Here is a 140,379-nt window from a genome sequence, read left to right as displayed (position 1 = left end):
GCTTTTAATTGGCGGATAGTGACTGATTATTCTTCCGCAAGATGTATTTGTTTTGAGATTTGAGAGGTCTTTGTAGAATGTTCATGCACGTACAGTCGACGCTCTCTAATTCGACGCTTCTACTTTTCGATACCGATTACTCCATTATTCGATGTATTGAAAGTCACTGTCAACAAGAAACTCTCATAAACGGTGCTCTACTAATCGATACGCCGAATCCAATTTTCCTTGGAAATCGAATTAGATAGCGTCGACTGTACCTATAAACTTCTACAAAGATAAGTAGAGTCCAGTTGGAAAGAAGAAATAGAATGAGTAATTTCAAAGCAGACGCCGATAAAGATTTCTGAAGGAAGTATGTTATTTCCAATTGGCTTGAAATAGAGAGACTTTATTCGAAGCATTCCCAATCGACCATTCAAAAGTAGATTTGAATTCTCAATTTGAATTTCCCTCAAACCGCCAAAAAAGTTTTCAATAGGCTCGCTAAAGAAATAATAATTCAAAAGCAACAAATAGTATAGGAATAGTTGAGTTGACCGTTTTATCAAATATTATGGTATTAGAATGTTTAAGAAAAGCTTAGCGTTTAACCACAGATTTATGAAATAAAATTTGTATAATGACTTCAAAAACAAAACTTTGCGGCTTCTTGTAAAAGAATATGCCCCCACTTCACTTACAACATTCGTTTCGACCGTTTAACATTATATACAGACTAGAAGAATACTACCCAGCGGGCCAAGCCGGCAGGAAATTCCAATGTTCAAAAATGTTAGAATGTACATACTTATGTTACTGGCTTTTAATACCATTTAACCCATTTGTACCAGATGGATAGTGGTTTGGAAGCACAAATCTACTATCGAATAATAGGGAAAAACATTCCAGCTAAGACACTCGGGACGTAAAATTCACGAGGAAAAATTACATATACAATCATGGTCGTAATATTTGAGAAAAAAGGGAAATCCACCCTCTAAAGTAGGTTTGAAGGAGTTTTAACTCTGAGTTTTAGGACCTTAGGATCTCAGGATCTAAAAGTTCAAAAATAGTCCAATAAGGCTCAGAATATAGCCTGGAAGTCTGCCAGCCCCTCCCAAATTGAAAAATTCGATTAAGTTAAAGAGATTAAGAGAAACTTTAAATCTTGAAAAGCGTTAAAATAACCGGAATTCTCATTCTATTTCGACCATGATTGTAGTTAACATCTGAGCTTCAACAATAATATCAGGGAATTGGAAGAGTTAAAATACTGCTTTCGTATGCGATACGAGAGTGACAGAAGTCAAGATTAAGGAGTGTTTGTCGAAACTTTAAAACGCAGATTATCGACATCTTCAGACATCATTGATCGATTAAGTTTGGGAAAAACACTTTTTCAAATCCTCTAAATCTTGTTTCTCAAATTTATATTTCATAATTAAGCTGACATAATAATCTCGTTAGAGGGAGAAGAAAAAAATAGCATTAAGACAAAGTTTGGCGTTGAGAAAGAAAAAAAATTGTAGTGGATAGAAAATAACTTCATTTGTTGGTTCACATAATGAGATTGTAATTATGAGTTGAAAATAATTAACATTCTACACCACTGAAATATTGGCCTTTCTCCAATAAAGGAGATACAGAAACCGGTAAATAGAAAAACAGCAAGAAAAAAATTTGATACATCCCAGTAGGATTTTTTCAGCCAGTGGGGGCAAAAATAACATGCTGAAACTCGATGGGGATTGAATCCAATATTTTTATGGCTGGGGATTTAAATTCTTTTATTTCAAGTCAGAAAATTCAGTGGGGACGCGGGAGAAATGGCATAACATTTTGCAGTGAGGATTGGTTCATATTTGATTATTTTCAGTGGGGACAGAAATTTTCCACTGGGGAAGAGTTTTTTGCCAATTTTCCGATGGGAAGGGGTCCCAGTGGATCTGTGAGAAGGTGGTGTGTTGATTCACAAACCCTAGTGAACAATATAAAAAATACAGGAAATTTGACGTCATCTTAATACGGAACAATTGGCTAAAGCTAAAAACATGAAAAGTAGAAGCCACCTACTGGTTATCAGATAAAGAAAGTACAATAGTGCTAAAAACATACCACAAACATGTCCTTTAGGAAAGGGAACCCCACAGAAGTCAATAGTGAAAGCATTTAAGTGGTATATTTCCTTCCACACATCTCTATTATGGCATTAAATTAAGAATGCTTCAAATTAATATATGCTCCTTTAGCCAGAGTATAACCAAAGATATAACCAAAGCTAGTATAGCCAAAGGTTCCTTCCTTCCTTATTCCTGATTTACTCTTAGTTTGGTGTTTATTTCGTCAGTGGAATTTTCCACAATTTAATCAATACTTTATTATCAAAGACCTCTCTAAACAAATCTCTCTTTTTTAATATTTATGTCATACTCTAATCCTTGGATTTTCAAATTACAACATATTACCACTGTGTCATAGACCCTGTGGGACCCCGCTAGAAATGCTATCTTGGGAAGAAAGTCCAGTGGGGATGGTTTTAAAGTATAACTTCTTTCCATAGAATTTCACATGGGGATGAAAGCAAAGTCAATTTTCCAGTGGGGCTGAAATTGTAGGGTATTATTCCCACCAGTGATGAAATTTTAGCTGAATTCTTTATAGTGGCCATCCCAATTTGGATTTCGACAGAAATTTTCAAAGTAAAAGGTTCAAACGGAAATGTGATACAGGGGTGTCAAGTATGACGTGCCGTATGTTGCAAAAATCATTTTTCCGTTTGCTGGTAAAAACATGGATTTTATTACAAAAAAACACTTTTTAGCATTGTAAGAGTTCATTTTTTAGCATTCAAAAAGTTGACATTTTAGCATTGTAAAAGTGAACTTTTTAGCATTGTAAAAAGTTCATTTTTTAGTATTCAAAAAGTTCAATTTTTAGCATTCAAAAAGTTCACTTTTTAGCATTCAAAAAGTTCACTTTTTAGCATTCAAAAAGTTCACTTTTTAGCATTCAAAAAGTTCACTTTTTAGCATTCAAAAAGTTCACTTTTTAGCATTGTAAAAGTTCATTTTTTAGCATTCATAAATGTCACTTTTTAGTATTCAAAAATGTCACTTTTTAGCATTGAAAAATCTCGCTTTTTAGCATTGAAAAATCTCGCTTTTTAGCATTGAAAAATTTCGCTTTTTAGCATTGAAAAATCTCGCTTTTTAGCATTCAAAAAGTCACTTTTTAGCATTGAAAATTTTCACTTTTTAGCAATCTAAAAATGTCACTTTTAGCTGCATCTCTAGTCTCTAATTCGAATTATCCTCTATATCTATATCGATCACTCCCTCTTTATCTGGCACCCACATGGTGAAATTTTCATCCGACACGCTAAAGCTCTGTAGGTCGGGAAAATTTTCAACATCTGGAAGGTTTACATTACGGAATTTTGCGAGACCGCGTCAAGAATTTTGCAGCGGGAGGTCTGGTAACCCAGCCCTCGTTTTCGGGGATTGGCGGGTCCAACCGAAATATTTCTAGGTTTACGGGCAAGGACTGTTGAACCCGACTGAGGATGCGGCACATCAAAGGCCGACTATCATTCCTCTCCGATGGGAAATTGGCCCGCTCCCTTTAGAGCTTTAGCGTGGGCGGCCGCCAATCCGCCATCGGAATATCAGATAATAGTTTCACAAGTGAACAAGGAATTTTATTTTGACGTCAAAAATAGAGAAGTACAAGTTTTTCGGTTGAGAATGTGAGATACTGTTAAACATGTTTTTTTGAAACTACAAGTGAATGGAAAATGAATAAAAGTGAGCCATACCATCAAATCAAAAAGCTAAAAAAAGTTTAGTCTTTTTTTAACGGTTTTCTCACATGTAGCCTCTTAACATCTGCAATGCATCGAGATTCATTTTTCCACGACGTCACGTAAATCTTCTCTTTAAATCAATCAATTGCATTGTCCAAGATTAGATAAAGGAATTCATTCCATTCCTCTTTTACTTCTGGGGTCTAGGTTTGCTAACAAAAGGCATGTGAAGCCAAAAATTGGCTTTGAACATCGCCTCCTTCCAGATCGGTATATTGTCAGTAAAAATCGCCGTTAAGGTGTTTCTACCCACTTCTGCTAGAGTACAAAATTTGGTCTTTTTGGCCCAGAATTTTGATTCTTCCTGGACTTATTTAAATATATAGGCTTACAGTACCTCTCTGTCATTGTAGATTCTTTCTGGGCATCCCTGGGGACTCTATAAACGCACTCTTATGCTCTGATCGCAAGAATAGTATTTTCTTTTTTGACGTCAGAAAAGAAAGGGTTTGATTGTTCGTTTATGAAAACTGTACTTTTTCTCCAAACTGTCATATTTTAACATATATCTGAACCTCAAATCTCACATGCAGGCTCCAAATCTACTAGGGTATGAGTGTTGAAAATTTCATGGCGATAAGGTAGACAGAAAAAAAGTTACGTCAAAAATTCTAGGGGGGCGGTTTTTTTTAATCACCCTGTAGCTAATGATAGATCTGTGACGACAGCCTGGGACCACAAGTATTTAGAAAATTATTCTATATTTGGCTACAAAAGCATTCAAAAATTGTTTTCATAAGCCAAAAGAACGTTCGCTATCTTCTTCGAATATTTTTCAACCGACCAAAACCGAAGCTGACGTCAGCGTGAGTTTCATCCAGGGAAGTGCCACCAAATCCCAGGTCCCCTACTTATTGGCATATTATTTCTTTAAAATGTCACTTTTTAGTTTTTGAAAATTTTGACAATATGTCGTAAATACTTACCATTCCCGATATATCGCGAAAATACCAAATGGTATAGTTACCAAAAGGAATTTTGGCCTTCGACTCCAATGGTAAGTATACTTATACCAATTAAAACTCGTTTGTATAACTATAAAATACTGCGTGGTTATTCATAATTTAACTTAGAAAAATAATGACCTATTTTTAATTTACGGGCCCTGAGATATGACCAAAATCTTTATCGCCTAAATTTTGCGTGGATTATTTCTAAGAAGCCGTGGTAGCTAAAGGGTTAAAATGAATGCAATACATGCGATGCCTTCTTTTGACGTCAATGCCATGACTTCTTTCAATCTAATTCAAACAAAGATTTGAGCTGCCGACTTTCCGTCGATCCTCTCTCACATCGAACAGAGGATAAAAAGTAGCCTGTATCAGACGTACATGGCCTTTTCTCTACACCGTTCCGACGGTAACTTTTTACCTTTCGTCCCACCTAAAATCGCGTGGGAAGATTGACGTCACTTTTCTTTTTGAAGTCCTTGTGGTACTGTTTCAGTCACTAACCTGTATTTAAAACCCTGGACTGAGTTATACTCGCCGTCTTTGACCAGGGTTTTTAGAAAATGGATGTGGGTACGTCGAATACATTTTCTGTAATAACCCAGTTAGTTAGCTAATTATATCTGTTTTGTACATGGCCCTAACAAACCACCGTACAAATTTAGTGAAATACACACAAAAACTATCTTGCTATAGAAATTTTTCTGTTATACATAGCTCTCTATCACTGACTCTTTTGTAAAAGAGTTGTGTTTTCAACGACGCGAATTAAAATATCAACTTTGACTTGGTCTAGGATCTTAGACCGTCGCTATGGTTACTTTTCTTTGCGTTGAATTCGAGCTACAATGCTGGACAAAAGGTTGTAGACAAATGAAATTTCAGTGGAAAATGATGAGAAATAGAGCAAAATGACTCTTCAATGTGTCTGAAAGGGATGGAAGTTAAAAAAAACACTTTGAAGTCGTTGATTGCTTTTGAATTGCTTTTGAGGGAACCACAAGCAAAAAATCAGAGTTTTGATACTGGTGTAAGCCAGTTATAAACCAAGCCCTTGTGGTTTGCCCTTGTGGTTAGACTGCAGTAGGTGACTTTGATAGACAGCTTTGGATGGGTTTGGAAAGCACCCAGAACCTCTTGGGAACTTGTTTTTGATCGATATTGAAGTATTTTGCAAATATTGCAGAAGTCTACAAACCTTTCGTCCAGCATTGTAAATAGAATCGCTACTTGTCGTCACAGGTCAATGTATGATTAACAAATAACAAATTTATAAAAAAGATAGGATTCAGCAAACGGCTTTTCATCTCTAGGTTTCCGGGCTAATTTTTGGCCTGATTTGATGAAAAAAGACTTTCCCAGGTATTTTTGCACATTTTCCCAATTTCCCAATAAGGTCTCAAAAGTTTAACTAAAGAATTAAAAGCAAAATTAGCGATCGAACGTGAATTAAGGGTCGACTGGGGGAACTGGGGACTATGAATAAGTTGATGTGTTGATGTTTGGATAGGTTAATGGTTTCATTATCATGGGTCCATACTATGATTGCCATGAATGTATATTTTTCCAATGTTGAAAAGTACATTTTCTTCAATGTTAAAAAGTACATTTTCTTCAATGCTAAAAAGTAACATTTTCGTAATGCTAAACAAGACGACTTGAAGTCGAAAATTTCTCCTAAAGTTTAAATTACATGGGAAAAACAAGAAGTAGAGATGGAAGCTAATCTGAAATCTACTTTACGTCGAGCCTTGATGAAAGAATTTCATAAGAAGAACGAGGCTCAAAATCGCTAAAAAAATTAACTAATTTAAGAACAATGGTTGTTTAATTTTTAAGAGCTAATAACCGAAGGGTATATCACCGTCTAACAAGAGCTATTAATTTGATTCTTATAAAGTTTATGCTTATTAGAAAAAATAAACATGCACATATTGTGCCCCATCCCTTGCCTTGTTCACTTTGTAAAAACTAATTCCCAAAGAGTATATCACCATCTATCAAGAGTTATTAATTTAATTCTTATAAAGTATATGCCTTTAAGAAAAATAAATATGCTCCCATTGTGCACCATCCTTTGTTTACTCTGTAAGAACTAATAACTGATATGTATATCACCGTCTATCAGGAGTTATTGATTTGATTCTTATAATATAAATGCTTGTAAGAAAAATAAATATGCTCCCATTGTGCACCATCCTTTGTTTACTTTGTAAGAACTAATAACTGATATGTATATCACCGTCTATCAGGAGTTATTGATTTGATTCTTATAATATAAATGCTTGTAAGAAAAATAAATATGCTCATATTGCGCGCCATCTCTGGTTTACTTTGTAAGAACTAATAACTGACATGTATATCACCGTCTATTAAGAGTTTTTGATTTGATTCTTATAAAGTATATGCTTATAAGTAAAATAAATATGCTCATATTGCGCGCCATTCCTTGTTTACTTTGAAAGAACTAATCACCGAAAGTCATATCGCCGTCTAACAAGAGTTATTGATTCGATTCTTATAAAGTATATGCTTATAAGAAAATAAAGAAAAAATCCAAATTGTGAAGCTGAAGACACAAATATATATGACGTAATCCAAAGAAAACCCGCCAAAATCGTCCGTGGTTATACGAGCGTGTAAAGTGCGAATTAAGTTTAGTGAGTTCGCCCACCGTATCGGGTACATTTTCCCGATTCCGCCATACCATGCCTATCGTATTACTTTCGCTATGCGAAATTAAAAATGACATTTTCGTAAAGTGACTTATTTTGAATGCTAAAAAGCGAGATTTTTTAATGCTAAAAAGCGAGGTTTTTCAATGCTAAAAAGTGAACTTTCTACAATGCTAAAAAGTGAACTTTTTGAATGCTAAAAAATGAACTTTTTGAGTACTAAAAAATGAACATCTTACAATACTAAAAAGGTCACTTTTTGAATACTAAAAAATTAACTTTTTACAATGCTAAAAAGTTCACTTTTACAATGCTAAAAAGTGAACTTTTTGAATGCTATAAAGTGAACTTTTTGAATGCTAAAAAGCGAGATTTTTCAATGCTAAAAAGCGAGGTTTTTCAATGCTAAAAAGCGAGATTTTTCAATGCTAAAAAGTGACTTTTTGAATGCTATAAAGTGAACTTTTTGAATGCTAAAAAGCGAGATTTTTCAATGCTAAAAAGCGAGGTTTTTCAATGCTAAAAAGCGAGATTTTTCAATGCTAAAAAAGTGAGTTTTGAAGGTTTTTCAATGCTAAAAAGCGAGATGTTTCAATGCTTAAAAAGTGACATGAATAACTAAAAAGTGACATTTATGACTGCTTAAATGAACTTTAATGCTAAAAAGTGAACTTTTTGAATGCTAAAAAGTGAACTTTTTGAATGCTAAAAAGTGAACTTTTTGAATGCTAAAAAGTGAACTTTTTGAATGCTAAAAATTGAACTTTTTGAATACTAAAAAATGAACTTTTTACAATGCTAAAAAGTTCACTTTTACAATGCTAAAATGTCAACTTTTTGAATGCTAAAAAATGAACTCTTACAATGCTAAAAAGTGTTTTTTTGTAATAAAATCAATGTTTTTACCAGCAAACGGAAAAATGATTTTTGCAACATACGGCACGTCATAGTCAAGCACTACCATGAGTATCCCTGAGTCTCTGACTTTGTAGGTATGGTAGCAGTAAATGACAAATGACCGAAAATTTCAAACATAATAATATTGTCAACACCAACCAACATTTGGAGACAGCACCAGAGGTCATTAGCTGCCTTAAAATTATCAATAACAATATAAGGAATAATATATTTTTGTAGAAGACACCCATAGTAACTAATTCTGGCTTTACCACCGCATATAAAAAGACCATGAATATATGTTGTAACATATCCAATTGCATCAAATTAGAATATAGTGTCCAGAGAGTTGATTGCATAAGAGGAGATTTAAAAAAAATTCCAACCGAAATTTAATAACAAGTTTTGGGCACTTATAGCTCATTAGAATCAATCTATCATCGATCGAAATTAATTGTCAGCGTCTACAACAAAATAATAGTCTATCGTTGACTTTTCTTTGTTGCACAATTCGTGTATATTAGGTTTTGGATTGTTTAAGGATTATCAGATAACTGCTTCAAACTGTAGATGATCAATTGAATGTTGTGTCAATGGAGCAAAAACACCTCTTGTTATGTTGACCAAAACAGCAAACTTCTCACACAAGAAAATGCAGTCAAGCGTCTGTGTACATCATAGGTCAAAACAGTTACTGTATATTTTTGATTGCTCAAAGTTCAAAAAAATTTCATTTCTTTTTATCGAAAAAACGAAATTCCCTAGAGGTCATAAAAACTATACAAAAGGGAAATACAAAAGAACATTAAAACATTAAGTCAATTTTCCAGTCGATTAACTTCACAATTAATTTGCCATAACAGCACAATTAAGTCCGTAACATCTAGACTAGGCTCCTGGGGGATACTGAGCTTACAGAATGACGAGGAATGCCGCCCGGCTTTCGACTCTCGGACCCATAGCCTAACCCTTAGGGACTAATTTGACCCAATCCCCCCTCGGGCTAGGCTCATTCCTATTCATAATATTTTTGGTGGTTCAGAGCTATACCACCTGTTTAGAAAACATTTTTGTAATTTTAAAAGGCTTATTTCAGTATTTAATTTGAATATTCAATAAATTACGGTTCAAACGATATATTAGACATAGTGAATAAATTTGAAAATGTGTTTATGACTTTATGACTAATTAGTGTCAGAGATGTCATCATGCTCAAGGTGTAAAAATTGGGATGACACTTAGCAATTCTTAATGTGTTCTTGAGGCCCTTAATTGGGCTTAAATGGGATTTACAACCTGCATTTCTTATCCAGATTGTAATTAATTTATTGATAGGTTTTGGACAAGACCTTACAATTTGTATTTCTGAGAAATATTGTTTTCTGTTCACTAACGTAAAAAACTGCACGATGCAATCATTCACAAGTCATGATATTCATAACGTAATGCTTTATACGGGCAGCACGGTGTATAGTCCGGGTGCTCACCACTAGTTTTATTGTTTAGATTCAATTTAGTGGAAAACATCCAGTCTTTTTGGGTGCTTCTGTATAAAACATTATGATATGAATATCACGAATGGCTTAATTCCTAGGATACACAGAGTTTTTTGTTTGACACCGGCGTCTTCAAATTTGGTGAAACATTTCTTTTTCGTAAGAAGCCAAGATAAGGATGGAATTTAAAGATATCAGTTAGAATCATGCTGTTTTACATTAATTGATCAAGGAAATTTTCAAAAATAACGATAAGATTCTCTCGCCTAGTATACAGGCTAAGCTAGCAATGAATTTTAGCTGTGTTATTTAATAAGCTTTTTCCTAACAAATCAAGATAAAACATTTTTTTCGGATAAAAAAAATCTAGGTTAATATATCGTATCAAAGAAATACACAGTCGTGAAAATCATTTTAAAAAGAAGAAAAAAGTATTAAAATTCGAATACACCTTTTCGACCGTAGCCACCAATTGCCGCGCGGGCATCCCCCCTAAACTCGATCCAATCCTTTTTTGACATTTTTTTGACATTTCTTTCTATTGTCTATAGGTGTGAAAAAAGACTGGGACGGTTTTAGGGTTGTAAAGTGGACAAAAAAATGCTCGCGTGGCAATTGGCGGCTATGGTCGAAAAGGTGTATTCTGTAGACGCATCGGTAATTATAATATCTTCAATGCTGGGGGAGGTTATATACAGTAAAGACACCTCCAAATGAGCACTGTTGGAACTTGTACATTTCCGTTCTTAATGAATTGAAATAGACCTTTTCATAAATTACGTCACGAACAACACTTGCCTGGTATTCGAACAATTGTCATGGTGGTTTGTCCCTTGAGACATTGAATAATTTTTTATGGGTCCTATGAATTAACGTAACGTCCCGTGGTAAGCAACCTACAGCCGCCCTTATAGGGTGCGTTTTTCAGGTTTCCAAAAGCGCACTCTAAGGGTGTAAAAATGTGTTTTTTGTTTGCTTTAAAATGATCAAAGTTTTCAAGAAAGTGCATTGTATAATAGAGGTTAATTTTTTGCCCAAATTTGTCTGAAGTTTATCTGCACTGTAAGAGTCCGATTTTGAAGGCCTTATAGTTAACCCCGTGCATGTTCATTACAAAATGATCATTCATCCTAGTTGCTGTTATATGTTTGATACATCAAAACCAATTAAAGTTGCCTTTACTGTTGCCATTAGATTCGTGGAAGTTTCCTTGGAAAAGCCGTAACTATTTTTTCGGTCTGTTTGTACGAAAAAAAGGTTTATGGAGTGAGGGAAAAAACAATCGAATACATTTGTCAAAAAGTTTAGTGTTCTTGTGTTCCAGAAACTCGTTTAAGAAATATGAACGAAATTTGAGAAATTGATTTTCTTGTTTTATCTTTCACACCTTCTTCTCGTAGACTCGGTAGGATTTTTTCAGCCAGTGGGGGTAAAATTAGCGAGCACCTCACTAAAAACCTGGATTTTTCATCTCGTTTCTTTATGAAAATTCCCCTTTGACGATTTTCGAAAAATAGAAGCCTTTCAAGTGTTTTGACGCAATTCGATTATTTTGCTACTGTAGGAGCTTCGAAAATTAAAATTGACGTCAAAAAATCGAATGTTTAGAGCCCGAAAACCCGGGCTCAAAACATTCGAAAAAGTCGCAAAGTGGAATAGACGTTAATTTTTTTTATTTTTTTTTTTAGATGTTAATTGCGTAAAAAAACGCGCGTGACGTCTAGTATAGGCTAGGGTAAAATTAACGGACTGAACAAACTCGATGGAGATTGATATTCCCATATTTTTTATGGTCGGGGGTTTGAATTATTTTGTTTTGAAGTCAAAAAATTCGGTGAGGATTGGTGTATTTGATTCAGTGGGACAAAAATTATTATTTTCCAACAGGGACTTTGGTCAATTTTTTCAGTGGGAAGGGCTCACAGTTGGTCTGTGAGAAGGGGGGTTTTCTTTCAACTTAATTTTCAATTTTTACTTCAGTTTTCTTAATTTGAATATAATATTCCGTAATCAAATATTCTTTCACCGAGGACAGGCTTTGACATACAGATAGATTGCGCCAGTTCATGCTTGATAATAGTATTTTCATATTTTTTAATCAAAGGAAATATTAAATTAAGAATTGACGAATGAAGAATTTAGAAAAATTAACTTCAGGTAGAATATTAGACACAAACACCATTTCCAGAATTCTATATGGTTAAATAAAGCCTCTATCTATATATTAATAGTATAACGCGTATGTCATTTTGTTTTCTGTCTGTGTGTCACTTTCGATTTCGCAAGCAATGTTTTGTTCTTTTAAAAGATGACTTTTGCTTCTTGCTCCACAAATGTGTTAAATCAGATTCGCGCCGTTTTATAAAGACTTTGTTTTGATTGATAGATTAGACTTTTTCTTTTTTTTATTTCTTTTCTTTTGTTTTATATTTTCGAATGTAATTAACGACCTATTTGATTTGAGACATTCGAATTCTTTTCAAAAAAAAGAAAATCTTTTAAACAGAATCTGTTAAAGAAAGAACAAATATAAAATAAAACATAAGATCACAAGACAAGTTTGTTTAGAACAACAGCACATTAAAAATACTTCAAAAGGGTGGTAAAAACTAAGTTCTTTCTTCGTAAAAAGGGACCTTTAAACATCTATGTCGATAATTATTTTGCTGTAAATCTAAGTCATTGTTGAATTTGAAAAGTTATCGAAGTTATGACGAGTTATTTTATAAAGCACCATAAAATTGCTGCCTTCGGGGGGGGGACTATGGTTGCGAGCTGACTTTCGGCCCTGCCCCTTGGAGCCTTAGCAGAATAAGAGGGAAGAAAACAAGGATATTGTGTGAATTTTAATTCACTTTTTGGGACTAATTTCACCAAATTTCTATCTTTCTGGGGGCAAAAAGTTAAAATTTTCCTATTTTTCCAGTTCTTAGTGGGACTGAAGTTTGATTTTCCGATTTTTCAAACTGCCATGTTTCAAAAAAGGCACCTTTAAGGCCGGCATATACCAATACCCTTCCTTCTCTTGCCTAAGCACCCCCCGGGCTGCCTTTTTTCGACGAATCGTGTGTCATGTCTATTATTTCACTCCGCTTATCTTGACATCAAAGTTTTCCTAAACATCAAGAAATACGGCAAATATAACGCGAGCGAAGCGAGAAAAAAAATCTAATTGCAGAGCCGTCTCGGACGTCGCTGGTCGCCGGTATGGTGTAATTTGGGAATGGCGCCCTTTCTGCTTTCTGATCATTTTTGCCACAAAAATATTTTTCAAAATATGGTTAAATAAAAGATACGTCACCCGGGAGGGATAGAGTCAAACTTTGAAGAGAATTCTTCCCTTTAATTTTGATTTCATCGTGTTTAAGGGGTGTTTAAGCCACCTTCCCAACATCCAAAGGACTTTAAATGCGTTCAGCAAACAGCTAAACTGGCGTGCGACGCCGGGTACCGGCTAGTATTTTTTTATTTTGATACTTTCATGCAAATATTTGTGGTATTAGAGAAAGAATTTCTAGAAAAAAATAAACATTTGATTTTGTACCTGCTTTCTTATAGGTAAAATATCACAAGAAACAACGAAAAATCTTTAAAATGACTACCTCCAGTTGCAGTAACTTAACTGGTACGTTTTGCTCTTCAGAATGTCAAAACATTGTATTAATGTATTGGAACACAAGGATCGCATTGGTGATTGTCTTTATCGGCATCGGAGTGTGTGCCGCCATCTTAAATCCTTTGGTTGCCTGGGCGATCACTAAAACAAAGCAGACAAGTAATCAATCAATAAAATTGATCATGTATTTATCGGTGATTGATTCTACGATTGCGATAACCTTAACTTCAAGTATTGTTATTCCATTGTTGAAAGTTGAATCAATATCGTGTAATGTGTACAAAGCGTTATACTTCATACGTCATATCAGCTTTTATAGCTCTTGTTACATAGTGTGTTTGATTGGTATCGATAGATATTGCCGAGTTCAATTCAAAGAGGATTATGATCGAAGATTTGATAAAAAGCGATTCAGAGCTGCCATATTTGTTTACTTTTGTCTTGTGCTATGGCAATCGATTTTAGCCTGTGCTTTGAACTTTGGGTCAAAACACGGCGCAGCCTCCTCGTATCTCATACCAATGAACGTTTCTGTGGTCGGAATAGTAATCATTGGCCATATTATAACTCTACGAAGATTGAACACTTATCGAATCAACTTAGAACAAATATCGAGCTCCATAAAATTTGTATGTAAAATCTCTAGCGTCTACTTCATATTGTTCTTAACCAGTTATGGATTTTTAGCTATATATCAGATCATCTCAAGGCGCGTTTTGTATAAACATTTAGGTCCTCATACATTTGGTCTTCTACCTATTTGGTATCATACGATAGTCGTTATGTTGAGTATCATCAATGCCGGCTACTTCCTGAAGATCAACCGCCCTTCTCAACGTCATTTGAGAGAAACAGCAAGGAAATTACAGCAGCATTTGGTAACTTCCAGTTCTAATCGTGTTGCTGATGTTGGAAGACCAGCCAGATCTCCAACAGCTATTCGAATCAATGTTGAGCCGTGTTAATAGACCCCTAGACGATGCTGTTGTCCGTATAATATATTATTATGATATAACATAGTTTGTATATTATAAAACGTAATATGTTGCGCGGCGGATAGAGTCAGCTACCCCGAAAAAAATCCCGTTCTCACTTTTGTTCTTCTTAGATGAAACTCGTGTTAGACTATAGCATAGTCTAATAGACCCCTAATAGCGAGGTTAAGTACGGGTTTATTTTGACCGTAAAGTGCGATACCTTTGCTTTGGTAAGTACATAACTTGCCAAAGCAAATCATGCAAGTGAAATCTTATGTACAGGCCTACGATATCGCATTGAACGGTCTAAATAAACACTTGCTTAACCTCGCTAATGTTGAAATGGACTTTTGTCAATTCAGTTAAAAGAGAACAAATATGACTAACAAGAGTATGTTGTGTTTTCAAATACCTTTGCTGCTCCGGGAAAATGTCAACTACAATTGGAGATCTCTGCCTGATTGAACTACCGGTGGAATCCAATTTTATAATTAATCTGATGAAAATATTACCTTCAACTTTGAAAGTATATAATATAATAAGAACCCCCCCTCGGGAAAAACTATTTTAACGTTTACTTCTGCTTTAAAAATCCATTGTGTACGAGCTGTTAGAGAAGGTATGGACGATCTGGTTATGGGTAATCACAAAAAAGTTAAGTATCATTGCATTCATTCATAAATAGTTGCAAATACAGGAAATCCGTGTACCGGATGGTAATTAGTGGCAACGCCCTGTCAAAATATAAATTGATTACATATTCCGTTCGAAAAAAAGTAATTTGGAAGAAAATATTTCGTTTTGAGGTTCCCCACAGGGCTTTATAAATAGTGGCCAAAAAAAATACTTCTGCTGTCAGATGAAATGAAGAATAACCCACAAATAATTTTTACTCTATGTAACTTCTCACAGACCTGGTAAAGTTTTACAGCCAGTGTAGTCTGAAAAACGATGGAGTGTGATATTCCTATGTTTTTATCGCTGGAAATGAATTCCTTTGATTTCAATACGCATAACGGTGACTGGATGTTTCCCCGACGGACGTTTCCCTGACCGAACATTTCCCCGACGGACTTTTCCCCGAACTGACGTTTCCCCGTGTGCATAGTACTACTTCGTCACATATCCTTACTTCGTCTCCTATTGTTATATTCTTTTCTACGTCATAATTCATACTTAAAAATTAAAAAGCTAAATATACATGGTTTCTACTAGATTATTGTTAATCATATTCCTATGAACATCGGACCAGACCAGACAGGAGAGAACCTTGACTTTAGATTGAAGACTGCTGTTTCATTGAATATAGCACGAAGAAGAGACAGTTATATACCATGGATATGTTTTTCAGTTTTTCAACCCAGTCGGTCACGTAGTCAGTCCCAGTCCCTAGTGTAGCGTTATAGCATAGCTACTTCTTTGACCTTCTTTTAAAACACTATAGCTAGGCCTTTTAAAAAAAAGATGATATGGGTTGCTGGGCTCTTTAAATTATAATATAATATAAATCAGTCAGGCAAATCCTTGCATTTGCACGGGGTCTGCTACGTTGCATTTGCAACGGGTCGAAATCGAAAGTAGCGCGAAAACCCGGTGCAAAAACACTGGGTTTTTGGAACTCTGTGCATTTGCACGGGTTGGAAAATTAGAAAATTTAAGATTTTGCAATGGTTTTACAATCAGTTAACACCATTGTTTTGTTTAGAATCGATATCAAGAAGAAGATGAATCAAATTCAATAAGATATACCAGGTAATCCTTCTTTATTGTCTTTGTATTTTGATTTGGAAAACAAGAATCGTTCCTTCTTATGCTGGCGTGAGGCTGTAGCGAAGGAGTTTATCCGCGCGGCCATACTTTCGATTTTCGAATGCGGAACATACGAAACTTAGAATACGGGCATTGTGAGATAGACGATGCTATCGTCCGTTTAAAGGTCAGTAAACGCGGGAAAAAGTTCAAGCGTCAGGGCGGTGTACGGGAAAAAAGTGGCGGTAGAGTTTTGGAACACTGTAAAAATCTCCGCCAATGCTTACTCCACCCGAATTTATCACGCCTCTCCTAAATTATTCCCTTTTCTAGTTTTCTTGTATAGACGATAGGATCGTCTAATTGTGAGACAACAGTGTTTCAGAATCCCGATCTCCCCACTCCATACTTATTTTTAGTTCTCCAGTGGTCAAGATAGGATGAATTACAACAATTCTTCTCTCGCCGTTTCTTCTTTTTCTTTTTTATTTCATTTTTCATTTTTTTATGGGGACATAATTGCGATCATATCCCAAGTGAGACGTGTATTTTCCACATTTTCCAACGTTGTAATATCATAATGATACACATTCATTGGCGAGGGCGAGAATATGATGGAAACCCTCTGAAGAATACCCTCGTGTCAGAGATCCGGTGGAGCCCCCCGCCCCATGTGCATAGCACTACTTCGTCAAATATCCTTACTTCGTCTCCTATTGTTATTTTCTTTTCTACGTCATAATTTATGCTTAAAAATTAAACAGCTAAGTATACATGGTTTCTACTAGATTATTGTAACCCCCCCCCAATGTAGTGCTGCTCCTCAAGTGATAATCGCTCACTGTCTATATCGAGTTGGGTTGATGTATTCAACGATTGCCTCGTGAACAAGCATTGTCATGGATGTTGTTAAAGATTGAAATTGGGTTCCATTGGTCGACAATAGTAAATATTCGCACTGTGGATTCAGACGTGGCCGAATGTGCTCTAAATATAGGTCGATCAATGCCATGACATCATCATCAATGATTAAGGTGTCAAAAATGTACTTTGCAGCAGTTTTGAACTCAGTTTAGTCAATAAAACCATCGTTAGTACGAGCCTTGTTTATCATGACGACGGTAAGAAATTGAAAAGTCATTGATCTTGAGCACTTAACTCCCAAAAAAAGTTAAGTGTTGTGATGAAGCGAATTGAAAAAACTAAATCACCTTTTGCTAACATCCTTGAACCCTCATCTAAGGTGCACTTGTATCACTTGTTTGAATGATCGGATATGGTAAGGGATCACTTCCTCCATTTCTTCGATGGATGCCCAGCTGTCTCTGGCTATAAGTGTTTCCAAATCAAGATTTCTGTTGCATTCAAAGTTCTTTTTCTTGCTTAAATTTTCCTTCGCTCGGCGTAGGTAAACTTCTACGACGGTAAAACAACGTAAAGTGCTATCCGGGACGCCATGAGATTTTTGAAAATCCACAAAATCATTTATTGCCTTCAAGTAATTCAATGAACCAGATGAGCTTAATTTCCATTCTTCTTCTAAAAGTTTTAAAAAAGAAATAAATATAGAAGTGGAACTCAAGCAGCAATCGACAAATTCCTCAGTTAGATCGTTATCACTTTTACTATTCCCAAGGGCGTGCATAAAGAATTTCATAGCTCTCTTGGCGATATGCCGGGCATCCTTTCGGTTTTTCCCTCCTCCGCAAGAAGTACATAACCATAGCACAAAGCGAAGTCCCTTTTCTAACGAAAATGCAGGATTTCCAGCTGTTACTGCTTTCTTTTTCGGAATAGCTCTCTGCATGACTTCACGTTTTACTACAGGTTGGTGATCAAAGTAGTAGTACCACGGATGTTTGTTCGATACATGTTTTCTCAAACCACGGCTACTTTTGAAGTCGGCGTGCAAACAAAGTTTTATAGGGCAGGTAAACAAACCTTCGTTATTTGGACGAATGATCAATGGTCTTTTCCTGTGTGCTGCGCCTTCTAGAGACTTCCAATTTACACAAAGTCTTCTGGAGCTGTCCATGTCACAGCTCCAAATCTGGAGTGAGTGTTTGATCAGATTTGACCTTTTTATTCACGATTTCAGACATCATTTTACCAGGGGGTTGTTTAGAGACCATAATATAAATTAAACCATTCATGGTTTGTAATCTTTACCTCCTTTCAAAATCAAACCAGTAGAAATACAACTCAAATCATGAAAGCTTTGTAGAAATTCAGTTTGTATCCTTGAGGCTTTTAAATGTTCTATTTCTGTCGTCCTAAGTGATGTATTTTAATACCTCTTGTTGAATCTGAGCAATTTATTAGTTCTTGTGTCTATGGCAACCAGATGAAATGCTAACATTACTTAAGAACACGTCTTACGATGTATATTTCAAACTAGAAAATACAAAAAAGCACAGCCTAAACTTCAGAACTAATCATTTGGAGAGAGATTTTCCTTAAAATATGATGCTCAAATTGGTTTTGTTTCGGACTTGTGCCCCTCACAAACTTTCAGTTTTACTTCCTCGAAGATCAGAATAGATATTTCTGAGTATATCCATGCTTTAAACTTATAAGCTATATACCGTTGAAAAGATAAGCTAAAGACTCTAGGCCGCTAGAGACCCAGCTGGCACACAACGTTGTTTCAACGTTTATTTAACGTTCACAACATCCATATAACGTCAGATGAACGTTGAAACACGTTGTGTGCCAGCTGGGGAGTTACCAAGCTGTTTTTTGCTGCTTTTTTTCACTTCAACAAACGGACGGGTACCATTTGAACTTTCAATGCGAGTATTATTTGGAAACGATAACGAATAAAAGACCTTTTCATAAATCACGTCACGAACAATACTTGCCTCGTTTTGAAATTATTGTCATGGTGATTAACTCCCAGCGGTTTTATTAAAACTTTTACTATTAAAACTATTCTATTCATAAAAAAAATCATTTCATGTCTCAGGGGACATAATCACCATGGTAATTGTTTGGACACGAGGCAAGTTATGTTAGTGGAAAAACATTCAATGAATTAAAAAAACGAAGTTAAAATTTTATTAGATTGTTCATTTCGACATTTTAGTTTGAATTTCTAATACTTTATGATCACAAGATTTCATAGGCACATATTCTTACGTCGGTCTTTTTGTATCTTCCAAGGTTTTGATCACCCAGTTTATCATATTTGTGAGTCAAAAGACTTTGCTAGTTTTCCAGGTTCCTTCGCTCTAATTCATCATTCTCTTTTGATATCCAGATCTCTCAAGTATGATCTCGGGTGGAAAAGATAATGATGGGTACCACGCCCCTTCGCCGCCATTACCATTTCGTCAAAGAGTTTCTTGTCACAATGCCCTTCAACCAAAACTGCACAGCATACAACAAGCCGGAATCTGTTCCGAAGATTTTTGGGAAATGTTTCCGGTTTTCCAAGCCAAAGCTCGATATCTGCTTGTGGATTCCTTAGCTTTGCTTTGGCCATCATTTCAACGGAAGCATCAACACCAAGATTTCTTGAATCCTCCAACCTTGAAAATTGAATCTCCTACAAGCCCATTCCACAGCCCATTCAGAACTTCAACCTCTTGTCGCTTGATCTGGGATAAGCTCAACGCGATCTCGTTAATTCTCATGATCATGATAACCAATTGTTAAGTACATCTCTTCGTAACTTTCAGCCTCCGCATTGTAATGTTCCACAATATCCTTGGCATAAGGTTCAACCTTCCCTGACCATTGAGACGTACGTTCTACAGCTGCTTTAACTATCTCGTTCACTTTGGTAACGTCGATGATTTCAACTGTTTGCGCCATCTTTCCTCTGCTCTTTATTGTTATAATCTAGAACGAAAAAAGGTTTTTTAAGTTGATGTCAGTTCCGCAAGTTGCATAGTTCTGCAGTGCTGCAATATTCCGTAAATTTGCGTTTTTTCGCAACGCTTAAACCGGGATGCGCTACACTATTCTACGCAATTTGCCAAACTGATGTTCGGTGACATGGCATGGTGATTGGATATTCTGTGGATAAATGAAAGCTCGAAAAAAAAATTAGTAAGTTTTCCACGAGATGATTCTTTGTCTTTATAGAATACAAAGGATGGAATCAATAAGTAGAATTTTTGAAAACAGGCCACATCAGTTTCTCAAGATATCTAACTTTAATTTTAAAGCTTTCGTATCGTCCGTTTGTTCCAAACTGTACTGCTACTTTTTTCAGTAAACCGCCATGATGGCTATAAAATCTGCGCATATATAATTTCCCCGCGTTTACTCTCTTGTTTACTTATCTCTCTAACGAACGATAGCATCGTTTAAAATGGAAGGGCAAATTTATCCTTGAGAAATTAAAGCTTTCTTGTTTGAATAGATTCCTTGGGTACCGCGGCTGATTTAGACAAGTGTGTTTGTGTTTAGACGATGTTATCGTCCGTTACAGTGATAATAAAGGCGGGAAAAATGGCGGTATGGCGTTATGGCAGTATACGGAAAAAAAAACGGCGGGAGAGTTTTTCTGTAAACATCTCCGCCACTGCTTACTCCACCCGAATTTATCACGCCTCCTTAACTATTCCCTTTTTTAGTGATCTTGTGTAGACGATAGGATCGTCTAGTTTGTGTTCTGCTTTAAACGTCTGGCCGCGTGTCTTAAACGTCCGGCCGCACATCTCGAAAGATCAAAAACGTGTGGCTGCATATCTTGAATAATCTTAAATGTGCGTCCACGTGTTTTAAACGTGTGGCCGTGCATCTTGAAAAATCTTAAATGCACGGCTACACGTTTCAAACACGCTGCGNGAAAGCGAAAGTGTTTTGCTCGCTGCTTTATCTACCATTTTGGAAAAAGAATAAATGGAATAAATAGAGATTTGTGAGCAGCTCCAATTGCGCTGTGTAATATCCCGCCATAGGTAAATATAGCCCCATTCATTTTTTACCTATTTTATGCTATACCGCCCGCACGATCGTATTTAATCGTAATATGACGTAATATTTAATGACATTAAAATGCCGAAAATGCAACTTTGTACCGTTAATTTTCTGGATAGAGGTGAATCGACTATATTGGGTCCTAAAAAAGTACCATCTCCTCCATTTTCGCCCATTCTAAACGTTTCTGTTCATCTTTCTACTGCTGGCAGTATCGTCTAAACTAAACTAGGTTTCGAGATTGTAAGAAAAATTCATCATATTATGAATTCATCATCATGTTACAAAAAAATCCATGCGGGTGGAATTCTTGCTCTATCTCTAACTCTAAGATCAAAACAGGTACAGAGAATATAGCGAGAATATAGTGTTTTTAGGGTTCACAGCGATCTGCTATCGGATTCAAAATAATTTTTGTAGAAAAATTCATCAATCAACAAAAACTTTTTGTTATATCCTTATTGTATTTATGATCTGGTCCTACATTTTAGGTCTGTGGCACCACTACAGTCGGAATTATGTGAATTCCGATTTGCGGGGTCTACTAAGAGGGGATTTCTAGTGATTTTGAGGGATCTGAGAAAATGAAAGTGCTCTGTTTCAAGAAACCTTATTATAGTTTTCGGAAATTTTAGGGTTTAGTCTATTTCGCATTAAAACTCGAGTTCAAAAAACGAGTCAAAGTTCCCCCGATTTTTCATACTTCCAGCACCAGATCACCGTGGTTCATCGATGCGCGAGGTTTGAACAAACTTGGCCCCAGTCCCTTAGTTCACTTTTTTATCTTATGAAGGTGCTTACGAAAGGTTTTTAAACAATTGTATCACGTCCACCAGTAAAATCAAGAAAATGAAAGTCTAGCGGGTGGCTCTAGGTACGAGACTGGGGTTTGAAGCAAAACAAAATGCCAAATGAGTGCAGATTTATTTGATATATCTTTTTGCTAATCATCAACTCATGCAATGACATAAACCATATGAAAACCATTCTCAATCATCTCAAATGGAGATGTGATAGGAGTCCGACCAACCTGACCCACTAGCTGCTGAGCCTTTGCCCGATGAAAACTGAGTGTCATCAATTTCAATAATCTCTGCTTCTTGTTCTTGAGAACCACTTTCTTCCGAATGATCCTTCTCCAAATGTAATTCCGATTTCTTTCTCGCTAAAACCGTTCCATGTCGGTTTACATCTGATGAGGGGAGCTGATTTTGAACATATTTATACGAAGAGATCTGTATTATATTGTCTCGTTGTAAGTCTAAAGATATTTCACGCCACTTGCGCTAACCCGAGGTCGTTTCTCTCCGTCACTTGCTCTACCCGAGGTCGTTTTTGCCGTCACTTGCGCTACCGAGGTCATTTCACACCGCCACTTGCGCTACCCGAGGTCGTTTTGCCGCCACTTGCGCTACCCGAGGTCGTTTTGCCGTCGTCGGAATCTTCAGTCTTCAGTTGTCCATCATCATTGCTTGAGAATGGTTTTCGCTGATCAGAAGAAGTTACAGTTGTTGGTAGACAGTGGTAACAATCTTTGAAACAAGAAAGAAATGCGGTTAGATTACAAAAACACTCATTCACCATAATAATTTTTATCTAATTACGGATACTCTTAGGTGCCTAATAATCGAGGGGGGGGGGGTTTGAATAATGTGGGGGGGGGGTTGGAAAAAAAATTTCAAATTGAATAAACGGGGGGGCCTAATTACCGGGGGGTTGGAAAATGGATTTTTAAAAACCCTAAAAAGGGTCAAAATAGACTAAATTTAGGCTTTTAGAGTAAAACAAGGAACTTTCCTTTTGGTAGCTGGGAATTTTTTCAAAAATTTATAAACGGGGGGTCCTAATAAGGTCCGGGGGGTCGGAAAAAAATCGAAAAGTTTACAAGTGCGGGGGGGGGGCGTTTATTTAGCACCTAAGAGTAAGCTTTTAAACACATCAATGTGGTTGCTCGAAATTACTAGCCTTAGGGATCATCGTGATTATAACAGGCGGTCAGAAGAAACACGAAGATCCTTTTAGTATCATACCGTACTTACCATTGAGTTTGGATGGGAAATAAGTGGCTTCATTTCCCATCCAGAAGTCTATAGTAGTATCAAGCCCTATAGCCCTTCGGGCTTGGACTTCAATGCTATTTACGCATAACAATCTAAAATTTTACTAAACAATTAAATAAAAACTTTTCCGCGAAAAAAAATTAAATCTCCGAATTCGAGAGACGAACCGAGCTGACTTGCTTTGATTATCTCTTTTTTCAAAGCGAGGGTACCGGCAGCACTATCCGCATTTTTGTTATTTTGGCCCGTTTGATTGTTGAGACAGTTGAGGGAACTTTTTGACTTTCAGTGTAATTTAAAAAGTGAAAAGTCACAGTGAAGCATAAAAATAATAAAAGAAAACAGCAAAACGAAGGAAGAACGAGTGGAGGCCCCACTCCCCGACTTGAGTGATAAATTGAGAGGGCCAATTCTCGGGTTGATTAATAGTAAAACCAACCATGGTTGCCTCGCCTTTAGAACGACGGATTCTATCTAGCAATTTCATCGTTTTTAGCTGGCATATTTCAAATCTAGCGGTATGTTTTACTTTCAATACGACGTTAGTGTGAAAAAACACACGGATCACGTATTTTAGATGGGAAATAATTGACTTCTTTTCCCATTCAAGAGTTCCATCTCTAGCCTAACCTCAAAATATCATGTAATTTTACTATTTCGTTTTCATTATAGTTGGAAAACATGGTGAAAAAGCGAAGTCGGCGCTCCTTGAAGAGGGATTGTAAAGCCATGATGTGCATCAAGAGTATTGTCTGTTTTCCTGAACACACTGTCAAACACTCAATTCAAAAAGCCTCCTCCAAGAAGGCCTGTCGAAAATTGAAAGCAAGCGCGCTCAACCAGATAAGAGATGCATTTTTAAACGGAGAAGCGATCGGCCATCCAGCGTTTTGGTTGCATTACCTGAAGCTCGCACTACGCATGATCCATTTCCTGAAAACGTGGAGGAGAGGTTGATAGAACAACCAACAGACAGTATGGATGCCATCACTCACATCTTGAGCGTGGCCGCACGTTACGGTAGTAAAGTACAAATGTCGAGTAAAGGTACGGATAACGTATTGGAATTACACTTGAATCAGCCGTCGGCTTCCCGGGAGGAGACTGGCTGAGAGAAACATTGTTGGCATCAGTGCGTCTCGCACAAACAAAATAACGGAAGTAACATGACGGAAACAAGTTGAATGTTTTAAGTTTCGAAGTATGGTATAAGTTAGTGTAATTTTCTAGTAGGAGCAACATCATTTGCCTCTCAAGGCATCTTTTATCATTTTCTCAGTTGGTCGACCGAAATTGGGCCAAACTTGGTAAGCAATTTTCGAAGCCCCCTATTAAAATCTTTGTAAAAATGACGCGATCGGAGCGAGCACGCGCACAAATTTTTTCTTTTGTGCTGAATAAAACTGCTCATTTTAAGGCGCAAAAAAGCAAAAGGGTCGCCGAAATTATTAAACAGAGGCCTTTTTGCACCCATTCTCTATTGGCACCCCCTCCCAAAATTAATCGGCCTCTTGCGGTGGAGGCACGCTACTGGGTAAGTGGTTGCAACAAATCGATAATACGAGGGTTTAAACAGAACTATGTATTCATTCTGAACAGTAAATCTTCAGGGTATGATAATTAAATGATTGTATTACTGTGTACATTGGGATGTTCCATTAAAAACCATACAGGGGGGTGGACGAACCTTTTCAAAAATTATTGAAAATGTGTGGATACCCCCTGGAAAATGGCAAAATTTGCAAAAACACCCTTGGAAAAATTCTCTTACACCTTAAAGTGAGGGTGGAGGAGGTAAAATCAGTCTTTTACCCCTGGAAATTTTTACCCCTTTGGAAAAATGAAAAAACACCCCCTCTCGGATTACCCTCTGGAAATGTTCGTCCACCCCCCCTGTATGGATATAAAATTGAATGACCCATTTGAACATATCAGAGATGAAATGAACCCGTTGACTCGGCTTTTTCATCTTCATTCAACAGATGAAAAGATGCCTAAATATTTATAGATCTGAAAAAATTTGAATTTTTATTCTGTAAATATATTTATTTCAAATATCAATATTTTATTATTCTAAAGATAAATGGTCCACGGATCCATGATAAGAATAATTTTCGTGTAGCTTTGGTATTATGGTGAGGGTTTTTTTTCAAAAGGTCAAATTTGATAGTCAAGTTTTCGTCGTTTATATTTTTGCAATGTGTATTTCTCTGTTAATACAAGAATCATACGGGACTGGCTTCTCAAAAGTAGAAAGGAATTTTGGAAATATTTTACAAGCTTGTTTTGTATTCTTCTTCAAATTTCATTAAGTTTGTTTCTATTGGGTTTGAAAATAAGGAAGGCGTCGTGAAAGAAAAAAATCACTGTATCCCTAATGAGTGACTGCGAAGAATTCTCTCCCGTCTCTCAAAAGAAAGAGTTTTTTCTTCTTTGTTCATTTTGGGGACTTGGTGTTTTTCCCTCCTCCTTTCAAAACAAAACTCTAGGCCCTACTTATAAAATGATAATTTTCAATGTAAAAAAAATGTAGAAAATGGCCTTCTAAATTACTTTATTATGCTCGGGCTGTAAAGATTTTGGAAAAGAAGTTGACCGTGTAATTTTCCATGGATGGGGGAGTGACGAATTTTGATCACATTTTCATTTCATGGAAAATTACTTTGGGTGAAAGTTTTTTTCCCTTGATTTTGTTGTTTGATTACACTTACATGGCATCACATTTTCAAAAACTGCAACACGAAATTACGTAATTGCAAACCACAGACTTTGAACAATCAGAATATCGCATTAATAGTCGCATTTTGAGAGATTTTATGATTTTGGTTTCAAGAGATGAATGTAGAAGTCAATGTCTACCTTCAAGCTGAATAATCAGTGATATTTGTAACCTGGTGCTATTGTGAAGTTTTCCCTATCCTTTTTTTATTGGCCAATCTCACGGTCGAAATGTATCATGGGTAATCAGGACTTTGCTTCAATAACGGTTACCGAAGCGGTGATTACCCATGATTCCTTTCGACCTTGAGATGGCCTTCAACTGAGAGCTAAAACCACTTTGGTATGAAAGCTTTGTAGAAATTCAGTTTGTCTCCTCGAGGCTTTTAAATGTTCTATTTCTGTCGTCCTAAGTGATATAATTTAATACCGTTTGTTAAATCTGACTCTTAAGAGCAATTTATTAGTTCTTGTGTCTATGGCAACCAGATGAAATGCTAATATTACTTAAGAACACGTCTTACGATAATAAAACTGCAGTTGTATATTTAAAACTGGAAAATGCAAAATAGCACAGCCTAAACTTCAGAACTAATCATTTGGAGAGAGATTTTCCTTAAAATATGATGCTCAAATCGGTTTTGTTTGGGACTTGTGCCCCTCACAAAATTTCAGTTTTACTTCCTCGAAGATCAGAATAGATATTTATGCTTTAAATGTTACAAGTTTTATACCGTTGAAAAGATAAGCTAAAGACTCTAGGCCGCTAGAGAGTTACCAAACTGTTTTTTGCTGCTTATTTTTTCACTTCAACAAACGGACGGGTACCATTTGAACTTAAAATGCGAAAATTATTTGGAAAAGATAACGAATAAAAGACCTTTTCATAAATCACGTCACGAACAACACTTACCTCGTTTTGAAATTATTGCCATGGTGATTAACTCCCGGCGGTTTTATTAAAACTTTTACTATTAAAACTATTCTATTCATAAAAAAATCATTTCATGTCTCAAGGGACATATCACCATGGTAATTGTTTGGACACGAGGCAAGTTATGTTAGTGGAAAAACATTCAATGAATTAAAAAAACGAAAAAGTTAAAATTTTATTAGATTGTTCATTTCGATATTTTGGTTTGAATTTCTAATGTTTTATGATCACAAGATTTCATAGGCACAAATTCTTACTTCGGTCTTTTTGAATCTTCCAAGGTTTTGATCACCCAGTTTATCATATTTGTGAGTCAAAAGACTTTTGGCTAGTTTCCAGGTTCCATTCGCTTCTAATTCATCCATTCTCTTTTGATATCCATAATCTCTCAAGTAATGATCTCGGGTGGAAAAGATAATGATGGTACCACGCCCCTTCGCCGCCATTATCATTTCGTCAAAGAGTTTCTTGTCACAATGCCCTTCAACCAAAACTCCACAACATACAACAAGCTGGAATCTGTTCCGAAGATATTTGGGAAATGTTTCCGGTTTTCCAAGCCAAAGCTCGATAGTCTGCTTGTAGGATTCCTTAGCTTTTGCTTTGGCCATCATTTCAACGGAAGCATCAACACCAAAGATGTTCTTGAATCCTCCAACCTTGAAAAGTTGATCTCCTCCAAGCCCAGTTCCACAGCCCATGTCCAGAACTTCAATCACCTCTCTTGTCGCTTGATCCGGGATAAGCTCACACGCGATCTCATTAACTCTCTCATGATCATGATAACCCATTGTTAAGTACATCTCTTCGTAACTTTCAGCCTCCGCATTGTAATGTTCCACAATATCCTTGGCATAAGGTTGAACCATCCCTGACCATTGAGTCGTACGTTCTACAGCTGCTTTAATTGTCTCGTTCACTTTGGTAACATCGATGATTTCAACTGTTTGCGCCATCTTTCCTCTGCTCTTTATTGTTATAATCTAGAACGAAAAAAGGTTTTTTAAGTTGATGTCAGTTCCGCAAGTTGCATAGTTCTGCAGCGCTGCAATATTCCGTAAAGTTGCGTTTTTTTCGCAACGCTTCAACCGGGATGCGACACATGATGGTTTGATATTCTGTGGATAAATGAAAGCTCAAAAAAAATTAGTAAAATTTCCACGAGATGATACATATCTTATTTTCATAACCTTTTCTTTGTCTTTATATAGAATACAAAGGATGAAATCAATAAGTAGTGCCACGTATAGACTTATGATTATGTTTAGTTTCGAGAATTTTGGGCCACGTCAGTTTCTTAAGATATCTAACTTCAATTTTAAAGCTTTGGTATATTGTCCGTTTGTTCCAAACGAAACTAACTTTTACTTAATAATAATGATTTTATGACAAAATGGTTAGATAAAATTTATTCAATACGTTGTCTTTTATTTTTTGGTATTAATCCATTTTCTAATACGTCCGAAACTCTCTCTCCATTTTTACATTCAAACCAATGAACTTGCGGTTGCCTTATAAACATTCTGTTATAACCACTTTCAACGGTCATTCGAGCATTGTCTGTAGTTAACGAATTTATTGGGTCACACATAATAAGTTTTCTTTTAGACGGTCCTCCATGTAAGTCTTTGTTAACAGCAGTATAAGCTCTGTTATCCATTTTATCTCTTTCAGTAGCATTAAGAGAAGGCTCAATTTCATAAATTCCAATTTCGTATTCAAATTTAACTTCAAATCTGACAAACATGTTACGTAACGTAGTACCATTATATTTTGGTTGAAACTTAAAATAGATTGGACGCATAGCTTTTTCTGACGAGAACGGTTGTTCTTTATACCACCATCTTTTTGTTGATCCAGGACCAGGCCATTGTTTTGGATCAGCCCAATCTTCTTTAGCATATAGTCCAGCGTGTTCTACATACGGACTCCAATCTTGTTTTGATAATAATCGATAAGGTGTTTGAGTTGTATAAGCAGATACATTACTTGGTATATATTGATGTAACTCATTTTCTTTATTTCGTTGACCTGTAACGGGTTTAAAACCAGGCCACCATTCGTCTGCCTCTGTTATAGTACCCGAAGCAAACCATGTGTTATCACCGGCGACAATTTCATCATTTGTTTCCGGGTCAAAGTTTTCTTCCCAACCTCCAATTTCAGAATTAGGATGAACTAAAACACCGGCCGAATAATCAAGAGGATTAATAACATAAGCTTTTCCGTGCATACGTTGCCATTTGTCTATTTCGGGATGGGTGACTTGATATTTATTGGCAGTATTAACAGTTTTATTTGGCTTTTTAAGGTCATATTTGATAAGTTGTTTGACAGGGGACCATAATTCATTCATTGACCGTAATAGTCTGCTATCGTTTGTCCATTGGGTAGCCCAACACGGTTTTTCAGGTTTATTAAACATTTCTTTCCAATCAGCAGAGGTAAACTTCCAAGACAAATCATCATAAACGAGGTCCGGTCCAACATTTTTAGCATAGCGGCCATTAACAAATAATTCTTTTGCTTTTTCAATTTTGGGAAATACGTCTTTAGTATATACATTTCGTTCTGTATTAGACCGAGCCAGTTTACAAAGTTCTACTTCATTTTTATCATCGTCGTTTGAACATACATTTAAACTATATGTCGGTTTTAAGCCCGGGGGGGGGTACTTAGGCAAAATGGGTGCCGGGTATGTGCGAGCCATAAGGGTACCTTTTCTCATTCCTCAAAAGTCTCTCAAAGGGGTACAAAGTCAAAAGTTAGTCTCTGAAAGGGTCCTAAAATCACAAAAATCAAAAATTTCTCTCTCAAAGGGTCACGATTTCCAAGAATTTTGACCAAAATTTGGTGAAAATCAAAGCAAAATTTGGAAAAAATGGACCAAAATTTAGGAAAAAGTCTCTCAAAGGGTCCCAAAATCACCAAAATTTTGTCTCTCAAAGGGTCGATTTTCGATTTTCGGCTCGGACATACCCGTCACCTCGCAAACCTAGTACCCCCCCCCCCGGGTGTTAAGTAATTTCTGTGATCCACAGGATCCCATACAAAGAATGTTTCATTTCCAACTTCTCTGCCTACGTCTACTTCTGCCCCTGTTTCAATTTGAGAAACTTGGATATCATCAATAACAACACTAGCTCGTATTGGATACCATGCTTTTCCTTTTTTTGTTTCATCTTTGATTACACTTTCGCCAATTGGTAATTTCATATCTTGCCAGTGTATACCAAATATGTTTTCGCCATCTTTATTGTCGGCAATTTTATGTTGTGCTAATATAGTTTGTTTAAATAGAATTTTACGAAATCCTGATTCAGGTTCTGGTGAATTGATTTGGTCAGGGACCGCGATATCTTCCTGTTCAGTGATCATCTTCTTCTAAATGAGCTTCGTCCATAGCACGTCTTAACTCTGCTTTAACATCGTTCGCAAATGGGACTAACTGTGTATCAATCATAGTTTTTATATCTTGTATTTTTTGATATAATGGAATAATTGCACCATTGTAAAAGTTTTCAATTGTTTCTTTCTCAATAACATAATGTCTCACAGGATCAGGCATTGTTGAACCGCTTGAGTCTGTTTCACCGTACGAACTGTTACTCGTATCGGGTTCTTCGTTTATGTTTTCTCCACTCGTCTGCGTCGAATTCGCTGGGGAAGAATTCTCCGGGGGCTCCTCGTTTTCGGGTTGTTGTTGCAACGGTTGATCCCTTGGTGGCATGAGTAACCCGGTATGAGTCGTCCAAGTTCCCCGTTTTGCCTTTTTGTAATATTTTTTGTCCGCTGGATGGTAAAAGTGCATCCCCCGCGTCCGTCGCGATCTGGTTGCCATATTCTTTAACTAACGTCTTGGACTTGTAACCAACAGTTGTGATATGAGTTTTTAAATGTTTTCGAGAACCATTACCGGTTTAGGTTTAAATAAGTTATTTACTAACTCTGAGTGAACCGGTGGTTTCTTTCCCAATTGTTGATAAGGAATTTCATTTGTTGTATGACTAAAGTCTTTTATATTTTCCCTCATAAAATTACTTTTTTTTAACAATGGTTCATTATCTGCTGCTGTATTTTTATATATTTCCTTTAATTCTATTCTTTGTTGCTTTGTCATGTTTTTTTTTAAATTATATCTCTTTTTTGCTTTACGAAAGTCTAATGTTCCTTTAATGGTTGCTCGAATATTCCCTGCAGTTTTGAGTGACGTAGCCGCTGTTTTTACTGGTGCTTTTACTAATGATTTCGTTTTTCCCCCAGATATTACTGACCAAAATGCAGAGTCAGCATAATCTAATTTGTTGGCGGTGTCCGGGTCTCCGTTTGGGTTGATCAAGTGCTTTGGTATAAACATAAAACGATTGTTGTCCACGCCTTGTAATCCTTGACCAAATAAGGGTTTTCCAAATTTATCTACAGTACCGAGTTGTTTTCCGTTACGGTCCTTTCTGTCCGGTCCAAATACATCTTCTGCTTTATTGTCCATCTTTTGATTGACGATATTTCTAAATTGCTTGTTCTTCTTGTAAATTGTGTTTAATTTTTTAAATGAACCACCATACATTTTGGCTGAAGCGCCAAGTACGCTTGATGTTGACAGTAGGTTACCCATTTTGTAAATGATGAATATTATAAAAATTGGGATATATATGGGAGCTAAGTAGGTGACGTAAGTACCTAAGATGACGATATTACTGACCCCAGCCCGTACCCGACTCGTTACCGGAACCCGTACGGTATTACAATAATTCTATGAGATCTCATAGTATAATTGTAATACCGTACGGGTTCCGGTAACCTTTTCATAAATCACGTCACGAACAACACTTATCTCGTTTTGAAATTATTGCCATGGTGATTAACTCCCAGTGGTTTTATTAAAACTTTTACTATTAAAACTATTCTATTCATAAAAAAAATCATTTTATGTTTCAAGGCACATAATCACCATGGTAATTGTTTGGACATGAGGCAAGTTATGTTAGTGGAAAAACATTCAATGAATTAAAAAAACGAAAAAGTTAAAATTTTATTAGATTGTTCATTTCGATATTTTGGTTTGAATTTCTAATGCTTTATGATCACAAGATTTCATAGGCACAAATTCTTACTTCGGTCTTTTTGAATCTTCCAAGGTTTTTATCACCCAGTTTATCATATTTGTGAGTCAAAAGACTTTTGGCTAGTTTCCAGGTTCCATTCGCTTCTAACTCATCCATTCTCTTTTGATATAATCTCTCAAGTAATGATCTCGGGTGGAAAAGATAATGATGGAACCACGCCCCTTCGCCGCCATTATCATTTCGTCAAAGAGTTTCTTGTCACAATGCCCTTCAACCAAAACTCCACAACATACAACAAGCTGGAATCTGTTCCGAAGATATTTGGGAAATGTTTCCAGTTTTCCAAGCTAAAGCTCGAAAGTCTGCTTGTAGGATTCCTTAGCTTTTGCTTTGGCCATCATTTCAACGGAAGCATCAACACCAAAGATGTTCTTGAATCCTCCAACCTTCAAAAGTTGATCTTCTCCAAGCCAAGTTCCACAGCCCATGTCCAGAACTTCAATCACCTCTTTTGTCGCTAGATCCGGGATAAGCTCACACGCGATCTCGTTAACTTTCTAATGATCATGATAACCTATTGTTAAGTACATCTCTTCGTAACTTTCAGCCTCCGCATTGTAATGTTCCACAATATCCTTGGCATAAGGTTGAACCTTCCCTGACCATTGAGTCGTACGTTCTACAGCTGCTTTAACTGTCTCGTTCACTTTGGTAACATCGATGATTTCAACTGTTTGCGCCATCTTTCCTCTGCTCTTTATTGTTATAATCTAGAACGAAAAAAGGTTTTTTAAGTTGATGTCAGTTCCGCAAGTTGCATAGTTCTGCAGCGCTGCAATATTCCGTAAAGTTGCGTTTTTTTCGCAACGCTTCAACCGGGATGCGACACGCATGATGGTTTGATATTCTGTGGATAAATGAAAGATCAAAATTAGTAAGTTTTCCACGAGATGATACATATCTTATTTTCATAACCTTTCACCTTTTCTTTGTCTTTATATAGAATACAAAGGATGAAATCAATAAGTAGTGCCACGTATAGATTTATGATTATGTTTAGTTTAGAGAATTTTGGGCCACGTCAGTTTCTCAAGATATCTAACTTCAATTTTAAAGCTTTGGTATATCGTCCGTTTGTTCCAAACTATACTACTACTTTTTTTTGTAGAAAGATTTATCAATCAACAAAAACTTTTTGTTTTATCCTTATTAATTTCGCCTAGCGAAAGTATTACGATCAGCTTCTGTGGTGGCTCGTGGTTTGGTGGATTGTTTTTGAGAAAACGAAAGTACTTGATACGGTGGACGAACTCACTAAAATTGATTTACAAATTACACGCTCGTATAACCATGGACGATTTTCGTAGGTTTTCTTTGGATTACGTCATATATCTTTGTGTCTTTAGCTTCCCAGTTTTTGTTTTTTCTTTATTTTCTTATAAGCATATACTTTATAAGAATCAAATCAATAGCTCTCGATAGACGGTAGTATACCTTTCGGTAATTAGTTCTTACAAAGTAAACAAAGGATGGTGCACAATATGAGCATATTTATTTTTCTTACAAGCATTTACTTTATAAGAATCAAATCAAAAGCTCTTGATAGACGGTGACATACCTTTCCGTAATTAATTCTTACGAAGTAAACAAGGTACGGCGCTCAATATGAGCATATTCATTTTTCTTATAAGCATTTACTTTATAAGAATATCATCAAATCAATAACTCTCGATAGACGGTGGTATACCTTTCGGTAATTAGTTCTTACAAAGTAAACAAAGGACGGTGCACAATATGAGCATATTTATTTTTCTTACAAGCATTTACTTTATAAGAATCAAATCAATAGCTCTTGATAGACGGTGACATACCTTTCGGTAATTAGTTCTTACAAAGTAAACAAGGGACGGCGCTCAATATGAGCATATTCATTTTTCTTATAAGCATTTACTTTATAAGAATATCATCAAATCAATAACTCCCGATAGACGGTGGTATACCTTTCGGTAATTAGTTCTTACAAAGTAAACAAAGGACGGTGCACAATAAGAGCATATTTATTTTTCTTACAAGCATTTACTTTATAAGAATCAAATCAATAGCTCTTGATAGATGGTGACATACCTTTCGGTAATTAGTTCTTACAAAGTAAACAAGGGACGGCGCTCAATATGAGCATATTCATTTTTCTTATAAGCATTTACTTTATAAGAATATCATCAAATCAATAACTCTCGATAGACGGTGGTATACCTTTCGGTAATTAGTTGTTACAAAGTAAACAAGGGATGACGCATAATATGAACACATTTATTTTTCTTATAAGCATTTACTTTATAAGAATCAAATCAATAGCTCTCGATAGACTTTAGTATACCTTTCGGTAATTAGTTCTTACAAAGTAAACAAAGGACGGTGCACAATATGAGCATATTTATTTTTCTTACAAGCATTTACTTTATAAGAATCAAATCAATAGCTCTTGATAGACGGTGACATACCTTTCGGTAATTAATTCTTACGAAGTAAACAAGGGACGGCGCTCAATATGAGCATATTCATTTTTCTTATAAGCATTTACTTTATAAGAATATCATCAAATCAATAACTCTCGATAGACGGTGGTATACCTTTCGGTAATTAGTTTTTACAAAGTAAACAAAGGACGGTGCACATTATGAGCATATTTATTTTTCTTATAAGCATATACTTTATAAGAATCAAATCAAAAACTCTCGATAGACGGTGATATACCTTTCGGTAATTAGTTCTTACAAAATATACAAAGGACGGTGCATAATATGAGCATATTTATTTTTCTTATAAGCATTTACTTTATAAGAATCAAATCAATAACTCTTGATAGATGGTAATATACCTTTCGGTAATTAGTTCTTACAAAGTAAACAAGGGACGGCGCTCAATATGAGCATATTCATTTTTCTTATAAGCATCTACTTTATAAGAATCAAATCAATAACTCTCGATAGACGGTGATATACCTTTCGGTAATTAGTTGTTACAAAGTAAACAAGGGATGACGCATAATATGAACACATTTATTTTTCTTATAAGCATATACTTTATAAGAATCAAATCAATAACTTTTGAAAGAGGGTGATATACCTTTCGGTAATAAGTTCTTACAAAGTAAACAAAGAACGTTACACATTATGTGCATATTTATTTTTCTTATAAGCATATACTTTATAAGAATCAAATCAAAAACTCTCGATAGACGGTGATATACCTTTCGGTAATTAGTTTTTACAAAGTAAACAAAGGATGATGCATATTATGAGCATATTTATTTTTCTTATAAGCATATACTTTATAAGAATCAAATGAATAACTTTTGAAAGAGGGTGATATACCTTTCGGTAATAAGTTCTTACAAAGTAAACAAAGGACGGTGCACATTATGAGCATATTTATTTTTCTTATAAGCATATACTTTATAAGAATCAAATCAAAAACTCTCGATAGACGGTAATATACCTTTCGGTAATTAGTTCTTACAAAGTAAACAAGGGACGGAGCACAATATGAGCATATTCATTTTTCTTATAAGCGTTTACTTTATAAGAATCAAATCATAGACGGTGATATACCTTTCGATAATTAATTCTTACAAAGTAAACAAGGGCTGGCGTGCAATATGAGTATATTTACTTTTTACAAGCATATACTTTATAAGAGTTCTTAAAAATTAAACAACAATTGTTCTTAAATTGGTCCTATTTTTAGTGATTTTAAGTCCCGTTGTTTTTGTGAAATTGTTTCATCAAGGCTCGATGTAAAGTAGATCTCAAGTTCTTATTTTTCCCATGCAGTTCAAATTCTAGGCGAAATTTTCGACTTTAAGTCGTCTTGTTGTATTTATGATCTGGTCCTACAGTCAAAATTATAGGTCCGTAGCACCACTACAGTCGGAATTATGTGAATTCCGATTTGCGGGATCTAAGAGTAAGAGGGGATTTCTAGGGATTTTGAGGGATCTGAGACAATGAAAGTGCTCTGTTTCAAGAAACCTTATTATAGTTTTCGGAAATTTTCGACTTTAGTCTAAAAATTCGTATTAAAACTCGAGTTATGAAAAAAAACGAGTCAAAGTTTCCCCGATTTTTCATACTTCCAGCACCAGATCACCGTGGTTCATCGATGCGGGGTTTGAACAAACTTGAATCCAGTCCCTTATTTCACTTTTTTGTGATTAGGAAGGCGCTCACAAATTGTATCACGTCCACCAGTAAAATCAAGAAAATGAAAGTCTAGCGGATGGCTCTAGGTACGAGACTGGGGTTTGAAGCAGAACAAAATGCCAAATGAGTGCGGATTTATTTGATATATCTTTTTGCTAATCAACTCATGCAATGACATAAACCACTATGAGATCCATCCTCAATCATCTTAAATGGAGATGTGATAGGAGTCCGACCAACCTGACCCACTAGCTGCTGAGCCTTTGCCCGATGAAAACTGAGTGTCATCAATTTCAATAATCTCTGCTTCTTGTTCTTGAGAACCACTTTCTTCCCAATGATCCTTCTCCAAAAATAATTCCGATTTCTTTCTCGCTAAAACCGTTCCATGTCGGTTTACATCTGATGAGGGGAGCTGATTTTGAACATATTTATACGAAGAGATCTGTATTATATTGTCTCGTTGTAAGTCTAAAGATATTTCACCGCCACTTGCGCTACCCGAGGTCGTTTCTCCGTCACTTGCGCTACCCGAGGTCGTTTTGCCGTCACTTGCGCTACCCGAGGTCATTTCACCGCCACTTGCGCTACCCGAGGTCGTTTTGCCGCCACTTGCGCTACCCGAGGTCGTTTTGCCGTCGTCGGAATCTTCAGTCATCAGTTGTCCATCATCATTGCTTGAGAATGGTTTTCGCTGATCAGAAGAAGTTACAGTTGTTGGTAGACAGTGGTAACAATCTTTGAATGCTTTGAAACAAGAAAGAAATGCGGTTAGATTACAAAAACACTCATTCACCATAATAATTTTTATCTAATTACGGATACTCTTAGGTGCCTAATAATCGAGGGGGGGGGGGGTTTGAATAAATGGGGGGGGGGGGTTGGAAAAAAAAATTCAAATTGAATAAACGGGGGGGCCTAATTACCGGGGGGTTGGAAAATGGATTTTTAAAAACCCTAAAAAGGGTCAAAATAGACTAAATTTAGGCTTTTAGAGTAAAACAAGGAACTTTCCTTTTAGTAGCTGGGAATTTTTTCAAAAATTTATAAACGGGGGGTCGGAAAAAATTGAAAAATTTACAAGCGATGGGGGGCGTTTATTTGGCACCTAAGAGTAAGCTTTTAAACACATCAATGTGGTTGCTCGAAATTACTAGCCTTAGGGATCATCGTGATTATAACAGGCGGTCAGAAGAAAAACACGAAGATCCTTTTAGTATCATACCGTACTTACCATTGAGTTTGGATTGGAAATAAGCGGCTTCATTTCCCATCCAGGAGTCTATAGTAGTATCGAGTATAGCCCTTCAGGCTTGGACGTCAATGCTATTTACGCATAACAATCTAAAATTTTACTAAACAATTAAATGAAAACTTTTCCGCGAAAAAAAATTAAATCTCCGAATTCGAGAGACGAACCGAGCTGACTTGCTTTGATTATCTCTTTTTTCAAAGCGAGGGTACCGGCAGCACTATCCGCATTTTTGTTATTTTGGCCCGTTTGATTGTTGAGACAGTTGAGGGAACTTTTTGACTTTCAGTGTAATTTAAAAAGTGAAAAGTCACAGTGAAGCATAAAAATAATAAAAGAAAACAACAAAACGAAGAAGAACGAGTGGAGGCCCCACTCCCCGACTTGAGTGATAAATTGAGAGGGCCAATTCTCGGGTTGATTGATAGTAAAACCAACCATGGTTGCCTCGTCTTTAGAACGACGGATTCTATCTAGCAATTTTATCGTTTTTAGATGGCATATTTCATATCTAGCGGTATGTTTTACTTTCAATACGACGTTAGTGTGAAAAAAACACACGGATCACGCATTTTAGATGGGAAATAATTGACTTCATTTCCCATCCAAGAGTTCCATCTCTAGCCTAACCTCAAAATATCATGTACTTTTACTATTTCGTTTTCATTATAGTTGGAAAACATGGTGAAAAAGCGAAGTCGGCGCTCTTTGAAGAGGGATTGTAAAGCCATGATGTGCATCAAGAGTATTGTCTGTTTTCCTGAACACACTGTCAAACACTCAATTCAAAAAGCCTCCTCCAAGAAGGCCTGTCGAAAATTGAAAGCAAGCGCGCTCAACCAGATAAGAGATGCATTTTTAAACGGAGAAGCGATCAGCCATCCAGCGTTCTGGTTGCATGTGCCATTGCCTGAAGCTCACACTACGCATGATCTATTTCCTGAAAACGTGGAGGAGAGGTTGATAGAACAACCAACAGACAGTATGGATGCCATCACTCACATCTTGAGCGTGGCCGCACGTTACGGTAGTAAAGTACAAATGTCGAGTAAAGGTACGGATAACGTATTGGAATTACACTTGAATCAGCCGTCGGCTTCCGGGGAGGAGACTGGCTGAGAGAAACATTGTTGGCATCAGTGCGTCTCGCACAAACAAAATGACGGAAGTAACATGACGGAAACAAGTTGAATGTTTTAAGTTTCGAAGTATGGTATAAGTTAGTGTAATTTTCTAGTAGGAACAAGATCATTTCCCTCTCAAGGCATCTTTTATCATTTTCTCAGTTGGTCGACCGAAATCGGGCCAAACTTGGTAGGCAATTTTCGAAGCCCCCTATTAAAATCTTTGTAAAAATGACACGATCGGAGTGAGCACGCGCACAAAATTTTTTCTTTTGTGCTGAATAAAACTGCTCATTTTAAGGCGCAAAAAAGCAAAAGGGTCGCCGAAATTATTAAACAGAGGCCTTTTTGCACCCATTCTCTATTAGCACCCCTTCCCAAAATAAATCGGCCTCTTGCGGAGGAGGCACGCTACTGGGTAAGTGGTTGCAACAGATCGATAATACGATGGTGTAAACAGAATAGTGTGTATTCATTTTGAACAGTAAATCTTCAGGGTATGATAATTAAATGGTTGTATTACTGTGTACATTAGGCTGTTCCATTAAAAACCATACAGGGGGTGGATGAACCTTTTCAAGTCAAAAAAAAGTTATTGAAAATGTGTGGATACCCCCTGGAAAATGGCAAAATTTGCAAAAACACCCTTGGAAAAATTCTCTTACACCTTAAAGTGAGGGTGGAGGAGGTAAAATCAGTCTTTTACCCCTGGAAATTTTTACCCCTTTGGAAAAATGAAAAAACACCCCCTCTCGGATTACCCTCTGGAAATGTTCGTCCACCCCCTGTATGGATATCAAATGGAATGACCCATTTGTACATATCAGATGAAATGAACCCGTTGACTCGGCTTTTTCACCTTCATTCAACAGATGAAAAGATGCCTAAATATTTATAGATCTGAAAAAATTAGAATTTTTATTCTGTAAATATATTTATTTCAAATATCAATATTTTATTATTCTAAAGATAAATGGTCCACGGATCCATGATAAGAATAATTTTCTGTAGCTTTGGTATTTTGGTGAGGGTTTTTTTCAAAAGGTCAAATTTGATAGTCAAGTTTTCGTCGTTTATATTTTTGCAATGTGTATTTCTCTGTTAATACAAGAATCATACGGGACTGGCTTCTCAAAAGTAGAAAGGAATTTTGGAAATATTTTACAAGCTTGTTTTGTATTCTTCTTCAAATTTCATTAAGTTTGTTTCTATTGGGTTTGAAAATAAGGAAGGCGTCGTGAAAGAAAAAAATCACTGTGTCCCTAATGAGTGACTGCGAAGAAATCTCTCCGGTCTCTCAAAAGAAAGAATTTTTTCTTCTTTGTTCATTTTGAGGACTTGGTGTTTTTCCCTCCTCCTTTCAAAACAAAACTCTAGGCCCTACTTATAAAATGATAATTTTCAATAATGTGAAAATGTAGAAGATGGCCTTCTAATTACTTTATTATGCTCGGGCTGTAAAGATTTTGGAAAAGAAGTTGACCGTGTAATTTTCCATGGATGGGGAGTGACGAATTTTGATCACATTTTTATTTCATGGAAAAATACTCTGGGTGAAAGTCTTTTTCCCTTGATTTTTTTGTTTGATTACACTTACATGCCGCGCAAGGCATCACATTTTCAAAAACTGCAACACGAAATTACGTAATTGCAAACCACAGAGTTATTTGAACAATTCTCTTTTTTTTTTTATGATTTAACATATTATCAGAATATTGCTTATAAGTCGCATTAATAGTCGCATTTTGAGAGATTTTATGATTTTGGTTTCAAGAGATGAATGTAGAAGTCAATGTCTACCTTCAAGCTGAATAATCAGTGAAATTTGTAACCTGCTGATATTGTGAAGTTTTCCCTGTCCTTTTTTTATTGGCCAATCTCACGGTCGAAATGAATCATGGGTAATCAGGACTTTGCTTCAATAATGGTTAGCAAAGCGGTGATTACACATGATTCCTTTCGACCTTGAGATGGCCTTCAACTGAGAGTTAAAACCTCTTTGGTATGAAAGCTTTGTAGAAATTCAGTTTGTCTCCTTGAGGTTTTTAAATGTTCTATTTCTGTCGTCCTAAGTGATGTAATTTAATACCGTTTGTTAAATCTGACTCTTAAGAGCAAGTTCTTGTGTCTATGGCAACCAGATGAAATGCTAACATTACTTAAGAACACGTCTTTACGATAAAAAAACTGCAGTTGTATATTTCAAACTAGAAAATACAAAATAGCACAGCCTAAACTTCAGAACTAATCATTTGGAGAGAGATTTTCCTTAAAATATGATGCTCAAAATGGTTTTGTATTTGTTTGGGACTTGTGCCCCTCATGGAATTTCAGTTTTACTTCCTTCGAAGATCAGAATAGATATTCATGCTTTAAATCTTACAAGTTTTTTACCGTTGAAAAGATAAGCTAAAGACTCTAGGCCGCTAGAGACCCAGCTCGCACACAACGTTGTTTCAACGTTTATCTAACGTTCACAACATCCATATAACGTCAGATGAACGTTGAAACAACGTTGTGTGCCAGCTGGGGAGTTACCAAACTGTTTTTTGCTGCTTATTTTTTTCACTTCAACAAACGGACGGGTACCATTTGAACTTTCAATGTGAAAATTATTAGGAAAAGATAACGAATAAAAGACCTTTTCATAAATCACGTCACGAACAACACTTACCTCGTTTTGAAATTATTGTCATGGTGATTAACTCCCAGCAGTTTTATTAAAACTTTTACTATTAAAACTATTCTATTCATGAAAAAATCATTTCATGTGTTAAGGGACATAATCACCATGGTAATTGTTTGGACACGAGGCAAGTTATGTTAGTGGAAAAACATTCAATGAATTAAAAAAACGAAAAAGTTAAAATTTTATTAGATTGTTCATTTCGATATTTTGGTTTGAATTACTAATACTTTATGATCACAAGATTTCATAGGCACAAATTCTTACGTCGGTCTTTTTGTATCTTCCAAGGTTTTTATCACCCAGTTTATCATATTTGTGAGTCAAAAGACTTTTGGCTAGTTTCCAGGTTCCATTCGCTTCTAATTCATCCATTCTCTTTTGATATCCATAATCTCTCAAATAATGATCTCGGGTGGAAAAGATAATGATGGAACCACGCCCCTTCGCCGCCATTACCATTTCGTCAAAGAGTTTCTTGTCACAATGCCCTTCAACCAAAACTGCACAGGATACAACAAGCCGGAATCTGTTCCGAAGATTTTTGGGAAATGTTTCCGGTTTTCCAAGCCAAAGCTCGATAGTCTGCTTGTAGGATTCCTTAGCTTTTGCTTTGGCCATCATTTCAACGGAAGCATCAACACCAAAGATGTTCTTGAATCCTCCAACCTTGAAAAGTTGATCTCCTACAAGCCCAGTTCCACAGCCCATGTCCAGAACTTCAATCACCTCTCTTGTCGCTTGATCTGGGATAAGCTCACACGCGATCTCATTAACTTTCTCATGATCATGATAACCCATTGTTAAGTACATCTCTTCGTAACTTTCAGCCTCCTCATTGTAATGTTCTACAATATCCTTAGCATAAGGTTGAACCTTCCCTGACCATTGAGTCGTACGTTCTACAGCTGCTTTAACTGTCTCGTTCACTTTCGTAACATCGATGATTTCAACTGTTTGCGCCATCTTTCCTCTGCTCTTTATTGTTATAATCTAGAACAAAAAGGTTTTTTAAGTTGATGTCAGTTCCGCAAGTTGCATAGTTCTACAGCGCTGCAATATTCCGTAAAGTTGCGTTTTTTCGAAACGCTTCAACCGGGATGCGCTACACTATTCTACGCAATTTGCCGAACTGATGTTCGGTGACATGGCATTGATTGGATATTCTGTGGATAAATGAAAGCTCGAGAAAAAATTAGTAAGTTTTCCTTTTCTACGAGATGATACATATGTTATTTTCACAACCTTTCACCTTTTCTTTGTCTTTATAGAGAATACAAAGGATGAAATCAATAAGTAGTGCAACGTATATATTTTTGATTATGTTTAATTTGGAGAATTTTTGAAAACAGGCCACGTCAGTTTCTCAAGATATCTAACTTAAATTTTAATGCTTTGGTATCGTTCGTTTGTTCCAAACTATACAGCTACTTTTTTCCGTAAACCGCCATGATGGCTATAAAATCTGCGCATATATAATTTCCCCGCGTTTACTCTCGCGTTTACTTATCTCTCTAACGGACGATAGCATCTTTTAAAATGGAAGGGCAAATTTATCCTTGAGAAATTAAAGCTTTCTTGTTTGAATAGATTCCTTGGGAGCTTTCCCAATAATCTCCTTTTTGTCCATTCTAGTAAAAAAGATTTCCGTTCGTGCAAGTGTTAGTTACAATATCAAAAATTATTGGCTCCTTTTAAAGGGATAATCAGATGGTCTGAGATATTTTGCCTGCAGATAGCTTCTAGGATTTTAGGAAAAACCTCTAAATTTTTTGGTGTACTTATTTTCCTAACTCAAGTTATGCCAATTTGAAATCTCGAAAAATGGGACTTTTCAGGGACTTTTCACACTTTTTTCTATTGTTTTCAAGCAAAAGTTCAAAATTTCAAAGTGGTATAACTTTAGTTAGGAAAATAAGTACACCAAAAAATTTAGAAATTTTTCCTAAAATCCTAGAAGCTATCTATAGGCAAAATATCTCAAACCATCTGATTATCCCTTTAAATGGTCACAGTCTGCCTTTTTCATGTTGAGGTTTTAATCCAATGCGTAAAATTTAGCAAACCAGTTAAAAACATGCCTCATAAACCAAACATAAGTTTCAGTACAAGTAACCATATCTCTAGCTTAACCAAAGCAAAAATATTTATAAAAGTTTTGTCTTAGCGAATGATTTTCGCAATATTCTCCTGAAATAACACACACACTTCCCAAAGTAAACCGCAGTACCTATCAAATAACCCAGGAAAAAACAATAGATTGCTTAAACGTAAATCAATATGGGATGTAGAAATTGGTAAACAATGCGATCTCGCTTCGGAAATTGAAAGTGCTCATCTTATTACATATTATTTTCTCTTTTCTAATAGCTGTGAAAACGTTCTGTAAAATTTAGAAACTTTTTCAAATGAGTCAGCATTCCTTTCTAATTACATTTAATCTCATAACCGATCACCATTGCTTAGGCATATGATGATCTGAAAAGTTTATTCAGCGGAATTTTACAAAACCGCGTTCGGCGGGGTATGGGAAAAATTATGACACGTGACCAGATACCGGTATCCGATTGGCCCACAGTTTTCAAAATTTATTTATCATTTTATAGGAAACAGTTTTTTGTAAGAACTAAGTAGCAAAAACCTCTGTATCTTTTGAAAAATTAAATATTTTCCAAGATTTTTTTCAGATGATAACAGGCAATTGTACACATGGAACAATCTGAATCTTCACCTGTCAAAAATACTAACTTTTTTGTTTTGAGACCTTTTCAAGCCAAAAAATAATTTCCAGAACTTAGACTGTTAAGCTAAGGCTACACTGGTAGTTTTTTCAGACGGCTGCAATAGGCCATTTCACAGTCGAAATGGATCATGGGTAATCAGGACTGATTGCGCCTCCATTACGGCTTCCCGTTGGCTAGACGCAAAAATCTTCAATTTTATTCAAAACTTTGGACCAATAGTAAGTCGTTATTAGCGCGCAGTGGTCCTGATTACCCATTACGCTTTGCGACTGTGAAATGGCCTATGCAATTAGCGTTGCGTTGCAAGCATACGAGAAATTGCAAAATGTAGCACGTCAATTTTTTCTGCAATTGCTCTGCAACACAATAATAATATTGCAGAACAAATTGCAAGTGTCTGAAACAAAGTCAGTTAGAACTGATTTTGTTGCAGAAGAATCTGCAATTTTTTTGACTATGTATCTGACATTCCAATCCCCGGGAGGGGTACTTAGGCAAAAATGGGTGCTGGGTATGTGCGTGCCTTAAGGGTAGGGTTTTTCACCCTCCCAAAGTCTCTCTAAGGGTTACCAAAACAACAAAAGTCAAAGTCAGTCTCTCTAAGGGTCGGTTTTTTCACAAACTCGGGTCAAAGAAAAGTGAAAAGTCAAAAAAGTGAGAACATTTTTAAAAAAAGTGAGAAAATTTTTCAAAAATTAGAGAAATTTTTCGAAAATTGGAGAAATTCTTTTAAAAATCGAATTTCTTTGGCCCATTATAGAAATTTTTTGTGAAAAAGTCTCTCTAAGGGTTGGGTTTTTCTACACTTGAGTCTCTCTAAGGGTCACCTTTTCACCAAAATTCAGTCTCTCTAAGGGTAAGGGTCCAGAGGTCTGGCACGCACATACCCGACACCCATCAATCCTAGTACCCCCCCCCGGGTTCCAATCTTATTACGTCATTCGAACGTCGGACCTTCGAATATCGAATGTTTTTGATAAAATCGAATGTTTTGTAATTCGAATGTTTTGTAGTTCGAATGTGTTGTAATTCGAATGTTTTGTAATTCGAATGTTTTTTTGACGTTTTTCCTGATTATGTTTTATGCATTTTGTACCTGCCGTTTTTTTATATGGCTAGACAGCAACAAGTTTCATAGACAGGCAGCTGACGACATCTTAAATCTGGACGACTTTGGGTTGACGTCGAGTTGATTTTTCTTGTTCCCATATATCTACTGATCCTAAAAATTTTACTCGGCGTCCGAAAATTTATTTAACGGACATGTCCGTTAGTAATTTGTCAAATGATGACGTCACCACCAAAAGTGAAAATTTGATTTCAGCATATAATAATGATATCTATACCAATCGACGCATTTTTCGATTTAGATTCTAAATCACACCAGTCTCAATAGGTAAAAATTTAGATTTCAAAAGTTATGACTTAAATTTGACATGTGATTTTGGTCAATCATGACCCCTCTCACCCCCTAAAAATGTCAAATTTCAACGTCATCAAATCGAAAAATAATTTACACCATTCGAAAGCTCGTCAAAAACTATATAGAAGACAATTAAACGGGTATATTCGATTTCTCAGCCTAACTCGAGAAAATTGAGATCGTAATTCCTTATAAAATGAGGCATTTTTTCAAAAATGACGTCATAGAAGAGCTAGGGACCTCAATAACTTTTCATATTCAAATTTTTACTAATCAAGATTGATGTGATTTGAAATCTACATCAAAAAACGCTTCAAATGGTATGTAACACTTTGAAATTTGGCAACATAAATTTTTCACTTTTGCTTGTGACGTCATCAATTAATAAATTATTCTCGGACACGTCGGGTAAAGATTTTTAAACACGCCGAGTAAATTTTTCTGACTCTCCAAACTATAAAGATTTCTAAATAAGTACTCAATATTTGTCCCTCGAATTTTCACTGATTCACTTTTTTTGATGTCATCAGCTGCATTTATGCAAAGCGTTAAAACTAAAACCTGTCCTGACTTATTTTTTAACCAATTTCCTCAAATAAATCATATATACCAAACAAGATACTCAAAAAATGCTTTTAAAATACAGGGTGCACGATTAGATGTCAAAAGGTTTGCTATTAGATATAGGGGTCCTTTTATGTGGAACAATGTTCTTAGTAGTGATCTCAAAGAAACTTGTGGAGAAAAATCAAAACTATGTTTCCAAAAGGCTGTAAAGAAATATATTTTTAACACAGATGTTGAGAAATATTACTAAATGACAATTTATCACATAGGTGTAAATAAATTATATAATCCTTTTTTTCTTCTTTATTCTTTTATTTCTCTTTTTCTATTATATGAAACATGTAGCAGATGTAAATAAACACTTTCGCAATCAAGGGGATAGGTGAAAAGGTAGCAATGCCTTCTTCTATCTCCTGCGAATGTTTTTAGCGTAAACATTTTTTTATCTCACAAACAATAGCTATAAAACTTTTAACGTGTAATTTTATGATAGCTTAGTGATTAAACGCAAATAATTAAACGGAAAAAAAAAAAAAAAAAAAAGCTGCCTGTCTATCAGTGCATTGCAGCCGCGCCTGAAAAAACTATCGCAGTGTAGCCTTAGCTTTAGAGTAATTTCAAAATCGTACTTTTGATGTATGTTATTCTTTTTCGGTAGCCGGTAATTTTTTAGCTCCCCAACTCGAAACTAGCAACTCCCTAACTCGCGACTAGAATAGTTTCCAAACTCGATCAAAATAACTCCGGAAAAGTCTTTTTGATGATCAGCACTTTCACAATCGTGGCGCGGGCCCTGATTGATGATAAAATAAAACAATAGAGAGACCGTTAGATAAGAATGCTAACGTTAAGCGGAACTAAAATACTGAAAAACACGCGCAAAATTACGAAATGTTTGCACAACTTCCTTATGCGTGAAGCTATGAATGCCATCCTTCAGAAGCTTTAGGCTTCCTCCGGTGGCAATAAGGTCCGGGAGGGTTGGAAAATTTTTGAAAAATTTACAAGTGGGGGGAGGGGGTTTATTTGGAACCTTTTAAAAATCTTTGGTCATTGAATTTAAAATCTTTCTGTAATTCGAATTAAACCGTGGTCGATTTATGAAGATCGGATTATGGAGTATTGGTCGGCAAATTCATTCCCCGCGCGCTTTGCCTCATCTCTTTATTTTTCTCAAAACAAGAGGTGTGGTCACATTGACTTAAAATGTGTAGACTCAATTTATAATGTGAAACGTGTGACCATGGTATCATATTCTACGGCCGTAAAATCGAAACTTGTAAATCAGCTCAGATTCAAAATTTGGTTTTTGCTTTGAATGACATGGCTTTTTCTGATGTCAGGTATATACATATTGTTTATCTATAGCTTTTACTACGTAGACATTTTTCAGATCAGTTCATTGTTCCTTTACAGAATTATTTTTTACATTGTCTTATTTTTAGGTTAAAAAGTTAAAACAAATCTCAAAATAATGAATTATGAAGAAAAAGAAGTTCAAGTTTGATGTGAATTTGCGCATTGACGAGTTGAACAGTATCCCTTACGTTACAGGAGTGTTATTCTGTAAGGCAAGACTTCTCTCTGGTGGTGACTTTTCTTCACACACTCAAAGGTATTGCTATTGTTAAATGCCCCAAATGATCTTCCAACAGAAGGCGAGTTAGTTGCGCCATGCGAGTTACATCTCATCATGCACACACTACTCCACACCGCAGACGTGCAACGAACTGTGTTTCAGTGAATATTGATAAATATAAGAATATCTTACCTGCCTTAACTTCAGTAGACTTCATTGAAGATAGAAGAAGAAGAAAGATATGAGAAAGATGTGCTTAGTTTTTTCCAGACCACCGCGCTCGATAGGATTGATCATCGGAACGGCTCGATGACGGATCGATATGTGATCAATGGATTACTTAACGATCTGGATAGAAGTTACCCAATCTCACAGTATCGATTCTTTGTTGATCCATTATCGAGCTAGTATTTCAATCGAGTATATCGATTTGTCATCGGTCGTTAATCGATTTGTTATCGATAGGGTCGATAAGATCGATGATAGATCAATAAATAATCGATATCTAGTCATAAGCTTAAAAAAATCTTGAGTATCAATCCCCTATCGATCTCATCCGGATCGTTAAGTAATCCATCGATGACATATCGATCTATCATCATCAAGCCGTTCAGATGATCGATCCTATTGAGCGCAGGAGTCTGTTTTTTTTTATAAAAACTGGTCTGTTTCTATCATTGTTGAAAGTTTGAGAAAATTCTACTATACAGAATTTTTTACAGCCAAGTAAAGGCACAGTCTACCTGTGCTTTCTATTTTTGCTATATCTTTTAGGCAAAGAAACGGTAAAAGTAGCTCGACGGAAACATAATTTTTTTATGAGTGCTGTTATTTTTTTTGATTGCGCCTGCCAAATGTTCCTTTTACAAAACATCAGTTTGATACCTAGAGACAAGATAATTTATTTCATTTGCACTGGCTGATGGAAAGTAATGTATGTGGAGTAATTTGTTATTCAAAAGACCTCTATTGACCTAATCAACTGTTGCATAACTCTTCGGTGGATGCAAGTAAAACAAGCCGGAAAGTAGATATTACCTTTTATAAGTATAAGTTTTGTTAATATTGACACACTGACATTCTCCCAAATTAGCACGCAACAATGCTGTGAATCCTTCCTGTGCAACGTCCTATAAAGTATTAGTTCGAGTATTAGGGCTTTATTTCCATGCTTACAAAGCAAATGATTTATGGCCCTTGAGTAATTTAATATACGGAGCGGAACTGAGTCAATAGGTTGTCGCGTCTCCCAAACGATTATAGGAATAGAAGTTATAGAAATGTTAGATTGCTGATGGAAACTTGGCTATTTCATTTTTAAATCTGGCAGAACACAACCCACGGTATGACTCAAACACACCTAAAAATATATTTGGGGTGTCATGTTCAGGCAAAATAACAACATTAACAACAACATTAGGTACGATGTAATTTTTAAGTCTCTTTCCCACATGAAAGCTATTTAATTAGAAAAATGGGTATAGGTATATAATCAGAAATGTTCAGGCTAGACTAGCATTTTCACACGTAATCGATCTTCAAAAAATTCTCTTTGGGCCTTGCTTCTCCCCTAAAGTTTTTGCTTGTTACTTGTCCCGTGGACCCGCATTACGAAACTTCAAAATAATTGAGTGTTCAATTAAGCTTGATAACTAATAAGTTTGAGTGAGTAGTCCGGAGTAGTTTGTGTTGCTTAAATTTTAACAATATTTGGATGAGCCTAATGTCCAGGTACTGTCAAAATAGAAATGTTTCAAGTTCAATATCTCTGCCAATGAAATGTTTTCAGATAGGGAAACAGAGCATTTTCTTTATATCAAACTGAATTTATGGAACATTTTACTGATCAAATTACCCAAACTTTGGTTTGGTCAGTTAGACTAATCAGGTCTTGATTAGGGGAGAGAGAGAATAGGAGTAATGCTGCTTGTGTTTAAAATTAAAAACACATAATTCTTTTTATTAAAATCCAATCAATCTAATCCCTACCAAATACAATATTACATTTAAAAATCAGAAATTTGATTGTAAGAACAAATTGGTGCGGTGTAAGGTGGTGAAATAATGCTTAGTTTGTGGCAAAATTAGATCTATTTGGGAAATGTTTTTGAGGAATCCTTTTGTATAAAAAAAAGTTGAAATTGATTTGTATGTCATTTCAAAGACTACATTCAATCTGCTTCATTTTTTAAAATGTTTCTAATTTCCTCAACTTCCTTCTTATAAGAGATATTACAGTTTGTTGCCATAGCATAAATCCACGCCATTCTGTTAATCAGTGTTTTAATTAAAGGTATTTAAGGGGAAAAAATGATTGACATCATCAAAGTGATTTGTTGTTGTTTATGGTTTATGGTCTTATGATGTTATCAATTTGTTTTGTTGCTTGGCAAGATGTTTTACAAAGCTTTATTTTTTTGCACTTTTTATGATAGCATAGCTTAAAATATCTTTCTTCCCTGAATTCTATTACTATCAATTCATAAATACTTTTGAATGAAATCAAAAGAGAGAGCAATAAATATTTAAATTTTTCATCAAATAACCTATTCTAGTACTCAAAATACATAGCTGTTTTCCTTTTCATTAATTTCATCATCAAGATTTTCTTCTTTGAATCCATTCTGTTTGAGTAAATTCATGTTGTTTTTTAAATTTTAATTCATCTTTTTGATTGACAATTGAATTTAGTCAATTCCTAAGAATTTTATTGGCTTTTTACACCAATTTTAATATGTGTTTTTTGTAAGCACAAGAATAAATGATTTTTCTTGATTCTTTTTAGGGCTAATATTGTTTCGCATTCAGTGAGATGGGAGCATGAAATAAACTTTTCTTGTAAATTATCCTCAGCACCTGGTACTGGCATATTAGAGACGTGTCTTTGTCGCATTTCTGTTAGAAAGGTAACCTATTTTTTTCTAATGGGGTTGTTGGTAAATCAACCAGCACCAGCCAGCACAGCTAAATAAACGTCTCTGAATTCAAAAAAAAATCTTGATAGCACATACCTGCATTACCTACAATCAATATACTATAGATATCATTTTCTTTATGGTTAGGCCTAGTAAACATTTCCCCCTGGCTTTCCAGAACAGCTTCATTTATTCAATTAGAACCGTTTCCCTTGAGAAATCCATTTTAACCGTGTGCTGGCAAGCTTTCGAAATTTAAAAGAAACTCTATCATAACTTGGTTGACATCATCTTTCGGGTCTTCTAAGGGTGGAACCAGTTTTTGTTTTGGTTTTAGCTCTCTTCACATTTCTCAAAACATTCCAGAGACTGTTTATGTTTAGGTGGACATTTTAAAGGGTACATATTTTGCTCCTAAAAATCCTTGTTCAGAAAAATAAAATCTTCTCTATTTTTAGTGTTTGGTTGAAAATTTACATAAGAAATTCAAACAATTCTTTTCAGTTTGACCTAACACTCTATGATTTCTCTTTTTTACATCTAAGTACAAATCATTTCTCTACTTTCAAAAATTACATAACACGAAGCTGTGTGAAGTGAAGAGACAGACCTTTTTTATCGCATATAATTTACACGATAAAAAATTCTTGAGATTTCTCTTGTTTTTGTAAAAAAAAATCTTAATCTTTCACGTAAGTTTTGTACTCTGTCGTACATTAAAATATACTTTGAAGAATTTTCTCAGCTATTAGTAAACGAAGAAATATCTGTTTTAAATGTGATTTACTCTAACCCTCATCCTGGAAAGTTTCTTTTTTAGTCTTTTCCTCGTAAGAAAACTTTCTTGAAACCATTACTCATATCGAATGGTTCTCTTCTAAGTTTTAATCTTGACCATGCAAATTTTCTTTCATTTCTACAGGAAATAAAAGGTGGAAAATCGCACGAAAAGGTAGGATTTAAATTTATTTTACGGTCTCATATTGTATTTTGAAAATGGACCTAATCCATAGACCAGTTAAGGCGGTTTTACGTGTCAAGTTCGCAAGCTTGCTCATCATGTTTTTAATTTCAAATTCTCTATGAAAATTAACATTATATTAATCCATCAATTAATCAATTAACGGTAGACCAAGTTCCGTAACGGGATGAATCGCAAAGGAATACGCATGGTCGAATTTCCTAATCTCATTATCAGCGCATGTCGCAACTGTGTTCCATTTGATCAGAATGAAAATTATCCTCTTGATTCAAAGATTCTATTGATAGAATGATAAAACAAAAACTGTCTTTTTATTTCTTGCCGAAATGAGATTAACATAAAAACATAAAAGGCAACAAGTTACTTTTAGTTTTAAAAATAGAAACTGTTATTAAAATTTCGACAGGAATATAATATGAGATGAATTATTCACTTGTTGCCTTTTTATCGCCCATATAACTCTCATTAGTAAGACCTGACAGAGATAACCAGGTTTCAAATGGGCTTTCCTGATTCAAGCCATGAAAATTTAGTCGACTGCCAAAAGCCTAGGTGCAGTCTAAAACTTAACAGGTCACATCATCTCAGAGATTTAGACGTCCACCATACGTCAAAAATTCCACACATGATTTTTTTTGATGAGATTACAAATTGACAATCTAATGTTTTGTCTGAATTCAGATTTACAGTAATCCCTTTCTCTCGGCTTGTTGTTTCAACGGGAAATGAAAAGTTTTATCTTTAATCTACTACGTCAAATATATTGGCATTCGGGATTACTTGATAGCTTCTTCGATAGGCTAGCCTACTTAAATGGGGTAAACTTTCGCGGGGATTAAATTTAGCGGTTCAGTTCATCTGCTAAATCAATTTCACGGGGACATGCTTTGGGAGATTATTTCAATAATTGTGCCTTTTACAGCCAAATCATGCATTGTTGGCTGTTGAAAATACGCATCATTAGCGCCTCTTTGATGCCAGAATACATTTAAAAAGTAGTTATTTGGCATTTTTTGAGTTTTGTTCGAAAACATTTCGCGGAAGACTGATAGAAAATTGGTGGGCCCGCACCCGAAACTTTAAAAAGATATGACCTCGAATAAAAGTTAGCCCATTTTCTTTTCTTTTCATAGCTTGGATATGTTGATGTCAACCTGGCAGAGTATGCAGGATCGAAAGGTTTATCACGAAGATACATCTTGGAGGGGTACGAAGGGAAAACTTATCGCCAAGACAACTCTATACTCAAGGTATATTACCATGAAAATATTCTTTTATGCTGTGATTTATTCTTGAGGTAAATTTCAAGTTATTAACTAATAGCTGATCAATATGCGTTAATGACATTCATACTAATGACGTCATTTAAGTGACATCACATCTATTAGAACATTCCTGGAATTTTCGGATGTTTTTTTTTCAAGTTGGTTATTTATTTTCGACCTCGACCTACAGCAATAAAATAAACTGTTGAAAGGGAGATGTGAAAAAGAACAAACCACTTCAGCTTGTGGTTGATATTTTTCTTGTGTCATTCGATCAGTCTGTTCTGTTTGTAAGAAATGAAAGTCACGAGTCATGCGCATGTTTCTCTCTCCTCTATCCCTTTTGTTTTTCTAAGGAAGGGCTGCGTTGTCAAGGTAACTTACCTCAACAACATCATCCGTCCTTCTTTTACTGAATTTTTGTTGATCTTATAAACTGAACATCGCATATGTCTCTCTGTGGTTCGATTGCGTAATGATTGCGTAATCTGGCACAGCTGATAATTTGATGGAGTAATATCCGCAGATTTCTAAAGCCGAAAGGGCTAGATGTCGCGCTTTAAGACATCGCAGGCAAAAAATATGAAAATCGCAAGAAATATAGTTGCTATTGTTTTCGAAAAGCTGCGAAGCTTCTGATTGGTCAAGCGCTGAAATACTATTGTAATGTCACGTGACCTAGATAGGATTTCCTACCGAGATACTTTTCAGCCAAAGCACGACATCTAGCTCTTCGGGCTTTATAAATCTGTGGTAAAGCCACCTCGCATTGAGGTATTTTCAGGCAAAGGTTGGATAGCTTAGTAGCCGTCAGAATGTGCTTAAATTTCACGACTGTTTATTTCGCTTCTGAATTAGATAACGGCTGGTATGAAGCTTGTATCCGGTGATCCGCTGTTTAAAGCGTAAGTTTATTTCTTCTCGTCTCTTGGTTTTGTCGATAAGGAAAAAATAAAACAGCTAACTTTATTTTGATAAAGTTTTTTCTTCTTTGTGCATACAATTCATCGTAACTTCTTTTAAGTGAATACTTCCCAGTAATTTCATATTTTATACTGTTCTGACGTCTACTATAAAGATTAATTGTTCTTACAGGCAAGAATATCGTGAGCAGCACGCTTCTAGCACGCTCGAACCTGAAAGTGTAAGCGCGGGCGCTTATCCACAGCATAGATTGAGCGGACTAGAAATGACGGACCAAATGAAGCGCTCACAATCAGACGCGGTCGCACGGGAAGATGTTCACAGCCCAGTACTACAACATTACCGGACGGCCAGCAACGGGAGCAATGTTTTTGCAACACATTCAAGGAATTCCAGCATTGATAAAAGGTTTGTGAAAAGTTCAATTAGGCAGCTTTGGTAATATATTTGATATCTTAATAGTTTTGTCAAACAGGCCATATCAAGTTCCTTATTTGGGAATGATTATTTTCAATTTCTGTTATTATTAAGTTTCTCGTCATTAGGCTCGCTACATTTTATGTTCTTAGCGACGGAATCGAAACCTTTTTCAACTTTTTAGGAGTTCCATGCACCATTCACGTGAGCCGTCGGGCGTTTCCAATGGTGATAGCGCATGCGCTGACCTGGACATGTCACACCTTCAAAGTCCTATTCAAGCAAGGGGTGTATACAAGGTAAGATGATAATATGCTGAATCAACAAAATCTCCCGATCGCGCTCTCTAAGGGGTAAGCAGTAAGCACCTCAAAGTAAAGGTTCCCTTTTCGTTTCATCCTATGTTCCGTTCAATATACAGATGACTGGATCGCGTCAAAACAATCACAAATCTGTCTTAACGTCCTAGATTTATAGACTTTCCACGGTTTTTTCCTTTTGACTCTATTCTACTAACTGTATAAAAACCAAGCCCCCGAAAAAAGAAGCAGGATATATGGGTGTTTTTTGGTCTATTCGCTCAAATGTTTTAAATTATGTTCTATTTAAGCAACTTGTTAACTTTCATTTTGTCTTCTTTCACAGCGTTCAGGAGATGTTTATAAACGGATCGATGAGACGAGGGTCAATGCGGACGACATTATCGACCAACTCATCAATGCGTATGTAGTAGCTCATTCATTCTCACCCTGCTGTGATGCCATCCTGCTTACCTGTTCAAATGTTGATTATTAAGCGAAAATAAAAAATGTAGTGTTTCCGGAAACCGGCCAGGTGAAAAAAAAATATTTTTCTGACCCGGCCGCAGACTATGGGTTCATCTATATGGTTCATCATAAAGAAAAGCAAGTTGGCCGTTCAAGCTATCAAACGTCGTTTGGTTAGATATTCCCGCTTGTTAATCAAGTTTTGTTCGTTAGTAGTTCATACATCAGTACTCAGGGCTTACTTCATACTGTTTGCACATAAAAGTTATCTTTAAAGTTCTATTTCAATGATCTTAAGTTATCAAAAAAGCAATTTTCCGGCCGGCTGCACGAGAGCTTTTTTCTTTCACCCGCATTCTGGAAACACAACATTTTTTTTATTTTCGCCTTATTAAGAATTTTATATTGAACTCCTATTAACGAACACCTACACCAAGCTGCAAAACCATGACAGAACACATTTAATGATGTGTAAGACTTATTATCAGCGACTCGACGTTTCACACGATCAACCTCTTTTTTTTTTCAGGGCCGATCTGACGACCAATTCAACTAATGCAGGTATCTTTATTTGTATTTCTGTCTTACTCCAAGTACTCTGGAACAGCCTAGAACGATCCTGGCGACGATTTCTTTCGTCAGATCGAGGCTCGAAACCTTGGGGCAGTCTTAAAATTTTCGGATTTGGATGTAATTTTGCACACTTTTTCCATGGGTATATCTGAAAGCCTTTTGTCATTTCTTGAAAGTTTTGATTTTTTGTGCCTAGAGGCAAGTTTCTCATTTTTGCTATAACTGTGCGTTTGAAAACTCATTAGATACTTGGAAAAATACTTAAGTTGAGACCAGCGCGGTGTGGCTTTTTAATACAGTCGGAATGACGCAATTGTTGATTTATATCATCTATCTAATGGTAGGCGTGGAATTTGTGTGCACATTCTTTGTGTTTCATTTTGAAAATAACTTTTCCTTCAATTTTGTCGTTTTCTCTGTTTTGTTTTCAGATGAAGGAATAGACGTTTCTTTATTCTTGGCATCTGATGGAGTCTCTACTATGAGCAAAATCGAAACCAGAAGGTATGAAAGAAAGTCAAATTCTATTAGTTATGATGTTGATATAGTTTCGACCTGAAATATCGATTTTTGTATTGCAAATGGAGCCTAACCCCCTTCTTGCTGACCCACGAATAACTAATAAGGTCTATCGCTCATCGTTCATATGGTCGGTAGCATGTTCACATTTCTATTTGGATTCTTTGTTTCAGGAGGCGTCACGAACTGAAGCCCGAGGATCGCTTCAAGACTTTGTAAATACAACTTAATAAATAATGTGAAGGGTGGATCACGGGCGTTATGGTGGGTGTGTTTTTGAAATGAGTTGGATGTGTTGGGCGGTGTAGCGATCATGCTTTAGATGCCTTATTTTTAGTACGCAAACCTTTTTTTAAATATAAAAAAAACAATATTAAGGTGTATTTTTCGTTCTTTTTTAAACTTTATGTTCGTTTTCATTTCGTTTTTCATCCTAGTGATGTTTGTTATACGAACCCTAGGTTGCAAAATTTCTTTTGTACTTTCCGCAATAATCATTTGATTGTGGTTGTCCCGTCAAGAAAAGTTTAGGCATGAATCAAAATTAAATCTTTTCATTTGTTGAGTTTTTTGGGCACTTCTCAAAAAGGATGGACATTTTTATTTTCATTGTTTATTCTTTCGTAATTTGTTATATCATTGTAATTTAAAGTTTGTATGGAACAACTAACCATATTATTAGAACATACCTTCTAGACTGTGGTTTCTTACAGACAATGATCACAGGCTAGTTCTTTCAACGTTGAAGATTAGCAAGACCCTACAGGATGAAAAATAAGTTGATTATTGTATTCGGAAGTTTTCTTCTGAAAAACGTCTGTCTGTGGGAAAAACTAAAAATGGGGTTTCTAGTGTAATATTTTTGAAGCTAAGTTATGTAGTGCTCCGGTCTTTTTTTCTTTAAAAATTTCATATTAGTTTGTTCTTAGATATTATTTTTAACCGACATGAAATTGGCGGTCCCTAATATTTCATTAAAATTGAAAATTTTATACTCTAATTTATTGAGTATGATCACAGTACCATTTTAAACTGAAGCAATAAGTCGACCATTTTAAGACGTAATCGCAGGAAAAGGAATCGTAGTTGGATTCTTAAATTTGATAAAAAAAATCTTTCACCACCCTTTCTTACTCTCTTAAATGTAATCGACTTTGCTACATCTGATGATTAACAATTTGAATTTTACAAATATCGTCTTGTTCACATTATTTTCCCAGGCTAGTTCATCGAAACAAGGCTGGATCCTTGATTTCGATGCGGTCTCATAGTAACATAGTAAAACATTTTCGCATTTGAAAATTCAAATTGTTAATTTATTTTGATTTAATTTGATATTATAATGGAGAAGTTTTATCTCCCTAGTGTTGTTGATTTGAGAAGCTTAATTTAACCAAAATATATTATTCATTGTAACCTTTAACGTAAAAAAAAATTCGTTTTTACCTTTAGCTTGACAAGACATGATTCTTACTTATTCAATTTTCAAGACCTGATTCTGCCTGGTGATGTCGTCTTTTTTTTAATCAATTTTCTTTGCGATTATTTCAGTTTAGACCTAAAAACAGCAAAGTAGAATCATTTTTTAGGGCTTAGTTGAAATCTAAAATTATTTTCGGCATTCTAAGAAAAACGTTGCTTTCATTTTCTTTTCATTCATGCGGTTGAAAAATTTGTTCGATCATCGCCCGGGAAAATCTTTGCAAGTTTCTGTTAGAAACGGAGATTGGTTGTGCTATCAATCAAAAAAAGTTCATCATTACAATCTCATGATATATCCGGTGTCAAGGAAACAAAAGAAAACAAAAGAATACTTTGTTTACAGAACACAGCAGCTGTGAAAATTCAATCATCGAGACAACAAACACGATTGTTTGGATAAGAGAGGCAAACGACGTGGACTGTTTAACAGTTTTTTTTTTCACACAAAGTGAGTTGAAAAATGTTTGAAAAGTTTTAAAAGTTGAACTTTGGATCTTTATAATCTGTATTAGAGATATTATAACATCGTATTACGATTTTTTCTTTTTATTATTGTGGTCTAGAGTTTACACTCGATCGAAAAGATATGTTTTGGATTTGATATTTCACCTGGAAACCTTACACAAGACTATTTCATAAAATTTTGAAGGAGGAAAGGAATGGCTACAGAAACTTTGGTACGTTTTTCTGAAAATTCATTTACGGTATTAAAAATGGATGAAGGAACTTTGCATTTGAAAAGACAAAGTTAATTTGAAAATAACGAGAGAGCAATTAACAAGATTAGGCTAATTTCTAATAATCTTTAATAACAGAAAAATAAAATTGGTTACAATGAGAAATGATTTACAGTACACGCTTTTTTTTAATAAGAATACACTTTATAAGAATGTCCATGATGAAAATGGCCAAAAAATTAAGAATAATCCTAAGAATATCACCATCATAGAATTTCGCTACTCATGCTAAGAATGCCATTTTATGCTTGAGACGTATGTACTAAATGTTAAATCTAGTCTGAATTAGGATCCTAACCTAAAAATACTGTAAGAATATTTTTCGATGATTTTCCCAAAAAAGTTAAGAAAATCCATGATGAAATGGATTTACACCATTCTTATAAAAAAAAGCGTGTATCATAAACATGAAATAAAGCAAGTTTAAATATAGCTTTCCAATGAACACCCCTGTATCATCGATTGCTTTCTTCTGGTTGGTTGGTCTCTCCGAAAATAAAAAAAGGTCCAAACACTGTGTCTGAGAGGCGAACAATGTACAGTAATACACATTTTTTTTATAAGAACATCCAAAATTTTTCAAGCCGTGGGATTATCTTAACTTTTAGAGTTTTAAGCCTAAAAATGTTCTAACATACACTTTCTGAGTATTTTTGTCCATTCTCCTAAGAAATAATCAGGTGTTTTAGAGTCTGCAAAGCCTTTAAAATGTTCTTAACTTGTTCTTAATATTTTGGACACCTAAGCCTTATGTTTTTATATAGTTTGTTCTTATAGAAAAAAAAGTGTAAGAAAAAATGACCAAAAAATCAAGCAACTTGGCTTCACAACTATAGTAGCCCTGATACTGACTTATAAATTGTGAAAACAAACATAAGCATTTTAAAAAGGTATTTTTGGCATTATCTGGCATCAAAATATATTAAGGCTTTTAAGTACCTAATTTGAGGTGTTTTAGGCATTAAAGCTTTGAGACTGACTGAAATCATGTAAATTCTTAACAATCACAACACGCAACAAAATTAGGGTTACTCATAAAAGGTCAAACGTCTGGTTGATTGGTTAAGTCTTTACCTTAGAAAGATCTTGCACTTAGCTTTGCGCACAGATGGGAAGGAAGCTTACCTATAAAAGTGGTTTTAAGTTATAAACGTTAGATGCTTCGACTTTCCAAAATCTAGTGGTATAATCTATAAAACTCATTATCGTTGTCTCTTTTTCACTTTCAGAATGCAGATCGTTCCAACGAGATTTCATCTGATTTCATCTCATCTGATTCGCTGAACCAAAATGAAGCGAGCCAACCACAAGGCGGTATAGTGTCACGTGTTGCAGGAGGCGCATACAATACAACAGCCACTGTTTTGGGTGGAGCAGTGGGCGGTGCAAAATACGTCGCCAGTCCAGTGGTGGGTGGAGCCACTTGGATCACAGGAGCAGCTCTTTCAACTTCCCTCGGAGTCGCAAAATCGTCATTCGGGCTCGCAAAATCCGTCGGCAGCTATGTTCTTCCTGCTCGCTTCGCTCCTGCAGTTGAAAAAGACAAATGTGAATAAGTGAGGCAAAGAGAATGGAAAAAGTTGCGTTTCATTTTTCTCAGTTACCCAGGTGAGGTACAAACTGAGCATGCGGGCCATGCTGAAATGATTTTGAGGAACTTTCAAAGACCGTATACCTTTCCCTGAACGAGCGTCTTCGCTCCACGAAAATTCTTATCTTTTTAAAGAGACTTTTTTATTTATATTAGCGATATTTTATTACAATTATAACAACAAGAAAAATAAAAATGAAATTATTATGTATTAATGCATTGCTAGTGATTTTGGCGAATTGATTTAGTGTTTCGAAAGTAATAATAGATTGTGGCATCTTTTATTCAGCCCCAACGACCACGCCTACCCCCAGCGAAAATTCGGGTCAAAAAATTCGTCTCCGTTGGTAAAACTATCCAGGGCTCTTCCTTATTGGAAACTACACTGTTCTGGCTTATTAAAATTTGGAAAAGTTGGATCAATCAAATTGTAACAGCTCAATTTGTTTTAAGGCCAAGTTTGACGCCACTGAAAAGAAAAAAAAAACGGCAAAAACCCGCAGTGTTTTGAACGGGGACTGATATTCGGGCAACAGCCTTTGACACTTGTGTAACCCATACTGTAGAAATTTCGTTCAATGGCTTCCAAACATGGCGTTCTGAAGTTACTAGAGTATAGTATATGACACCCAAAACGGAGACGGCCCCCAAAACGGAGGTCATCATTAATTTAAGAATTCTGACATGTAGATTTATCAGAATTAGACGATTTTTGTTTATTTTGAAAGAATGATGGTCATGATTAAAAACGAGCATGTTTTTGATGGTTTGAGACAGATTCAAAATAACATTTTTGCGTCTAAAGGGAAATATTTCAACACCAAAATTAGGTAAAAATTGCATGTAACTCACTCTAGCTCCTTGTATATTGAAAATAAGTTATGAAAATGGGGTATAGGAAACTTTCTACACCTAATACCTTTCAGAAAATGCAGATGCATCTGTGACTTAAGAAGATGAGTGAAAGATATAGCATCTTAAAGGTCAACCAGAATCAGCATTGATAAAAACGAAAATTCTAAATATGAGAAACAGCAAAAAATCTTGGATTTCCATTCCTATTAGCTTGAGTTAATAGTTTGTAACAAAAAATTTACATTATATATAAGAATTTTCACTGAATCAGCAAAAACACGGCAAATTCTGTCATTTTTTTGCAAAATATAGGAGAAAAATACCTTTAAAGCTTGATATTTTCAGTTTCAGTTAAGCTGTTTTTCTAAAATTTTCACAGCATATTCCATACATGAATGGGACTATTTTCAAAAGAGATTGGTTTTCAGAAACTTGATTAAGACGTTGTTAAATCAAAATTTTTATTTTGAAATTTTCTAAATTTTCAGTTTGGACTTTGCATCATCGAAAATCTTGAAATATTTCATAAAAATCATTAATTTTACATCCATCGGGTCGTAAATTTAAGGGTACTGTAAACACAAATATGTTTATAGTTTCTCCCCTTACTACCACTGGGCTTATTAATTTGATTTTAACTACACCTAAGTTTTGGGGGCCCCAAACCTGCGTTTTGACAACCGAGGGGTATACTTTAAAAATTTTATCAAACAAATTTATGCCCAAAACCCTCTAAATCACATTTCCAAACTACGGTCAAAATTTTGTATTCATATCCTAAAGATATCTCGAGAAATCGCTAAAATTACAATGGGGGCAATTAGAAAAAAGCTACCTATCTTTAAGCGATTGAAAAATATTTTTCAAATTTAAAATTTTCAAAAATAACAGTAAGAGATGTTAAAGTTTTTCATACAGCAAAAATTTTTGTAAAACCTCTTTTCCTCTAGATTTAAGAGTAATTGTAAATTTGATCGACGTTTTGGGGGCCACATACTGTAACTTTAGAAGGCCTTGCTTCCCGGGGGGGGCAGCCAAGCAAAATGACTGACGGGTATGTGCGGGCACTAAGGGTGTATTTTTCAAGGCATCCGAAATGCACTGTAAGGGTGGGTTTTTTGCCGCCTGCGCTGTAAGGGTAGAAATTTCAGAAATTTTTTGAAAAATCTAGATATTTTGACCAAAAATGCTAGAATTTTGACCAATTTTTGCACGAAAAGGATAGAAAATTTTGGGGAAAATGCACTCTAAGGGTATGATTTTCACTAATTTTTGCTGCACTGTAAGGGTGCAATTTTAAAAGCCAATTTTTGGCCCGCACATACCGTCAGTCTGCAAACCCAGTGCCCCCCCGGGCCTTGCTTCCAAATCATCGAGAAAATAATTTTCGCCAGTGTCAGTATGTTTCGACGTCACTTCAAAAGAATATGAAGATACTGCATTGTAACGTCAAAAAATACAAAAACTAAAATTTGTTTAAAAAAAATCAAAACACTTCAAAAGTGCGTTCCTCTCCTCCATGAGGAAAATTGAGAATAAAGATGTTGGAACCAGCGAAGGATCAAATGTTTGAAGAGGCAAGACAAGCACATATGAGGAGGTAGGTAGTAAGTTCTCCGGGAGGTGAGTGGATTTAAAGAATACTACTGGGAAAGAGCTCAAACTTTAGGAAATACATTAGAATTTAGTACGAGAAAAAGTTTACATTCATTTCAAGGCAAGGCCTTTAGGATTAATTGGAGAGATCAATATCTCCTGGATGGGAAATGAGGCCACTTATTTTACACACAAACACCTGATTGAAAATAGAATCTCTCTTAAGATTTCGCGAAATGTGCCGCATAATAAAGGAGGTGCTAGATCCGTCGTCCCAAATGTGGTGTAAATCTAAGGGCTTCACTTTTTATTGCTTCGAAAAGATTGGAAATGCTTAATGTTATAAAAGACTTTCTTACAATTAAATGGCGAAGTCTAATTTTGAGGAAGCTCATTCAGTTTGGTACCGACAGCCAATTCGATTGACTTCAAAATATGCCATTTTTGCCCTGATTGCCAATTACTTTGCATTCGATTGACAAAAATTTGGCAAATGTGGCAAAATTTGAGTGCCATAAATGCCAAATAAAAAAGATGTGGTGAATCTGGTATTCTTGGCATTTTTGGAACTTACCTCCATCACTGACCTTTATATACCCTGGACCAAGCTTCTCAATCTCAGCCAAGCAAAATCTTTGATCGGAGTTTTTTGAAAATTGGTACCCTAATGTCGGCACTACTCGATAGCGGTGTAAATGCATCGAGAGCGCTATGTCTACTTTTCCTCAAATTCTTTTGATGATGTAGCGGCGTTAGACGTTAATTTTTAGCATTGCAATGGCTTCTCCTTGGGTACCAATTCTAAAAAAACTCCAATCAAAGATGGTAGATATTGTTTGGTCCAGGGTTATATAAAGGTCAGTGACCTCCATACGTCTCCATATAAAACACTGTTCCCACGAGACCTGTGTTCTTTTCGCTCCAATTTTGCCACTTTTGCCAAAGTTTCTGAAAAATAGAAGACCTTCCAATGCTAAAGCAAAACAATGCCGATCGGCAATTTGATTGGTTAAAAAACCGTTCGCTTTACAAACGCCGACAGAAAACTGCTGACAAAGCATCACAAAACGGAAATAATAATGGCAGCGTAGCGATGTAAAAATTTGCCATGAAGCTGTGATCTTTTGACATTGAAATTGTAGATTTGGCAAAGTTGGTGAGTATGGCAAATTTGGAAGTCAATCGAATTGGCTGCGAATGTAGTACTTTTGCTGATTTTCTTTTATTTTGATCGCACAAACATTCGATTCTTTTCCTCATCAAAGGTTGTCATACATGACGATGATGGAACTCTCCAAAGATGAAAAGAACAAAGACGTTCTGGATCACCCAACGCTTCATGGTGCAATCACCGCCATCAAGAAGCAGCTTGCTAAAGAGAATCGATTCCTGGATGAAATGGAATCTTTCGATAAATACAACAAAGCCAAGCCTCCTTCTTTAAGAGCACCTGTTGATTTGAGAAGATATGATAGTTTAGAGAAAGTGATGGAAAGTTTGGCCAAAGATGAGCAACTGTTCCCATTGGTCAGAAGATGCATCTTGGTGTGTCAGCCAGACTTACATAAGGAGATTCTGCAGCTTGATCCAACTGTTTCGGAAAAAAAGAAAAACGAACTCAGCAAAAAATATTTCGCCAGGGATCGGACAGCACATTTTGAAAAACAAATTTCTCTTGTTCGAAAAGAAATGGAAAGTTTTGATCAATATGAGCGCTATAAAGCTTTTCAGCGATTGGATAGTTTACTAAAAGGGAAAATGATCCCTATGACATCACGAAGAGAAGATCTCGGCTATTGCTCTCAAGAAACCTTACAACCAAACCAAACCAAGGCATCCGTCTCCATGGAAACTCTTGCCTCCAATAGCTTTGCTGTAAGTCACCTCGTCTCATCCAAAAAACAAAAGAAAAAGAATGCAAAGCCACTGGTCATGCGAGATGAATTGGATGAAAGCGGAGAACTAGTGATTAGTTGCACCAAGTTTCAAACAGTGCCCGAAGAATCGAACGTCCAGAATGTTCAACACGAAGAACGAGCGGAAAAGTTGATGAAGAAACACCGATACGAGGCTGGCGTCAGTTACGAGCGCAGCATGAGGAACAAACGAAACAAAACAGAGACCATCGATTATCTGCGTTGCGCCATCGAGAAAAACATGATTGTTTTGATTCCACCCAAAGTGTTGCCGGAAGTTCGCGTACGACGGAAAATCTTGGAAGGGAGTTACCCCAATTGGACAGTGATTGATGATAAACTGCCAAGAGTTCTGAGGTAAAAAAATGAGTATCTTCTACGGGAAGCAGAGTCCTAGTGACTTCTGACGAGTTGACAGGAGGGGGCAGGCGGAGCGTTATTCAAATTTGAATAATACACGTTTTTTATAAGAAAAAATTATACAAGAACAGAAGGCTTCAATGGCCAAAATACCAAGAACAAGCCTTTGCGGGCCCTAAAACATCATGGATAAAAATACTCGCAAAATGGTGGAAATAAGAACATGTTTAGAACATTTTTAGGCTTAAAACTCAAGAAGTTAAGAAACATCCAAAGGCTTTAAAAATTTTGCTCTTATAAAAAAAACGTGTTTTCGAATCTCACTGAAGGACAATAAATATGAGGATCGAAGAAAGATATTTTGCGACCGCAATCAGGGGGTTCATTTTTAACTCGATGACTAAACAGATGGCAAAGGCAATCGTTGCTTACAGAGCCAAAGGGCTCTCAAATTTTTCTTTCGTCCCAATGAACGTGTTCGAGCTGGCTCGGGTGGTTGCTTCTAAAGGTCGAGGGAAGTTTCAATTGTTTCGTATGTTTCAGATACACGTGGAAAGGAAAGTTGAAGAAATTGAAAAAATTGCTTTCGAAAGAAGAAAGGCGCAAAGATATCAATAAGGAGGACACACAAGGAAGGTACGAGTTTATTCCATGCTTCACTCAAGTAGAGACATAAGCCATGTTTACCGCACAGTCAGACTTTAAGGGTTAATACTGAATAAACATTTGAAAGATTTTGAGTTATTTTATTTTTTATTAATATGCAGTAACAAAATTTTCATTAGAGCTCCAGCCACCCTTGTATAAGAAGTTTTATAAACTTTCTGTACAAAGAAATATTTCTTGTATTAACTTTCAGGACGGCTTTACACTACGCATCTTCATGGGGCTGTATTCGAACACTTCAAATTTTGATCCGTATCCCCAACATTCAGATCAACGCGCGCGACGAGCATGGAAAAACACCACTCTACAAAGCGGTCGAGATCGATTCCACTGATTGTGTAGAAACCTTGATTGCGCTCGGAGCGAACGTTTTGATACCAGCGTACGACACACGCGATCCGATTACATACTCCTTGACCACTCATGGCGATGAGAGATTCGACATGTTCAAATTGTTGTATCAAAGAGGAGACTATGGTAACGAGGGCGTTGCAGAAGGGCGTGTCACCCTACTTCACAAAGCAATGGCGTTATGTGAGGATGGAGTAGCGGTCTTGAAATGTGTTCACTACATGTTGGCGCATGGAAAACAAGACGTCGATGCTAAGGAAGCCGATGGAAGGTAAAGTGACATCGGCAATACTTTTTTGAAGGCACTATGCTTTGGTAGATCTTTAAAAGAAAGACGTATATATAGTGACAGTATTTGTTGGGCTGAGGGCGGGTAAGTTAAAATTCATTAGAAATAGGTCTATTTCTAACATAATCGTATGGCTGGTTATCGTTTATATTTGATTTGTTTACATTTGGCTTTAGAACACCTGTCCATTTGGCAGCCATGTTTGGACGAGATGACCTGCTGAGGATCCTTCTGGCCTTCCGACCCAACATTTTTCACATGGATAACCAACGAAAAACCGCTTATGATTACGAACACTCAAACAAAAGGTTGGTCTCCCCTTGCTTTATTTACAAAAATAAGGGGATGGAGGGGAGGTTTCATCAAAACTCCCCAAGTAACGTAATGTAGCTAATAAAAGTAGCAAATCAAAGCCATTATATATCCATACGGGGGTTGGACGAACCTATCAGAGTCCAAATAAATTCTTGAATATGCGCGGATGGATAACCCCCTCCTGGAAAATGGCAAAATCTACAAAAGACTCTTGGAAAAATTCTTCTTCACACCTTTAAGGGTAAAAGAACTAAAATTAATTAGAATAACTTTTTACCCCCTGGAAATATTCATCCACTGTATGATACGAAAATGGAACGATCCATTCGTGACAATCTTGTTCCATCGTTTGAGCCTCAAGGGAACACCCAGCCAGTTCATAAGGGTTTGGCAACCCAACTCATCTTAGATATCGTTTTATACCCCGTTGCTTCTCGTTACACTTCCTCCGACTTCGTCCAATATTTTTTTACCAAAAGTTTCTGGCGTTAGTTTTTATTAAAACCAAATTGCTAGGAAAAAGAAGAATCTTTTAAAAAGTTGTACAATATGAATTTATTTTTCAGTGAAATTCATCGATTGCTGGACAGATATGTCAAGTATGGGCCCCTGGATGGTCGTTGAAATGACAGAGCTCATCATCATAACGAGTGTTTACGGCGGGAGTGTGATGGGGTTTTATAAATATTTTTGTATTTTTTAATAATGAAATATTTTTATAACGATAATAAGGATTTTCTACTAAAACGTGTAAATTTTCCATTTATCCTGTTTGCCGAACAGTACATTTGATAGATAGATATCAAGAATAACTCGTACGAATTCGAAAGCTTTGAATCAAGTCAACATAAGTCTTTAATTCCACGTTCCACATACCTCCAAAGAAATTTTGAAATATTTCAATATTGATTTCATCACCACAATATTTGAATTATCTCTGTTTAACAAATCATTCGTTCTCATGGGAGCTTGCGAGAACCATATGTAGAGAAAAGTGTTCTACCACACAGTTTCAAGAGAAGGAGAAGCATATATGGAACTAAACTTCCAAATGGTAGCACATATCCACAATTAGCTCCACCAATAGGGTTTAAGAAAACAAAAGAATCTAAATCTCTCTAAAAACTTTCTCGGCGAAGTATTTTCAGAAAACTGCCTTCGCATGCAATTGGACAAAAATAAGAAAGAAAAGAACTATATTTAGTTGACGATAATTAAACCGTATTATCCCAATCAAAACGAAATTGAAACGAAATTACAAATGGTCTGAGTAATGACAAAGCAGGCGACACATGAGACCAAAGTAGAAATTAGAATTACATTACTCTTAATATAACACAAAGCCAATATCAAAAAACCTACGTTCGACCATAAAGTTAGATTTTGGTCCATTTTCGATTTAGGGTCTAAATTAGAAGTTACATAAAAAACAATTTGATACCTGGCCACATGAAACCATTATTTGACACAAACATGTAAACAAGACGTTCTAAAGCCAACATTTTCACCTCAAGCGTAGGGAAGAAGCTGTACATGTTTAGTGTTGAAACTGTTTCCTACATCTATTCAGCGATTCAGCACTTTAAAAAAATGGACCCTCTAAGTGGACAACATACTGATATAGAGAATTCATTCAACAAGTCTCAGACAGGTTGGGAAAAAGTTAAAATCATCAAATGATTGAACCTTGATGAACAACAACCAGGGAAAGAAATTGTGCATTGAAACTAAATATTGAATGTGGTGACCTTCTCGTCTGTTTTGAGATTATTGCAAGCATAAAGCGGTGAACCTCCAAGAGGGCGTTCATCTCCAATGGCGACAAAACAAACTTATCTCTTGACAAAATTTCTAAAACCTTTAAACGTCAAGAGTTAGCAAAAATATACCACTAGAGATATAACCCAATGGTGAATCGATAGTGAATAGCTAAGTTATCTAGCAAATCAGTCATTTGATTCCCTCTTACATACCAATGGATACCCCTTGAAACCTACAAAAATAGAGGTACCCTCTATCTGCAAATTTAGGTGAAATTTGAGACTGAGACTTTTTGTGTTAAAAGTACGCTGTCTATAGTTTTCTTCCCTAGCATTAATGTTTTGTAGAAACCAGTTTTCAGTTTTTCACGAAGAAGTGAAAAATGACCTTATATATTTACCCCTTAAAATCTAGTTTTTATTGAATAACTTTTTATGAAATAGTCCTTTTGGTATCAAATTTTGAACAGTCATTCACTGCAAAATTACTTATGTTACAATTAGATCATTGGTACCTGAATATTTTCAAAACTGTACGTTAAAATCAAAATACACCTTAAAACTATAGTGTAGGTTTTAAGGTGTATTTTGATTTTAACGTACAATTTTGAAAGCGATCATTTCCATTTTTACTGGAGGATGATAGTATTATCAATAGCATCGTAGTAGTTGATTTTTTACTGTTGTTTTCTGGAGATTTCCTCAATCCCAAAGGATCAATTGTGGATCGAAATAAAGACACCCTAGTCAATTCTGGTAGGAAAGGTTCAAGACTTCAGTGATTCTTTGAGTTTCGTTGAATAACCCAAACAGTGGAATTCTTTGATCAAAAACTCATATCCAACTTGCTTTCAAATATGGTAAAACGAAAGTATGGGTCAAAAGTTTGTCAAATAGAATTCTGAAAATCATCCAGAATAATTTGAATGAGAAATTAAATTTCCGTAATAGAAGGTTGTATAAAAGTAATTATATGTTAATTGATTGTTTGCGGTAAATTAATGATGTGTAGAAAGGTCTTTAATTGAAGATATAGAGTCGACAATTGTTGAAAATAACTTCCTGAGTAAGAAACTTTCTTTGCCTTGCTTTTTGCTGCTCCTTTAGCTAGACATCGAACATGGATTAAAAACAGGTTCCAGACCCTTTTAATATAGAAACCTCACACTGAATGATGCCAGAAAATTGAGTGATTCTGAGTGAAAAGCATGTACAGAAATATGTCGAATGACCACTTGCTAATTAAGACGTCCAAAAGACGTTCAAAAGACGCCTCGTCTGTTATGAAAGAAAGGTCGAACCTCAACCGCACCTAATTGGATGATAAAAAAAGGTTTTGAAACAAAGAGGTTGGGTTCCATACTTCGGTTGGTTTGATGTTGTGTATAAAAGGAGGGGAGTTGGAGTAAAAGCTATTCACTCATTAACCAATCAATCGAAAGATCACAACATTCTTTAAAGGTAAGCCTACTCACGATATTTTGTAGCATGTGTTTATAATTTCTTTGGTAAAAGATGGCTTTTGAATACAAATATTGTTTGGGGGGGGGAGAATGGTACGGGTGATTATGGTAACACATATATTTGTAATTTGTGAAAATAAACATTACTTCATAGACTTCGGTGACAATTTACAAATATTTAGACTCTTTAATTACCAGGGCAAATTAGGTTAGGAATTTTTAGCAGCGTAAATGTTCTAAAGTTTATAGGATTTGTTGTGTGTTTACAGATTCAAGAAGGAACGAGCACTGTTGGAACCTGTCAAACGAGGTCATGGAGAAATTGGTAGCCTTTTTGAGTTTGTTATCGTTAGTGGCAGGTAAAAATGTTTTGAAACACTCTTTTTTTATATTGATTATTATCACTACTTGTCAAAGAGTCAGCGAAATACAACTCGACAAACTAGCACCTTCCAGTAAGTAAATCACAGTTTCGCGTCTTTGATTTCTGAGACTTCCATGTATACTTCCATGATGGATGCAAACTGAAGACAAATCTTTTAGCTTTCTCTTTTGTTTCAGCTTCAGGAAGTCAGCTTGGACCCTCACAAGCCTGTGACTGTAGAAAAGGTAGGGAACATTCATCATTTTTAACTCTCCTTTGGAATTTCACAAATGAAACTGATTGCTGCCAAAGGAGAAGATTTGATATACCGTAGCTTACACTATGAAATACTCAATAATATTACGACACAAATATTGCAAACAATCACTATCCACAAACTGCTATAATGGACAACTATTGACAAGAATCTTGCATTAAACTTTTTTGTTTCCTTAATTTTTCATACTAGTTGATGGAGGACTCACAGAGTGGACCCAATTCACACCGTGCTCCACATCATGTGGCCCAGGGACCAAAGAACGAGTTCGGTTTTGTGCGGCGCCTTACCCACAATATGGTGGAAAAGATTGTAGCGGAGCCTTGAGAGAATGTACACAGTGTGAAGTTAAACCTTGCCCAGGTGAGCAGAGTATCTTCTGAGAGAATAGCTGTGAAGAAATTGTTTGGGACAGGATGCTAACAACCTTTTCTTGTTAAATCTTTCATTTTTTGGTTACTATCCGAAACATCAATCAACCAAGAAAATCTCTACCACAAACTTCCGCTGACAAAATGCGTGACGTTAACCTATCATTAAGAGTTTGTCTCCAGACTTTTACTCCATTAAAGCCAAATACCTCAAAAAGTTATTTCCCTTTCCTTAACTTCCTATACATTTGCCGAAATTTAGAAAAAGAACAAGAAAAAAACATTCTTTTTTGAAAATTGACCTCTTTGTGAAAACCTATAGAAACATACCCATACCGCTAACGAAAGATAATTACTCAAAACCCGAAAAAAGATAAGATAACGATAAGATAACGTTAACGAAAGATAATTGCTCAAAACCCTGATCTCTTCTTCTCTCCAGTGGATGGCGGTTGGTCGTCATGGAAACCTGGTGCATGCTCAAAGACATGTGGAGGCGGAAAGAGAATCGAATTGAGAAGTTGCACAAATCCTGCGCCTGCGCATTGTGGACGAAGGTGCCAAGGTTTATACACAAGAACCGCTGACTGCAACACACACAAGTGCCCAGGTATGAGCAGAGAGATTTTCAAGTCAGTTACACGACGCTTTCTCTAGCCATTCTTTCTATAAAGGAGCTCAATTATTTCACTTACACTTTTGACAGAAAATACCAACGAAACAATTAGCCTCAAAGTGTCTCACTATTAACCAAAAAGATGACATTACCCCACAACCACACATGGTTAAGGCATAATTATTACTATGCTTAAATAACGAAAGAACCCTTTTGAATAAGGACCTCCTTGGAAGTATCTTTCCAACGATGTATAATTTTTGATTTAATTTTCACGTACTTTTGAAATAGACTTTAACAGTTTTCGCCAAACTAAGCAAACCTAACGATAACAGTTCTTACGATTTGAATGCTACTCAATCAATTAGCAACTTTTTTTTCTCTCTCCAAGAATTTGGTCCATACAAATGCGGCAATTGTGAAAGGGACGGCAGTGGAGCGTGCAAGAAGATTTGCAGACGTCAATGTTTCTACCAATGGAAAGTGGTCGATAATTCCATGTGCTCTGGTCAATCAGCAGAGGTTCGACCATGCGATCAAAGTCATTGTCCGACCACCACACAGGCTACGACCACCCGTGCCAGTAAGTTTTCGTCTACCGGTGGAATCGTTGAAACTTTCTGAGTGAGTTGCTCATTCGTCGCTAACTTAGTTAAAAAATTAAAGTGCCTGATGTTATCCAACTTGTCGATTTGAATAGAACAAAGCCAAACGAAAGCGCTTAAGATGATTATTCCATATAATTGATGCAATTAGTTCTCTTTGTTTCAGTTTATGGTTTCTGTCAAGATTGTCAAGCCAGGGCGTTGGAGATGGCCAAGACCATGACTGATCCGTACCAAATGGCAAACTTTGTCGGCCTCGCTTGTAAGTTGATCACACTTGTGTACAAGGAAAGAAATTATTATCAACCTGTAGGAGATTTCTCTTATAAAATGTTTTTTCGAAGATTCAAATTTTAGAAGACTCAGTTTGAGGGATTTGCTTTTTGAATTTTGTAAACTACTTTATAAAATGACCTTGGGTCATTCCCCTTGTGTTCCAGGGGTATAAAGATTTCACAAAGTTGAAACTAATCTATTTTTCTTGTCTCTTCTCAACTCCAGGCCGCGACAACGAAGTTCAAGCCAATCTGAGAGCAATCTGTGACGACAATAAAAACAAACAAACGAAAAACGGAGGTCTTCCAGCCAATGGGTGGTGGTGGATCCACTGTTCAGTCGATGGACCTTGGTGTAAACCATGCGCTACTAGAGGTCTGGTTTTCAACTCGAAATGTGATGCTTGTGAGCTGACACACGATGGACCGTGCACTGGACCTCACTCAGGATAGAATTTTGCCCAAACTGGTTCCACCTTGAAATTAAGGAGATCATTTTAGCGGAAGAAATATTTCGACCGAATTTGTAAATAGATTAAAATATTTTAAAAACAAAATAAAAAACAATGTATTATTTTTGACCTTTTTGTTTATTCTCCTTGATGGAAATAAATTTTTAACAAAGTAAAAAACAAAGGATTTTCTTGTTGTGTCTTTGTTATGTTGACCTATTTCTCCCGAGAGTTGAAGTTTTTTAGAAGCATGGCCGCGGTTCGAAAAATTCGTCCGCTTAAGATGAAGATTCAGCGGTACATTAAATGATCGGAAGCACGCTTGTACAGGAGAATGTTTTCATTCGATTTAGCCATGGTCATTTTTCTTGATGTCTTCATCTGCAGACGAGACTCTTTCCGCAGAAAATGCAAAGTTATAAGGTCACCTCTTCTCCTGGACGTGCTGTGAGAGAATGAGGGTTTCAATGCAATTTTGCAGGAAACTTAGCTATCTTAAGTCAATTTTGATTGGAAGAAAAAATTGGAAAAACTCATGTCTCGATTGATTAATTTAGTCAACATTCAAAAGACGTTTCGTGTGGATCTCAATGTCAGTAAAAATGTTGTTCTTCACGGCGTCAAAAAGAATCTGAAGATTTAATGGATTTTGAGAAAATGCATTATTTACCTGTCAGAATACCTTCAATTGTTTCTGTTCCATTGTGATGTTCCTGAAGAACCCGAGTTTTTTTCACAAGGGGAACGAAATTCATCTCCATCAGTAAATTCATTTTTACAGTGGATTTCATGTTTTTAGATCCAGTGCCGGACGTCTGCAAGGAAAGAGCAGTGGAAAAAGCAAAAACATTCATAAGTAAGTTAACCTCATTCAAAAAGATGGGTTTGAGAGAAACTATTGGTCATTGTAATCCCTACAACCTACCGCACTGGCGGATTTCAGACAATAGAGCAAGTACATCGGAAACATGCGAAGGCGTACCACGCTAGTTAAAGACAATGAAATTACAATTACAAAACTTCGACATAGTCAAAACCGCCTATGAAAACTCTCATATTTGACAACGGTAAGGCTGATCTCTCGCCTGATGCGGTTGAGCGTATTGTTCTTTTCAAGCAAATTATTTTAAAATTCTTTTTCAGACAACCCTTACCTAAAGACCAACTTCGTCGGAGATGCATGTAAGTTAACTTGCTTTCAATCACAAGATATTTTTGAACGTAAAAAAGATGAAGTTGGAACCTGTTAACAAATTCTTTACTGATCCTAGCACGATAATTATCTACATTTAAAAAAACTTTACAGTTCCTCGAGCACGCCCGATTAAATGGCCTTCCATTTTCAATTTCTAAGTCAATGAATTTACATTGAACAGGTCGGGATTGGGAAGTTCAAGCAAAAAAAATGCATCGACATTAAAGACATTAAAACAAGTAGTGTATTTTCTTTGGGACAAAAATGACTAAACAAGTAATTATAGAGAAAGTGACGTTTAGCCTGAGCTATTCGCGTAGTAAGTGTTTCAGCTAATTAATCGAAAACCGAAAGCAATTTGTCAAAATGAATTGATTAGTTGTTTCTTTGAACTTTTAATTTGGAAAACGAATCGTAAAAACTGCATTAAGCTTATATAACCCTGTTGGCAAAAAGTGCAAAGAGATCGAAGCCTGCGAAATTGATATTTAGACATGCCAAAAAAAAGTTTTCGGAAAAAAAGCCTTTTCTGTTTTAATGTTTCGTTTGACTCAAGCTTTTAGGTTACAAAACTTTAAACTAAGGATTGAGTAAGAAAATGCAGTGCTCCTGAACTGGATACTAATTCAAAAAAAGAATGAGCTTTAAGGTGGTCGTTAACAAACTTTTTGAAAATGTCAAAAAATATTCAAATTGAAATATCTCAAAAAGTATAAATGATATATTGTTGAAATTTTGTATGATGATACTTCATTATCATCTTGATCTAAAAATAGAAAAAAATGTTAGAAATTTCAAAGACGGGGGTCATGAGGTCATTTCTAAAAATAGATATCAAAATCTTGTGGCAGAAGAATCTCAACAACCAGATGGAGTTAGATTTTGATATTTTGCATTTATGTTACAATATTGACCTACTGTGTTTTGAGTGAAAATTTTTTTTAAAAAAATCAAAAACCGGGGGTAAAAACGCAAAAAACAGTTTTTTTTAATTTTGAAATCAACAAAACATTTTTTGAAAAATCTGTTTCACTCAAAACACCCCTTGCACTAAGAGAAAGCTGTGTACAAAATTCCAAGTAAATCGGAACAGCCAATCTTGAGATTCTTCCGCCACAAGATTGAAAACCCCCGGTTTTGCTGTTTTGCGTAAACTGGCCTTAAAACTATTTTTTGCTGTAGAAAGAGGAAAAAAAGCTTTCAATATGGGATTTTGACAGATTTCAGTTGAACTTGATGCACTGATTCAATTTTCACCTTCAGAAAGAAAGTAAAGCCATTTTCTTTTGCATGTCTCAGCAAATTTATGGTGTCGCGCAGAACCCTGAAATTACCGCAAACATACAAAAAAGTTGCGTAAACCTTACTTTTGCTTGCGAAAAAGCTTAAATTTGGTGAAAAGTGATTGAAAAGTATTCCCTAACCCTTTCATTGGTTAAAGTAACACATTTCACTGTAGCAAAGCAAATCTTTATCCCTATTACTTGAAATACAAGCTGCGCTCAATTCTAATAAAGAGCACTTTCACTTTCACTTTTGCGAAAACCCCGAAACACACCAAAATCAACTATATCACTATCAAAATCCAACTAAATGTGTATGGATAGCTTCAAGAAGAGGTTATGGACGTTTTAAACAATAAATTATCAATTAAATAACTAAAAAGAGAGAGAAAACAGAAGAAACATTACACGTACCTGTCGCACATTGTGTGGCGCTGAAATTTGATCCCAATGGGAAGGAAATTAGAAAGATTATCAAGTAAAAATGTTCCTTGGAGTTTTGAGAAGCTCTTTATATAAAAGGAAGCATCAAACCATCACTTACTACAAGAAAATAAGCCATGAAACAGCCATTCCCTTTACCAAAAATTCACACTTGAAATTTGACAAGATTCAAGATGGCGGGTTTGTTTTGATTGTCATAAATCCGGAACTATTAGCATTACCGGTGTAAAATTTTCCGGGGATGTTCTTTGTGGCTCTAAGTAGCGACAGTAAAAATTTGGAGTCGCTCCAAGAACCAGAAGGGCTAATATTGCAATTTTCGTGACGGGCGGCGGAGTGGGCGTTTGGGGCGGACCACAAAATCTGCTCAGGTACGTGTCTAAAGACCTAAAGTTTTCGACTTTCCTCTTCTTTATATGAAATAAAACTTCGGGATATTGTTTAGCAAGGTTCAAACTTTAATTTAAACCAAAAATTGAAAAATCGACCCGAAAAAGATGATCCTATCTCAGAAGTGTTAACGACCACCTTAAAGAAAGCATGCTTCAAGAATTTTCCTTTGTCTTCATCAAGCTTTCTAGTTTTGCGCAAAACAGCCTTATCTATAATTGAGACGAGTCAAATCTCAAGGATAGTGTTTGAAAACAAAAAGGAAGGAAGAAAAGTTTGCCAGGAAAGCGGAAATTTATTAGTATGAAGAAACATTCCCCTAATGTAAGCACATTTCGTTCAATAAACTTGTCCAAATACTTACTTCTGAGAAATATTTGTACAGGAATTTCAACTTAATGACGTGCTGCAGGGTTGGCATGCGTCCCTCAATTTGATAGGCTGAGTTGGCGCCCATTCTCGTTTTTGATAGGTTGTTGACAATTAAAAACACATTCAAATGATGTTCAAATGACATTCTAATGAGTTTTCGCCTTATGCAAGAGGGAAAATGCAATTCACCAATTTTCGCTCCATAGAGGAAGAGGAAGTTTAAATTAGTTTGGATTCAATCAAATTCTCCCCTTTAAATAAGGGTCAAGGAAAGTTTCTTATCACTCACAAACAAGAAGTTCACATAGAACGGAGCTAGAAAGGAAACAGAAATAAAGGTTGGTACGATTTTTGGATTGGAGTTTTTTTAGTGAATATGTCTTCCACGATCGCTAAATATTGTTTCAGCTCTGACCATAAATATAGTTGACCGATTCTTCTCTTTTTTTCTCTAGTTATTGAACATTTGAATTCAATTGAAGATGAACAAAGCATTTGCATTCTTATGCATTTTACCAGCCATGGTGGCTGCACATGCGCATTGTGATTGCCAAAAAGGTAAAGTCTCAATTTCTTGAAAAGATGATTCGAAAAAGAAGATGAAAGGCCCTATCGCTAGCGCGGTGGCTTTTTTCCAGGATCATGTTAAATTATACTCGATAAATAGGTTATGGGAAAGCCAAGAATTAGATTAATAGCTAGTTTGTTTTTTGCTCTTTTCTAAAGTCTCATCAGGTAGATACTCCATCGTTGTCGTTTGAAGGGAAGAAGGGAAGCGTTCCTTTAACGAAATCAAAAGATTGAAACATTTATCTTTTCTTCTTGTTCATGTTTTCAGTCGATGGAGGACTCACAGAGTGGACCCAATTCACACCGTGCTCCACATCATGTGGCCCAGGAACCAAAGAACGAGTTCGGTTTTGTGCAGCACCTTACCCACAATTCGGCGGAAAAGATTGTAGCGGATCTTTGAAAGAATCAGAACCATGTAACTTGCGTCCATGTCCAAGTAAGTTTGATAACCCTTTTGAGAATCCAATGACAATTTATATCCATGTGGAAATTTTGCTGTTCCTCAGTAAATTTGCCAAATTGAAGATGGCTGGAACTTTTGAATCTTCGTTTTAACTTTCAAAATGTTTTAGAGCAGTTACGCTATTTCATTCATTGAAGTGACAAAGACAAACTTCATTGTAATCTCTTGTTTTCAGGAAATGGAGGCTGGGGAGTTTGGATCCAAGGGACATGTTCCAAGAAATGTGGAGGAGGTGTGAAAATCAACACTCGATCATGTAATAAACCAGCTCCTTCCAAATGTGGAAAAGATTGCGTGGGAGCGACGACCAGCAAACCTATCTCGTGCAACACCCATCGATGTCCAGGTGAGAGGATTTGTTAGTTTCTTGTTGACATAGAATGGAAAACGAAATATTTTTGGATTTTGATGTGACAAAGAACAAATGTTCTGGCAATTCAAATAAGCCTTGAAAATGTTTTATAACTAAGAGGCTTATAACTCTATTTCCTATTTAAGCCGAAAATGCTCGGTTTTCACGTTGGAATTTTACAGCTTATTGTATTATAGCTTAATGCCTAATTATAATCAGTTATTCTCCATTTTTTCTTATTTGCTGCAGTATGGAAGGATGATTGCAGTCAATGTCAATACAACTCTCTCATGAAATGCACCAGGAAATGTCGCCAACGATGCTACGACCATCAAGACTACATTGTCGATGATAAGTACTGTCAAGGAGCTCCAAAGACATCAGAAAAAGATTGCCCAACTAAAGATTGTCCAGCCGTCTATGGTAAGACATTGAACGAAAAAAATGCATGCAAATATCAATAAAAACCAAGAAAATTAGATTGTGAGTGGGATTGATTTGACAACTTGGTCACAACTATTATTATAAGGAGAGCTTTGAAAAGTTCGATTAGTTTAATCAAGTTTGACCAACTTTTTTCCAAGTCTATCAATTAGCTAATCTTTCTCCTCTTATCGTTCAGTTTGGCGATACAGATGTAAAGGACAAATCACGGCTTGTCGAAAACACCCCATCACCAATGCTTGCGTTCAAGATTGTGAACCTACCTGCGTGAATTTCCACACTGCATACGTAGTGAATGACAAACGTTGTAAAGGACCCAAAGTCAAGAAAGTCATCCCCTGCAATGACAAGAAAGGTTGTCCAAACAGTGAGTATATTAATGTGTTCGTGAAACTTTTGTTACACTACCTACTGAGCACATCACCCTACCGCCCCAGCAGTGTCCGCCAACCGATGTTCAGGATTGAAACAGGTATTTCCCTGAAAGTTAAACAGACTTTTTTGAAGTTGAAAATGATTTATTTTCTTCTTTCTTTTTTTCAGTACCACCAAAAGGTTTATGCGGAGATTGCAAAGCCAAAGCACTGGTCAAAGCAATGAAATATAAAGATCCTTTCAGAAAAAACAACTTTGTCGGACTCGCATGTGAGTATTATACAACTTTTGTACTCCACATTTAAAAATTGAATGAAACTTGTCAATCACTCGATTGGTATGATAAAGAGAACGGAACTTAAGGATCTGTCGTTAAAAACGTGATTTTCTTTTCACCGTAGGTCGAGACAGTGAAGTACACGCCGATTTACACGCTTATTGTGCTGCAAACAAGGGAAAGCAGACTATGACAGGAGGATTACCAGCCAATGATTGGTGGTGGATCCACTGCTCAGTCGATGGTCCTTGGTGTAAACCATGCGCTACTAGAGGTCTGGTTTTCAACTCGAAATGTGACGCTTGCGAAGTGACGGCTGATGGACCCTGCTCTAATGTCACCAGAAAACCCATGATGTAAGTTGTACTCAATGTGAACCATGCTTTCCAAAATCCAAAATCCTTTCCATCCGACGATACATTTTTTTAGTTGGAGCTAATCAACGGGTCATAAAAATGTTGAAAACTAAAATACTCGCGAGCAGAGAAATTTGATTAATCTGTTTATATTAGCCTGTAAGATGAAAAAGAGGGTGGCGAATATTATTCTTTAGTTCGCGGGTTTTTACGACAACACCCACTGGCAAATCTTTGGGCTGGTGAAATTCGCTGTCGCTTTAACGCAACAAAATAAAGACCTCAACGTCTTTTTTACTTTTTCATAGATGGTAAGAAGACGGATGCTCAAGACAAAAGATGCCTTGAAGAAGCGTGACAAATATATCGATTACTTAAATTTTTAATTACAGACGTGCCAACTACTAGAGTTTATTATTATTTTTCATCAACTACTGAGTTTTTATTATTATTTTCGGAAAATCTGGTTTACTTTGAAATATATATTTAAATTGAAATTTGAAAAATCTCCGAACTTTCGATTGCGATTCTCGAAAACGTTGGACTGTTCATCTATTTATGAAAATGACCTTTCATATTTTCAAGCCTGGAGAAGAGTGTTTCAATGACTCATCTTGGAAGAAATGTTTTTCGCAATCTTCTTTAGCAACGATCGAGTTTCTCTGGGTTGATTCCTTAGAAACCAGAAGCTCTACTTGAGTTCGCAAAAACACTTATTTGACAAATATATTTGCCAGAAACATTAATTTACGTCAGCCGTTCCCAGGGCAAGACGATGTTTGTCAGTTTACTATAATTTTCGAAAATTTCAAAGTTTTTCAAACAAAAAAGATCAGAGCTTAAAGTAGAATCTATTACAATTCAAGCTAAATGTCACTTTCTCATACTACCTAAAATCCAAAAGAAGCATCGGATTAAACGTGTATTTCTCTCAAACATGATAGTACTCTGAATTATCTTTTCAACGGAGATTATTTTTTATAATTGAAGCATTTGTTGAAAAATGGCAAGCAAGACAAACTTTAGGACCTTTAGTACACACTTAAAGCGAATTGGCTTCAGGTTTTAGAATTAATGGTGTAAAAATATAATATTAATAGCGCAAGATTCTACCAGGAGTTGTTTTTTCTTCTTCACTCCTTAATCTTCATTTTTTCTAAAATACCTTAAAGGAAGAAATTTTGGCGAAAGAAAATTTGGCGAATTTGGCAGATTTAGCCAAAATCTACCAAATTAAGTTCCCGCCAAAATTTATTTTTTCCTCCACACGCCAAATTAAATTCCAGCCAAATTAATTTTATTTCACGCATTCCCCAAATTGATGCTATTTCAGGCCTTAAAACAGTTTTTTTGCTTATTTGATAACGATTTTGGTCAAAACTATCCTGCAACCGCCAAATTAAATTCCCTTCAAATTTAATTTTTCCAGCCATCCATCAAATTTAATTCCCTCTAAAAAAACTTTTTTGGCCGTCCGCCAAATTAAATTCCCGCAAAAATTTCTTCCTTTAAGGTAATATTTTTTGTAAATAAATTTGTGATTTTACTGATAGGTCATTTAAAAAGACTTCATGGGTAAGCCCAGGACATTAGGTTTTACATTTGCTACTTTAAATACTTAACCTACTAAGTGAGGAAACTTTCAAGGGAGCTTAACGAGTGACACCTTTACATAAAGTTTTAAGGATAAGGGCTTTTCACTGAAAGAGTTTTATTATTTTCATGATCGGCTACGAGGGGGTAGGAGCCAAATTAATTCTGAGTTAGCCTGAAAATAAATTTAACGAATTTTGCGACAAGAGACAGGATTTTAAGATTTTCGAAAAAAGTTCAAAATAAGGATCCCCTAACGGTGACTCATATATATATATGCTATATTTTCCAAGGACCCCTAACTCGAACTGAATGTGAATGTTACCTAATCCAAAATTAAGCTTAAGATTCCGCAGCATCTTTCTCAACAATTCGAAATCATGAATACTTGTATGATTTTCAGGCATTTTTTTTTTGATTTACATTAATGACCTCCCTGAAGGAATCATTTCCATGATCAAAATTTTTGCTGATGACTCATCCTTGTTTTCGCTTATCCTAGACCATATTCGCTGTTCTCAAGAACTGAACAGTGACATGCAGAAGATAAGTGAGTGGGCTCATCAATGGAAAATGTCCTTCAACCCTGATCCTTCTAAACAGGCAGTTGAAGTGTACTTTACCCGGAGGTTAAATCCAGCTGACCCCCCAGAAATTATTTTCAATAATGCAGCCATTGCAGTTCAGGATCATCAAAAACATCTTGGTCTCATACTTGATCAAAAGCTGGCCTTTGACCGTCACCTTGATGAAAAAATAAAAAAAGCTAATCAAGGTATTGGTCTTATTCGCAGACTTCGTAAGTTTCTACCCAGGGAATCTTTTGTCACTATATACAAAACCTATGTTAGACCACACCTAGATTATGGAGATATCGTATATGATCGTCCTGGTAATTCTACATTTTCTGAAAAACTCGAGTCTGTTCAATATGATGCCTGTCTTGCAATTACTGGATGCTTCAGAGGAACATCCAGAGAAAAAATATACCTTGAGCTAGGCTTTGAAAGCCTGGCAGACAGACGGTTAATTAGAAGACTCGTATTTTTTTATAAAATAATCAATGGCTTTGCTCCTGCTTATCTTACGAATATTCTTCCTCCTCAGAGAGGAGAGGAAGAGCGCAATGCAGGGCGAAGGATTAAACCACCACTCGAGGCACCTTTCTGTAGAACCGAGCGTTATCGTGCCTCTTTCTTTCCTTTTTGCATTAATGAATGGAATAACCTCGGAGATCATATACGAAATCTTCCCACTATTAAGTCTTTCAAGCAAGCAATTCTCCGATTTCTCAGACCCAGTGCTAACTCAATTTTCAGAGCTAGTGACAACGATGGTGTTGTTCTCCTTAACCGATTAAGGGTTGGTTTCAGTCATCTTCGTGAGCATAAGTTCAGGCATAATTTTGCAGACACAGTTGACCCCTTCTGCAATTGTCGACAAAATTCAGTATAAACAACACAGCATTTTTTGATGCATTGCTCTGATTACTCTAACGACAGACTTGTGATGTTTGACAGCCTTCTTCAACTTGACATAACCTTGTTTCCATTTAATCCCAAAACATTGTGTAGAATACTTCTTTATGGCGACCCCGATTTTAGCATTGTCCAAAATCACGATATATTGAGTATAACAATAAAATTTATCTGTGATACAAGCCGTTTTGGGGGACCGTTATTTTAGTCTTTTACTCTAACTGCTCTCCTAGCTCTTTTTGTTTTTTTTTTTTTTTTTTTTTTTTTTTTTATTTCTGTTAGTATTTATCCTCTGTAGTAAGTTTTTTTCTTTTTTCCATTTATCAATTTATTCATTAATTTATTGTTAGCTTAGTTTGGGTTCCTTCCTCCTGGCGGTATGATCTGGTGGTCCTTTTGCGGGAGGTTAGGAACCTTTAGTTTTGTACTATTTGTTCGTGTTACATACACTATAGATAAAAAAAAAAAAAAAAAAAAAAAAAAAAAAAAAAAAAAATTTCAGGCACGACACAACAGGTACGGCAGGTACGGCGGCCACCTCACCAGATTTTCACAGGGACGTGTTTTTTTTTGACTGATATAAGTACGCATTTCCTTTTTTCGTTTCCCGGTTTTTGAAGTGAAACAGGATGAATTGGTCCAAAACCTTACTTTTAGCGAAATTTCCATACAATAATAGAATGACCAGTTTTGATCATTAGCTACTCTTGAAAAAAGGTTTTTGATTTGAAAAACATTTTTATGTCCATTTAAAAGAGAACTCGCTAGAAAAGCTCCCAAAAATTTAGGAGTAGATAAAGATAACAGCGAAAATGGAATTTTCCAAAAAAATCTAAAATGAACACTTACATCATCAAGTACTCGTAAATTCAAAATTTTTTCTCGCGGAACTCAAACCTTAGGGGTAACATGACCCAGACCAAAAGTTTGAAGTTGAGGTTCATTGGCAAAGTCTTAAAAATCGAGATGACTTTTTCAATCTTTGAAGCGAGGGATTAAATCGTATCAATAACAAATCCTGACTTTAGACAAACATTTCTCCAAGGCTACTCATTTTAGAGACTTCCACTAGTCTTATCTCACAGTACTCTTTAAAAATTCATCTTCCTATTTTCAAAGGGTTTAAAACTATCTCACATTAACTGAAGGCGGTGCAAAACAGGAATTTTAATACAGTCAAAAAAACACGTCCACAGAAAACAAGGTAAAATCGCTTAAATTTCCGTATTCACCGTACCAGATATAAAAAGCTTCCGTCGTGCCTTTTTTGGGGAGCGGAGCAACGAAAGATTGATTAGAGTTCCTTTGAGAATACAAAACAAATCATCGAATTTCGAAGAAAGCGTTTGGGAAGAAAATCAAACGCATATCAACAAGTCAGAAGAAATCCTGAGAGAGCTTTTTTAGGAATTACGAAATCAGGTTTCCACACAAACAAGATAAACATAATCTTAACGCAAACACATGAAGAAGTTTTCGAAAAGTTTTATTTTCTCAGTGAAACTAAGCGTCCTTGTGATTGTGAGATCGAAAACAAACACTTTGAGGTAACCTTCCAACGAGGAGAAGTTCATATATTCCAAATAAGGAGTGATTGTAGAAATGCTCTCTCCATCGCAGATGGGAGCCGTTCAGAGTACACACTTTTGCACTCGCACCAAGCTCCTTGATTAGAACAGAAATTTCACAAGGTTCTTCATGATTGACGTAAATGAGAATCGACCAATCAGATCCCGAGATTTTCTGATGTGATGCAATATACCTTGAGACATCTCCAGCATAAATAGCGAGCAATCAGAGCTCCAGCATCAGCATCTCATTAGAGAAGACGCAGCGAAGATCAATTTCATCAATCATTTCAACAGAAGACCATCAAAGAACGAAATGTCGAAGATCATTGTATTGTTGTGTATTTTACCTGCAATCACCCTCGCATCACATCCTTTTGGTGAGTAAAGCAGATAGACACAGTTTGCGACAAATCAGCACCTTATAGATCTTCAACTGACATATTTTTCGTCTACTTTTTATTTTCAGGGTTCGACAAGAACTTTTGTGTCGTCAAAAGGGACTGCAGAAAAGGTAAAGAACCCAATTAATTTCGAGCATAACCATTGAGTTGAAATCAATCGCCAGATTTCAAAGAATAAAACAGAGAAAGTGCTAGATTCAATCGGTCATTCCAAATTAGGCCCCAAGTTCGGAAGCGGTCTTGGTTGACCATGTCTAGTATATATGGCAGATATGGGTCTTGAATTTTATCTTCTCATTATATAGTTCCTCGGGACTTAAAAACCAGTTTTTTCCAAGCTGGCAAAGCTAGGGAAACTATTTTTTATGAGCATTGAAGGGGTAAGGTCATTTTGGCTTAGAGATCATTTTGACTAACTTCCTCGGAAATGGACGAATTTGACGACGTTGATATTTTTGAGAAATATTTTGACGGAAAACTTACTTTCATCAGAATGGTCTCGAAGAGTGCTATTGATTATAAGTTAGTTTATAGGGTTTCGAAGGCCAAAAATGCCGAAAACGGTCGAAGATTCTTCTCTAAATTAAATGGACATAACCCTATTCATCGAAGATATCAATTGTGAACATTGTCACAAATTGGTCTAGATAAAAAATTTCAATTTCTGTTTGAAGGCGTGTAGATTCATGTAAAACCCACAGCTCTCTTCTTTTTGTTAGTATGGAAGTTCATTTGTAACAAACCTCGACCGTGCACGAGGGACGGCCAAACTGGCGCATGCGTACAAAAGTGTACTCAACAATGCTTCTCAGTCGCTGCACAAACAGTGATCCCGAAAAAACATTGTGCGGGAAAACCGAAAACGAAAACCATTCCATGCAAGACAAAGAACGGCTGTCCAGCATGTAAGTATTGAAACATTCTTCTCAAGGTTACATATACCTTCTCGACCGTAGCCGCACAGGCATTTTTTGTCCACTTTATCCCACTAAAACTGCCCCAGTCCTTTTTTTGGCACCTATAGACAATAGAAAAATGTGTAAAAAAATGATTGGATAGAGTTTAGGGGGATAATTAAATAATTCAGTGGCACGCGCCTGACGAAAAGGTGTATTGTCTTGACGTTTTGACGAGCAAGTAGAGAACTTATTCCTTCATGAAAATCTTCAAGACTCAATTGCATCTCCATCTGCTATATTTTCAATGAGTAATTGTTTTTGTTTCTTTAGATCCTACAACAGCCTGTTCTGACTGCAAATGGCCAAACCAATGTAAGTGGAAATCACTTATTCGCTACTTCTTATGATCTCCCTTTACACATATTCACCAATGTTCCATCCACTTCATGGCACTTAATCGTTGGAACCTTTAACGCCCAGTGATTGATAGAACCTTTTTATAATAATCTATCAAATTAGGTTTTTTGAGGACAGTGAAATTGTCGCACTGGTCTTCTCGTGTTGAGAACAACATCCCTTGAGAGAAAAAAAAGTCCCAATACATTTTCTGTCTTTTAGGTCCTGACAGTGATGTCAATGCTGATCTTCACGCCATCTGCACCGACAAAAACATTCGAAAATCTAAGACCAGGAGCATTCCAGCTGGCACCGGATATTACATTCAGTGTGCAGCGAGAAACTGGTGTCGCCCATGTGGAACTGCTTCGTTGGAATTGAATGTGGACAAAGATCGGTGTATGTAAAGCCGCGTGTTTTTTGTAACATGTATGAGATTTTTTAGTTGAAAAAAAAAGATTTCATTCAAATGAGAATCGATTTTAAGCATTTAGATTTTATTTTTCTTGTGCCAACCCTGTTTGAAACGTTAAGAGCTTTAATCATCGAGCAGAAACTGCTTCTTGATAACAAAGTACAGTAATGTATGAAGATTTTATTGAAAGTGGAAGTGGTTGATATTTCACATGAAGGGTTGGTGGTGGGTTGGATTTCTTTGTCCCAAGGGAGAAAATAGAAGCATCGTTACATTTGAAAAGATCTCTAAGATGACCAGATGTCTTTAAGAAGAATGTAAATGTTTGACAAGAACATCTTCCTCTCAACCCCCTGATCAAAATCTTTAGCAAGATTAAAATCATTGCCGATGACCATCAAAAACAGGGGGTAAACAACTGATTATGTGTTTTAAGTTTTTTGGCAAATAAGTAAAACAAACCTACTGACTTCCAAACAAACAATAGCCTGGAAACGTTTAACATTTCTTTGTACACAAATAAGAACAAATAAGAATAAGCAGAGACAAATACTCTGTTGGAGAGACTCATAACATGAGAGACAGGAGAATTTTCTTTTTGGAATGTATTGATTGAAAGACGAAAGATCTTTCCTGAAAACAGGATGCTTAAGCTAAGGAAAGAGGCGTACCTAAACAGCTTTCATTTGAGAACTGGGACCTAATTGAACTAATGAAGAGTTGCAAAAGAAATAACAGAACGAACCGACTATTTAATAAGTGAGAGTGGGTTCTCACAGTCAAATCAGACGCTCGTCATAGATATAAGTAGACCTTAGTTCCAATTACACATCTTCAGCACCAGGGGCTTACCATTTACTCAGGATAACTATATGGTTCATTCGTTTTAAGTGTACACCCTACAATGTGGAAAATCCTCTCAGTCTACTTTCTCTAACATGATTTCCACATGGTAAGAATTAAAGTATACACCGAAAGTGAACGGACTTTGATCAACTCATTTAAAACTTTCGGTTTTAGGGGGAGTTGAAGAAATTTAGAAAATGTTGTCCATCGTTTGTTCGTTATGTTTGTTTTCACTGATCTTTCAAGTGGAAGCAGATGCCGTCATCAGAAAAGGAGGTAGGTGTTTCGTGAAACTTCAATTCAGATGAACGCGATTTCTTAAAAATTTCTTTTTGACTACAACTCTTAATTGCGATATATCACCTAGACGATGCTATCGTCCGTTTAAAGGTCAGCAAACGCGGGAAAAAGTTAGGGCGTCAGGGCGGTTTACGGGGAAAAAGTAGAATTAGAGTTTTGGAACACACCGTAAACATCTCCGCCACTGATTACTCCACCCGAATTTATCACGCCTCTCCTAAACTATTCCCTTTTTTAGTGATCTTGTGTAGACGATAGAATCGTCTATATATCACCGTATAAGCGAAACTTTTTCTTAGAATTACCCGTTCCATAACATTTCAGAAAATGAATAGTGGCTGATCATATCTTAAAGATTCACAATTACCGCTGTATGTATTAGTGACATAGTGAAAATTATTCATCACTAAGGATATAAAAATAGCGATTATGAATGTTTAGAAATCCGAATTTATCACAATTTTCTCATCGGGAACGATTTTCCTTTAGAGATAGAGTTCAACAGGGTGCCTGTTGCAGGGAGGGTAAAAGGCCGTGAGATCAATCTTCGGTTAATCTCACTTTACACTCAACAATAGGACAATGGGAAGAGTGGCGTTGCGGTAAGTGTGGACCAGAAGTGGACCCATCGAAATACGTGGCGTGTAAAAGGAGATGCTTTGTGGATGGAGACGTGGTACCTGATTATCGTTGTGATGGGTGGGGTGAAAAATTCGTAAAATGTGCTCCTAATAATCGAGGTATGATTGGTAACCACTTTGAGAAGAAAAGGATTTTTGCGGAACGAGCGTTGAGCGCGCGAAGCGAGTGGAGCATCCTTTCTCTAGATCTGCGCATGCGAGATGTGGGATTTTTGTTGTATATGCTTGAAAAATCAAAAAGTCAATCAGGTTACCACTTGAAATATCTCCTTTGCTAAACGAAAGCCAAAAAGATCTCTTTTGCTACTAAACGATAGCCAAAAGCTGAAAGTATCAACCAAATCGTAGTAGTAGTAGTTATTTTCTTATCGACTCATGATTTTATGCTGTAAAAATGATCTATTTTGGACTTTTCCAGACGATGTCAATCGAACAAATCGAACGCGGAATCAATTGAACGCAATCGAACGCAATCGAATGATTGAAATTCGATTGCCGAACGCAATCGAATGCCAATCGAATATTACCGCGATTTTCTCGATTGATTCGATTGCGTTCGATTAGTGCCTGGATTCGATTGATTGTGTTCGATTGATTCGATGATTCGACTACGTTCTGTTGGCTTATGCATTCGACTGGTTCGACTAATTGATTCTGTTGATTAACGTTGATTCTCGTTCAACATTTGAAGAGTTAAACGAGATGATATGAATCATTTTAGCCTGGATTCTAGAAAATGCAGATCATGCAGGCCCACTGCCCACATGTTTACTGCATGTTGTGTCAAAGTCTGTTCGTTGCGTTGATTTATCTATCGTATCGATACTTAACCTCCCTAATAAGAGGCGCTCGAAATTGAAAGGAATTGAGGTAAATTGGAATCTAATTTAATCGACCACCCGTCGAACGCAGTCGAACGTAATCGAATATCAATCGAACGTAATCGAATATCAATCGAACGTAATCGAATATCAATCGAATCAATCGAATTTTACCCAGAATTTTACGTTCGATTGATATTCGATTGCGTTCGGCAATCGAATCGCAATCATTCGATTGCGTTCGATTGCGTTCGATTGATTCGATTGAAATTTTTGTTCGATTCCGTTCGATTGACATCGTCTGGACTTTTGGTCATTTTTCATGATGATATAATTGGTGGTTGTCCCTTTTGGATTTTCAAACTTGACAATGAAACTTTCAAACACACAGCCATTGATACACAGTATTTTTTGTGGTGTTATGCATGGCTGAAATTGATCCTGTTTTGGACTTTGTTATTGTCGTATTCATCATCGGCTGGCGACCGTTCCTTTTCACTTTTCAAACCCGACACAGATTTTTTACAAACATATCACTATGAGAATTCAATATAGGATACTGAAACACAGTTCCTGTGTAAATTTTAACAAGATTGGAGAAATTTTCACAGTCAGACAGTGTTATGGCTGAAAATAATCATTTTTGGCGACCATTCCTTTTGATTTTTCAAACCCGACACAGATTTTTTACAAACATATCACTATGAGAATTCAGTAAAGGATACTAAAACACAATTCCTGTGTAAATTTGAACAAGATCGGAGAAATTTTCACAGTATTATGGCTGAAAATGATCGTTTTGGACTTTGTCGTAATTTCGTCGCGGCTGGCGACCATTCCTTTTGATTTTTCAAACCCGACACAGATTTTTTACAAACATATCACTATGAGAATTCAGTAAAGGATACTAAAACACAATTCCTGTGTAAATTTGAACAAGATCGGAGAAATTTTCACAGTATTATGGCTGAAAATGATCGTTTTCGACTTTGTCGTAATTTCGTCGTGGCTGGCGACCGTTCCTTTTGATTTTTCAAACCCGACACAGATTTTTTACAAACATATCACTATGAGAATTCAGTAAAGGATACTAAAACACAATTCCTGTGTAAATTTAAACAAGATTGGAGAAATTTTCACAGTAATTATGGCTGAAAATGATCGTTTTTGGACTTTGTCGTAATTTCGTCGCGGCTAGCGACCGTTCCTTTTGATTTTTCAAACCCGACACAGATTTTTTACAAACATATCACTATGAGAATTCAGTAAAGGATACTAAATCACAATTCCTGCGTAAATTTGAACAAGATCGGAGAAATTTTCACAGTGTTATAACTGAAAATAATATTTTTTGGACTTTGTCGTAATTTCATTGGCTGGGGCGACCGTTCCTTTTGAACATTTTTTAAACACGAAACAGGTTTTTTCCAAATAATAACAATATTTATTACATACACACTATTGAACCATTTTATTTGGTTTATCCTACTCTTCTCCAAGTATTATCCCAGCAGAAAAAATAATGCTTAGCTAAAAACCCGTGGCTTAATGGAATAAACTTTTGCGGGGATTAAATTTTGCTGATTTCGTGGATTTGGGTGTCATCCGCGAAATTAAGTCTCAATGGAAATTTGGAAAGGCCTCATCCGCGAAATATTTCTAAACAAAACTCAAAATTTGTCAAACAAATACTTTTTGAATGTTTACTGGCATCAAAGAAGTGCTAATAATGTGTATTTCAACAACAAAAATGCACGATTTGACAGTTAAGTCACAAAATCGTGAAAATATTGCCACCCGCGAAAGTAAGTCCCTGCAAAATTTTTAAATTTCGCGGGTAGGCCCAATCGTGAAATTAAATCCTCGCGAAAGTTTATCCCATTAACGAAATTTTATCCGGACAATCAAATCAACGGCGCATCATTGCTTCGCTATTGGCAAGTTTAGAAATAAATAAATTTATAAGAACTTGGAAATATTGACTTCTAAATGTTTATCTCCTTTAGCTCCAATTTTGAACTTTTTAGTTGAGGATGAGTGGGCGGGGGATGGGCTTGGTTGTTTAAGCAAGAAAGTGCATGTGTAATCACTTAGAAGAGCTAAACTTCCAGCTGGTTTATTCATTCGTTAAGATTATTTCTCATACTCGCTCTGCAATAGATTTATTGCTTTGCTTTCTGATCTGTTCTGATTAGTAGTTTGTGGGCAACGTTCGAACACAACTAATTCGTTTGTTTGATACTAGATTTTAAAGTTGTCAAGTTCTTTCCTCACAATCCATGATTGTCTTAATTGGTTCTGGATTGATAAATAGTTTAAACATTGCAAATTCTTTCAGGGCTCAGACTTAAGCCCAGCAACCTAAATCTCTTGTGTCCTGAATTAGATTCATCTACAAACTTTCAACTTTTCAACAGGAATTGTGAGGGACCTATTTTGTGTGATATCTATGATATCGATATTTAGTAAAATGAGTTGTGTTTTATACAACTACTCTCGAGTGAAAAATTCCGAGAGTAAAGGTAGATTGTTGATTTTTATCTTTTATTATATATTATTTATTATATATTTTTATTATATTTATTATGCACAGTAAAAAAAGAAATTTGTAGTTTTTTAAATTATTATACTAGATAATATTCTATTAAAAAATGTAAACAATATCATAACAGAAAATTTTGATATCAAGAATAATTCAATACATCTAATGCCCATTGCTAAGACCTAGCCGTTTAAAACTCTGTCAAGCTTAACATAAGGGGTATAACTAATGAAGTATAAGCCCGGAGGGATAGAATTAGGCTTATACTTCATTGGGTATAACGTATTTTTTTAAATGGTCCAATTTGTTACGTTGTCGAATTTGAGGACTTCTTTTTGCAAAATTGATTTGAAGAAAAGCTACCCTATTTCTATTAACCTATACTAAACATCACCCACGGTACGAGATAAAAATCCCGCTTTTTAGTGAAGTGCTCGATACCTTAGTACACTCATTTTTTTATAAGCATAACGTTTATAAGCATACTGAAGCTCAAATTTCCAGAAAAATTAAGCATATACTAAGCATACATTGAGGCTGAGCCAAAGAAATTTTTAGAACCATAATTTTCATAAATTTCTTACCTAGCATAGCGTTAAGCATAACTCGAGGCTCAAAATTGAGCTTTAGGCATAGTAAGCTTCAGCCGAAATTTATCGTATGCTTATAAAAAAAATTAGTGCATTAGAATTTTTACTTTCTGCGTCTTCGAGTTGTGAAGGAATTCTTGCGTTTTACAAACTACACGTTTTTGGTGTGGATCGAATCCGTTAGGTAATCTTTGGCAATTTTCTCATTCCTTTTCCTATGTAAATCGAAAGTATTTTTACATTTTTGGAAGATTTGTCAATAACCTTAGCCAGGCAATCAAAAGTATGTTTTTTTATCGCTTTTAGCAGCGAGCGCAGCGAGCGCTGAATTTCCTGAGTCACAAAACTTCGCTTTGCGAAAACGGAACGCTCGTTCCGCAACCCCTTTCATGTTGATTCTTCTCAGTGTAACGAGGCTCAAGATTTCTATAAATCAGAATTCGGCTCTGCAAAGAGATTGATTGATGAGTCGAAATTTTTACGTAGATAGCCCATTTAAATCTAGGACTTTTAGATGGTCTTTAGAGTGTTTTACGGGTTACAGCATTGAACCCTATGGTTTATGGTGCTAACGCTTGCCACCTTAGGCCACACGGTATGTGAGGTTCATTTATGAGAAAGAAGTCGTGAAATACTTCTGTTGATGACTAGGAAGACGGTCCTTTATTTTCTCATTCCTAACGTTCAACAAATACAACCCTGAGTCACAGACCCGCTGGGACCTAGTCCCGGTGGGAAAATACCCTGGAATTTCAGGCCCCCTGGAAATTTGACTTTGATTTCATCCACATTCGAGATCCAATGTTTAAAAATTGCACTCCAAAACCATCCACACTGGATTTTTTAGCCGTGGAACAATAAAATTTCTATCCCCATTGAGATTTCAATAGGAATTTTTATCCCCACTGGGGCTGCGAGACAGGGGTGTACAAATGAAACTCTAATATGACATCTTCTCCATTTTCATTTTCACCGACAGATACCACAAAAGCATGTATGGAATGTAAATGGCCTACACCTTGTAAGTACACACGATCATCAAAGGCCATCGAATCTACTTGATATCAGGGAATGTTCACCTTATAAGTCCAACTCATCTTATTTAGCTCTTTGTATCAAAAATGATGTATCGTGATCAATAGAAGAACGTTACAATTTTTCTCATTGAAGGTAGCGACGATCAAGCATTCGGAGATTTAGAAGGGATTTGCAGAAATCCAATCGTACAGAAAACAAGATGTGGAAATATCCCTTCAAACAATGGCTTTTATATCGCATGCGCCTCACCTGCTTGGTGTATGCCGTGTGCCACGCCCCAATGCCTTCACGGTACTTTCTGGTAAGTCATTTTTCGACGTAAAAGCGAGGTTAAGCATGAATTTATCCTTGCCGTAAGGAAGCTACGCGTGTTATTTGCGAAGTACAGGACGGCACTAAATCTATGACGTGAAATTGTTGAAAATCATTTCATAGATTTCGATAAGAAACCAAGAATATTTTTGGCCCGCAGGGATTGTGCTGAATTGGTTAGTCCGGAAATTAAACGTCGTAAATAGCTTCTTGATTAATCTCGCTAATAATGAGTTTGTGTCTTGTGTTTTCTCCGGCAGAGACGGCTAGTTTTTCTAATCGTTTCAGACCTCCGTCTTCAAATGGGTAGCTATATAAACCCGCTAATGTTTTAAGAACGCCCAGATCAAGACTGTTGGTGCAAAAAGCTGTAAGCGTAGTTTTTTTGAGAGGGAAAGAGTTTCCTCAACCTCCAAAAATGACCTGAAAATTTTCAAAAGAAAAGTGATTAGTCACTGTTGATTTGTTAAATGTTACATCAAGTTTAAAGCCATGATCCTCTCTTATTTTTAGATTCTCAAAGCGGAGGAAATAATCAAAGGAAGACTTAACAAGAATCAAACAAATCATGAAACCTATATAATTGTACTTAATTAAGATTGGTCCACGTAAAATGATAAATATATTTTCTAGAATGATTTACAAATGTAGAATGTTGGGTTTCATTTATTTTCATCTCTTCCTTCGATGGTTCGATATCGATGGGTCTGGTTGGCAGACTTCCAGGCTATATTCTGAACCTTATTGGACTATTTTTGAACTTTTGGATCGTCAGATCAAGGTCCTAAGTCTAGCGTTAAGACTCAGATTTAAAACTCTACCCTTCGAACCTACTTTAGAGCACTTACAAATCGATTGTGGTTTCAAAACTTCCTGGGGAATTTTCCTTTTTTCTCAAATATTATGACCTTGATTGTGTCCGTTTCTCAAGCTCGGAGTGTCAAACATTTTAATAGCTGTGACAATTTCGTAACCGAATTTTAAAACTAGCAAATCAAATAGTGCATCTAAAACCCAAATGACAATTACTGTACGGTTAAATTTCCAGCTCATTGAGTTCTTTTAATTAAGATCTGTGAAATTTGCTTATAGAAATATGGTCGATTTAGTTTGAAACTCTGCCAGGACAATCAAACCAGGGATTTCTATAAATTTGATTGTTCTTGTGGTTAGTACATTACGGGATGTTCTGACAATGAAGGCTGACTAGACTAGATAAGCCGAGGAGCTTAACTGAAGAAATTCATCAACGGCACATGTGCGAATTCATTTATTATCATTGACAACCTATGATGGATTTACTGAGTGACCCACCCTGTCAATTATTTCACACCAACTGTGAACCAAAACAAACATAGTCAGGCATGATGTATTTCAAAAAAGACTTTTCTCAGACCTTTCGACTGTGAGAAGATTATAAGTCTTGCCAATCGTTCATTCAGAGGGTATCGAATTTGAGGCGTGGAGAAAAAGGAGGAAAATTCTCAATGAATGAACCAGGGATGTGAGGGAGAAGCGGGAAGTTTGTGGGGGAATGATTTCAAAGGGACAAAAATAGGAATAAGTTTGTTCCGTAAGGTTTTTGGTTTGTTTTAAAAGTGGCATTAGAAATAGCCAAGATTCCCCGGGGAATGCGAGTTTACTTTGTAGATAAACTGATTTAATTGGTTCATTTGATCTCCTCGACCAATCAGATTGCGTCTAACGCTTCAATGTTTGAGATTTCGCAAATTCGATCTTCGAAGAAAGATTGGTTGGTTGGTTGGTAATTTCAAACTTATGAGATGGTTAAGGAAGTTTACATTGTGAGAAAAGAGCTAAATACAAGCAAGGTAAAGTAATAGAGTGGTTGTGTCAATTGTGTGCTTTGCAAATTCTGTTCTCATTTCATGAACTAAAGAAAATTGACCGTCCCCACTAAAGTCGAAAAGCATTCTGGATAATGCGAGTAATAAAGAATCAAAATACCCCTCAATGATTTTAAGATCGATGAAGAGATAGATTAGATCACTGCAATAAAAACCGCTCGGATTATTGAAAGATGAGCCTTACAGACTTCGTATCATTCAAGACCCCCTGTACATCAAACGGAATTTCATTGTTTTGAAAGTCATGGAAGTCATACAAAAGAAAATAACACCCCATTTATTACCTTTTTAAATTTTATGAGCTTCCACAACAATACACCTTAAAACACTGATCGAATTTCCTTCGAAAATAAACTCATTTTCTCTGATAGGTACACTAAAAGTCAAGTTTAGCAAATTTTCATTTCCCAAACCAGGCCACTTTAATCGAACCGGGTTTTTGATCGAAATTCGTCGAGCTTTGTCGAACTTAATTGCTTCTTACAATTTTCGGCAAATTTCGGTCGAACTCTACGCAACTAAATTTAGCTTCATTTAATCAAAACCGAACTTTAATCGAAAATATTTACTTGTCGAACTTGTCGAGCAAATACTGTCATCGAATTTTGTTAATTTGATTAATCAAATCATTCGAATTCTCACAATTTTTAAGCTTTACAAAAAGGTTCGATTAATGAATCTACTAGAATTCTTGTTTGAACGATGTCCGAATGTCACCTGGCCTAGGGGGAGGGCAGAAAAAACAAGGATATAGGGGGGGGGCAAGGAGAGAGCGCAACTCCTTTCTCTAGCTGTTCCCAGTTTCTATAGAACGGGAAGAAGTCTTTCTGTTTAACAATTTGAGCACCATCATCAATGAATATCCATCTAGTCCTCTTTGAAATGGTGGACAGCAAACCTTAGAAAAATATACTCAGCACAAACCAACGAAGATGATTCGTAATAATGCGACAAAGAAGCAAAGTTCTCATTTGCATTTTGAAAATCGGGTAGGTTTGTTACAAATCAGGCCTCATTTAAAAAAGACGGTAGAGGGAGTTTGTTTGTAACAAGCTCTGGAAGTAAAGTGTGAAATTGAATTGAAAAGATTTGTTTCTGACAGAGAAAGGCTTTGTTGGTTGTTAAAACATCTCAGGCCTGAAGGGAGTTCTGATTGAAAACTGAAAGCGTTTCACGGCAGTCGTCAAAAAAATGGAATGAATAGCGAAAAGGGAATACACCACATATCGATTTCGATAGTTCTGAGCGTGGTCGGGAGTAATGACTTGACGCCGGTAGAGCATAAGAAGCTTCTCCATTTTTGGGAAATTCTCTGCGGGACAGTATTACCCTTATAAGGGAAATTCACCCCGAGATGCCTTGCACCACTTGGGGAGATGGCGTCTGTGACCGCATTACTGAGAGAAAAAAGACAGATAATATCTCATCTCATGCTCTCTACTCTGCTTCTTTCTGATGAGCTATGAATTTTTTAAATCACTTACATAATAAGAAACAAGCTACGACACAGCAGTCAAAATGTCATACAATCTGCATCGCATCAAATGTATTGATATGACCAGCTCAAATAACAAAGACACCCTGCTGTGGATAAAATAAAGTCTAAGGTAAGCAAATCCTGCCTTTTCATCAAAATATATCTTAAGTTTAGCCGATGGTATTTCGATCAAGGATTAATTACCCAGGATACGCAATTTTTGAGATTTTTTGCTTTGTAGATTATTAAAAAGTCGGTTTTCTTTCATGTTGCTAATTAGGGCAGGCAAAAGGAAAATGCCTTCAAAATAAACAATTGTTGTTAAAAAAGAATTTGTTTATGCCAGGATTAAGATTCATTACAGTGGTCAAAGCAGTTTTTTTCTGTGAGACGGAAAATTTCTTGATAGAGATAATTTTGGTATACAGTGACACCGCAGGCCCCACCATGGTTGGGGCCGAGGGCCAGAAAAATTTCAGATTTTTTACCCCCTAAAAGAACTGAAATTTGTTAATCAAAACAACTCAAAATGTTCTTAAAATGCCTATCATACAGCTCGAAAATTTATATCTATCTAAAAAAGTAAAATCAGCCATAAACACAGTTTTAATACGAGATATATTTCTGATGGAATTATTCTAGAGAATAAAATCACTATTTCTTGCTAAATAACCATTTCTAACTGAGACGGAAAACTTTGACAAAAATTTCTGTGAGACGGAAATCCGTTTGAGACGGAAGAACTTTGATCACTATCATTAAGCTGATCAGTCAGAAATACTTTCTCATCATGGTAGTATTTTTAGTCCGTTATCCAACTGAATTGGAAATTTCTTGATACTATAGAAATCCCTATTTGAATGCTTTCCAATAAAGTTAAACGCCGTAAAGTCTGCCGAGCATTTAACGCAAAGATGACAAACTATTAATGAACCATGATAGATGAACCAAGTTGATGACGTCATCAAAATAAATTAATTAGAGTTAAGTCACCACGCACTACTTAAGGCCAATAACTGACAATTATTTTGATGACTTAAATATCCGACACGTCTTTTTATAGATCGCACAAAAGTTATGGAAAATTTGATGAAAATTGGGCTCCAGAAAAGATTTTTTTGACATCTGATGTCATTAACAAGCGTAAATTTTGATATTCTTTTTTCTGATGTTTTTCCTTAAACTGTTGTGCAGGTGGAGCATGTTTCAGTCTGCTGGAAGAGAATTAGGGTTATTGGTGGTCAGAGTTCGATATTTACAAAGGTTTGCAAAGGTTTTCCTCAATGGTTTATTACTTAAAATATCAGCGCTTAATGAGATTACAACATAAAGCTGCAACCGAAGAAGCTACTCTCATCGAGAAAGAGGGCGGGAGGGCGGTAACTACCCAGAATATATGTTCATCTCATGAAAACACAAATAAACACTAATCTTAATTTAAGACAGGAAGCATCTCATTAGCAAGTTGTAAAATATATAATGCTCATTATCATCAATTAGCATAATTGAACTGAAAGAAAATCAAGAAAAAGTAATTTGAATAGGAATTATAAGCTTCGATGACTGATTAGTGTCTTATTAACGAAGTAATATTTTTGACGTCATAATTTGATAAATGATGTGAAAATAATACCCCATTTTGTTTTTGCAACCTCTTTTAATTTTGGATTGTATACCTTCTATACTTTATTAGTAATATATTAATTACGTTTTTGATTAAAATAAGGTATAATTAATTTTGAACATTTCTATTCATTTCATTTTTTCAAGAAAATAGCTATTTTGTTGATTAGGTTAAAGATAGGAATGTTTTTTCTTTCCTTTTTCATCCCCACATTTTCATTAAGGGATTGTTTAGCATAAAAACTTACTTGCTAAATATTTAATCTCATCTGTAAAAAAAAAATTGAAGGGGAAATGAGATGAGATGAATGAATGAATGTGAAGAACCAGGCCAGCAAATAGAAAAATACCTATTTATTTCAATATTCTATTGATGGGCATTTGTTTATGTGATGATGACATAAGAAGCCAGTCATTTGAGCGAAATATTTATCATATGTAACTCACGCTGAGTTTGATAGAGAGCTCCATTACTTCCCCCTTTTCATGGTCTTCAGTTTCGCTTTTAAATGAAGTAAATAAAAACAAATCAATGTTGATGTTGTCTGATGATTAGATAAAACATTTTCTCTTCTCTTTTCCACCATTCATCAGTTCCCTATATATTTCCTGCCTAGTGAATTTCCATGGGGAATGGGTTTCAAGTGAGGGGTGTTGTTATCTCTGGTAAACATCTTGGTTTAAGATGGATGAACTGAAAGAAACAAGCTGCAAAATAACGAACAAAAAGTTAAATCAAATGTTTCGTGTTTAACACCCCTGTCTCACAGCCCCGCGGTTGAACTTTATCCCTAAGTGGGGATAAAGATTTCTATCAAATTCCCAATAAGGTTAGAAAATAAATTGTTCTCGAGATTAAAATATCCAGACAGCAATTTTTTGCACTGAATATCGAATGGGGATGAAATCAAAGTCAATTACCCAGTGGGGCTGAAATTCAAGGGTATTTTGTCCACCGGGGACAAAATTTTGGCTAAATTTTCAGTGGTGCTGGGGTCCCAGCGGGTCTGTGACACAGGGGTGTGATATGTTCCGGGGGTGCTACCTAGATAGGGAGCATATCCTTGAAACAGAGGTTGAAAATTCTGTGAGTTACGTTTTCAAGAAACATCGTGACAAAAAATCTGACTTTTGAAAATTGCTATCCTCTAAATTTGGCAAAAATATTTTTAAACAAACGAATAAACTTTTTAATTCAAACAGCAAGAGTTGCATGAATTAGAAATCGAATTCGAAATCAGTTTTTCCGTGATTCTATTTTCAGTTCAAATCTCAACTTGTACGAATTACAATGAAAGAAAATCAGGAAAAAGTTTACCACAAACATTACAAATAAGTTTACAAGAAACACTGTGCAAAATTGAATTGTAAAATGTACAGCATCCATTCTATGAGGTTTGACAGCTCTTCAAAAGACGTCCAAATTTTGTTTTCATTTTTCATTTCCATATTTTTATGAAAAAATGAGAATTAAAAAGTTGAAGGGAATTAAACGAATGTCATTTTATGAATTAAAGATGGTGTTATTGTAAACAATTACATTTAAACATATGATACCCAGCGTGAAAGTGAAAATCCGGGGGTGTTGTACAAAAGATCGGTAAATGTTATTAGATACTCACAACGATACCCGCTCAAATTCGATTATAACGAGAGTTTTTAAACTGCCTTATTACAAATATTTCAAAATCGATTAAGTACAAAATTCAGTGCTCAAAACGAGTGAATTTTGATACAAGAATAACCAATACTTTGAGATAAAAAAACTGGAAGCTCAAAGGAAGGTTGAGTGAGGGAGAGAAAAGGTCCTAGTTGAGCAGCTGAACGTTTTAAAATCTGCTAGCCCTGCTCATATTAGAAATCAACAGATATGGCAAACTCTTCAGAATTTAAATCCACACGAAATTTTTCAATATGCTGATTCGCGAAAATAAATTCGGAGATTTCGCGATTCTTTTGACTCGCAGAATTAAATCTCGCAAAAATTATTCCGACTGGTTAAGTTAAGGTATCTATGTAAAAAAATCTTCGAAAGGTATAGAAAGCTACAATATTCTTTTGAAAGGGAAAAGGAGATGGAAATATACTTGAAGGTTAAAGGAAGATCATTTGTGTGGATAACGTCCTCACCACAAGTTTGTTTTTGAGCTTCTTAAAATACGAACAAAAAATCATAAAAAGTATAGTGAAGAAAATCAAGACCTTGAGATTTTTTGTTACAATATCTTTATAAAATGAAAGGATAGGGATTAAGAAAACCCAGCCCTCAAAACGTTAAATGTGTTAAGTACGATAAGTAGGCTTTAGAGAATTCCTTTTCACTGCTACAATGAAATAGAGGGTGTAGTTAGGTCTAATTCCCCTTCTTTCAAAAGTTATTCCCACAGTTTTAATTAATTTGTATGAATACACAATTAGTTTGTTAATTTGAAAAACAACATTCGTTCCTTAACCTCAGTAGGGGAGGAGTACTAGCTATTCTGGTCTTAATTTGTCTATTTTTTTCAATTTATTGTAAAAATTTCGACTATTTCGTATTCTAGTGATTTTTTTTGAAAATAAAAGTTAAAAGTGAGGAAGGCAACTTCATTTCGTCATTTCTATGAGGTTTTGGGACCAAAGTAAATTAATTGGGGGAAACACTACCGAAGATCAGCTTTTAGAAAATGAAAAGTAGGAGGGACATCAGGAGAATTTCATGTGTCATGAAAAAGGCGAACAACTTTTTAACAAATTATGCACAATTTTCACAATTAAGAACGGTTTTTTGTTTTAAGCCGAAAATAAAACATTTTCCACCATGTTATTTTTGAAAGGAGGAATTTCAATTAAGACCGACAGTGCAAGCTCACCACTGCTTTATTGCTTGCTCACCAGGACGAAAGCAATTTGGGGAAGTTAAAATTTATAGAAGGAAAAGACCGCGGTGTGGCCCATACATTCATTTTTCATAAAAAGGGAGAAAAAATTCGAAATTGAGTTTTTTTTTTTAACAAATTGAACAAATGTATAACATAAGTTTCATTTCGTATAAATTTTGGGCCGATTTTAAAAACGCTGCAGGCAATTTTTTTGTGTTTTTAATGAATATGAGAAAATGAAAGACATTTTCTTTGCGCAAAAACCGCATGTTGAAAATGTGCAACTGTTAAAATAAGGGAAATTTTTGTCGAAAAAAATAACAAATAATAAAAAGACACCACAGGTTCCAAATTTGCAAAAAAAGAACCGAAAATCGGGAAAATTTTAAAATTCAAAAATTTTAAGAGAAACATAACTATCCATAATTATTTCCAAATTATATTGATATAAAGTTTCCCTGTTTCCCTATCATCATAAAATGGATTTCCTAAAAAATATATATAAGTTATTTTGGCACACACGAGACCACCCTGGAATGTTCAAAAGAGGTGGGTGGAAATTGACGCAGGAACAAAGGCGGGCGGGATTCTATACACCAAAACACTTATCCCCGTGTTCTCATCAAATCGTGGGTGGGAAACTTGACTCAAAAACCACAATAAAAGAAGGACCGTTAGAAAGGTGATGACAGGCCTATGTGATCTATTGGTCTTTAAATTACACACTTCTGATTTTAAAGGATCTGTGTGATCTGGCAGGAAAGCATGCGATTGACCGACAACTCGCACAAACTACTTGTATCTAACACACATAATTTTCATAATAATTGATGTATCATTTGACTAGGGGACAAAAAGGAAAAGTATTGATGTATTTCCTGGATAATATACTTTAGATAAGTTTATGGTTGCGGTGGCCTGTTCAAAATAATATCTATTTAAAGAGCTTATAAGACCGCTGAAACAAAAATATTTTTACAATTTTATCCAATGGCTTTGTTTTAATGTCATAGAGCTTTTCATTCCCAATAAATTGCGGCATATCTAAATTGAAAAGAAATTGAAAAGAAATTTTGAAATTTTGAAATGATTATTGTGTGAAAATATTAATCCTTTTCAAACTATAATTTTTTATGTATTTTTGAGTAGGCTTAAAGTTGTTAAAATACCATTGACTTGAAATGGGGCTAAAAATAATCCTTTTTTGAGGAAAAATCTTTTTAACTTGGGGGCTAGCTAAAACAACACGTTTTGAAGTTTCTTAGAATGTATTAGGAGTAATTTTGTGAATGAGAAAAAGGGTTTAGATAGAACCCATTTCTAGAGGATAGTAATAGGTTCACGGCACATAAAGTCAAAAAGAAGGGAAAGAAAAACGGAGTGAAGAAATAGAAAAAAAAATGAAAAAAGAAATGAATAAATTGGTAAAAAAGTAAAGAAATATTTTGTTGAAAATTCGATTACAATTCTTTAAGAGAAACCAAAACAAAAACAAAGACATTTCAAAGCACATAGTTTTATCAATAATATGCTAAAGATAAAGCAAGATTTTCAAACATTCTTTTCATTTTTGAGCTACCTATAATATTTGTACCAAAATTTTGACAAAATTGTCATCAAAGCTTAGCAAAACTATTTCAAAATTATCAATCATAATTCAAAAACAAAAAGCTTTAAAATGAAAGATAGAAGATATGAGAATAATTTGTGAAAAAAAGACAGGAGCTTCTGACCAGGAAATTAAAAAATCTTTCAGACGGACAACCGTCAATCACAAGATAACTCGCTTATCCATTTTTCCGGTCAGCTCTAAGAACTTTTTTATAAGAATATAACGAGCTCAGTTACTCGGAAAAAATGTCTTATCGTACAATCAATACGCGAAAATTGCGTAAAATGAGATCGCTTTAGCTTAGAAGTTAGGCTAAAATGAAAAATAAAACGATTCACACAATTCTAACCTCTGATTTTTATTTATAAGTGAGGAAAGACCCCTATCCCTTGACTCAGAGCTTTGACAAAATTAAGAAATAATAAAAATCTGCTGACATCAGCAATCGCTGTGTTACTAGGACAACTATCAACAAGCGCGTGCACTAAGTGATTATGGAGTTCGTGGTCAATTATTTTGCGGTTATCGGTTAAAAGTGTTTCTTCTTTGTTGTTAGAACTTAACTCTTCTGTTAAGTGCGACGAAAAAGGTCTGCAATTACAGTCACAATATCTGCTCTCTAAGAATGTTCGAACAAGCAACGATAGTATAGAATGCTTTTAAAAATGGTTCTAAAAATGTTACATCAATTGGAAGAAAACCACCTGAAAGATTATTCTATCCTATAAAATGGTATAGTAAGCTAAAATATACAAATGGATATGTGAGAAGTGATGCAAAATTTGACAAATAAACCTTTTAAGATATGGCAGAAATATGGCGTGCTAAATTAGAACGCCAGGGCGGCAATCAAATTCTTTCTATCGTGTTCCACCAAAGACGCGAATAAAATGAATTTCAATACAAGATATAATTCTTCAGATTTTTTTTAAAAAACCCTAATTTATAATATCTGGTCAGTAAAATATAAATAGCAATTTTTAATAACAATATTTTTTGAGACTTCAATATTTTGTAGCAATATATAAAAAAAGGAAATAAGTGCATTAGTTTTGCTAGCGTCAGCACAATACTAAATTTCATAATTATAATAATAATACTCTTTCTTCACTTGGGAACTATGTACATTTTTTGCGCAAAAAATTATAATAAATATTGATTGAAAAATAATATCGATAAAAAACACATTTCTCTTTTAACTTGTTTTCTAAAACAGGAAAGCGGAAACCAGGCTAACCAGTGGTGTACAAAATGAATTATCCAGGCTAATGATTGTTTCTAGGATAGCCCGTGACAGCAGCAGAGCTGTAAAAAGTGGCGGCTGTGAAACTGCATCATGATAAACAAAGACATCCATAGTCAAACACACTACCAGTGGATAGGTGGGTGCAAATTATGGTGTGGACTGCCATCCAAAGATAAAATTGTCCTACTTTTGACTTCATGATCTATCGTATTATTGTTATTGTTATTATTGTTCGTAGTGTGACCAAGACTAGGAGGAGATAATTGTTCTGTAGTGTTTTTAGGGGTGTCCTTGGCTATACTATCAACTTTACCATGAAGTTTCATGTGTTTTCTTAGGGAAGAAGGATGAGTATATGTTTTATTGCAGCCGTCCACTTTGCAAATGTATGGTTTATCGGATGTGTGAACATGGCTATGCTTCTTGCGGTCTGAAGAGTTGGCGAATCTGAAAAATAAAAGGAATCCTTGGTTACTTTCACTGAATTTAAAATATTCATAAAAAATAGTTCTGGAATTTGTCATCAAATTTTGTTGTGTCATTGCGTATTGAAAGAAAAAAAGTCATTTTGTCGCAAAAATTATTCTTGAACAAAAGGGAATATTTTCACTGTAGGTCTCACTGTGATTTCTCTGCATGAAAGTGGAATTCTCTTTTGCTAATTGATTACGCGAAGTAAAAAACACACAGGAGTCAAACTTTCAGAGAAGAAAAACAGACACAAAAACAATTTCCCTTGTCCTCATACATAAAACCTAATTTCCCTGAATTTGTTTAAAGTTTAAGAGAAGGGATAAAAGAGTGATTTGATGAGCAAATAAGTTCTCTTAATACCGGACAAAACGAATCTAGACTGAATAAACAAAAGACCGGAACAATGTCGGGCGCAGGCTTCTTAAGTCCCCTCCAAAAATGTCAAAAATGTCTACCCAAAAGATAACATTTATGTGTGTTTTAGTTGAAATTTTGAAAAGTGATTGCACTTTAAAAGCCTTATCAAAGTTCTGAAGGCACTTAAAAAAATTGATTTATACAAACTCATTTTGTCCAGTATGAAAGAAATCAAAAAACAAAAACAAACGGCCCTCACCTTCTTCCACATCCAGTGAATTCACAAACGAAGGGTCGTTCACCCGTATGCGTCCTTTTGTGAATTTTCAAGTTCTCCGATCGGGCGAATAATTTCCCACAACCGGGAAACGGGCATGGGAACGGTTTCTCTCCGGTGTGAACGCGAAGATGATTGATCAATTTATATTTGGCTTTGAAGGCTAATCCACCTCTCGGACAATCTTTCCAAAAACAAACGTGTTCGGCAGAATCGTTCAAACCGACGTGATCTTCCGCTAAATGTTGAACAATGTCCATCATGACGAAGAATTGTTTCCCGCAAGGTTTCCCTTTTGTGGTGTGGTCCGTCCACATGCACGAGATGACTTGATTCAATGGTTGTCGGAAGTTGCCGTGTGGTTGGTAGCCCGACATATGCATGTAACTGTTGTACGAACTGTTGTAGTAGTCGTAAGGTGTCGGAGGTGGAGGGTAGCTGAAAGAAGGTTTGATGTCTGACATGTAGTCTTGTTTAGGGTAATTCTTGTTCGGTAGATGGTGACCGGGATCGTGTGATAGCGGGAAGTAGGAGTTATTGTTGGAGGGTGGGTAACCGTGATTAGATGATGAGTTACCATGGAAACGAGATGGCGAATCGGTGCTCTGGTGCAAGGCTCCACTGGCGAACATACAGTGTGTTCGTCCTACGTGTGTATTAGGATCGCTTAACATACCAAGCGAGGTTGGTTGTGTAGGTTGTGAGCCAGTACCTCCACCCATGGTCACGGGGAGTGTTGGTGAATCGTCTTGAAGGCTCGACCGGTATGCAGAGTTGCTGCTTGTACCCGGTGTGAGTTGAAAGTCTGTTCCGGTGGGCGAAGACGCATAATCTTGACTGGAAGTTCGTGAATTGCTTCCTGGTCCATACGCAAGGTTTGGTGGATTGGTCAAATGGGATTGAGTTGGTTGGTAATGTGAAACGGGTGATGGCATGTCCATGAAACGGTTGCTGCTGCCATTGGTGGCGTTGACGGGTGGTGGTGAAAGGTGGTCCAAGAAACGTGGTCCTGTGGTTGTCGGGTAGTGACCCAAGGTGGATGCTTGTAACCTGTTCTCCATCTAAAGGACAAGTCGAGAGTGATTAGAGGAACCATTAACGAGCACTTGTTAAACACTTGATCACTAATTAACGTTGATTGCTTAAATGATTGATTGATTGTCTCTCCCATTCATCTAGCAGTAAATTAAATTTAATGCAGAGCGCGTGCGAATGGACAATAACAAATGAATTAAGTAAATAATAATAGTGATCAAATGAAACAAAAAGGTATCAAAATCGCGTTAATTCATTAAAAATGTGTCAAAGATACAACAAGGAGTTTGAGAATCCAATCAATTACCACAAGATGTATTCCTTAAGTTCATTACTTGATTTTATTTATTGATTTTTTTTGTGTATTTTCTTTATATCTCTGTTCATATAGATGAGTTAATCAGCATACAACTTTCTTTTGTAGCTCGTTATATAAAAATTGTTGTTTAAGAAAAAAACAGACAATAAAAAAAAGCAATGACTAAAATGCATGTCATGTAAAAAGGTCTTACCCCAGAACTACCGAAACCTCTCAGTTACACCGTAAAGTTTTAGAAAATCAGAATGATAATAAACAAACTTCTAGAGATAAATTTTTTCATCAAACTCGACGTTGACAGGGCCTCACGTCGCGTTTGAGAAGTGACCCTAGAGTGAAAGTCTATTTTTCTTTCACTGTCGAAATGTTAGTGAGATACGTTGACCAGATTCTTCTCTAAACATGTTAAAGGGAGAAAGTTTAGTAAGAAAAATAAAAACAAGCATATTTTAAACACGCTGACTTGATCCGGACCAATGACGCTGGACTTAAAATACGTTCATTGCTTTTATGACGATTGAAGCGAAAATAGAGAAAGGAATATAGTGTACAGTTTTTGCATATGATGTTTTCGTTTCGAAAGTTTGCTTTTGAAAGATAACAAAAGCTTGTCGACCATCTAGTGGAATGAAATGAGTTGACACTTAAAGGTCGTGTTTGTGGCGACGCAATGACATTGTATTGTTGTAAAACGTGAGAGCGTGTCTACAAAACACCGCTTTGCAACATACCGTGTTGACGTTGCACGCAGACACGCAGCGAATGCAGAGGAATCTTGGAGAAACAATCAATTTTTGACAAAACCGCAAACAAGTCAATACCACAATGCGAAAACAAATTTCAAAGTCTTCCAATCTCTGCGATAAACCACCATTTCTGGTCATTTTGACCCAAATAATGAATTTTCAGAGGAAAATAAGTGTAATAAAAAATACTTACATTATTATCGAGCATTACAACATCAGTGAAAACAAATCCAAATTCAAAATGGTATCCAAAGCTCTCTTAATCACGGTGATATGGTTGTCGGGGTCGTTGCGATCTATAACCGTGTATAACTGCTTGTGACCAAAAGTCCCCTAGGTACTAACTATTTAAGTCTTTTACTTAAGTTAACAATTAAACATCAGGATAAAAACCGCAGATAAATAAAAGTCAGTACTTGTTGTCTTTGATATTAGTCTAGAGTAAACAAGTAGTACTCCAACGATGGTCCATCAATAGAACTGTCAATAATTCTTATCACTTATTTTCTCTGAACGCAACAACCTCAAATCCTTAATAGTGATAAGACAGTGGAATTTCTTTTCTTATCAATTTTCTTTCTCTCTTTACCCGGTTACATATATATTATTGATTCGATTTTGGTTAATTGTGTCGATATCTTCTCCTTGTTTGTCCAATTTCAATTTGTTTGCAAAAAAGTTTGACGAGCGGTGCACAGCGCGAACGAGCGGCGGTTGAGATGAGCGCTGATGGCTGTACAATGAGAAATAACCTTCCGCTACAAGAATACAACGATTTTGTTCACAAAAAGTGAAAGCGATTCTTACATCTGTCGAGAAATTTAAAGATTACACCCGTCAGGGGGTAAATGCAATGAGATGATTGGTTCGTATTAATATGATTTATTATTTAGCTTTTGATTGACAACTTCGTTTCTCCTATTCAAAAGATTCTCTCGACCAATCAAATTAAAGTATTTTATTTTCTTTCTGTAATTTTTTTTCTTAAGAATTGAATCTATACTATTTTTATGAGAATTAAGAAAAACCCAAAGTAGTATACTTAGGTTGATAAGGAGTATTATTTTTATAATGAATTTGTGGATTAGAACAGACATTCGAAAACCATCAATTCTTTTAAAAAACACTTCATGCCAGCAAACTAAAAATCGCTCCCAATTTACACCTTGATAAAACCAAACTTTTTTTCGGAAAACTTTAAAGAAAAGGGGTGGTGCACGCTATCACTGAATTCAGTAAAAAGACACGAAAATTTACACAAACGCCGCTAACAAACTTTTCTGTTAAATTTAGTAAAAACGTTGCAGCAAAAGTAAACAAGTTTTAAAACATATGCCATTGGGTTAAAAATTAAGATTGAGCATATTTTTAGAATGTTCGGCAATTAGTACAGTGAAGGGAGGGTTGACTCAAAACGGAGGGAAATGATTTGAGGTTGATTACTTAACGCCACGCTGCGTCTTGTTTTAAAATCGGGTTGGAGTTTGTTAATTAGCTCGATTGGAATCACGAAACAGAGAAGTCCTTCTCATTTAACCAATACTTCACTTAAAAGACACTTAAGGGAAGCGCATAAAAAGGGGGAAAGGGTGATGTTTAAGTCCATCATTCCAATGTATTTCTCATTTCCATAAATTCTAATGAAGGAATCTTTTGCAAAAGGAATGCATCATGCTGATCCAACTATTTCGCTTATAAAACTGTTTTTTATTTTGAACGACAAAAAAGCAGCGTTTGTCAAAAAGGATTTTCTTTCTGAACAAATTTCTCTTTTCCCTCCGTTGTCAAAATGAAAGATGACGAGCAGAGGGTAACATTCATACTCGACCAAGTATAATGAACAGTATGTATTTAATTAATGAGCAATGATGCTTGTAGAGAATCACAGTCAAACTAGCTCACCACATCTACATGAAGTCTTGCTACATATTCACAAAATGCAATGAGTATTGGTAAAGATAGCGGGAAGACCAGACAGTCAATCAATTAATTCATACATGATCCCACTATCACATACTATCTATTTGCTACCCCACATGTCCACGCATGAAACTAAATATTAAGCAGGCAGGTAGCTGCAAGGAAATAATTTTGATTTACTCGAAACTTAATGATAGTGCAGAAGAAAAGCACTTCAAAATCTTAGGTCTAAATCCCCATTGATGTGATGGTAATATTTCGAAAAATCAGTTTAATTACTTTAAATGAACTAAATCCTGAATGATTCATAAATGTTTAAGAGTATTACTTATGGACAATGATTCGATTAAGTGTCCCTCAATGAACAGTAACAACATTTAAGGAGAATTATCAAAAAACATTATCTAGTGTAATGAAATTTAATTGCGGTGTCATCAAAGATGTGCATTATGATGAGGTATTTACTTGATGAGAAACTGTCAGTAAAACATTGTTTATGACGTCAAAGAAGGGTCTTCGGGTGCAGAAGGTCCTCGGTGCAAATTCTAAAGCGTGGTTGGAGGAGCTACGCACTATTTCTTCAATAACTCGTCTAAAAATGTCCTACAACTTTGAGTCATCCAATCAAAAAGCATGACCCAAATCCCTAAATCGAGAACAACGTTTGTAAAAACATTGCATTGGTTTGAAATGGTAGACGATTGTGGTTTTTTAAAATGTGCAAAGAGAGAATTGGAATCCTGGTGTGGAATGGGAAGGATTCTTTTGGGGAAATGGAGATATCCTGCGGTGGAATACAAAACAGACTGACGTGGAATACCACAGAGATCAGAACCAAAAAACTTACAAAATGGGCAAAAAAAGGTTAAAAAGGGTAAAAAAAGGTCTGGAAAGAATGGTACACTAACAAACCAGTCATTCCTTGGAATTTTGAAAAAGAGATCCCACATCAAAGAGAAACGCCGACAGAATGTAACAACCAAATAGAAAAATATCACAAAGTACCCTTAAATTGGAAACGAAAAAGATTTTTAAAGGAATAAAGTCTGAGAAAAGGATAAAACAGTATAAGTTTCCATTTATTTCTTAGGATCTGAAATACATCACAGCTAGGGGTATTTCTTAATATAATCCTTTGTTGTGATTTTGATATTAAGAGTGATATGGAAACAAAAGGGGTTTCAGCTCAACTAAAAGTGAGCAATGCCTTGAGAGAAATCCTGAAATTGAGCAAGACAATTCAATAATCACCCCCTGTCTCTTTTCATTCGGCTTTTTGAGCGGTACAGACAGAGGTGGGTAATAAATAACCCCTTTCTGTGTTGTCTTAAAAAGAGATACGAAGGGGAATGTTAGACCCAGAGGATCACGATTGTTCATCATTCGAAGATATGACTACACTAAAAGCGTCTACCGTGCATAGCTGATGTAGCTCCGCATCTCCATCAACCGTTATAATAACAAATTAGAAAATAGGCTTACCGACACGCGACGTGATTTCAAATCCAATCAAATAACTGGACCGAAGATGAGGAGAAACCTGCTGTTAAATGGCTTTCAAAAAGATCTCATTAAAAGGAGAGTTCAATTGTCGAATGATACTAATTGATTTTTTGTTGTTTCTAATAAAAATGTAGCGAAAAATGTGAAAGTGAAAAATGAAAATTGGTGTCATTTCGACATACATAACCCCCTGGTGAAATGACAACCAGATTTTTTCTTCACTTGAATGATGTTTCAACTTCAAAAACGTTATGTGGTCTACAGCCTGGGAACGAGCTCAATGCTGGACAATGGGTATTATGTTCCATTCATGATGGAGAAAAATTGAATGGTGAAGATTGTTATTTTTAACCCCTGTGGTGAAAAATTCCCTTTGTAAAAAGAAGTTGTCATCATTTTAGAACTTTCCTACCCCCGGATCTGTACAGGAAATACACGTAAACCAGGGTGTTTTGCTTGAAATTATAAGTAATGTAAGGAATTGATTTTATATAAATAAACACAAAATGGAGTAAAATTGACAACACACTTTTAGAGTAAATATTTTCAATGAGTTTAACTCAGACAAAAGTTAAAAAGGACAAAAATGAAACCTTTTTCCCTATTTTTTTTCTTTCCTATTTTAGGTTATAGATTGTTGTACTTTATGGTGTGTTGTGGAGGATAAAATAGTTGTTCATAGTAACCTGACTATCAAAGATGCACCGCTTTTCTTGCTCAAAAATAGAGGGATTGAGATGCTATAAAATTGGCTTAAGGAAAAGAAAAAAAGAGTCAACTCGTACAAATTATGTTGTCATCCCCAATCCCCCTTAATAAATCGGTAGGATTAACGGTCCGGTTAGGTAGTGGTGTGTTTAATGCCCTTTTGAACAGAAATTTGGAAGATGAAATTCATTAAGAAATGAAAGAAAGAAAGAATTAAAAAAAATGAGAAAGAAAGAAGAAAAATTTGGTAAAAGCAACAATACTATTAAATTCTAGATTTATTTTAAGGAAAAATTGTAAGCAAAGTTTTAAATTATGCATAGTTAGTTTCGTAAAACTACTTTTCCATTTCTAATTTTTTAGAAAAATAAAAATTATTCTTATTTTTTTTTCGAAATACACAAAATAGTCGATTCAAACAGAGAGAAAAATATTGAATAATAATTTCAATGAATTTATATACAATTTTTTCTTTTTTTTCTTCCCTCAATGGCAAATGATAATAGCAAAAAAGGTAATATTAAACAATCTCCATAATACATCAAAGAAAGCCGCTTTTCTTTATTTTGATCTATTGATTTTTTAGGTATTTTTTACCCAAGAACCCCTTTTTTATTTTCAAATCTTTTGTTTATTAATCTAAAAATAATGAGAAACAACAACCTGGGAGATTTTTCATGAAAAGATAAAACACCTCTAATAAGGGGAGGGGTTATTTCAAGATGGTAGATCTATATCAAAACATTGGCGGAGGAAAATAGAATAAAAGAGAATATTTTTGATAATTAGTAATTTTAATCATTGAGGCACATTGAGGGACGGTCAACACGGCCTAGACTGTCCTCAATGTACCCGATACACAGATGAGCAATAAGCAAAAGTCCATGTTTGTTAAAAAAACTTGTGAAAAAGTATGGATTATCAAAATTTGCAAGCGATGCCTCATCCATCGTTGAGTGGGAGTTTCAATCCAGTTAAAATATTGAAAATTAATAAAACCGTTTAAAGACAAAAGAATAGGACATCTCTTCAAAAAGAGATTGAGAGAACAACAGTAATTAATACACCTTCTTTAAATCACTTTTAATTACGCTCAACGAAGCTAATTATGAAAAGAAAGGGCAGCTTAATTAATGAGTACTTTAAATAAGAAAGTATAGAGGTATAGATCCGGTCTGATTGATCCAAACTTGATCAAATACCCTCCTCAAAAAGGAAATTCAATTTGAATGAAGTATTGATTGTGGATTGACAAATGGAGCACCCTGTAGCGCCAATGAAGGACTGATACCCTTTTGATAGTACGAAATGTAAACAAAGTGCTGAGCTGTGGTTAAAGACTTATGTAAACAGCCCATTGAATGAGCTGAACTCGGGGGTGTGAGAAAAGAGCAATGAACACTTTAATTCGTTTACCAAGAACTTTTAGAGAATTATACACAAACCTCCATTTATACAAAAATTGAAAAAGACATGACTGAAAATAACTCTTTCCCAAATCTGAGTTAAAAGTTAACATGATGACTTGAGAGATTCGAATTTAAAATTTCATAGATATTAGCTAATGAAAGACATTCAAAAGGCCAAAAAGACCGGCTAAACAAAACCTGAACTTAAGATTACCACTTTTTAGTTTAGAGCAGTTTTACCTGTAAAATGTCGGTTTTTTCCCAGTAATGAACTTCAACAAAATGATTATGCGTGTTTATTTCTTGGGGTGTGCATTACACATGTTAAACAAAATGGCGTTTTTAGAACCTAACCTAAGAATATTTTGGAATGATTTTTATCAAATTGTCAAGAATATCTATGATGAAATTGAAAAACATCACATCATTATTACAAAGAAGAAAGCCTGTAAGTAAGAAATTTCAAGGAAAATCATTATTTGATCTCAAATCAGAGCTCTGTATTTGGAATTGTTGACAATCTTATTGGAAAAGGCATAAAGTCCTCAGACACTTTGAAAATTACGTTAAAGAATAATTTTCCTAAGGAAAGATTTAGAAAACAACCTGATGATGTATATTTGACTGTACAGAAATAACTCGGTTTGTACAAAAGAGACACAGGGTGCATTGGGTAAAGGAAAAACCTTTTGACAAGTTGTTACAAAATAACCTTTTAAATGATGTATGAGGAACACTGGATGAGTTTGACAAGACCCCCTAAGGAAAGTGATAATCTGCCAAACATTGGTGGAAAAACAGGGATCTGAACCAATGAATGGGTGAAACAAACATTTGATCTGCATGTTAATTGAGTACGGATAACGGATATCAATTATCTGCCAAGCTATGCTTGAGGTTTCATTCAGGTGATAAATGGATTAAAGCATATATTCTGATTCTTATCATTTTACTATATCAATGAGGTGGAAAGTAACTACGTCTGTGTCTGCTCACTTTTTTCGAAATCTTGAATGCACAATTACACCCTGGCCTACCCAGTGGAAAAAGTCCCTCGACCCACCTGAAAAACGAGCAAAACTAGAGAATATTAGGAAAGACGCTTGCTTTAGCCGAATGATTTTAACAAGGAGTGAACACATAGGAAGGTTACATGATTCACGAGAAAAGAGTTTTTAATCAATTTAAAGCGAGACGTGAAAAATTTGTAAACACAATTTCCTATAAGAGGAGCCAGTTGGCCTGTCACGTGATTTGAACATCGGAAATTCGAAGTGAAAGCAGATAACGGAATTATAAATGAAACTCGATTCGACCAGGTGTATGGTACTTACATGCGTGATTTCATTGCAAGATTTAAGTAAAACGGGTTTTCTTTTCAACTCAGGAAGTAAATAAATCCGAAACGTAAACCACACCCATGATGATTAAGTTCCATTCTCATTCATGCCTTGAAAATCCAAGAAATAACCTTACAAAAAAAAAAAAAGGGTGTACTGGATTGTTGTGAAATAATTCGCAAATGAAATGATTTGATAGTGTAGAGAGTTGAGGCGATCGCATTAATTGACCGCAAAAATGAATCGTTTGGAATAATGGATGACAAATAAAGTGGATTAAAATGCTGGATGCAAAATAAGACTAATGTTAATGAATGCGGTATTGGTTGGTATGGAAAAATATGAAAGTCTTAAAGTGGCCTTTCTGGATCCAAACAGGATGGATTCAAACAACAATTTCTTCCTCATTAGGACTGTCTACAAAAGTTCATCTCCATTTTGACCGGACAAAAGGTGAATGTAAAATGCTAAAATAGCATTATGTCGGTTAAAAAATCAATATTGCAATTTAATAAAAATGGTCCTCATGACAGGGTTGCACCATAAATAAATGCATGTTTAGGTGCTTCCAAAGCAAAAAATTAGGAGATATTAAACCCAGATTGTAAAACAGCAAAGATGATTTTCAGAGTTCTCAACATATGCGAGAAAACATTGAATCATCATCATTTTGTCGCGACGGAAATAATCAACAGGTTGAAAAAGAGTAGCAATGAGAGTTTCATCATCAGCGTCGTCTTGATCCAAACACAGAAATCTCTTCCCCAATACTGTAATCGATCTCACGGAAGCCATTACCTCTATTACAAAAAAACTTTGGGGAAAGAAAAATTGAAGGTAATTTTTGCTTTCGTGAATCAATGTTTAGATAACAGTGCAATGAGTGGCTTGAAATTTAAGGCACTTTGTCTGTGAGTAAGAAAATAAACAAATACATTTGGTTTGGGAAGTTGGGAGAACTAGGATACCGTCAAAATGTTTATAGTAGAAAGATTTCAAGTCTACAAAAGTTCATTGAGAAACTGGGTTCATTGAGAATCTAGATTCATTGAGAATCTAGGTTGGCCATTTTTTAAACAATGTCATCAAAAAGTTATGTATCGTTGGAGTGATGATACAATCCCGAACAGAGTTTTCGAAATATAAAGTATTGTAAGTCCACAATAGCTGCACAATGATCAGATGAGTTATTTGGGTCCTAAATATATTAGGATTAACAAGAACAACTTTGATGAGCAATAGGAGTCATCAACAAAACTGTATGACTCTTCCATTATTCTGCTTTCATTGAAAACAACGAACTGTGCGCTTGCCAATTCAACATGATCTAATTTTAGGGAAGATTAGGATTTGCGGAGAATCCTTTGAAGGTGAAATGGTTCAGGTTTTCAAAAAAAATGGAAAATAAAGTTTTGATTTTAGCAACAATGTGTTAAATTGTAGATCGAAACTGTGTCAAGTTTTTGTTCAAATAATCTAATGAAAACAATGTTCGTAGGTGATTATTACTTATGTCATTAAATGAACATTAAGATATTATTTTTATTAACAACATTGATTGGTCAATATTTAGGATGACATTTTTGAGGGGATTGTTACCATTCCTCTTCCGGGATGAAGGATGAAGAGAGAATACAGATTATTCGCTCACACATCGGCTGGACATCTTTTCCTGTTGACTGGCACCTAGTTGATAAATGTGAAATGATAGAAAGAATAAGCATACTATCTGAATGAAACACACTTGTTCACTCCAGTACACCTACTATATTTAGTTTCGTCCACAGTTGCCCACAACCTTAAACTCAATTTAGCTCTAGGACTATTTTGGCACACAGTTTGACACACTATCCTTTCTACACATCTGATTTTTCAACATCAAAATCACATACACCCATATTATGACTTGCTTCTCCTTACAGAGGCTGCCCAGGTTCTGCATTGAGTGGTCTAGGAGTTGTATCGATAGAAACTGCCTACTAGCTTGCGAGACACTGACACACGTTTTTGGATCAAATTCGTTAATCTAACGTGAACTACTCGGGAACAAGGCCAGCGAACTTTCGTCTCATCCATGATGTATGCCTAGCACAGTCACCGACAGGCTTCTTACCAAATTCCCCTTATATGACATTGGTTGGCCCGGGCGAAGGTACATATACTTGCAGAGTGAATCACAGCACCGAGTAGGGAATGGAACCCCGACCTCCTGAACGGCAGTCAAGATCGATAATCACCACACTACTGCGCCAACATATTCCTATAGTGAGTGATGTACAATGGAGATTGTTCTCGCAATGCATTGGCATTACAAGACATTCAAAAAGTTATTTTAGATAGATCACAAGAACAACATTTATCAGAGTTTGGTGGGAATGAGGTTGTTCAAACTCGTGTACAATCAAGTGGATGGAAAATGGAAAGAGGTTGGTTATGCAGAAAGAAAACAACATTATAACAATAATTAGAATCTGTCTAATACCGCCTAAGAGGCCGTCCAAGAGGAGTTAAAGGCGAAAACAAGGGGACGAGTTACAGCTATAAAGATTTAATAAGCGAACCACTGCAATTGTAACAGTTTCAATACAAAGGGGGAAATTGGCATTAGCATATGCAATGAAAGAGTGGAATGCAGTAAGAAGATCAGGCTAAGTGACCACAAACCTACTTAATGGGGTTGCATGTGAGATCTCATTACGAAAAATATGATCATCAAGTTAGTATTACATTTTCCGAATGGTCAGTGGAAACCAGCATGATTTAGCCTGGTTTTCACATGTTCACTCGCTGCTTTTATGCTTTTTGGATTTTTGGAGGATATTGTAAACGAGATTCAACAAATTATATCTTGTGACTAATAAAGAGAGCTTGGAGAAAACCAAACAAGCAAATCGCTTTTGAATACCAATTACTCTGTTTATAGTTTATACTAATAAAATCACGACTATTTTAAAGTCCATGACCTTTTTAATTAAATGAGTTCAAAGCGGTATTTTTGAAGTCCTAGAGACATTTTCGTGACAGCTTTAAGGCACATTCCAGTTCATGGGAAAGTCAGAAGATACATTCTAATTATTTTAAATTAATTGGTGAAAGAAAAGAGATTTTCATTAATTGAATTCATAATTGAAGCCGACAAACTTTCAACACGCTAAGGAGAATAATAAGCTCCAAAATAAAAGCTGCAAAATTGGGAAAATATTATCATGTCTATTTTTTCCAATGGGTGTTTTGCTGCTTCGAGAGTGAAAGATGCATGCATGGGCACACAAAGAGAACTACACAACAGCCATCTTTGCCGTCTGTCCTAAAACGTTCAAAACCCAATATGATCATTGGTAACCCTAATGATATTTGTTAAAATTCCAAAAAATCAATCATCTCTGTCCTGTTAACAATAGTTACGTAATGAAAAAAGTCAGTATACTAAGGACTTGGTATGATCGTCCATATCTCTGCATTGCCATAATATAGCGACTGGAAGAGAGGGTGGGTCAAGTTTAAGAATCAGCCTGAAAGATTACGAAAACTATGAAAGGTCATGGAAAAGGAAAAGCATGGATTATTTCACTGGGTGATATTCCGTTCTAATGAAGGGACAACTTAAGTTTAAAGATATGCAAACAAACAAACAAACAAACAAATAAACAAGCATGTCAACAAACGAGCCCCCAAGACACACATCCGCATTTGAGGTTTACATTATTGACCTATATAGTTCGTTGATCTCTTCAGAAAAGTCAAGTAAAATTCGAACGGTTTGTAGCTCCTATGGCAGAGCAATGATCAGGAATGTTTCTAAGGAAATTTAAACAGACTAGAACAGTCTACCGGTAAGTCACGAAAAATGACCTTACGAATTGAAAAATATAATTTGTCTTTTTCGAATTGATCTACTCGAGACTTATTTTCCTACATTTGCATGCACTTGCAGTTAATTGTATTACCGACTAAAATCATTCAATTTTTAAACTTTTTTCATTTTTATTTTTCTTAAAATAATTTTTCGTTTGATGAAATAATCTGTACAAGTAACAAAAAATCTAAAAAATGAAAAGTTCCAGCAGACTTCCAATTACACGAAGAAAAGCCTGGGGAGAGACTTACAAAGTCTTTAACATGTGATCCTACATAACCGAGGCTATTCAGCTATCTGTGCTATATGCCTTGCACCACAATGTTCACATCAATTGCGCCAGTAATATGCTTATAAAGGTTCAATTCAAAATTTGACGCAGGTCGTCACCATATTCTACTATCGCAATGAAATCCGCTGCATTCGACCGAAGGTGACCTGAAATCCTAAAATATGAAAATTCGTTGCAAACTATGAATCTTGTTCTTGTTACGGAAAGTAATTTTGAAAGTTGAGATGAAGGTAAAAGTGGCTTGCGATGTTTGTTGTAGAATGGTCAATCCATGGACAAATCAGTGCAGTGTGATGCACTGTCTTTATTTCTGAGTGTAAAGTATTGGCATTATTTCTGGTACTTGCATCCGAGCATTGACTGGGCTAGGGCGTGGGCGTGGTCGTGGGCGTGAAATCCGAAAAAGCAGAGAAAGTGTTTGCTTCAGGTGTATATAAGGGTAAGGGTGTATAATTAGACTAGGAGAGTTCTGAGATAATTCTCCGTCTTATGTAAGGACTCGAGAGGCGAATTAGTCGAAGTGTCGAGGCTAATCGGTGTTAGTTTGGGAAGATTCGACATATCTCAAAGATGGGCAGAGAGGAGACGTTTCCTTGTTACAATTGACAATGCGGGGATAATAGCAGAAGGTGGATAAGTGAGACCAGTGTAAAGTTATTGAATGGATGAGTGAGACCAGTGTAAAGTTAGTGAATGGATAAGTGAGACCAGTGTAAAGTTATTGAATGGATAAGTGAGACCAGTGTAAAGTTAGTGAATGGACAAGTGAGACCAGTGTAAAGTTAGTGAATGGATAAGTGAGACCAGTGTAAAGTTAGTGAATGGATAAGTGAGACCAGTGTAAAGTTAGTGAATGGATAAGTGAGACCAGTGTAAAGTTATTGGATGGATAAGTGAGACCAGTGTAAAGTTAGTGAATGGATAAGTGAGACCAGTGTAAAGTCAGTGAATGGATAAGTGAGACCAGTGTAAAATTAGTGAATGGATAAGTGAGACCAGTGTAAAGTTAGTGAATGGATAAGTGAGACCAGTGTAAAGTTAGTGAATGGATAAGTGCGACCAGTGTAAAGTTAGTGAATGGATAAGTGAGACCATTGTAAAGTTAATGAATGGATAAGTGAGACCAGTGTAAAGTTAGTGAATGGATAAGTGAGACCAGTGTAAAGTTAGTGAATGGATAAGTGAGACCAGTGTAAAGTTAGTGAATGGATAAGTGAGACCAGTGTAAAGTTAGTGAATGGATAAGTGAGACCAGTGTAAAGTTAGAGAATGGATAAGTTAGAGTAAGGGAGTATTGTAATCATCTGATGCAAGGTATCACGTAGCAAATTAGTTGAAGTAAATTTGTGTTGGTTTGAGAGGAATTTGACTTCGGCAAAGGAGAACATGGGAATTGGGAGTCAATGGACGGGTGGATGGTTGTTTCGGTTATAACATGAACATATAAACGACTGGACATCTATCTTTTATTGTCTCTTTGAAGCGAGCTTCGTTGCCGCCTGTATTTCAAAATTGGTATATGAAAAATCCGACAATATTCCGTCATAATTTTATTTCCTTAAATTATTTAGGTAATAGGATTGATAGAGCTTGAAGATTACTCCCAATCTACAAAAAAATTATTTTCGAATTTTTTCACAAGTTTGTAATATATTTTATCAACATTTTTAACTCTAAAATGCAGAATTTCAACTGCGTGTATACTTTTGAATCCCTTTGTCACTTCAATAATTTTTTTTATGACTTGAAAAAAATAGCTTGCCAAAGTTTAGAGCCTGTGTCATAAGAATATCGAAATTAGAATGCGACACTTTCTAAAATTATTAGACACTTTTAAGTCAAAATTTAGAAATATTAGTCGAAGTTTTGACAAGCTGACGATGATTTTGCCTCTGTTATCTTTGTTATGATATAGATAAAAGACTTGAGAAGAGTAGAACAACAGAGACTTTAGTCGAAGTTTTGACGTTGTTAGCAAGGTACTCCCAAGTGGTATATCATCAAAATCTATTGTTTCATTTTATGCTTTTAACGAGGCAGCAACGAAGCTAGCAGCTTTTTCTACAAAAAGACAAAGGAGATGGATGTCCAGTCGTTTATATGTTCATGGTTATAAGTGAAGGAAGGAGAATTCCGAAAATGACGCTTATTGTGCACATGGAACTTTCTGCACCAAAACAAAGTGTAATAATTCAGGTGTCTTGTTTGATTTCTCCATTTCTAGAACAATCTTGTTGCCTGGTCATTTCAGAGAGATCAATGATTCATAAAACTTATAAAACAAGTAAAAGTAATGGCTTACAGCTCAAACCAAATTTTCTCTTTCCCATCCACCATCCAGTGATTAATGTATCCTGCTGAATTCTTCCACCACTTTGATCAAATCATCCACGGTACAGTCCCTCTTCATACCTCCATCTTCGATCTGATAAAAATAAAATGCTACCATCATTCAGATAAGGAATTTTCAATACATTGGAGATCCCATAACTTGGACAAACAAGGGGACCATACTCAGACCCAAAGATCAGAGAGTTGCGAAAAATTGGTAAAAATTGGGGTAAAATTACTGACCCTTCTAAATCACTGTCCCTTCTACGGACATAGATTTTTTGAAAGTGGCACCCGTAAAAAATCCATTACAGTCTAACTACGCTTCAAGATTTCGAGGAAAAGAAAACCTAGCGCTCTCGATGCATTTAGAACCGCTATTGAGTAGTGCTATAATGGTACCACTTTCAAAAAAAGCTCCGTTCAAAGATTTTGGTTGGCAGGGATTGAAAAACTGCCTCCAGGGTCTAGTCGGGAAAAGTGGCGACGAAAAACCTTTTTCCTGAATCCGAACTTTTTTATTTTTATGATTGTGATGGCTTCAGCAACGGCTTAGGTTGCCAGGGCAGACTGAGCACAGTTTTATAAAGTCGTATTTTGATTGACTTAAAAAATCTCGAAAAAGCAATTATTTTACTGATGTTTTACTCATTTTACAACCGGATGGCTGTGATCGATCGAACGTTTACATTGAAACAAAAGATGATCAAAAGAGGATTGTGAAATTACCTGTAGACCGTCCACTACTTCTTTGAGCTGGTCACGTGTTAAATCAAGACATTTTTCAATCAAGTCTCCATCAATGGAACCAAGAGAAGGTTCAGTTTTTCGTTCATTATGGAAACTCCTCCACATGTTGTGATCGATCTTACCAACACTTTTGATGACCTTAACCAGCTTATCTTGAACTTGTTGTAAAAACTCGAAAACGTTCTTCTGTAGACCAGCAACCAAGCCTGAAAGGAAGAGTTAATCATGCAAAAAAACTCAATGTTGAACACACAAAACCTGCGGATTTGACTGTATTATATTACCGAGCTAAGGTAAAGTAAAAATATTCTACAGTTAGAGTACACTCTAAATGGCGAACACCTTTGATTAGCGGACGAAGTTTTTCCCCGGCCGTTTTTTAGTCAAATCTTTAAAATGAAGAAACCCAAAAGACGGACACTCGATTAGTGGACACCTCCAGTTGGCAGACAAGCGTTTTTGCAAAAACGTTGTCTGAGAACTATTTCTTTTCCTTTCCAATTAAAAGACATCGAGTCAAAACTAGTTTCAGACATGAAATCACAGGTGATGAGCAGTAGCGTGGTGGTCCGACAGAAATTGGAAGGCAAACTTCGAATTTGGGCATTTTGGCGCCCCGTATCAAGAAGATATGTATGAAAGATTTACGCGAGCGAAGCGATCACGAAAATTTTAAGATGAATTTTTCTTTTTTTGCTGGCTAAAAATTGCTAGTTTTAGGGTGTCTAAAAGCAAAGGGGCGCTAAAGTCAGCAATCGGAGGCGCCAAATTATGTCTCTTGTTTTTGGCACACTCAAAAAACTCTGCCTTCCATGCCACCAAGCTACTGTTCATGAGTGTTTTTAAACCATAGTAAGTTGTTGGTTGTTTTAAATAATTTCCCTCGTGTACTTTCATGGTCATATGTCTTTAGGAAATGCGTAAGACTATGAATTTATGCTTCCAATACTCTAGTACAGTTTAATTTGATCGAAAGTTAAAATCCCCCAAAAGGTTATCTGATATTCCGATTGTGTATTGGCGGCCGCCCACGCTAAAGCTCTGAAGGAGCGGGCTAATATCACATCGGAGACCTATAGTAGTCATCGTTTGATGTACCGCATCACAGCCGTGTCTAGCTGTCCTTACACTGTTTGCTTGACTATCGGTTGCACCCGACTGAATTTAGCATGAAAATCTCTGCTGCCTGAGAAACCTTACGGAAAATTTTCAAAATGGTAACCCAAAGGTTCCAGATGTTAAAATCTTCCCGACCTTCAGAGCTTTAGCGTGTCGGAAGAAAATTTCTACATCGAGTACCAGATAAGCCAAAAGGCGGACATCGAATGTGTCCGCTAATTAAAGATTCTACTGCCAGTGCAGGTCAGTGTCATTAATTTAACAAGAATGAGAGTTTTGATGTGTAGTCTACGTTAGAGTCCACTCACTGTCTTCATAACTCGCAAAGCGTGAAAAGGTTTGGAATGAGGAGACATACCGATGGTTCCGCGCACCGTTCCGTAGAGGATAGAGTAGGAGATAGGTGTTGATTGTTCCACGGTGTGTTGCATCACCAATGAACCTATCAACAGATGTTTAAGGAAAATAGTTGAAGGTTAACGCGTTGAAAGTTCCCAACTTAAATCGATAAATTAGCTCTAGTTTGGATGGCCGACTTTCTGCCCTGTCAATTCTTATTGCTAGAGGAGGAAAAAATCGGGCAAAAAGTTAACAGTTAAAATCTTTGCTTGGAAAAGATTGAAAGACATTGAAGACATTGCCTTGACCTCAAAAGAGGGCATACTGCATTGATTTTAGACAGCTCACATTAATTTAAAAATAGAGGGCGAAAAGCAGGCCGCCTAGACTAAAACTTAGCCATTGTTTTGTATACAAGCAAGCTTTGGTGAGTGCCACATCTTACAGGTGCTCACATTCTTCTGAATGTTTAGAACCTCCTGTTTTGCATACAAGAATCAAAACGCTGTTATAAGATACCAAGAAACAATAAGGCCGAGAGTCATTAAAGTTTCCGGTACACGGAAAGAGATTTTGATTCAAAAACAACAAACCGTGTCTGAAGACGTTTACAGAATCACCGAGATGATATCTTCCAGCTTGTTGCAAGTGTTGTCGGTCCTCGTCGTTGGTCGCACCACTGTCTTTCTGACACGTGAACAAGTTGAAACAATTCTCTGCTCCCAAGAAAGAATCATCATCAATAATCTCCACAGCTGTCATCCAGTTCGGTGATGAATCGTGCGCTATCTGTGGAAGAGAAGGACATTAATCAAGGGAGAAGATCAAGGAAATATAGGAGAAAATTGAGATCTGTATTTCTTTCGATGAAACAAAAAATACTTTTCCCTTGTGGAAGTAAGATGAACCCTTTATGAAGTAGGTTTACGTTGACATCTTAGAAGGAGTTGAGAGTATTTATATGATGTAACAAGTGTCGTATTTTTGCCCGTACACTCGAACAAAATCCATGCAAATAAAAATAGAAACTAGGGAATTACCAAGTTGAGATACCTAATGAGTGATTCCTGCTGTTAAAGAAGGATGGGCGGTTTTGGTACTTATTTAATGGAAATCTTTCAGTGCCTTCATGAGAAATCTACCAATTACTGGACGCAGTTAAAAAAGCTCGACCTCAAATTTAGGTCAGACTATCTTCTTACTAATAAAAATAACTTTGAGCTCAATAAACAGTTTGTTTATTTCTTTGAGCCACCCGGTAGTTGACTTGTAATGACATAAATTACTTCTTCATATACAACAATTTGCTTCCTCGGCGTACATTGTACAAATTGTACAAATTACAGACTGTATATCGCTTTCGTTGAAGATCTTTAAAGTTTTCGAAATAATCTTTACCACAAGGTGTCGTAACCAACCAAACTCCATATTTCATATTAAGGAAACCTCGGAATTGTCTATAAATGTCAAAATATCACAAGGTATTTGACAGGCCCGGTTCTAACGAGTGGAACGAGTGAGACGAGTCCAACAATTAGTAGAGTAGAGTCTTCCATAACTCGAAGACACACGGGGAGCACAAATTTGCTCGAGTTAAGGAAATTTCTAGTAATGGAGTAAGGTTTGTAAGGCATTGTTAACTAAAAATCGGATTTTTCGAGTTAAGAAGCGATTGATTTGGTTGATTTTAAAGCTGAAGTTTTCTTTCGCAGGTGCAATAACTGACACTAAGTAGTCCCTTAGTAGTGAGATGGTACGATTATTCCATTAGCAGTGAGCTGTTCAAGGAGCGATGGCGTCAGTGTTTCTAACCAGGGATTTGCGATTCGAATCTCCGCTCCTTCCAATCTTCCACTAAGTTCATAGATAGTCGAGCCGGTTGGCTGTAGAGCCCACGTAAACAATCGAAGTCCTAGTCAACTCTATCCATCCATCTTATCTATCTTATCGACCTTTTTACGCCGGCCCTTACTGGTGTTATTTTTCGTCGTCGGCGTAATAAGGGCCGGCGTAAGGGATCAGAATTAAATTAGGGCTGGTTTACAAATGAAAATAATGTGTTTTGACATAATAAGAGCCGGCGCTGGATTAGGATCGGCGGAAAAAGGTCCGATCAGGTAAACGTAGTCCGTTAGCGGCTAGTGTCAAACGTCGTGTATAAAAAGAAAAGACGCTCACCTCTTCAAGCCTTCCTTCCAAAGGTTTGTACGCTAGAAGTGTCACTGACCTCATCAAATCGCCCACCTTCAAAGAAGAAGTAAAACTTTTATTGAGTAAAACGATTTTAACCAGAACATTCCTGAAAGCATGGATTTATTATAGAGACTCTGGATAAACATCAAATGAAACGGTGGAGAGAGAAGTATTGTCTTTCTATTGTTTCAGAAAACAATTGATGTTCTAGCTTTGTCCGCAAAGGACAACTGTCATGGCGGCTCGAAGGACTCTTGATTTTGAAAAATGATTAATACTCTAATTTCTAAAAAGTTTTCTAACTTTTTCTATTCGTACTTTTGCTGGCCAAAAGTTTGAAAATAAATGCTAGAATACCAATCGGCCCGGGGGGGGGGCAGCTGGGCAAAAGGACCGACGGGTATGTGCGGGTCCTAAGGGTACCTTTTCCAATATGTTTAAAATGCACTGTAAGGGTCGGAAAAACTAGAGATGCACTGTAAGGGTAGAAATTTCAGAAAATTCTTGAAAAATCTAGATATTTTGAACAAAAATGCTAGAATTTTGACCATTTTTTGCACGAAAGGGATCGAAAATTTGGGGGAAAATGCACTCTAAGGGTATGATTTTCACTGATTTTCACTACACTGTAAGGGTGCAATTTTAAAAGCCAATTTTTGGCCCGCACATACCGTCAGTCCGCAAACCCAGTGCCCCCCCCCGGGCAATCGTATACATTTATGAAATCTGGTGTGAAAAAAAAATCATCAGATGAGTAAAATCAAACAAAATGCTTATAATGACACGAAATTTTGAATTGGGAATATCTTTCCAATATTTCTCCGAGAAGAGCTGAGATTGACATATATTAGATGTGAGTCTCATAGCTCCACTGTGGGATGAAAATCTTTTGGTGGCACGTGATGGCAAGGTGGATTTTTTGAGGTTGAAGTTTAAAAATTTCTGGTGTCAATATTCAATTTCTTATACATAACATGTTTTTCCATCTTTCTCGAAATTTAAAACGTCAGAACGGCGTATAATTAGTAATTAACTAGACGAGTTTAAATCTCGGAGGAGAACTTAAAGTCTCATTTGGGAATTGGATAAGTGTATTTTGATGAGAAATGTAATTAAAATACTACGGAAAATCATTTAATGGTGGAAGGAGGGTGAACAATAATGTCATTACTGCGGACAAGGCTTGTACATGAGAAATTGGCAAAAATCAGCTCATTGTTTTTCCAGTGTCTATAATAATTCCATGCTGAAAGAGATTGAGGTCGGAGCTACACGTACAAACAATGTAGGAAAAAGATACTGCTCACGTCTGTCGATAGTCGATAACCGATAGTTGCAACGTGCAAGTTCATTCAGAGAGACTATAACCAAAGATCGATCGCGCTGGTTCTCTAGCAGTCTAAGGTAAGTTTCGTTCTGAAAAGCCTATTGATCTGATATATGCGAAACTCAACGAAACGGCTCAACAAAGCTGAGGCGTGCAAATTCCAATTGATGAAACTTTCTTAGAAAGTTAATAAAAACTCATTTATTTATTACCAAAAAATGGAATTGTTCTTACCAGTATGAAATCTCCCTTAGCTTTGAGGTAAAGAGCCAGTATGGTGTTATGGTAACAACATTCTTGGCGTAACTCTTTACTTTCCATGGACCATTCGTAGATTGAAACCTGAATGTTAACAACAGGGATATCAAAGTCGATTTATGAACGTAAAAGAGGAGCTGGTGTATTGCGAGATATGTAAAATTGATTGAGATTGAGAAATAGAAGAGCTGCTAAATAGTCAAGATGGTGGTATCCCTAAGTATGCTTTTTATTACGAAGGGTATGGACAATCTGAGTAAGTATAAAAGCCGAGTTCAATATCTATTACTCGAATAGACATTCAACTCGGTTTTTATACTTACCCAAATTGAGAGACCTCTTTACCTTTGTCGTAGTAAGTTAACCAGGACTGGTTAAAAGAATTTAAATTCGTATCAATCAGAGAACGCATTAAATTAGAGAAATGAGGGTATTCCACTTGACTACTACCCGATAAAAATTATTTACTGTGCTATTGATGCTGGTCAGAAGTTTTCCATTGAACTCCAAAACTGAATAAACAGCTCCTTTGACATCTTTACTTGATACTTGTAATAATTTTCCTGAAAAATAAGGTACGGAAATCTTCATGAAGGTTCCTGTAGCTCTTGTGTTACTCTCTCCGCTTCTATTTTGCTAAAGGCTGAGGAATTACTGGGAAAATGAGAGATCAGCCAGTAAAGGCATCTACAAAAGCAGTCCGATCATTCGAATATGTGACGAATGCATTGAGCTCGAGTAGAGATTTACCAAGCCAAAAAAGGATTTGAAAAATGGGTGTCGTAAAACGGTATCCATTACAAAAAGTCATTAAAACAGAAAAAAAGGTTCGATCATATACCTTCAACCAACTGAAATAGGATGAGACGTCCTTCTTTGGGTTCAGGCTCCTCAGGGTAAACTAAAGCTGTTCCTACGCAATAATAAGTATTCGTATCGCTCCCTAGTTTGCAGGACGTTAGGGCGGTGGCGTATTCGTTGTCCAGTAATTGGTGGGCGTGCGTAACTATGAAGTGTAAGAAGATTAATGGATGTAAATATAAGCTGGAAGAAATTTAAAAACTAGCGCCTACATGATCATTAGCATGAACTAGCGTGACGTGGAGCGTTCGGGATCCAAAAAGTCTATTCATCAAAAAATGTCTCTTTAGGTTTGGGGTTGGGTTTGATCCTTGATCTTCAGTCAAATCATCTAGCTGCCACTGGAATTTTTTAAGATAATCTTTAGCAATCCCATTTTAGGTTATCATATTTGCATATAATTAAAGACGACCAAAACTCTCACCTTCGAAAGTGTGTTGATCCAAGACGAGGAAGGAGGAGACCTCAATTTCATCACCAATAGCTCCTCCTTGGATGTCTTTACTGGTTCCCGTCAGCACACCACGGTTCGAATCACCTGAACTGTAAGTGATGGATGAAGCGGTGCAACTGGCTGATGGTCGTTGAACTACACTCTTTCCACTGTAAGGATCACGGATCTCTATACGCGCTGAAATGACACCGAATGTTTGCGTGACCTCTTGGTAAGCGATCCGTCTGAAAATGTGAGAGAGTAAAATATGAATTCATCATTGATCAATTGTTGCGGGGTTAATGTGACAGGCACTTCTACTTTTGAAATCCAATATTAGATAAGTTACAATAACCTTTTCTCTCAAAATACTAGCTAAGAATAGAAATAAACAGACTTTCCAGCTTAGCATTTGAATCACCATAATGGTGTTAGTTACCTTGGAGATTCGTATAAAGGAACTTTGCGTATGTGTAGTTTTTGTTGAATTTCATCGATGGCTCCAAGCGTTAGACAATTCTTGTCAGCAATCGCAAGACTGAAATAATAAAAATGACGTTGTGTTTGCAAAGTAAGGATCGTGTGTGAAACCTAGTAGCTAAGTTGTATACATACAGAAGAAAGTGACTGTAGTCAAGTGGTTAAACGATGGAAAAAGAAAGCTTTGGAAATAGCTTAAAATGCTTTACCTGTTTTTATAAGATTGTGAGTGCAGTGGACAGACATAACATGCTTCCTATAATGGGAAAATGACAATGAACTTTATAAATCGCGAATGTTCCAGAAAACAGATACCACTATGCTATATTTCGTACTACAATATGTTCATCTTTCAGGCAAAAAAACACACACATTACATACCGCTATTGTGTTTAGCTACGAAACAGTGATGCCCTCAAATGAGAAAACTCAATTCTTACCTTTAAATTAACGTTAGCGAAGACCAGTTTATGATTACTGGAGTAGATAACTGTCGGCCTGTCGGAGCACGCAAATATATTTTTTGATGTACCACTAATGAAGGGTTGAATGATGGTCGGTTTTGTTCCGAGTGTGACTTTCTTCTGCTCCGTTAGATTACCTGAAAAAGTGTGAGAAAGTATGCAAAGAATGACAAAAGAAAAGTATTCAGATGCTTTGTTTCGGATTTCGGTTGTGTTTTGGTGTCTTTGGCTTGGAGTGGCTTTTGAAGGTAAAACGTGAAACGGGATGACATTTCGAACGCAATCTGCTGATCGATGAAACTATTTGGTTCATCAAATACTGAAGTAATGCGACGTCCTCAACCGATTCATTTCACTAAAATAAATAACTCATACTTAAAGAACTTGAACTTGAACTAACCTTGGTTTCTGTCGAGAAGGAAATAGAATACGGAGCCATCACCAAGAGAACACAACAAATAGTTTGTGTCTTCAAGTTGAATCATCAGAATTGACCGCGGTATGATCTCTGCAATGCGAAAAGAATGATTCAGATTAGCAGTGGAGTCACCAGCTCTGGTATAAGAAGGCTTAGGGAAAAATTTGATGGGGCAAGAAAATTTTGCAATTCAGATAGTTCAGTGAATTGTAGTAAAAATACATCTACATCAAAGGTTTATCTTGGTAATAAAGTCAACGATTCGTTGTTTTTAAATCATTTTTGGCAATAAAGGGTTGCTTAAGGTGGAGAATCATTTTAAAGCTTCAGGTCAAAGATAGCTGAATGGCAGCAAGAGTGGCTGCAGAAAAGTGGAGGCACAAAAGTGGCTGCAGAAATGCTACCGAACAAGGTGTTATGCTAAAATATAAGAAAGTCTGTTGAAAAAGCTAACCTCCACCGAGTTTGACTTTGTGAATTTCTTGAAGATTGGGAAGTCTTAATAAACGAACAGAAATATCGGTCCATAACCCCACCGCCAGCAAGTCCGATGCTTCTTCGTTATCTAGAAAAGTGAAAAAGAAACATTTAATGACAACTTCTGAGCTTCCAAATTCGGTTTTCGTAGAGTAAAAGACAAGCTTTCGTGTATAAATAGTACGGGCTTGACATTCATTTTCTCATATTCATTGTATGAGACTAGAAAATAGTCTATTCATAGTGAAAAAGACGGGGTTTGAGAATCTTACTGAATTTAAAAGAAGAGAGGGCTTGTGAAAATTTCAAATAAAAGGGGTGGCTTGAACAAAAAGAGGGGGGTTAATTTTTTAAGGGAGGCTTGGAAGATTTGGCAATTTGTAAAAGAGTGTTTTCCATTCATTTTGAGGAATTTTCATTTTTAAGAGGGGAGTTGAGCTAAAAGACGGGGGTGCCATTTTTAAGGGGGGGGCTTGATACCCCTCTGCCCAATATGCTAATATTGCAAAACACAAACCTGCTGGAGTGACATCAAGACAAGCTATTTCGTAATCCAGAACTGTTGAACTAAAAAAAGATGGAAATGACTCGTAAGAAATGTAAAGAAAATTAGTTCAGACATAAGATCGATAATGAGCAAATATACATCTTTGCTAATGATAATCAAAATGGTTAATGTAATTAAGACAGGTTAAAATCGCAAAATATATATAATGTCTTGCTTCCAATAAAGCTACTAACCATGTTTGTTTGAGATTTTCATCTTCGATTTCGAAATGGAAGACTTCTTTCCCGACAGCAAGGACGAGTTGCTTCTTTTGGGCGGTGGCGATGCTAATATGTTTCCCACCCTCGTGTTTCCATTCGCTAGTAGGAAGGAAAGAAGGGAATTTATTAAATCTCAGCAAGACGAACATTTTATTTGTACAATGACCGTTGTATTTTAGTGATCAAAATATGTCTCTAACCAGACATTTATTGGTAACCATTATTGGTATTTGTTTCTGAAACAAACTGGTATAAAAATTCTTTTCTTGTCTTTACTAACAGTAAGTAATTTTGCGACCGCAGTTGTGAGCGACCCGAAGGCTTCCTTTTCTTTAGCTGTCTACCCTAAGGTTGGTAGTTTTTTTAATAAGTGAAGAAGCAATGGCCCACTTACCAAACGAGTGCTTTTTTTGAACATTTGATGAGCCTCACTGAATCTTCCGTCACCTGAAAATAATAATAAGGGGAATCTTATTAGCTAAAGGTATTGGTATCTGGGAAGCGAACTTTAAACTTTGATAAGAAAACTCTTTGATAAAAATATAAAAACTAGACAACACTGCCCGCATTGTTTAATATTACGGAAAGGTTGTAATTTGAAAGAGTAAAATCATTGCCATGAAATCAAACTGAGTGATGCTAGATGATAAACAAAACAAGATACTAGAGTCAAGTAAAATTAATTAAAAATAGTTTTCTTTCAATAAACATAGTTTAAGGTTTCGTGCTTCTGCACTTGTTCATTATGTACTTTAATTGAAAGAAAACTATTTGTAATTTTAATTTTCAAAGAGTATAAAGAAGAGGTGAGACTCACTTGTATGACTTGGTCATAATGAACATTAGCACAGAACGCAGTTTGTTTGTCGGCATCAAAACCTGGAAGTTCAATCTCCTCAACTTCTTCATTGTTGATTGAAAGAACCCTAAAGTTGAAAATGGAACAGTTGGTTTGAGCAAAGATCTACTACCCCTAACTTGAGCTTGACAGCTTTCTAGTAAGATGGGGGTTACTCTAGACTGTAAGTGAAAAAAAACTTTCTCATTTTCCATTGTAACAAATTCGCCTGAAAGGAATGGTGAGATAATTGGGAAAAGCCTACAAACCAACCTTGATTGTCCAACGAAAGAGAGGACAAGTGTATCATGATACTCTGTATTGTACGAATCAATCTTCAAAGACCACAATCCTGAAAATCAAAAATAGCCTTATTAAAAAAACGAAAAGCTACTCCAAAATTCATTCAAGCCTGACAAGTTTGAAAATAGTTATAAAACGTTTTAATCCCATGTCATAATCACCATTATCAAACTATAACAGATAGTTCATTTGAAGAGGAAAGTCACCTGATGTTAAGTTCAACCAAAAGGATTCAATTTTTCGAGGGAAAATCAGCATACTATGGATCATCTCCCGATTTCGTTTACTGAACACTAGTCTAATAATATAACACATATATAATTGATATCTACGTGAGCATGACCGTTAAACAATCATTCAGAACACAAATAGTGACGATCTATTAAAATTAGTCGTTTGTTTCTTATCAAAAACACGTTTAGAAACCAAAACTTCATGCTCTTAAAATATTCTTTCATATTCAAGACTTTGTGACCAAAAAAACATCTATCTCATCAAAAAATTGAGTAATTTGGCTAAAAACGTTGATGTATGCTTATTAATAGTAATTCTTATAGATAAAGATGCGTTTTTTGAGCTGAAAAATTCTTTTTTTACAAAAATCTACTTGAGCCATCCTTTACCTACTTTCATGCAAAAAATCAGAAAAAATTAATGATCCAATTTTTCACAAAGTCCAAAAAAACTGTTTTTTAGCCGTTTTTGGCCCAAATTTGCCCAAAAATTTTTTTTTTCGAAAATCGGACTCCGTCACATTCGAGGGTTTATAGTTACACATCTTTGTGCAAAAAATCAGAAAAAACTAAAGTCTGTCCAGATATAATTGGCAGTGGAAACAAGAATGGCTGTAACTTTTGATAGTCAAATATAATTATGGAAATCTTTTTTGCTTGTTTTAGAGAAATAAAAGCGCTATATTTGAATGTATTTTTGGTTGAAAAATTCGCGATTTTTAGCGGTTAAATTTGTGATTGTAAAAATTGATCTTTTTTTCTACTTATGCTATAACGTTCATTTTTACACCAGTGGTAGTTCAACCTTAGGTTAAGAAGTTTGTTAAATTTCAAGGCGAACAGAAAAGTCCTTCGGAAGATATGGGACCCGAAATACCCCTTGGTAGCACTTTTCTGTGAAATATTAAATCTCCAACTTATTACTAAAAACCGGGGTTATGTTATCTAGTTTCAACAGTGCAATTAAAAGTTGGAAAGTGTTAAGTGTTGGTGCATATTGGTATTATTGGTATCATTGATTATTTCGAAACGAAGTGAAATCACAGTATAATTGTTTTTACTGAAAAGATAACCATGAACTTATATTGTCTTTGTTATTTTTAAATCATTAAAGAACTTTGCTAATTCCCAAAACACTAAACACAGTTTGGCTATGAGGTCATTAAAGAGATCGCAAAATGTGTTATGATCGAAAAACTGTTTTATCGTATCACTATCCCCGTTTTTAGTAATAAGTTGGAGATTTGATATTTCACAGAAAAGTGCTACCAAGGGGTATTTTGGGTCCCATATCTTCCGAAGGACTTTTCTGTTCGCCTTGAAATTTAACAAACTTCTTAACCTAAGGTTGAACTACTACTGGTGTAAAAATGAACATTATAGCATAAGTAGAAAAAAAGGTCAATTTTTACAATCTCAAATTTGACCGCTAAAAATCGCGAATTTTTCAACCAAAAATACATTCAAATATAGCGCTTTTATTTCTCTAAAACAAGCAAAAAAAAATTCCATAATTATATTTGACTATCAAAAGTTACAGTCATTCTTGTTTCCACTGCCAATTATATCTGGACAGACTTTAATGATCCAATTTTGAGAAAAGTTGGTAACGAACAGACGGACGAACAGACAGAGGTTTATAGGACCTCTACCCCACTGGGGTAGATCCAAAAAGTATCTAATGTCATGCAGTGATCGCAGCTAAACTCACCCATAATACTATCAAGGTCAATAGCAGCATGTTCTTGGATTCCAATTCCGTTTCTGATGATGCGAAGTGAGCCTTCTTTGAACGCACCTGAACATGTGACCAGCTTTGAAAGATAGTGAGATAAAAATTGTTTCATGGAAGTAGATAAAGATCGGATTGATCTGAAGTTTTTGAACACAACTTGCTGTTTGAAAAAGCAAAGGCTAGTCACAACCCTTATTCAAAGTCTTATTATGAAAAGTAAACTTGGACATTTTTACCTGCCCTTGGCCTTGGCGTTCTAGGTCCACAACACACATGTCGACAATTGGGCCAAGATTCGAGAAAGTTCTCATGACTGTCAAATATGAGCCTGCTTCATCTGCAACTGTATTCAACTGTAATAAAATATATAGACTTGTGTTGCTATAGAGATGTACACACTGAGAAGGACACGAGTGCTACCATTTCTTATTATTATTCTATAGAAGAATTGTTGTCAACACTATTTTCACCCTTGAGTGTTTAACCAAAAGGACTAAATAGGTTTTCAAGTAACATCTATTGAATTCAGTTGTCATATTTGTCTACAATTGATGAAAAGTAAAACCTTGACTATCTGAGAGTCTCCAAGTGCTGAGCCAACAAAAACAACTCCATTATCTAAGTATGATAAACAATTGGGTATCGAAATCTAAGAGAACAAAAAATTGAATCACTAAGTATATACAGAGTCAACTTCCAAGTATTTGGCCGGCCCAACTGTTTAACATAGATGTCATTGTCATAATAACGGTTGGTCCAATTTACCCTCGTGTACCGGTCGGATTCAACATTTTTAAAAAAGCTGACAAATTTAAATTCTTAATTGAAGAGCGCACAGAAATTTGGAATCAAAAGATATTGCTAAAATTCGAAATGTTAAAGACTAAGAAGATGCAACCATGCCAAATGGCTTCGTTGGAAGAAATAAAATAAACAAACCTCCCCAAGTAATTCCACTTTCAGATCTTTGACTTCCACAGTTTTATCTGGTAATGTTTGGTTTGCTAAATATAGCATGAATAACCGACCTGACATATCGCCCAAAAGATATCGCAAACCATCGTCATCAACCTTCCCATAACATGTCAAAACACTTTGCTGGAAAAAATAATTTTGTTTTTCAACAAACATTGCAACAGCTTGATAGTTCTTCCAAATCGTATATCTAAATTTTCCGCTAATTTTGATTAGTATTTTACTCTAGAATTTCTCATACAACTGATAAAACAGAAAATTGAGGCTCACCTTGGTCAAAGGTGGTGCAACTGAAAGATATGTTTCTCCTTTATGATAAGTGATAGATTCTTGTCCGATGATCAGCGCTCCTTCAATGGGACTTGGCACTGTATCCAGAATAGAAAAAGGTTTGATTTTTGTAAATAATTTTTGCGAATTTTTTCAACCTTCGGAAAATGAAGATATTTATCTACAAAAACAGCAAAAAGTTCATCATTATTTATTCAAGGACCAGCCACAATTTGAAAATTTACAGAAATATTTTATCGAAAAATTTCTCATCTCACCTGTGATAACCATGCTTGCTTCCAATTCTACGTTATCCTGTTTCCACGGTCCCCTAACAAATTCTTTTTCACGCAGGGAAATACCATACGTCTTTAGATGTCTACCTTGTGTATCCTAGAATGATAGATGTTGTTAGGAAATTAAAATCACAATTTTTCATGAAAACTCTTTTATTCATTTAATGGTAAAATTATTGCAGTGCATCAATGCAATTGTAATTCAAAATCGAATGTCCAAATTAGACATTGATATTAAAAAACTATTTTTTTAAAGACTTGTAGTTTGTTATTAATTTCGGTTGGACGACACTTAATTCCTTGACTGGGCTCACAAAAAGAGAATAACGACAGAATTTCAAAATAGTGCAACTGAAAAATAACTCACTTGATACACAAAGATAACCGTTGGAATATCAAAACCATGTAAAAATTGAATATCCACAATATATAGTTCTTCTAACCTGAATTAAAGTGATTGTTGAAAAATTTTAAAATAGAAGAGATGTGTAAGATGTTCCTATCTATTTCCAAGTAACATGAGGTCAATTACCAAATTTCATGTCAAGCTTCCCAGTAAAATGTTCTCGATTTTGTAAAAAGGTAAACAAACCTGATGTTGAATGCTTTTAACTCAACATTTGTTCCGAGCTCCAGTGGAATAATTTTCAGTAGTCCATCATATAAATGAAGAGCAATCATTCGACACAAGGGGTCGATTATTCCAATCATACCAGTGTCGCTCAAACGACCAATCTTATCCTGAAACAGTACAAAAGCTTTTCAAAATTAGTAGAAAAACTACCTTATAATAGCTATTCTAACACTAAGCACGTATAGATTTGACAGTAACAATTAACCTTACAATACTAAAAGGGAGAAAGAGAAGGCAATACCTGAACATCACCATAAGCTTTGGTGACGATGGTCCCTGTGTCCGATTTGTAATACAAAATGGCAATACGAAATTTCTCTGTCAGGATGAATAGGTAGTCTTGTTTCTCATTCTAAATACAAATAATACAAATATAATAGTCTATGAGAACCATAACGTTCAGTTTTCAACTTGGGCTCCTAATCATGGTCAACAATAGAAGGGAAAAAACTGTAATTTCTAATAATTTGAGGGTTAAAGAAAATTTCAATTTGGATGTTTCAAAGTCCATACCACTGGTCTAAATAGTTGCAGTGCAGAAATCCTCCCATAAACACTGAGGTCAAGTTTTGATTGAAGTCCAGCAGGGGTGACCAGATGCACTTCTAACTTGTTGTTTTTGGCGATGATCAAATTCAAATCATTCGGTCCAGTGAAATGTCCAGTCACTGAGGCATTAATCCCAGTTGCTTCTTGAGCAGTTACAATATAGTTATGTGACATTCTTTAGATTTATCTAGAAAGAAACTTATTGAAAGCAACACCATGCTATATCTGCACTTTACCTTTACTCTGTCCACACAATAAATTAGAATATATAAATTTCTTATGACAGACTAAAAGCAAAAGAAAGCAACACCATGCTATATCTGGACTTTACCTTTAATCTGTCCACACAATAAATTATAATATATAAATTTCTTATGACAGACTAAAAGCAAAAGAAAGAAAAAGCATGCTATATAATCTGCACTTTACCTTTACTCTGTCCACACAATAAATTGTAATATATAAATTTCTAATGACAGACTAAAAGCAAAAGAAAGAAAAAGCATGCTATATCTGCACTTTGCCTTTAATCTGTCCACACAATAAATTGTAATATATAAATTTCTAATAACAGATTAAAAGCAAAAGAAAGCAACACCATGCTATATCTGCACTTTAATGCCTTTAATCTATCCACACAATAAATTAAAATAATATATAAATTTCTAATGTCAGACTAAAAGCAAAAAAAAGCAACACCATGCTATATCTGAAATTTTCCTTTACTCTGTCCACACAATAAATTAGAATATATAAATTTCTTATGACAGACTAATAGCAAAAGAAAGAAAAAGCATGCTATATCTGCACTTTACCTTTACTCTGTCCACACAATAAATTGTAATATATAAATTTCTAATGACAGACTAAAAGCAAAAGAAAGCAACACCATGCTATATCTGCACTTTACCTTTACTCTGTCCACACAATAAATTGTAATATATAAATTTCTAATGACAGACTAAAAGCAAAAGAAAGAAAAAGCATGCTATATCTGCACTTTACTTTTACTCTGTCCACACAATAAATTGTAATATATAGATTTCTAATGACAGATTAAAAGCAAAAGAAAGCAACACGATGCTATACCTGAACTTTGCCTTTAATCTGTCCACACAATAAATTAGAATATATAAATTTCTTATGACAGACTAAAAGCAAAAGAAAGAAAAAGCATGCTATATCTGCACTTTGCTTTTAATCTGTCCACACAATAAATTAGAATATATAAATTTCTAATGACAGACTAAAAGCAAAAAAAAGCAACACCATGCTATATCTGAAATTTTCCTTTACTCTGTCCACACAATAAATTAGAATATATAAATTTCTTATGACAGACTAAAAGCAAAAGAAAGAAAAAGCATGCTATATCTGCACTTTGCTTTTAATCTGTCCACACAATAAATTGTAATATATAAATTTCTAATGAATGACAGATTAAAAGCAAAAGAAAGCAACACGATGCTATATCTGAACTTTGCCTTTAATCTGTCCACACAATAAATTAGAATATATAAATTTCTTATGACAGACTAAAAGCAAAAGAAAGAAAAAGCATGCTATATCTGCACTTTGCTTTTAATCTGTCCACACAATAAATTAGAATATATAAATTTCTAATGACAGACTAAAAGCAAAAAAAAGCAACACCATGCTATATCTGAAATTTTCCTTTACTCTGTCCACACAATAAATTAGAATATATAAATTTCTTATGACAGACTAAAAGCAAAAGAAAGAAAAAGCATGCTATATCTGCACTTTGCTTTTAATCTGTCCACACAATAAATTGTAATATATAAATTTCTAATGAATGACAGACTAAAAGCAAAAGAAAGCAACACCATGCTATATCTGCACTTTACCTTTACTCTGTCCACACAATAAATTGTAATATATAAATTTCTAATGACAGACTAAAAGCAAAAGAAAGAAAAAGCATGCTATATCTGCACTTTACTTTTACTCTGTCCACACAATAAATTGTAATATATAGATTTCTAATGACAGATTAAAAGCAAAAGAAAGCAACACCATGCTATATCTGCACTTTGCCTTTAATCTGTCCAGACAATAAATTAAAATATATAAATTTCTAATGACAGACTAAAAGCAAAAAAAGCAACACCATGCTATATCTGAAATTTTCCTTTAATCTATCCAAACAATAAATTAGAATATATAAATTTCTTATGACAGACTAAAAGCAAAAGAAAGAAAAACCATGCTATATCTGCACTTTGCTTTTAATCTGTCCACACAATAAATTGTAATATATAAATTTCTTATGACAGACTAAAAGCAAAAGAAAGCAAAACCATGCTATATCTGCACTTTGCTTTTACTCTGTCCACACAATAAATTGTAATATATAAATTTCTAATGAATGACAGACTAAAAGTAAAAGAAAGCAAAACCATGCTATATCTGCACTTTACCTTTACTCTGCCCTCACAATAAATTGTAATATATAAATTTCTAATGACAGACTAAAGGCAAAAAAAGCAAAACCATGCAATACTTTGCTTTTACTCTGTCCACACAATAATTGTATTATGTAAATTTCTAATGACAGACTAAAAGCAAAAGAACTCTGTCCACACAATAAATTAGAATATATAAATTTCTTATGACAGACTAAAAGCAAAAGAAAGAAAAACCATGCTATTATCTGCACTTTACCTTTACTCTGTCCACACAATAAATTGTAATATATAAATTTCTAATGACAGACTAAAAGCAAAAGAAAGCAAAAGCATGCTATATCTGCACTTTGCCTTTAATCTGTCCACACAATAAATTGTAATATATAAATTTCTAATAACAGATTAAAAGCAAGAAAGCACACCATGCTATATCTGCACTTTATGCCTTTAAATCTATCCACACAATAAATTAAAAATAATATATAAATTTCTAATGTCAGACTAAAAGCAAAAAAAAGCAACACCATGCTATATCTGAAATTTTCCTTTACTCTGTCCACACAATAAATTAGAATATATAAATTTCTTATGACAGACTAAAAGCAAAAGAAAGCAACACCATGCTATATCTGCACTTTACCTTTACTCTTCCACACAATAAAATTGTAATATAAAATTTCTAATGACAGACTAAAAAGCAAAGAAAGAAAAAGGCATGCTATATCTGCTGCACTTTACTTTTACTCTGTCCACACAATAAATTGTAATATATATTTCTAATAACAGATTAAAAGCAAAAGAAAGCACACGATGCTATACCTGAACTTTGCCTTTAATCTGTCCACACAATAAATTAGATTATATAAATTTCTTATGACAGACTAAAAGCAAAAGAAAGAAAAAGCATGCTATATCTGCACTTTGCTTTTAATCTGTCCACACAATAAATTAGAATATATAAATTTCTAATGACAGACTAAAAGCAAAAAAAAGCAACACCATGCTATATCTGAAATTTTCCTTTACTCTGTCCACACAATAAATTAGAATATATAAATTTCTTATGACAACTAAAAGCAAAAGAAAGAAAAAGCATGCTATATCTGCACTTTGCTTTTAATCTGTCCACACAATAAATTGTAATATATAAATTTCTAATGAATGACAGACTAAAAGCAAAAGAAAGCAACACCATGCTATATCTGCACTTTACCTTTACTCTGTCCACACAATAAATTGTAATATATAAATTTCTAATGACAGACTAAAAGCAAAAGAAAGAAAAAGCATGCTATATCTGCACTTTACTTTTACTCTGTCCACACAATAAATTGTAATATATAGATTTCTAATGACAGATTAAAAGCAAAAGAAAGCAAAACGATGCTATATCTGAAACTTTGCCTTTAAATCTGTCACACAATAAATTAGAATATATAAATTTCTTATGACAGACTAAAGCAAAAGAAAAAAAAGCATGCTATAATCTGCACTTTGCTTTTAATCTGTCCACACAATAAATTGGAATATATAAATTTCTAATGACAGACTAAAAGCAAAAAAAAGCAACACCATGCTATATCTGAAATTTTCCTTTACTCTGTCCACACAATAAATTAGAATATATAAATTTCTTATGACAGACTAAAAGCAAAAGAAAGAAAAAGCATGCTATATCTGCACTTTGCTTTTAATCTGTCCACACAATAAATTGTAATATATAAATTTCTAATGAATGACAGACTAAAAGCAAAAGAAAGCAACACCATGCTATATCTGCACTTTACCTTTACTCTGTCCACACAATAAATTGTAATATATAAATTTCTAATGACAGACTAAAAGCAAAAGAAAGAAAAAGCATGCTATATCTGCACTTTACTTTTACTCTGTCCACACAATAAATTGTAATATATAAATTTCTAATGACAGATTAAAAGCAAAAGAAAGCAACACCATGCTATATCTGCACTTTGCCTTTAATCTGTCCACACAATAAATTAAAATATATAAATTTCTAATGACAGACTAAAAGCAAAAAAAGCAACACCATGCTATATCTGAAATTTTCCTTTAATCTATCCAAACAATAAATTAGAATATATAAATTTCTTATGACAGACTAAAAGCAAAAGAAAGAAAAACCATGCTATATCTGCACTTTGCTTTTAATCTGTCCACACAATAAATTGTAATATATAAATTTCTTATGACAGACTAAAAGCAAAAGAAAGCAAAACCATGCTATATCTGCACTTTGCTTTTACTCTGTCCACACAATAAATTGTAATATATAAATTTCTAATGAATGACAGACTAAAAGTAAAAGAAAGCAAAACCATGCTATATCTGCACTTTACCTTTACTCTGCCCTCACAATAAATTGTAATATATAAATTTCTAATGACAGACTAAAGG

At 35.6% G+C, this 140,379-nt stretch overlaps 9 protein-coding genes across 13 annotated transcripts; 6 read left to right on the top strand and 3 right to left on the bottom strand.

Moving 5' to 3' along the window:
- Window positions 1-27,072: 27,072 nt before the first annotated feature.
- LOC136803891 (uncharacterized) lies at window positions 27,073-27,801 on the bottom strand. The gene has a single exon (XM_067060617.1). The coding sequence runs from the start codon at window positions 27,799-27,801 to the stop codon at window positions 27,073-27,075; it is 729 nt and encodes a 242-aa protein (XP_066916718.1).
- A 19,546-nt stretch (window positions 27,802-47,347) lies between these two features.
- On the top strand, window positions 47,348-57,301 carry LOC136803863 (early estrogen-induced gene 1 protein-like). The gene is made up of 11 exons (XM_067060586.1): window positions 47,348-47,524; window positions 50,274-50,394; window positions 51,326-51,355; window positions 52,519-52,635; window positions 53,509-53,555; window positions 53,746-53,982; window positions 54,176-54,290; window positions 54,637-54,713; window positions 55,288-55,319; window positions 55,763-55,835; window positions 56,024-57,301. The coding sequence occupies exons 1-11, from the start codon at window positions 47,391-47,393 to the stop codon at window positions 56,067-56,069; spliced, it is 1,029 nt and encodes a 342-aa protein (XP_066916687.1). The 5' UTR covers window positions 47,348-47,390; the 3' UTR covers window positions 56,070-57,301.
- A 588-nt stretch (window positions 57,302-57,889) lies between these two features.
- LOC136803861 (uncharacterized) lies at window positions 57,890-59,719 on the top strand. The gene is made up of 2 exons (XM_067060585.1): window positions 57,890-58,009; window positions 59,299-59,719. Exons 1-2 carry the CDS (start codon window positions 57,992-57,994, stop codon window positions 59,623-59,625), a joined length of 345 nt encoding a protein of 114 aa, XP_066916686.1. The 5' UTR covers window positions 57,890-57,991; the 3' UTR covers window positions 59,626-59,719.
- On the bottom strand, window positions 59,506-135,742 carry LOC136803857 (DNA damage-binding protein 1-like). 3 transcript variants are annotated; one of them, XM_067060579.1, is made up of 30 exons: window positions 135,497-135,742; window positions 135,225-135,335; window positions 134,942-135,090; window positions 134,717-134,792; window positions 134,332-134,446; window positions 134,054-134,151; window positions 133,748-133,906; window positions 133,374-133,457; window positions 133,045-133,161; window positions 132,785-132,887; window positions 130,811-130,889; window positions 130,517-130,625; window positions 130,094-130,146; window positions 129,673-129,798; window positions 129,449-129,498; window positions 128,909-129,019; window positions 128,437-128,544; window positions 128,013-128,173; window positions 127,782-127,828; window positions 127,532-127,630; window positions 127,084-127,337; window positions 126,640-126,804; window positions 126,267-126,361; window positions 125,775-125,882; window positions 124,199-124,264; window positions 122,614-122,809; window positions 122,040-122,123; window positions 120,542-120,768; window positions 119,784-119,906; window positions 59,506-59,596 (listed from the first exon to the last, which is right to left on the bottom strand). In XM_067060579.1, the coding sequence occupies exons 1-29, from the start codon at window positions 135,704-135,706 to the stop codon at window positions 119,826-119,828; spliced, it is 3,441 nt and encodes a 1,146-aa protein (XP_066916680.1). In that variant the 5' UTR covers window positions 135,707-135,742; the 3' UTR covers window positions 59,506-59,596; window positions 119,784-119,825. The 3 variants fall into 3 exon arrangements, with proteins under 3 accessions (XP_066916680.1, XP_066916681.1, XP_066916679.1); XM_067060580.1 differs by lacking the exon at window positions 59,506-59,596 and adding an exon at window positions 114,829-115,019; XM_067060578.1 differs by lacking the exon at window positions 59,506-59,596 and adding an exon at window positions 117,293-117,635.
- On the top strand, window positions 61,980-66,752 carry LOC136803856 (uncharacterized). Its single transcript, XM_067060576.1, has 6 exons — window positions 61,980-62,115; window positions 63,377-64,384; window positions 64,931-65,023; window positions 65,247-65,675; window positions 65,870-66,001; window positions 66,575-66,752. Exons 1-6 carry the CDS (start codon window positions 62,057-62,059, stop codon window positions 66,630-66,632), a joined length of 1,779 nt encoding a protein of 592 aa, XP_066916677.1. The 5' UTR covers window positions 61,980-62,056; the 3' UTR covers window positions 66,633-66,752.
- Window positions 69,144-72,375, top strand: LOC136803859 (semaphorin-5A-like). The gene is made up of 8 exons (XM_067060582.1): window positions 69,144-69,229; window positions 69,501-69,590; window positions 69,793-69,840; window positions 70,065-70,235; window positions 70,686-70,853; window positions 71,251-71,442; window positions 71,631-71,726; window positions 71,966-72,375. The coding sequence occupies exons 2-8, from the start codon at window positions 69,545-69,547 to the stop codon at window positions 72,190-72,192; spliced, it is 948 nt and encodes a 315-aa protein (XP_066916683.1). The 5' UTR covers window positions 69,144-69,229; window positions 69,501-69,544; the 3' UTR covers window positions 72,193-72,375.
- LOC136803858 (coadhesin-like) lies at window positions 75,887-79,212 on the top strand. Its single transcript, XM_067060581.1, has 9 exons — window positions 75,887-76,213; window positions 76,331-76,433; window positions 76,714-76,884; window positions 77,087-77,257; window positions 77,513-77,686; window positions 77,886-78,074; window positions 78,251-78,352; window positions 78,484-78,715; window positions 79,024-79,212. The coding sequence occupies exons 2-9, from the start codon at window positions 76,358-76,360 to the stop codon at window positions 79,028-79,030; spliced, it is 1,122 nt and encodes a 373-aa protein (XP_066916682.1). The 5' UTR covers window positions 75,887-76,213; window positions 76,331-76,357; the 3' UTR covers window positions 79,031-79,212.
- LOC136803860 (uncharacterized) lies at window positions 83,582-93,211 on the top strand. Of its 2 annotated transcripts, XM_067060583.1 has the most exons (9): window positions 83,594-83,734; window positions 83,824-83,868; window positions 84,478-84,663; window positions 84,988-85,029; window positions 85,276-86,590; window positions 87,193-87,354; window positions 92,188-92,229; window positions 92,379-92,547; window positions 93,072-93,211. In XM_067060583.1, coding segments are annotated over exons 5-9 (453 nt in total). In that variant the 5' UTR covers window positions 83,594-83,734; window positions 83,824-83,868; window positions 84,478-84,663; window positions 84,988-85,029; window positions 85,276-86,511; the 3' UTR covers window positions 93,073-93,211. The 2 variants fall into 2 exon arrangements, with proteins under 2 accessions (XP_066916685.1, XP_066916684.1); XM_067060584.1 differs by lacking the exons at window positions 87,193-87,354; window positions 92,188-92,229; window positions 92,379-92,547; window positions 93,072-93,211 and having other exon boundaries at window positions 83,582-83,734; window positions 85,276-85,539.
- LOC136803855 (zinc finger protein ZIC 3-like) lies at window positions 102,891-107,299 on the bottom strand. 2 transcript variants are annotated; one of them, XM_067060574.1, is made up of 3 exons: window positions 106,647-107,299; window positions 104,336-105,414; window positions 102,891-103,692 (listed from the first exon to the last, which is right to left on the bottom strand). In XM_067060574.1, exons 1-3 carry the CDS (start codon window positions 106,659-106,661, stop codon window positions 103,368-103,370), a joined length of 1,419 nt encoding a protein of 472 aa, XP_066916675.1. In that variant the 5' UTR covers window positions 106,662-107,299; the 3' UTR covers window positions 102,891-103,367. The 2 variants fall into 2 exon arrangements, with proteins under 2 accessions (XP_066916675.1, XP_066916676.1); XM_067060575.1 differs by lacking the exon at window positions 106,647-107,299 and adding an exon at window positions 105,901-105,979.
- Window positions 135,743-140,379: the final 4,637 nt, after the last annotated feature.

This window comes from Clytia hemisphaerica, unplaced genomic scaffold (genome assembly GCF_902728285.1).
Source record: "Clytia hemisphaerica strain Z4C2 unplaced genomic scaffold, Clytia hemisphaerica genome assembly, whole genome shotgun sequence".
Taxonomy (NCBI): domain Eukaryota; kingdom Metazoa; phylum Cnidaria; class Hydrozoa; order Leptothecata; family Clytiidae; genus Clytia; species Clytia hemisphaerica.
This window is presented reverse-complemented; position numbering and strand designations above follow the sequence as displayed.

What these genes read in the sequence shown, in the direction of transcription:
- LOC136803891 (XM_067060617.1), bottom strand. Translation starts at nt 27,801, where the DNA reads ATGGCGCAAACAGTTGAAATCATCGATGTTACCAAAGTGAACGAGACA.
- LOC136803863 (XM_067060586.1), top strand. Translation starts at nt 47,391, where the DNA reads ATGAAGAAAAAGAAGTTCAAGTTTGATGTGAATTTGCGCATTGACGAG. An exon ending in GGTGATCCGCTGTTTAAAGC is followed by an intron (nt 53,556 to 53,745) that starts GTAAGTTTATTT and finishes TTGTTCTTACAG; the next exon opens with GCAAGAATATCGTGAGCAGC. An exon ending in GACCAATTCAACTAATGCAG is followed by an intron (nt 55,320 to 55,762) that starts GTATCTTTATTT and finishes TTTTGTTTTCAG; the next exon opens with ATGAAGGAATAGACGTTTCT.
- LOC136803856 (XM_067060576.1), top strand. Translation starts at nt 62,057, where the DNA reads ATGTTGGAACCAGCGAAGGATCAAATGTTTGAAGAGGCAAGACAAGCA. An exon ending in AAACTGCCAAGAGTTCTGAG is followed by an intron (nt 64,385 to 64,930) that starts GTAAAAAAATGA and finishes CGTATGTTTCAG; the next exon opens with ATACACGTGGAAAGGAAAGT. An exon ending in TACGAACACTCAAACAAAAG is followed by an intron (nt 66,002 to 66,574) that starts GTTGGTCTCCCC and finishes TTTATTTTTCAG; the next exon opens with TGAAATTCATCGATTGCTGG.
- LOC136803859 (XM_067060582.1), top strand. Translation starts at nt 69,545, where the DNA reads ATGGAGAAATTGGTAGCCTTTTTGAGTTTGTTATCGTTAGTGGCAG. An exon ending in GGCTACGACCACCCGTGCCA is followed by an intron (nt 71,443 to 71,630) that starts GTAAGTTTTCGT and finishes TCTTTGTTTCAG; the next exon opens with TTTATGGTTTCTGTCAAGAT. An exon ending in AAACTTTGTCGGCCTCGCTT is followed by an intron (nt 71,727 to 71,965) that starts GTAAGTTGATCA and finishes TCTCAACTCCAG; the next exon opens with GCCGCGACAACGAAGTTCAA.
- LOC136803858 (XM_067060581.1), top strand. Translation starts at nt 76,358, where the DNA reads ATGAACAAAGCATTTGCATTCTTATGCATTTTACCAGCCATGGTGGCT. An exon ending in TAACTTGCGTCCATGTCCAA is followed by an intron (nt 76,885 to 77,086) that starts GTAAGTTTGATA and finishes TCTTGTTTTCAG; the next exon opens with GAAATGGAGGCTGGGGAGTT. An exon ending in CAACTTTGTCGGACTCGCAT is followed by an intron (nt 78,353 to 78,483) that starts GTGAGTATTATA and finishes TTTTCACCGTAG; the next exon opens with GTCGAGACAGTGAAGTACAC.
- LOC136803860 (XM_067060584.1), top strand. Translation starts at nt 83,671, where the DNA reads ATGTCGAAGATCATTGTATTGTTGTGTATTTTACCTGCAATCACCCTC. An exon ending in AAAGAACGGCTGTCCAGCAT is followed by an intron (nt 84,664 to 84,987) that starts GTAAGTATTGAA and finishes TTGTTTCTTTAG; the next exon opens with ATCCTACAACAGCCTGTTCT. An exon ending in CTGCAAATGGCCAAACCAAT is followed by an intron (nt 85,030 to 85,275) that starts GTAAGTGGAAAT and finishes TCTGTCTTTTAG; the next exon opens with GTCCTGACAGTGATGTCAAT.
- LOC136803855 (XM_067060574.1), bottom strand. An exon ending in TTCACTGGATGTGGAAGAAG is followed by an intron (nt 103,693 to 104,335) that starts GTGAGGGCCGTT and finishes TTTATTTTTCAG; the next exon opens with ATTCGCCAACTCTTCAGACC.
- LOC136803857 (XM_067060579.1), bottom strand. Translation starts at nt 135,706, where the DNA reads ATGTCACATAACTATATTGTAACTGCTCAAGAAGCAACTGGGATTAAT. An exon ending in AACGCCAAGGCCAAGGGCAG is followed by an intron (nt 132,888 to 133,044) that starts GTAAAAATGTCC and finishes TATCTTTCAAAG; the next exon opens with CTGGTCACATGTTCAGGTGC. An exon ending in TCGCTAACGTTAATTTAAAG is followed by an intron (nt 127,829 to 128,012) that starts GTAAGAATTGAG and finishes TTCCCATTATAG; the next exon opens with GAAGCATGTTATGTCTGTCC.